Source organism: Camelus dromedarius, chromosome X (assembly GCF_036321535.1).
Source record: "Camelus dromedarius isolate mCamDro1 chromosome X, mCamDro1.pat, whole genome shotgun sequence".
NCBI lineage: Eukaryota > Metazoa > Chordata > Mammalia > Artiodactyla > Camelidae > Camelus > Camelus dromedarius.
In genome coordinates this window covers 77,214,033-77,335,928 of record NC_087472.1, presented here as the reverse complement: position 1 = coordinate 77,335,928, position 121,896 = coordinate 77,214,033, and the positions used below count along the sequence as shown (strand labels likewise).

At 47.6% G+C, this 121,896-nt stretch overlaps 4 protein-coding genes, 2 long non-coding RNA genes and 1 pseudogene across 11 annotated transcripts; 3 read left to right on the top strand and 4 right to left on the bottom strand.

Moving 5' to 3' along the window:
- Nucleotides 1-603: 603 nt before the first annotated feature.
- On the bottom strand, nucleotides 604-24,543 carry CACNA1F (calcium voltage-gated channel subunit alpha1 F). Of its 3 annotated transcripts, none has more exons than XM_010996847.3 (48): nucleotides 24,421-24,543; nucleotides 22,843-22,847; nucleotides 22,279-22,384; nucleotides 21,922-22,061; nucleotides 21,532-21,674; nucleotides 21,280-21,432; nucleotides 20,444-20,640; nucleotides 20,228-20,331; nucleotides 19,390-19,580; nucleotides 19,040-19,132; nucleotides 18,830-18,923; nucleotides 18,650-18,676; nucleotides 18,336-18,496; nucleotides 17,128-17,353; nucleotides 16,116-16,323; nucleotides 15,903-16,023; nucleotides 15,705-15,786; nucleotides 14,647-14,689; nucleotides 14,383-14,434; nucleotides 13,761-13,905; nucleotides 13,463-13,592; nucleotides 12,943-13,002; nucleotides 12,688-12,794; nucleotides 12,518-12,605; nucleotides 11,991-12,098; nucleotides 11,840-11,892; nucleotides 10,474-10,620; nucleotides 9,571-9,772; nucleotides 9,326-9,484; nucleotides 8,392-8,502; nucleotides 8,082-8,165; nucleotides 7,241-7,261; nucleotides 6,901-7,029; nucleotides 6,487-6,552; nucleotides 6,138-6,229; nucleotides 5,553-5,712; nucleotides 5,194-5,321; nucleotides 4,787-4,883; nucleotides 4,524-4,626; nucleotides 4,156-4,257; nucleotides 3,827-3,957; nucleotides 3,455-3,589; nucleotides 3,027-3,196; nucleotides 2,248-2,355; nucleotides 2,002-2,129; nucleotides 1,783-1,895; nucleotides 1,187-1,384; nucleotides 604-908 (listed from the first exon to the last, which is right to left on the bottom strand). In XM_010996847.3, the coding sequence occupies exons 1-48, from the start codon at nucleotides 24,493-24,495 to the stop codon at nucleotides 678-680; spliced, it is 5,727 nt and encodes a 1,908-aa protein (XP_010995149.1). In that variant the 5' UTR covers nucleotides 24,496-24,543; the 3' UTR covers nucleotides 604-677. The 3 variants fall into 3 exon arrangements, with proteins under 3 accessions (XP_010995149.1, XP_010995147.1, XP_010995148.1); XM_010996845.3 differs by having other exon boundaries at nucleotides 22,751-23,000; nucleotides 24,471-24,543; XM_010996846.3 differs by having other exon boundaries at nucleotides 19,423-19,580; nucleotides 22,751-23,000; nucleotides 24,471-24,543.
- A 1,366-nt stretch (nucleotides 24,544-25,909) lies between these two features.
- CCDC22 (coiled-coil domain containing 22) lies at nucleotides 25,910-39,116 on the top strand. Its single transcript, XM_031445223.2, has 17 exons — nucleotides 25,910-26,076; nucleotides 27,129-27,306; nucleotides 31,701-31,833; nucleotides 32,636-32,742; nucleotides 32,883-32,949; nucleotides 33,050-33,228; nucleotides 35,194-35,388; nucleotides 35,930-35,992; nucleotides 36,088-36,207; nucleotides 36,755-36,874; nucleotides 36,970-37,086; nucleotides 37,190-37,291; nucleotides 37,377-37,484; nucleotides 37,774-37,869; nucleotides 38,083-38,142; nucleotides 38,223-38,297; nucleotides 38,740-39,116. The coding sequence occupies exons 1-17, from the start codon at nucleotides 26,027-26,029 to the stop codon at nucleotides 38,851-38,853; spliced, it is 1,884 nt and encodes a 627-aa protein (XP_031301083.1). The 5' UTR covers nucleotides 25,910-26,026; the 3' UTR covers nucleotides 38,854-39,116.
- On the bottom strand, nucleotides 39,033-54,670 carry FOXP3 (forkhead box P3). The gene is made up of 13 exons (XM_031445227.2): nucleotides 54,651-54,670; nucleotides 52,868-54,475; nucleotides 46,055-46,286; nucleotides 45,445-45,549; nucleotides 45,222-45,360; nucleotides 44,727-44,814; nucleotides 44,553-44,657; nucleotides 43,602-43,689; nucleotides 43,329-43,409; nucleotides 42,394-42,544; nucleotides 41,641-41,717; nucleotides 40,304-40,405; nucleotides 39,033-40,089 (listed from the first exon to the last, which is right to left on the bottom strand). Exons 3-13 carry the CDS (start codon nucleotides 46,262-46,264, stop codon nucleotides 39,940-39,942), a joined length of 1,296 nt encoding a protein of 431 aa, XP_031301087.1. The 5' UTR covers nucleotides 46,265-46,286; nucleotides 52,868-54,475; nucleotides 54,651-54,670; the 3' UTR covers nucleotides 39,033-39,939.
- Nucleotides 54,671-57,650: 2,980 nt separating this feature from the next.
- On the top strand, nucleotides 57,651-72,798 carry PPP1R3F (protein phosphatase 1 regulatory subunit 3F). Of its 3 annotated transcripts, none has more exons than XM_011000144.3 (4): nucleotides 57,651-58,950; nucleotides 68,148-68,203; nucleotides 68,423-68,502; nucleotides 71,019-72,798. In XM_011000144.3, exons 1-4 carry the CDS (start codon nucleotides 57,953-57,955, stop codon nucleotides 72,312-72,314), a joined length of 2,430 nt encoding a protein of 809 aa, XP_010998446.3. In that variant the 5' UTR covers nucleotides 57,651-57,952; the 3' UTR covers nucleotides 72,315-72,798. The 3 variants fall into 3 exon arrangements, with proteins under 3 accessions (XP_010998446.3, XP_031301080.2, XP_031301081.1); XM_031445220.2 differs by having other exon boundaries at nucleotides 68,420-68,502; XM_031445221.2 differs by lacking the exon at nucleotides 57,651-58,950 and adding an exon at nucleotides 65,715-67,429 and having other exon boundaries at nucleotides 68,420-68,502.
- An 18,570-nt stretch (nucleotides 72,799-91,368) lies between these two features.
- LOC116151010 (probable protein BRICK1) lies at nucleotides 91,369-93,277 on the top strand (annotated as a pseudogene).
- Nucleotides 93,278-97,828: 4,551 nt separating this feature from the next.
- On the bottom strand, nucleotides 97,829-105,044 carry LOC135320157 (uncharacterized). The gene is made up of 5 exons (XR_010379408.1): nucleotides 104,979-105,044; nucleotides 104,320-104,422; nucleotides 102,183-102,274; nucleotides 101,523-101,625; nucleotides 97,829-97,923 (listed from the first exon to the last, which is right to left on the bottom strand). It is a non-coding gene; the product is annotated as an uncharacterized LOC135320157 (long non-coding RNA).
- A 1,889-nt stretch (nucleotides 105,045-106,933) lies between these two features.
- Nucleotides 106,934-110,121, bottom strand: LOC135320156 (uncharacterized). 2 transcript variants are annotated; one of them, XR_010379406.1, is made up of 3 exons: nucleotides 110,027-110,121; nucleotides 107,729-107,820; nucleotides 106,934-107,179 (listed from the first exon to the last, which is right to left on the bottom strand). It is a non-coding gene; the product is annotated as an uncharacterized LOC135320156 (long non-coding RNA). The 2 variants fall into 2 exon arrangements; XR_010379407.1 differs by lacking the exon at nucleotides 110,027-110,121 and adding an exon at nucleotides 109,485-109,499.
- Nucleotides 110,122-121,896: the final 11,775 nt, after the last annotated feature.

Below are 121,896 nucleotides of genomic sequence, written 5' to 3'. Positions count from 1 at the left end.
TGGGTTACCCCAGGTGGGGAGCCTCACCTTTTGCTGTCACCCATGTCTTCTAACAGTGGGTATAGATTTTCTTTTTCTCAGGCAGAAGCGGGGAGGTGGGAGACAGGACAATTCCAATTTAGCCTCCCTAAAATTCCTGAAGCTGTCAGAGGACCCCCCTGTTGAAGACGTATCCCATACTAGGCTCATTCTAACCTCCAGGCCTTTCTGCTGGCAGGACTCTCCTGAAGGTTTCCTTATCCTTTCCTTCCCATCCACCTGTCCTGCTCCTGCCTCCATCTGACCTTACTGACCCCTTGTGGAATCTCTGACTTCCCCTCATCCCTCAGCCAAGCCTCCACACATCCTCTCTCTCCACTTTCCCCATCTCTGTCCAGTACCCTCCCTCCCCCCACCACCTCCACTCTGTCTCCAGCTTTTTTTGCCTGCTGTCTCTTCCTCCTCCTCCTCCCTCCTTCCCTGACGCTGAATAATCAGGCCTGGTTGTCCTGGTTTCTGGAAATACTCGCGTGTGGGCAGTGGCTGAGGGCTGAAATGGGATGGATGGATGGTGGCCACTGGGCAGCCCCAGGCCTCCAGTGCAAAGATACCAAAATCCAGGGGTGTGGTCCATGCCTGTCTCCTTCTGCAGAAGGGAGGGCAGGAGGTTTATTGAGCAGTGGGGGAGGGGTGGGTATTCAGAGGGCATGGACGCAGGCCATTTCGTCTCCCAGGTCCTCCTCATCAAAGCGGGAGAGGATGGACTCCTCGTCACTATACAGTGAGCTGGTCCCCTGTGCCAGCAGGTCACTGGCAGCACTGTCCATCTCGTCCAGTGTCAGGCGACATGCATCGGCAATCTCCTGCTTGGCCAGGGCCACGAAGCGTGGGTCTCGAGCAAAGAGGCCCAGGCCCTCAGAGATGAGCACCTGGGGGCACAAATGGGATCTGTGTTGACAAAGAGCCTAGCATGAAATTGAAACTGTGCACAGAGGCGTCAGTCTGGATGAATGATGAGCCCATAAGGGCATACAGGGAAGTCACTGAGGGGTAGTGGTGCACACATCAAGCTAAGTAGAAGTCGCAGAGCAAAGGGATAGCTACACGTACAACATAGAGACTGGGGACCCCTTTTCCCCTCCTTCCCAAGCTCCCGCCGCCTCCCCTTCTTTCCCATCCCTCTTGCCCCCTCCCCTTCTGGACTCACAGCCTCCACCAGGCTGTCAGCACTGCCCCTCTTGCTATGGCTGGGGTCCGAGTGGGTTCCAGGCACGGGCAGACAGGTGAAGGTACGCAGTGGACCGCTGGATTTGCCGAGGTATCCCTCCCCTGCTGCGCCCTCTTCTACCAATAACAGTGGTGCATATAGGAGCCGACCCCGCTGAGGAGGGGTTGCCCAGGAACCCTGGACCAGAAGAAACATCAGGGGCATAGTGATTGATGGGTGGGGTATGAGGATCTAGGATTTACTCCTGTGCCTACTTCTTACCCCCCAAAAAACAACTGGAATCAAATTGAATGGGTATAAATCAGGATTGAGTTTATTTAAGAGCATAGAAGGCCTGGGTTTATATCTCAGCTTTGCCATTTACTAGCTGTGTGATCTTGGGTAAGCCTCTCTAGGCCTCAGTTTCCTCATCTGTAAACTGGCTCTAACAGTACCCACCTCACAGGCAGAGTGAGGACTGTGTGAATTCACATGTGCCCCCTTCTTCAGAAGGGCTGGACATGTGGTGTAGTTCATAAATTCATTCTAGGGTGCCCCCACCCTTCTGGGCTTCAGCCTCCCCTCCCCCACCTCACCTGTGCCCTGCTGGACCCCGAGTTGCGCCCACGATGATAGGTGCCTGGGATGGGTAAATCTTCACAACTGCCCTGGCGCCGCAAACACTGGATGGTGAAGGAAGGTTTCCGACCTGGGAGTGTAGGGGGCACCAGGGGCAAAGAGGAATGTCAGCGCTTCCACAGCCCTCTGCCCGGATGGCCCTTCGGGGGGGCCCTAGGACCCATGCCCACTCTTACCTGCAGGCGTCGGGGGCAGCAGACGGCGGCGTGGTGCATGGTGCCCATCCACATATCTCTGGGGTCTGTGAGGTGGCAAAAGGATGGGGCGTGGGGGAGTCCCTGCCTGCTCATCTAGGTAGGAGAGCCTGTTCAGGAGGGAGGGCTGGGGTAAGCTCAAGCCTGGACATGAAAAATGGGGTGTAATTGGTCCTGCCCTCCCGCACATGGGTTGTGGGCTCATCCTACGTGTCATGGCCAGAGTGCTGGCTGGGGACTTCCTCTTGGTCATCCTGTTTCTCCTGCCCTTTGGCTCCCTTGGGCTGAGAACTTCCTTCTTCCGGAATGGTGAAGATGAGAACCCCAGAGCTTCTCCTGTAGAAAGGCAAGTTAGGCAGACCAGATCCCCCCAGTATGTGGCCCTGGGCCCCTGATTCCCTCTTATTCCCTGCCCCACCTTCTACAAAAGCACTGGGCTTTTATTTTTTAAATGGGAAAATTCACATCACATAAAATTAACCTGTCGTCACTTTAAAGAAGACATGGGCTTTCTTTTAATAGATGTTTGTCTCAATGGAAGCACCCAAAGTTTCAAAAAAATCAAAGCTTCAACACAAGAACCGGGGTTGTGTTGGGGACGGTAGTGAAGAGGAGGCTGTAAAAGTTGGTGTGACCTCATTTCATGCTTCCATCAGTCCTGTGAGGTAAGTGCTGTCATCATCCCCCTTTCATAGGTGAGGAAATTGAGGACGGTGGAAACTAAGTGACTAGCCCAAGGTCACTTAGCAATTGGCAGAGCTGGGATTTGAACTTAAACCCATTTCATTCCACATCCTGTGCTTTTTGCATTAAAACTTTGCATTGCCTTTCTCACATGAATCTCTTAGTACCCTCTGTTCCCACCTGAGCCCTTGCATCCCCTCCATCCTTCCCAAATTTCCATTCAAAGACCCTCTTAGACCCCCTCTTCTGCCCTCCGAAGTACCCCCATACAGTGGCTAGTCTCTGCCTTCTCTCACAATCTTCCCCCAGACCTTTGGCCATACCTGTGGGCGTGGGATCCAGCCTGGGGCACACTGGACTGTCTGGAGTTGGGAACCCCCCCATCATCATCACTGGGCCCAAGAGAGAGTGCATCTGGAGGTTTGTCCCCAGCAGGCAGAGACACAGAAATCACAGAGCTCCGGCGAGATGGGGGCTGGGAGCCCATCGGGGCCTGTGGAAATTACAGGACTGAGCATTGCATCCAGGTTATGTTTAAGTCACTTGGTCAAATAGTGTGTCTCCTATGAGCTTCCCAGGGGCTGAATCTGGGTCTTGCCCTCCAGTAGTGGGTGGTAGATACCAAATAAGCATTTGTCTATTGCTTCTCTGGGGGCTTCTTCCCAGAGGCAGTATGGAAGTCACTCAGGGGACCGAGGGAGGATTCTACAATCAGAAATTCCCGAGGGAAGTCAAAGTTTATTGCCCTTACTTTGTGCATTTCCGGGTCCTTCTCATCTTCCTCCTCCTCTCCCTCTTGTCCCTCTTCCCCCTCCTCCTCATCTGTGTCACAGGTGAGGGCCTGCCGGATCTCAGGACCCAAGTCTTGTAGGCTCCTCAGACCAGCCTATGGGGGTGGAAAAATAGGGAATAGGGCAGCTGAGGGGCTAAAGTTCCCGGTGCTTGAGTAGGAGTATGGGATGGGTGGGAGGAAGGAGCCCTGCAGCCACCCTTCACCCTCTGTGGTTCCTGAGGCCTCAGTTTCCTCATCTGTGACATGGGTTCCATGAGATGAAGAAGGGAGTCAGCCTCAGCCACAATGCTCCCACATACCCCCACCCATCCTAGGCCCTGCTCCCAAGACCTGAAGGGCAGAGGAGGTGCTTGGGGGGGCCTCGGTTCCTAGTAGCCCCTTTTCTTTCCTCCGCCGGAATTTGCGGAAATAGTCCTGGATCAGAAATGTGGCGTAGAACTTGCCCACGGTAACCTCTTCCTCTGGGGGCAAGGGAGAGGCGGCAAGGTCACACAGGAGGCCTCTGCTCCCCGCCAACCCGCCCCAGGGCATGGATTCCAGCCCCTCCCCCCCCCCCCCCCCCCCAGCACCCTCCCCTCTAGCCGGTGCCGGTTTTGTGGCGGTGAGCAATCACGGACTTTCAGAGGCGGGCTCAAGGAACTGGGGTGGGGCTAGCTCACCGTCAGCAGGGGGAATGACCTCATCCAGCAGCTTCTGCTTCATCCGCTTCCAGATCTTTTTGATGACAGTCCGCAGCTCCTGATTGGCTTGCTCCAGGTTCCCTGCATGGGAGGATGTGGGGCATGGGCCAATAGGAAGGGCCTTTCACAGCCACGCCCTCACTGTTGGAGGGGGCGCGGGCGTCACAAGCTTCTTCCGCAGCCACATGCCGCCCCCATTGGACAGGTGGGAAAACAGGCTTGGAGAAGACAGAGTTACCTATTTTGAGGTTCCGAGCTAGGGGTGGGGCCCATCCCTCAATTGGTTTGCTCCCGGCATTTTCCCCAGGGACCCTCCCCTCCTGCCCTTCCTCCTCTTCCCCACACACCTTCTGTCTTGATCTTCAGGGATGTCCGAACCAAGGCAAAGAGTGTGGCGTTGAATGTCACTGTCCCATCTGAGTTGAGGGGCATGTTCATCGCCACAAGCCTCTGTGCATACCAGGGACATGAAACCCATTTTAGGCAATTGCCGGGGACTCAGGCATGAATGCCTGAGGGCAGAAACTTTTGAGGATGCCACCAAACCCTGCCCACCCCTGCCGTGGGGTAAACAGTCCTCTCAGAGGTGGGGGCGGGCACGTGCACAGACCTTGCAGGCCACTCGGTGTGGGCACAACTTTCCGAATCCCAGGGGGGGCTGGATGCGTCTCAGCAGGGCAACCACATCCAGGTGCTTGATGCGGCCTCTGGGGAAGGTGGGGATGGATGGGAGGTACTACTGGGTTGCGTTGGAGCTATCCCCTCTAGTCCTTTCTCAAGGTCCCACCAGCGCATCCCTCTCTCCCCTCAACCAACACCCCATGCCCTGCCAGGGAAGAATTGGAAGGCAGTCAGTAGGGGAGGGGGAAAGGCAGAGGACAGGGGCAGCAGGCACCTTGGGGCATCTACTGACTGGGTAATGGGTGGGAGGCACAGGTCAGAGGTTCTGGGATTGAGGGACTATGTGAGGCAGTGCACTGTCCTCTGGGATCCCAGGTATGGGGTTAGAGGGCATACTTGGCCCCGGGGTCATATTCAGACCAGATCCTCTTGAATTCATCGAGGTGATGGGGGCCCAGGATGGACCAATCTCTGGTTAGATAATCAAAGTTGTCCATGATCACAGCCACAAAAAGATTTATGATCTGTGGGCCAGCGAGTAGGGGAGGTTAGGGTAAGGGCAGAGCAGGATGTAGGGGATGGGCGGGAGGCTGGGGTAAACTTATATGGTCACTGGGTCACGTGTCCTTGGGTTGATCTTGTCTTCAGGCCAGCCCTTTCATCCAGTCTGAAGATCTGAGCTCCTCGCCTCATCCCCGGACTCTCAGGGCCAGCCCCCAGGGCAGAGGTGGTGGTTGTGGGGAAATAGTCCTTACCAGGAAGGCACAGAGCATGAAGAAGCTGATAAAATAGGCGATGGCAAAATTGCTACCGCAGCTAAACTCCTCACCAGGGCCAAAGTCAGACTCAGGGTCACACCGACTCCCAGGAAGGCTGGCAAGCATTATCTCCTGCCATGCCTCACCAGTAGCACACCTAGGGGTCACACAGGGGTGCCATCTTGGAGGGGAAGCTATGAAGTCATGGCCAGTGATGTTGTGGGGGCTGGAAGGGTGGGGAGATGACCCACTTCTTGCCAGGGGCTACATCTGGCAAAGATAGCATTTCAGTATTTTCAAAGCTGGCACAGCCATGTTGATGACAGTCATGTTTGCATTTTATAGATGGGGTGCTGAGGCCTATGAAGGGTCTACCTCTTGCAGCCAAAAAAAGGATGGCTGAGGTTAGAATATTCTAAAAGACTCCTTGGAACATAGCCAGAAAAGGTATCAGGCAATCTTGAGCCCCATGCTGCCCTGTTATTTCCATAGCTCAGGCAGTCTGGGGCCCAGAGAGGACCTGTGAGCACCCAAGAGCATGCTAGGGATTGAAGTTGCAGAGGAGGAGGGGTAAGATGTTACCTGAACAAAAGCAGCACAGCCTGTGGAAAGGTCTGGAAATTGTTGTTTCGGTTGATCTGTGTGCCATCCTGAAGAGCCACCTTGCCGAACATCTGTGGGCACACGGCGGCTGTGTCAGAGGGGTGACAGGCTACCCACAGTCTCCCACCCATCTCACAACACCTAATACCCAAAGGATCCTCACAACCCTGACAATCAGGCACTTCTGATCCCACTTCACAGATGTGTGGACTGACTCAGGGTCATCCAGCTTGTTTGTCTGTCTTTCCATCCCCTCTTTGGGCACATTCCTTCCCAGCCCCCTCAGCAGAAGAGTGCTGGAAGGATGCCCCCTAGGGTTCCCACTTGCCTGCATCCCAATGACTGCGTAAATGAAGAATATCATTGCGATGAGAAGAGCCACATAGGGCAAGGCCTGTGGGGGTAGAGTGGAGGATAGATACTCAGGTCCAGGCAGAGAACTGTAAGCCCCAGAATGCACTGCTTCTTCAAGCCTGGGCCTTCTGAGAAATGTGGTCCATCCCCAGAGTGCCCATGACTGCCAGGGTCTCCCACATGTGGACACAGTATTAAATACAAGAGAGTAAGTTCAGTGAGGCCAAGGCATGTTGGGAATTGAGAACCCACGAAAGAGAAAACTGGACATGGTAAGTTGCAGATGGGTATGACATGCTGGAAGATGTAGTTCTGGGGGTGGTAAAAGGACAATCTGAGAGGTGTGAGGTGGGGGCGAGGGGTGGACAAATGGATGGGGGGAGGTTACCTGAAAGGACTTGATGAATGTCCACAGTAATGTGCGAATCCCTTCACCCTTACTGAGAAGCTTGACCAGCCGCATGACTCGGAAGAGGCGAAAGAAGGTGATCGAAATGCGGGAACTGTCCTCAGAGCTCTGGGGTTGGGTGTGTGGTGGGCATGCTCAGTCCACATTGGCCCCAGCCACCTCCCTGTCTCTTGCTTTGGCCCTCCCAGGCCCCAAATCCCTCAGAACCCAGGCCCCAGGGTGGTTGGGGAGCATTTCTAAGGACTCTTAGGAAGAAAGGAAAGGAGGGTAGGCAAGGAAAGAAGCAGAGAGTCCCTGTTGTCAGGTTAGGGGGGGCTACCTCTCCAAGGTGGCCACCATTCTGGAGGGAGATATTGCCAAAACAGAAGTGATGGACAAGATGAGATCATAGGCCCAAATGAACAAGGAGAGAAATGATGGAGTCGATATAGGGGGATAACGGATGGTAGAGTTATTATCCAAGGAATGATGAAGAAGGTTATATGGCAGTGGATCAGGATGGTTGAGGGAAAAGTTGGTAATGAGGGTGGAAGGAAGAGGAGTGGGCACAGTAGATGATGGAGGAGAGATATTGGAGCCAAACGGAAGAAATGATGGAGCCAGTGGTTTCATGGAGATGAGAGAACCGATGGAAGACCCAATGGAGAAGCCAGTGATGGAGATATGGAACCAGCAGCGTTGTCAATTGAGGACCGTGTAGTACCCAATGAAGGAGATGATGGAGCCAAGGGTGCAGTCAGTGGTGATGACAGAGCCGTGAAAGACCCAGGTCGGAGACGATGGTGTCAGTAGAGGAGATGGAGCCAATGAAGGAGTCAGAAGAGATGATGAAGCCAAAGCAGGAGTTGGTGGAAATGACGGGGCCAATGCAGGGGGATGTAGAGGCAATGAAGAAAATAATAGAAATAACAGGAGAGTCATTTTAGGAGCTAGTGGAGCCAGACAATAGTTTGCAAATGAACAAGGGAGCTGGTAGAAGGGGGCTTTGGCTGAACCCATCTGGGACTCAGAAGAGGCAGAGCTAGAGGGATGAGCTCTGAGTCTCCCAGAGTGGGGTGAGTGAGAGTGGGAACCAGCTACCCATGTGAAAGAAAGCCCTAGGGTTGAGGTAAGGGAAGGTTAGTAGGGGAGAGTGGGTTAGTGCAGAGGCCGGTCCTCACGTTGACTTCAGTGACGGCAATGTCCACTACGCTGCCCACCACAATAAGTGCATCAAAAGTGTTCCAGGCATCGGTAAAGTAATGCTGTAGATAGAAGGAAAGCAGTCCCTGTCTTCTCAGAGCTAACAAGCTAGGGTGTGGGGCCAGTAGTCGTAGGGGCATTGGGGAGGCAGGGCCTGGCTTGGACCACACAATGGAGCTTCATCTAGATCCCTCTCCCTCCCTAGTCTCGTGACTCCCTGGCTGCTGCCCCCCTGAGAGCTCTGCAATGAGCTCCACCGTAGGGAATGGGTCTAGGGCTGGGGGGTACCTTGGGTTTGAAGGCAATAATTTTGAGCACCATCTCAACAGTGAAGAGACCAGTGAAGACCATGTTGAGGATGTCCATGGCGTAGTTGAAGGGAGCAGTCTGCTCATAGTGCTGGGGGAGAAAATCAGGTGTGGGGACATAGCGTGAGGCAGAGATCCCCACTCCTCACTCCAACCAATATTCTCTGACTTGGAATGAAGTGAGTCTGGGGATATGGTGGCCCTATGGGTTGGCCAAACCCCTCCCACTGTCCACCTCCTATTATGGATATTGGAAGGCTCAGTTCTTGATTTCCTAGCTTTCCTTGTTCTGACTAATAAGACAGAAACATAAGTCTGCTGCTGGTTGGGAGGCTTCTGTGAAAAATAGTTTTGATTTCTAATACAATGTCCAAATGGAGACAGTCCCTTGGTGCAACCTTCTCTCCTTTTTCCTGCCTTGAATGTGGTCTTGATGCTTGGAGCTGTGGCAGCCATTCTGTGATCATGAAGCAACACACATGAGAAGGAAAGCTAACTCATTAAGACTAGTGGAACAGAAAGACAGAGCCAGGGTCCCTGATAAGCAGTGAGCAAACAGCCTACCTCTTCACTGTTTGCTATGTGAGGTAATTACCATATTTCATTGACTGCAGGATGCACATCTTTTCAACATTTCAGAATCTCTGAAATTGGGGTGCATTTTGCAGTCGATGGCAACTTACATTTGCCATCTGCCTTTTTTTTTCACATTCTCACATCTCTGAAATCAGGATGCAACTTACAATTATTGGCCTTAGGTTTGAAGAAACGTGGCACTTATCTTTAAAGCTTAAGTCTCTGTCGGTTGGGGGTTTTGTTACTTGCAGCCTAAAGCATTCCTGACAGTTCCCAAGAGATTGTGTGGAAAGAAAAGAGTCAGGTGCTTGGCAAGGATCAGGATGGGGAGCTCAGACCTGCATGGCTAGAGCAACCGTGTTGAGCAGAATGAGCAGGAACATGAGATATTCAAAGGCAGCAGAGTTCACAGTGGCCCACACGCGATACTGATGCGGGTTCTTGGGGATATAGCGGCGGAGTGGCTGGGCCTTGAGGGCGTACTCCACACACTGGCGCTGCATATGGGTGAAAAGCATGATTGAGCAGTGGGGTCCCAAGGTAAGGATGGGGAGGGGTTGGTGGATCAGGGGTCAAAAGTCACCTGGTTCTTGTCCAGCTCACAGTCTTGGTACTCCTGCTCGCCCTGGGCACGGAAGGTGATGATGACGAAGCCCACAAAGATGTTCATCATGAAGAATGCAATGATGATAATGTAGACAATGAAGAAAACAGAGATCTCCACATGGTAATTATAGATAGGGCCCTTGTCCTCTGCGTGTGCATCAATGGCCTTGTATAGCAGCCTGGGGAGCCAGCGGGGGCAAGTGAGGGGATACACCAGACACCTTAGATACCCCAGAATCTCCTCCTTGACATGCCAAGATCCCAAAATCCCCTGACCTAACCACCTGAGAACTACCCCAAGTGACCCCCACCAGGCCCTCCAAGACCCTCAAATCCCTTAAGTTCCCACAGATCCCCAGTTCTCCTCCAGCCACCTGGAGATCCCCACAAAGCTCCCCAGAACTCCCCCACCATCCCGCAAAGATTTCTAAATCCCTTGTCCCATCAGCTTGAATTCCTCACTCAATTGCCCCCAAACATCTTCAACTAGTACCCCCAAAGACTTGCGCGGCTCTCTGGAAATCCCTGAATCACCAGCTCCATCTCCTCCAAGACCTCCACCCAGTCCCCGCATAACTCTACCTGGTCCCCCACTAAACCCCACCCAGTCCTCTCTAGACTTCCATCTAGTCCCTCAGAGACCTCTACTCGATTCTTGGAGACCTCCCCACCCGGTTCTCCAAAGCACCCCCAGCCAACTTCTGAGAAACCCCCACCTAGTCCTCTGATACATCCACCAGTCCCCAGAAAACCCTATGCAGTCTCCAGAGACCTTCATCTTTGCCAAGATACCCTTCCACCCATCTCCAGGATATCCCAAACCAATCCCCTAGAGACTCCTGCCCAGTCCTCTGCCCATCCCTAAGGCCCTGCCCCTCACGCAGGCCAGCCTTCGAAGGTGGAGACAGTGAACAAGGCCATCATGGCTGAAAGGACATTGTCAAAGTTGAAATCGCTGTTGACCCAGAGCCGCTCCCGGACCAGGGGCCGTGACACATCTCCATCAGGATAGACCAGGAAGGAGCCCCTGTGGATATTGCAGACATTCTGGGTGGGTGAGGAGGGGTGGGGAGTTGGAAAGGGGCCTGGTGTCTCCAGCATGGAGGCAGCAGGGCATAGGGGTGGAGCTGGATAGCCTGGGTTCCCATCCTGCCTTTCCATTTACTGGCTGGGCGACCTTGGGCATGTCACTTTTCTGTGCTTCGGTTTTCCCCTTCTATGAAATAAAGACAATGACAGAACGTATTTCCTGGCTTGTTACAAGGCTTAATTTCGTCAATCAATGAGAATAGTGCCTGGAACATTGTTGGTACCATAGATGTTAGCTATCATCATCATCATTGTTGTCGTCGTCGTTGTCATCATCAGTCATCGTCGTCGTCGTCGTCGTCGTCGTCATCATCATCATCATCATCATCATCATCACTGCCATCCAGGCAAAAGTAATACTAATAATAGCTAACATTTGTCAGCACTAAATATATGCCAGGCATGTACTAGGCTTTACATTTAGTAACTTTACATTGCAGTACATTCTCTGTGTAGTAACTCATTTATTCCTCACAATAACATTGTGACATCCACTCTCTTTTTATCCTTGTTTTTCTTTTCCTTTTTTAAAATTCTTTTTTAATTTTGGAGGGATGTAATTAGGTTTACTTCTTTATTTTTTTAATGAAGGTACTGGGGATTGAATCCAGGACCTTGTGCATGCTAAGCACGTGCTCTACCACTGAGCCTCCCCCCATCCCAATTTTTCAGCTGAGGAAAATGGGACTCAGCAAGGTTAAGAAATGTAACTCAGAAGGTTAGAAGTCTCATGAGATGGACTTGAACTGGGAATGTCTGATTTCAGAGCCTATGCTTTTAAGCAGTATCCTCTACAGGAGTCTCAAGATGGAAGCTGGGGATTTAGTAGAGGGGTGTTTGGGGATTGCTGGGGGGTCTGGAGTGGAATGTAGGTAATTTGGGGGAACGTGAAGAGGGGCTTGGGGGAGGTGTTGAGGGGGCCTCTTAGGGACTGGTAAGATCTGAGGGCCTTTGCAATTCTTGGGAGAATTCTAGGGGTGCATCTTGGGACCTGGAGGAATTCTGGGGTCTTGGGGGGTCTTGATAATTCTGAGGGGTCTTTGCAGTTCTTGGGAGGAAGCTCTAGGGGTTTCAGAGGCCTGGGTGAGATCTAAGGGCCTCTTTGGACTTGGGGAGGGGTCCTGGGCTCCATGGAGAATAGGGTTTTGGGCACTTACTTGCATTCCTGGGGTGTGTGTTTGGCCTCATCAGTGCAACTGTAGAATTTCCCCTACAGGGAGGATATTTAACAATCAGGCTCACCCTTTGCCCCTCCTCCCCCACCCCATCTTGACTCATGACTGGGCCTCCTCCAGTGTTTCGTCCCACCTTGAAGAGCTGCACACCAATGCAGGCGAACATAAACTGCAGGAGTGTGGTCACAATCATGATATTCCCGATGGTCCGGATGGCCACGAACACACACTGCACCACGTGCTGCAGGCACCCACAAATATGGCTAATGGACAGCCCAAGCCCCGGCAGCCAGGGGACAGGGACTCTGAGTGTGGATGGGGCCCAGGGACTTGGGTAGGGAACATGTGGTCTTGGGTGAGGGGTATGTGGTCAAAGGACAGCGATGTGGGCCAGGGATGTGTGAGTACTAACCAGGAATAAGTGTTTGCCGGGCAGGGGTATGTGGCCCCATGTCAGGCACTTGGATCACAGAAATGTGGCCTCTGGCAAGGAATGTATGGTCACTTGTAAGGAACATGGATCAGGCCACATGGCCAGCGGTCAGGACTGTGTGGTTACACATCGGGTCTAGGCTATGTGGTCATGCATCACTGCAAATGGTCAGTTTCATCAGTGATTCTGGTCCCAGGGTTCTGTGGGTTTGGGTGGGGCGGTGTTACCTTGAGTCCCTTGGCCCTGTTGATGGCTCGGAGGGGTCGCAGTACCCGGAGTACTCGCAGAATCTTCACCACCGAGATGGCACTGGAGCTGAAGAGGGGGCAGTCCTCAGGCCATGAGCCGGGCCTGGCCTTGGCTCTGAGAGGGATGGGGTCAGTGGAGCATCACTCACTGGATGCCAAAGGAGATGAGGGACACGCTGACCACCAGCAGATCCAACAGATTGAACCAGCTACGGCAGAAGGAGCCACGGTGCAGGAAAGCCCCGAACACTGTCATCTGGGGGATAGGAGGACGTCAGGCTGGAGAGACCCCAGATCCGGGGACAGAGAGGGAAGTTGGGGATGGAAACAGGAGAGGTGGGCTGCAGGGTTGGGTGGGGAGTATGTTGGGGCAACTGGGGGTAGGATGGGGGCCCATTAGTCACCTTGAGTAGAATCTCCACAGTGAAAATAGAGGTGAAGGCATAATCGAAGTACCCCAGAATCTGGGGGGCAAGAAAAAGATGGGGCACTGAGTCATGGCTGAGGGGGATCCTAGGTGTGTGTGCCTCTCAGTAAGTTCTCCTGTTCCTCCCTCCCTCTCTGCCTCCTCCCTTCCCTCTCTTTCTCCCTCTCTCATCATCATCATGAAGGACTTCTCGACAAGGCAAAAAGCCTTGGCCATCAGAAAGACAAGGCTCCAGATTTGGGCTCCTCTGCCTTTACCCAGCAACACAGGCATCCTTGGTCTGCTCAGCCTCTAAGCACAGCTTCCTCCTCCGCTACATACTCATCGCCTCCTTGGCGCTTTCCCCAATTGTGTTGCACACATAATAAAGGCTGGCACTGCTGAAGCTGTCATTGCTCCTCCTCTCTCTGCCCAACCAGGGGTCTCTACCCTGGCCCCAGCTTGTGCCAGTAGGACACTCTTCAGAGTGTCCCCCCAGCCCCCAGCCCCAGACTCACGTGGTTGCGGAAGGAGTGGGCTCGGATGGGGTCCTCGGCGGCCAGGGACACACTGCTGAGGATGATGAACACCAGGATAAGGTTTGTGAAGATGTGATGGTGGATGAGGGTGTGGCAGGCCTTCCTCAGCCTGGGGAGTGGGGAATGGGTCATGGTCAGAACCCAGGACCACAGAGTTGATTGAAGGAGCCCAGGGGATACAGCTTGGGCTCTGTTGCATCAGGCCATGCATCCCACTGGAGCCTTGGCTGCTCCCTGGCTCTCCTGCCCCAGTGCCCTGCACAGTCCCAGTGCTCACGGATTGGTTTGGCTGAGGCAGAAGAAGGCGCTGCCCTCAGGGATGGGTACCACCTTCTCCTTGGGTACAACTTCCTGCAGGAGTTCCACATGCCCTGCACCCCCTTCTTCCTCTTCCTCTTCCTCCTCCTCCTCTTCCTCCATGCCTGGTACCAGAAAATGATCAAAAGAGAAAGAATTAGTTGAGAAAATGTATGTAAAGCACCTAGAACAGTGCTTGTCACTTGATAAATTCCTCTTATCTCCCTGCTAGAATGTCAGCTCCTCAGCGAAGGGATGTTAGTCTGTTTTGTTCACTGTTGTGCCCTTAGTACTTAGAACACTGGCTGGAACACAGTAGGGGCTCAGTAAATGTGTGTTGAATGAACATTGCCATCCTCGCAATCCTAGACACATTATTTTATAATAAAGGCTCTGAGAAGTTCTGCAGCAAGAGAAAACGTCTGTTTCTCGTCTTTAATCTCAATGTCCCAAATGTTGTTGGTTACACACCAAGCCCTTTATTCTCAAGATGATCTCCGAGAAGGCTGCTCTCCAGAGAGGAGGGTCTCTGGGATTAAGAGCTCGGCTTGGGTGCTGTCCCCAATGTCCTACACCTCCTCAACCCAGCCCTGCCCACTTACCTGCTCCTTCACTCTTTGCACCTTCGTCTTCCTCATTCTCCCCACCAGGCACCTGGGGACAGGAAGATGGGGTCATTGATAATGGGGGAGACACCAGAGGATGGACACAGTGGAGGCACGGAAGGGATGCAATAAAGAGGAAATGAATAGGCGGGGGATGGTGGTTAAACACACACAACACACACACACACATACACACAAACACACACATACAGATATTGGCAGTAGTGTGACATGTAGACAGTGCCCAGGCTTCTAACTCACCAAGGTTCCATTCTCCTGTGGAATTTCCTCAGTGCTCTTCTCCCTGTGCGAGGAAATTGTATGTGTGGGTGACTGTTAAGGATCAAAGCAGGGAGGTGGAGGGTATAGCTCAGTGGTAGAGCTCATGCTTAGTATGCAGAAGGTCCTGGGTTCAATCCCCAGTACCGCCAATTAAAAAAAAAATAAACCTAATTAGGATCAAAGCAGATAGGCAAGGCTGAGGAGGGGGTGTCACGGCAGTCAGAACAGACCTTTCTCAGGTCCCATAGAACCTTCCTGCTTCCTCCTTCATCTACATAGTCTATTCTCACAGCAGCAGGAGGGAATCTGTTAAATCCAAAGTCTGGCACATTCCTCCTCTGCTCACACCCCTCCCAGGGCTCCCTCTCACTCAGAGCAAAAATCAAAGTCCTCACCATGGCCCAGATGCCCTTGATCTGACCTCCCTATCCCCTTCTCTTTGAGTTCACCTCCTACCAATTTCCTCCTTGTTTATGCCACTCCCTGGCGTCCATGGTGTCTCCATGGTGTTTTTTTGAATGGGCTGAGAATATTATCACCTCAGGACCTTTGCACGCACTGTTCCCTTGTCTTGAACACTCTTCCCCCTGGTATTTGCATGGCCCACTCCCCTGCTTCATTGGCCTCTCTGTTCAACAGTCACCTCATAGAGGCTTTCCTTGATGACCCTAACCAAAACAGCAATCTTCATTTCTATTCTTTTCTTCTGTTTTCTTTTTCTTCATTACATATTATTAACATATATTTAATTAAATTATATTATTAGATATTTATTTGTTTGCATTTTGCTTGCCTTCCCCAACTAGACTGTTGGCTCCATAAAGGCAAGGACTCTTGTCTCCTCAGCATCTAGAACAGGGCCTGGCAAAAAGTAGGTGCTCAATAAATGCATGTCAAATGAATGATGACTGGTAGGTTGGATCTGCTGATGGCAATTGCCAGGGTGACCAAGGCACCTCTAGTGGTTGGGATGTGTGTAGGGGGTCTCAGTCAGACATCCAAGGAGAGACTCTCTTGGAGGCGAAGCCAGACCTCACCTGCCCTTGTCCTTGTCAGTGCCTGCATCTCCACTGGCCAGGTTGTCCACAGCAATGGCAAGAAACACGTTCAACAGGATGTCTGGGGTGAGCTCAGGCTATAAAGAATGGAGAAGCAGACTACCTGTGGAGTGCCCAGGTCCCGCTTATCCACCCCCAACCCCACCACGATCCAGCCTCCCAAGGCTCTGAGGATACAGTTGCCGCAGATGAAGAGGATAATGAAATAGACGCACACCAGCATCCCTGGGAAGAAGGGGCCACCGTAGGCCATGATACCGTCATACATGACCACATTCCAGTCCTCACCCGTCAGGATCTGGGGGTGGAGGTCACTGTGAGGCTCTTGGGACCCTCTCCCCAACCCTGGGTTCCCCCTGGCTCACCCATCCCATGATTTCCAGGTCCCACCTGAAAGACAGTGAGAAGGGCCTGGGGGAAGGTGTCAAAGGTGCTTCTCTTGGTCTGGGTCTGGTCAAAGTTGAACTTGCCCCCAAACAGCTGCATGCCAAGCAGGGAGAAGATGATGATAAAGAGGAAGAGGAGAAGCAGCAAGGATGCAATGGATTTCATTGAATTGAGCAGGGATGCCACCAAATTGCTCAGCGATGCCCAGTGCCTGCAGCAGAGATGGAGGGGGCAGGGTTGACAGGTCCAGTGGTGAGTCAGGGTCAGGAGCCGGGGCAGGGCTCCAGCTCAGGATGCATTGGGGCAGGCTGGGTTAAGATGAACTTTGGTGTCAGGGTTGGATGTGATTTTGGAGTTGGGGACTGGGGTTGGGATTAGGGATTGCAGCTGGGGATGGGGTTGGGGAGTATTTGGAGTTGTAGATGACTGAGTCAGGGCTAAGGTTGTGGTTGAGGGTTGGGAGGTAGGAGAGGATGGGGACGCAACTGGGGCTGGGACTGGGGACGAGGTTGTGGTTGGAGATAATCTGATGGTTAGGAGTTTGGGATGTGGGGGTTGTGGTTAGTGATGGGATGGGGCTGGGAGTTAGGGATGAGTTTGGAAATGAGGTTGGGCTTGGCCTTGGGTATGGAGGATGTAAATGAACTGGTGATGTTGAGTGGTTGGGGGTTGGGGTTAGAGAGAATGCTATGGTTGGGGGTGGGGATGGTGTTGGGGATGAGTATAGAGTTGAATTCAGAGATGGGATTGGGAATAATGTTCTAGCTAAAGTTGAGGTTGATGGAAATGGAGTTAGACACCCTCCCCAACGGACTTTAATCTCCATGACGGCAGGAACTTGTGTCTGCTTTGATTCCTGGTGTTTCCCTAGGGCCTGGAAAGGTGCCTCATATGCAGTAGGCACTCAATGGATATCTGCTAAATGAATGGTGATGCAGATACAGTCATCATTGGAGCTGGGGTGGTGGCTGTTGGGGATGTTTGGGGCCTCAGTCCTCTCCCCCACCACACACACCTGGTGACCTTAAAGATCCTGAGAAGGCGCACACATCGGAGCACCGAGATGCCCAGGGGCTGCATGGCGCCCACCTCCACCAGGGTGGTCTCCAGGATGCCCCCACAGACCACGAAGCAGTCAAAGCGGTTGAAGAAGGAGGAGACGTAGACAGAGGGCCCCAGACCGTACAACTTGAGAAGCATCTCCACCGTAAATAGACAGAGCAACACTTTGTTGGCATATTCTGCAGGGAGAGGGGCAGGGGTGACTGGGCTAGCCACTTTCTGTGGGGACATATGGGGCGATCTTGGGTAGCTGGTATCAGGCCAGGTACAGGTTTCTGGTGAGGTTAGGATTAGGGATTGGGTGAGTTATAGAGGTCAGAGTAGGGGAGGTTTTAAGAGGCTTGGGGCTGAGGTGAGGGGCAGAGCTGGGGTATAGGCCTTGGTCAGCCTCTATGAATCCAGAAAAACTCCAGTTCAAGGGTAGAGTTAGGGAGGAGGGGAATAGCTCAGTGGTAGAGCACATGCCTGGCATGCACGAGGTCCTGGGGTCAATCCCCAGTGCCTCCACTTAAAAAAAAAGGTAGCATTAGAGGCTGGGGTTTAGTTGGGACAAAGGCTGGATTGAGGGGGTTGGGGTTAGAAGTGTGCTAAGTATGAAGGTTGGGGGCTGAGGTTAAAATGAATAATAGGAAGAGCTAACACTAATCAAGTATGTCGGGCAATGTTCCAAGCATGTTTTTCACTTTAACTCATTTAATTCTCTGAACCATCCCATGAAGTGGATACTATGACTCCCATTTGGTAGATGGGGAAATTGAGGCACAGAAGGGTTAGCTTGTCCAGACAGTGTGGTGTTAAGAGCCTGGATTCTGGAGCCAGGCTGCCTGGGTTTGCCACTCACTAGCTAAGTCCTGGGATTAGTCACTTAACTCTTTGGTATCTTGGTGCTCAGGACTCTGTGCCTTAGTACTTAACTCACATAAAGTTGCAGTGAAGAGAAATTGAGTGAGTACATGTCAAAGTGCTGAGAACAGAGCTTGACACTCACCACAAATGCTATATAAATGTAAGCTATAAGGTCAGGTGGGACAAGCTAAGGTTTCTGCATTTACTTGGGTAGGAAGGCAGTGTCTGGGGGTCTGAGGCACCCAAGAGATCCAGCGTTGGAGCTTCTGTTTGGAAGGAATTGGGGGCTGGCGCCTGGTGGGGGGGGGGGCACACCTTGGATCTGGGTGAGCCATATGGGCTGCCCATGGTGCTCCGAGGCGATGGTCAGCGTGTTGAGGAAGACAAGCAGCAGCACGGCCCAGTAACAGGCATTGGACTTCACAGCCCGCCGGCAGCGCGCCCGAAGGCCACGGTTGGCTCGGCGGAGGCTGCGGCTGGGGGGATGGAGAGCCCGGCGGCGGCTGAGATCACCTACCTAAGCCTGCCCTGGGGGGCTCAGGTAGGGGAGCCCAGAGGTCATGGTGGGGCTTGGAGGTGGGGCTCACAAAGTCATGGGGTTCAGGAGTCACACCACTTTCGCAACTCACCAGACCTTGGTTTTCATGATCTTGTTTCTGGAAAAGAGGGGGATGGGAGGTGGGCATGATAAGGGGCTGGGGCTGGAGGTCAGGGGCTGAGGTCAAGGTCTGAGGCTCAAGTAAGGACTGGGGTCCGGGTCTGGACTGGGTTCTGGGCTGAGTCAGGGGTCAAGGGGTGGGGGTACTCACAGGCAGCGTGTACAGCTGGCCAGAGCCCCCTCCTCCTCTTCCTCATCGCCTGGGGTCTCTGCCATCGAACCGGTGTCGCTGGCTGGGAGGCTGGCTGTGGGGAGGGTGGGAAGAAAAGGTCAGCACATGAAGACCCCAGGGTTCTGCCATTGGCTTGCTCCTCTGCCTACCCATCCCTCCTCCTCCTCAACCTGGGGTGGGGGGGCCCACCATGACTGCTGGTGGAGTGTGTGGAGTGGGTGGAGTGACTGAACCAGCGCAGGCGTCCTCGTCTCCTATTGGTCAGCTCTGCCAGGTGTGGCCCTGTGGGAACAGGGAGGACAGTTGTGGAGCATGGGCTAGGGTGGGGGTTAGGGCCCTGTGTGTTGGGGGGTGGGGTGTTATTTGGAGGTTTGGTTCTGGGTATGGTCAAGGGAGGGTATCTGAGCCTGGGTTCTGTGTCCTAGGCCATAACTGGAGACTGGGCCTAGAGTTGCTGCATGTTGGGGCTGGATCTCAGGAGGGCAGTCACATCTGCCACATGCGTGGAGCAGGGAGTGGGTCAGATTGTGATTGCCTACGGTGGCCGGCCTGGCCCTCTTCAGCCATAGAACCCAAGTTGCCATCAGCGGAGGGGTCCTCCATGTCCAGCTCCTCCGCCTGTGTGATCCAGTCCAGGTAGCCCCGCAGGTCCTCCTCCAGCTGCTGCTTCTCCCGAAGCTTCTGGAAGTCCCCTCGTGCTTTTGCCTTCTCTCTCTCCTTGGAGAACTCTCTGAGGCAGGAGGATAGAAAGTTTGGTGGGGGAACCACCCTGGCCCCCTTGCCTTCAGCATCCTGGGCACAACAGCCTCCTTGCTGTTCTTTGAATATGCTAAACACATCCTAGCTTTGGAACCTTTGCACTGGCTGTTCCTTTTGCTTGGAACACTCTTTCCTCAGATACCCGCATGGCTCACTCCCTCACCTCTCACACCTTTACTTGGATAACACCTTCTCAAGGAGGCCTGTCCTGACAGTCCTTATTTATAATTATGGGATCTCCCCAACCCTATGTTAATTCTTTCTTTCCAAAGCACGTATTCCATATAAAACACTACACACACATATATGTGTGTGCATGCATGCATGTACACACACACACACACACACACACACACACAGACATTTATTGTGTATGTTGCTATTGTCAGACTCTGCCCACCAGAATGTAATATCCATGAAGGCAGGGATTTTGTCTCTTGCTCCATTCCTAAAATGGTGCCTCATACACAGTAGATGCTTAGTGTTGATTGAGTGAATGAAGGAGTAGTTCAGATGGGTTTTGAAGTATGCCTAGGAGTTTGCCAGGAACCAAAAAAAAAAAAAAAGGGACTGGGGCTGAGGGGCAGAAAGGTGGCGGTAGGTGTCTAGGCTTCTCACCCACTCAGGACACCAAGTACAAGGTTGAGGACGAAGAAGGATCCAAAGATGACAAGACTCACGAAATACACCCAGGGCAGCTCATACCCCATGGCATCCTGCATCTAGGGAGAGAGGTGGGGCATGCATCTCTCAGGGTATGCAGACATTCCCGCCTGAGCTCAGGGAGGAAAGGCAGGTGCAGCTTCTGCACTGTGTGCCCGCTGTCCACCTTACCCAGTAGAGCACGTCGGTCCAGCCTTCCATGGTGATGCACTGGAAGACTGTCAGCATGGCGAAGAAGAAGTTGTCGAAGTTGGTGATGCCTCCATTGGGCCCTGCCCAGCGTCCGCGGCACTCTGTCTGGTTCAGCGTGCAAGCACGCCCGGATCCTGACGACGCACAGGGCGATGGGTCCTCCTCCGCCTCTACGTCTGTGAAAAGACTGGAGCTCTGGAACCCAAAGCATGCCCACCTCCAGTTGCTGCCATCTTGGAGGCCTGCCCACCTGGGAAACTTGACTCAGTGTTCTAGATTTTTCTAAATCAGAGACAACCCTTGGCCCCTGACTCTGCTGGGTCAGGATTCTGAACCACTGGGAAGCTGTGAGTTCCAACCACAGGGATCTGGGGAGTAGGACTGTAAATCTTGGGGCAGAATCTTGTGCATAACGGTGGGGCATGAGCCTGGGAGCGGAGTCTCCTGAATTTGAGAGGGTCTCTTGAAAGAAAGGTGGGGACAAGGCTTGGGTTGGTGTCTGGATGAAAAACGCCTGACTACATGGGACCAGTCCTGGAGGATGGAGTCTTAAGTGCGGCACAGGGCCTTAACTAGTGGGTGGAATCTTGTAATAGAGCAGAGCTCTTAGCGACGGGAAATGGGGTGTCGGAATTGCAGTCTGGGATTGAGGGGGGAGTCTTAAATATAGGGGGTAGGGCTTGTTTATCTAGGGGTGGAGCCTGACCATGGGGGCGGAGTCTTGTGAATTTGAGTCTGTTTCCTTGAGAACAGGGTGGGGCTTAGGAGCCAGTGGAGGGGGCATGATCTGTCTCACGATGGGTGGGCTTGCTGACCAGATCCCAGGAAGTAGCATGTTTTGTGCATGCGTCCAAGGAAGAGCTCGAGTCCGATGATGGCATAAATGATGATGACAAAGAGCACGAGCAGTGCTATGTGCAGCAGCGGCACCAGCGCCTTCATGATGGAATTGAGTACTATGTGTAGGCCTGCGGGGAGCGAGGGGTGGGCAGAGTAGGGGCAGGTTCAGCTCAGCCCCCTTCCCGCTCCCCTCCACCACCTCCAAGCCTGAGGGGCGTGCTACTCACTTGGGACTCCAGACACCAGCCTCAGCGGCCGCAGCACCCGAAACGCCCGCAACGCCTTCACATCGAAGCCCCCGGGCTTCCCTCCGGTGTGCGGGGCTTCCCCTGGCCGTCCGGGCCCCTGCTCCAGCAGCACGCTGAACAGCCTGATGGGGGAGCATGGGACAACGAGGCACGGTCAGGCCTTGGGACCCCACTCCATCCCTCCCTTCTCCTCGGAAAAGTACAAGTCATTGTAACTGGAAATGCAAATACGTTTAAAATATGTTAATATTCCTGATTCTGGCTGCCGAATGAGGGCAGTCTGAAGCAGTCGCTTCTCCGAACCCCAAATTTAGCGGGCCTGGGGTGAGAAGTTGAACTAGGGTAGAAGTGTCCCCCTCAGACGCGCACCCGACCACGACGATGATGAAGTCGAGTAGGTTCCAGCCATTGCGGATGTAGGCGCTGGGGTGGAGGACCAGCCCGTACGCCACGATCTTGAGCACGGTCTCCACAGTGAAAATCACCAGGAATACGTATTCCACCTGCTCCTGGGGGCGGAGCCGGGGGGGGCAGGAGATGGGAAAGTTATTTGGGAGTGGGGCTTGACTGGGTAGGAGCAGCGGAGCATAGCCGGCATCTAGGGTGAGGCTGGGCAGGGGAGGGTCATCTGGGTCAGAGAGGGGAGGACCCTGGCTGGAAGGCTTGAGGTGTGGCTCTCCCGGGCTGTATCTAGCTAGGGGCGGGGCGGGGCCGGGCGAGCCTCACCAGGTTGTGGTTGGCAGTGTTGGAGTCGTCCTCTGGGAAGGGGATGTAGACCCCCAGGGCCACGCAGTTGGCAAAGATGGTCAGCAGGATGAGGATGTCGAAGGGCCTCAGGTAGACACAGTCAAGGACCCAGGCAGAGTGGCCTCAGAACTCCATATTCCCTTCCCACACAATGCTGACCTTTGACCCTAAAGTGACCAGCCTTGACATTCCCAGCCCCTGCCCTGACTAAGGCCTCTACTCTGATCCTCCTAGAAACCTCAGCCATCTTCAACTTTTGCTGAGATTTAGTCTTTGACTCTTGACACCCCATTCCCGCTTTCACCTTTCTCAATTCCCCCTTGAATCCAGTTCTGGACCCTTGATCCCTGGTGACCTCAGCCCTCTTTCATTCCAACCCTGGTCCAATCCTTGACTCTTGGTACCCTGGTGACTTCCATCCCTGAGCCTTGCCCCTAGCCTTCCAGGATGCTTCCATTCCACAATGCTGATGCAGGACCGCCGCAGGGGGTTAGCCAGGGTGAGGCAGAAGAGCGCCCGGGGTGACCGCTGGGCACTGGCCACTGCCACTGTCTTGTGCTTACTGTGCTGAGTTCTTCGCTTAGGGGTCCCCAGGTCTGATGCCTCGCCAGCTTCACCACCTGATGCTGGGGGCCCAGGGCACAGCCCCCATTCAGGCCCAGGGCCTGTCCCATTGGCTGGACTGGGCTCTGGGGTGGTGTCTGTGTGGAGAAACCGAGTTAGGGGTGACAGAGTATTGGGGCAATCATGGCTGCTCCTACCTGATCCTATCCCTCTGAGGGAAAGAGAGAAGAGCATGTAAAATTAGGGAGAGTTGAGTTAAGGATTGGCGGATAAGAGTTGGTGTTGGAATTGACTGGGGGTACAGTGAGAGTTTATAGGGGAGTGAGGGTGAGATTGTGTTTCTAACTGAAGTAGGGTTGGGTGTTAGATTTGGGGGGTAGAGCTTAAATTGGCATGGGATAGGATTAAGTTTATAGCTGGAAGCAAATTTAGGGTTAAATATGAGTGGTAGATTTTGGGTTGAATTTAAATGGGGGGGGGTGAAGTGTGCTGGAGATATGACTTTGGATTAGGATTGGATATTTGAATGAGTTGGGATTAGAATTAGGATCAAGGTTGGACTTTAACTTGAGTTTGGGTGGGATCTGAGTTTTGCATTGTGATTTTCAGTTAAGACCATTCCCAATTTCCATGGCCTAATTTCAGCCTCTTAGGGACAGTTGGTTGGCCTGGCTAAGATGTCCACCTTTAGGGGGAGGGTATAGCTCAGTGGTAGAGTGTGTGTTTAGCATGCACGGGTTCCTGTGTTCAATCCCTAGTACCACCATTAAAAATAGATAAAACTAATTACTCCCCCAAAAAAGCCTAAAAAAAGCCTAAAAAAAAAAAAGATGTCCCACTTTGGAGGAAACAAGCTGTCTGAGACTAAATCCTGGTTCTACTACTTGGTAGCTGTGTGTGGCCTTGAGCAAATCACATAACCTCTCTGAGTCTCAATTTCCTTATCTGCATAATGGGATGACAATAACCCATTATAGGGTTGTTGTGAGGATTAAATGAGTTCAGCCTTCAGAAGAATGTCTGACACATGGTATTATTCTCATTTTACAGGTGGGGAAATTGATGCAAAAAGCGAGGTTAAGTGACTTTATGAAATGGCTGAATTGGGAGGCAGTCTTTGACTCTAAGCCTTCACAATTTACTACCATCGACTGTGTATTCTCTCTCTCCCCCTTATAAATGGGTCTGCACTCTTTCTGGAAAGTCAGAGACTCAGTCACTAACAGTAGTGCTATCCAGGGTTAGGGTTGAGGTTAGATGACTTTAGAGCTCAGGATAAGGTCTGTATCCACACTGGGATTTAGTCTCTAACAGGGGTTTGCCCTCTGGTTGGTAAGGTTTGTGTTAGGATTAAGCTTGGGGCTGGCATTGGAGTTGAAGTTGGGGTGGCGCTAGGGTAGGGATCAGGGCCAGAATTGGGTTTCAGCTGGGAACTAAGGCTGTGTTTGGGGCTGGCTGGGGTGGGAACAGGGTGATGTGGTTCTGGTCCTCTAAAGGCTCTCCGGGGGAGAGGGTCCTGGTAGGTGGTGGGTGGGTCAGAGGGGCTGAGGATGGAGCAGAGCCCAGGCTTGCTCCAAGGGTCTGCAGGGATGGAAGGCTGCTCTCACCTTTCCCGCCTTCAGATGCCGACATCCTCCTTTCGAGGTTGAAGAGCCATCTGCACACAGCCCACCTCTCTTCCCCCTGCTTTGGAGGGATTAAGGTCACAGGGCGGGACCATAACAGAGTCGGAAGGGAGGGTGAGCAGGGGTGAAGATGAAGCATTTGTGGGCCAGAGGCTGGCAACAGAAAAGGCACGGATTAAAAAATATATTTTTACAAAATGTATACCAGCACCAGAGTCAGAAACTAAAATAAGGAAAATGATAATAGTTTCCCAACAGTATCTGAAATTTGAAGTATGTAGGAATAGACCTAATGTAACATATGTGCAAGATCTCCATGGGAAAAATATCAAATATTATCGAGTTCTTAAAGGGGATCTAAACGAATGGACAGATATATTAAATTTACTAATTGAAATAGTCAATATTGTGAAGATGTCAATTCTTCCGAAAGTGATCTAGAGATTCAATGGAGTCTTAAAATCTCAAACGATTTTTCCATGAAGTTTGACAAACTGATTCTAAAATGTATATCTATAGACAAAGGACCTAGAAAAGCCAAAATCCTTTGAAAAATAACAAGATGGGAGGACTTGCCATATCAGATACCAAAGCTTATTTTAAAGCTGGAGTAATTAAGAACAGAATAGAGTTCAGATACTGAGCCCTCATTTAGGTACACGTGATTTGTGACAATCGTGGCACTACTGAGCATTGGAGACACGGTGGTCTTTCTAATGAATGGTAGTTACATGGATGTTTACTATGTAATTATTCTTTGGAGTATACACATATGTACAACGTTAAAATAAAGCATTTATTGAATGTATGAATACTAGTGACTGTAACTTCCATAGTGCTTTCTTACTGTATTATGTATCAGGCACATAGTACAACGTTGCATTACATGAATTCATTCTGTTTTAATCCTAGGAAGCAGGTACTATTAATAGTTCCATTTTACAGATGAGAAAACTAAGACATGGGGAAGTTACGTAATCTGCCCACGGTTGCACATTTAGCAAGCTGCAGAGCTGAGATGCAAACCTAATCGCTTTGTGCGAAAGCTCTTGCCCTTAACTTGTACACTTTTACAATCTAGAAGATGAATGCTGACTTAAATGAATGAGTCAAGAAGCCATTCTCCGTCCCGCCCCTTCCCTTTTCCATCCCGACACACACACAAGCACACGCACACGCGCGAGACGCGCAGTATACTCCTTTGCTCACTTGAAAGAGTGCACTCGGCTGCAGGCAAAAAAACAAAAAAACCAAAAAACCCCCACAACAACAAAAAAACACCGCCACCACCACCAACACCCCCAAACCCTACAATTCCCAGCAGCCATTGCGCGCTCAAGCCTGCGCGCCCCATTCACACCGGGACTACAGGCATCCGGCGGGCGGCGAACTGGCTCTCGGAACTACACTTCCCGGCTCTCCCTGCGCAGCCCGTGACACTCCTTGGACCGCGGGCGAGGAGCGGGCTTTCCACAGCTGCGCCGCTCTCGCTCGGACCCGGCCCTGGACCCAGCCTCGGACTCGAACAGGGCTCCACCATGGAGGAGGCGGACCGAATCCTCATCCATTCCCTGCGCCAGGCCGGCACGTAAGGACACAGCCCCCGCCCACCCCGGAATGCCCACATCCGGGACTCCAAAACTCCGGACCCAGTCACCCGGGAACCTTAAAACCCCGGACCTTGACATACAGGGCTCCAACTTCTAGGACCCTAAAACCCTCCCTCCTCCTTAATTACATATACATGCATACATAAGGGGACTCTCAAACCCTTTGACCCTGACACTTCGTAAACCCCAAACTCCAGGACCTAGACACCTCGAGACCTTAAAACCTTGGAACCTCAAGACCCGGAATCCTGAGATCAGTGGATCTTGACATCAATACCCTGGGATCCTGATATCTGGAGATTTTAAGACACCCGTATCCTGAAAACCAGGGATCTTAAAATCCCAAGACCCTGGCACTCAGGGATTCCAAAAACCCCTGGGACTGGATAACTGGGAACCTTCAAATCTGGTTTTGCAATATCTGAGGCTTTTAAAATCACAAGACCCTAAAATCTGGTGGCTTCAATGCTTGGCGACCCCAACACATAAGGACTCCTGCATTTGAAGGTGCTAAAAACCCAGGATGCCAGCATCAAGGGAGCTTGATTTCTGGATTGCTTGAGCCTGGGTGGTCTTGATATCCAGGGACTCTGACACTTGGAACTCCTGAAAACCTGAGCCTCCCAACATCTAGCCTCAAAACCCTAGCAGCTTAATATCTAGGGGCCCCTGACACGCAGGGAACATGATATCTGGGGACCCAGAGACTATTCTACGTAGGCCCCTTGCCCTTCCCAGACCCCAGAAATTTGGGGCTTTTAGGCGTAGGGAAATTTGAGATTTTTTTTTGAACTCAGATTCCTTCCATCCACCATTCTACTCCAAGGTCTTAGGACCTGAGGACTCCCCCAGTTCTTAGTTTTCCAAATGGAAGTCAGCCAGCAACACCCAGGATCTGTCAGAACTGTGGCCATTCTCCTCTACCCCATCCCAGTACCAGGGCTTCCAGAAGGCAGCAGGGTCCAGCCTCATGCCTGTTTCCTGACTGCTCCCCTCCCCACCTCGTTGAGCCTGCCCCCTTCTTCTTCAGGGCAGTTCCTCCAGATGTGCAGACCCTGCGAGCCTTCACCACTGAGCTGGTTGTAGAAGCTGTGGTCCGCTGCCTGCGTGTGATCAACCCTGCTGTGGGCTCGGGCCTCAGCCCTCTGCTGCCTCTGGCCATGTCTGCCCGGTTCCGTCTGGCCATGAGCCTGGCTCAGGCCTGCATGGTGAGTGCTTTCCTCCCAATACACACAGCCTCTTCCTTCCTCCTTCACAAAGTCACCAAGCTCCTTTGAAACTCTGGCCTTTCCTCTCTGCCACCACCCCCCCTTGTGGCTTAGCGTTCATTAGTAGTTAAGGTCTGTGGTCAGATTGCCTGAGTAGTTCAGATCCTGGCTACAGCAGTTGCTAACTTTGTGACCCTAACCCTTGTGGGGCCTCAGTTTCCTTGTCTGTGAAATTGAGATGATAAAAGTAGGGTTGTTATGAGCATTAAATGAGTTGCTCCAGTTTGCACCTGGGCTGCCTCTGACTCCCATATTTTAAGCTTAGCACCAAGAACTTTTCCTCCTGATAGTATCCATTTACTAGTTCCTGAAAAGGCCCTGCTTAGTTAACTTGTTCATGCTGAAATTAACCACCATGTGCTCTGATTGGCTCAGCCTGGATCACATGGTCATCTCTATAGGGCACTGTGATTGGCTGTTCCTTCAGGATCATGTGAGAGTTGGGGGAGGGAGGGTTACCCAAAGGAAGATATGCTGGTGAACTAAAGGAGTGTCTCTGCCCTTCACTCTGCCCTGCAGCAGCCACACACAGCCTGCCCCTCCTGAGAATAATTCCTATACTGTCTCTGTTGTAAATAAAGTGCCTTCTGGTGAAACACTCATGCCTCCCCAGTACAGACTTGTGTCCAGTTAGTATATCCAAGGGCTACGGGTAAGTGTCATTTCTCCTGGCTCACTAGCTCTCCGATTTTGGGCTCGTCTCTTAACCTCTTTGGGCCCAAGTTTCCTCCCACGTAAGACTTGTACCTACCACATATGGTTGCTATGAGGATTAAAAATGAGTTCATGCATGAAAAGCTGGATATAATAAGCTTTGTGTAAGTGTATTACTATTATTGGTAGGCCTGATCTGCCTAGTTGCATTCCAGCAACCTGTGGCTGTGTAATGACTGTCAGCACACCCAGGGTACCCAGTATATGGTGGTAGGGGGACAATAGAGTAACCATAGTGAAAACTTCCATTTAGCCCTAGGGGACAGATGGTCAGGTTCTTTGAATTTGTACCTTGCTTGTGTGGTTTCTGTCTCTTAGAAATAGACCTCAGAGCTCTGCCCATCTTTTGGCTCTCAGGTTGACCTAGCTCTCAGGAGTTCTCAGATTCTGTTGGAGGCTCTTGGTGGCCTTCAAGGCAGACAGTCTGTCCCCTGGCCCAGGGCTATTTTCTCGAGGATGGCACTTTATAGAGGGGAACTTAAGTCCTCGGTTTGGCAAGGATGGTGCTTAGTGGGAGGTGTTGAGGAAGGGCTTGGCTTCCCCCAGTTCTCTGTTCCTCCCTTCTCTCAGTGCCGTTTCTCACTGGATTTGGTGTTGACCCACTATTGCTCACACTGACTTTAGCGTGATGGCTTTTTCAGTGATCAAGAGGTTCATTTGACTGTCTGGCCCCAGAGCCTCGGTTTGCCCTGAGCAAGTAGAAAAGGTCTCTCTCTTAATCCAGTTGGGTGCTGCCCTTGCGGCCCACCTCAGCTCAGCACTGCCGCCTTCTGGTGTCTGCCTCTCCATGTGCCCTACTCCTGACACTGCTTTCTGCGACTCAGCCACCTCCGTATTTTGGTGTCTGTCATTTCACACACCCCACTCCTGGAATGAATTTCTGTATCAGTCATAACTCTTTGATTGCAGGCGTCGGAAAAAAAAAACCAAAGTAAAATAGCTTAAAAGCCAGTGGTTTTCACACTTTTTTGACTGTGACCTTCTGATAAATATATATTACATTGTCACCAAATAAATACACATATGTGCGTATAATAGAGATGTTTTCTGAGTGTACTGTATGCTGGGCATTGTGGTAACATGGTGTGAACTCAGTGAATTCTCATGACAACTTTCTGAGGTAGGCATAGTTGGTATCCCTTTTCTCAGTTGAGGAAGGTGAAGCACAGAGAGGTTAAGTGATTTTCCTGAAGTCACACAGTTGGTAAGAAGCAAAGGTTGGATTTGAATCCAGGAAGTCTGCTTTCTGAGTCCATGCAGTGCCAGACCAGAACCCTGATGGACCCTTTTATCCCTTAAAGCAGCCACATAGGGAAAGGATTGTCAGCCCCATTTTACAGCTAGGAAACTGAGCTTCTGGGTGGTTCAGTAACCAGTCCAAGGCCTTATAGTCAGTAAGTAGCACAGGCTGGATTTCAACCCCGATCTTTTGGACTCCAAAGCACATAGTCTCTTTTAAAAACATTATTTACTACTTTTTGTAGGTCATCTTCATCAGTCAGGGTCTAGTCCAGAGATAGAAACCCCAGCAGTAATTCGAAGGGGAAATTTTAATATAAGGAATTGTTAACTTGGTAAAAGGTGGTTAACTACTGAAAGCGTTAAAGAGATCCCCAGGGTGTGACAGAAGTAGCGAGAAACCTTGAGAAGTCTCAACTTGCACTCTAAACCCCTCCTTACCCTTACCTGTCTGCTTCAGGGAGTTACTCTGCTGTCAGGGAGTTATGTTGGTTAGTTTCTTATGTATCTTCCCAGTTTTTTTTTAATGAAGATATAAGCAAATATAAATATATATTCTTATTTCTCCCTTTTCTTACACAAAAGAGAGCATACACCTGGTTTCTTGCCTTTTTTTCACCCTTAAAACATATCCTGGAAATCACTTCATATCAGAGAATAGAGATCTTAATGATTTTTTCCTTTTTGCAGCTACAGAGTAGTTCATTGTATGTATGCACCACAGTTGACTCAACTGCTCTCTTATGCTCAGACATTTCAAGAGTTTCCAATATTTTGCAAATCATGCTATAATGAATAATCTTGTGCATATATATTCTTGAATTGTTGGAATTTTATCTTCATGGTAAACTCCTAGAAGTAGGATCATTAGATGGAAGGGTAAATGCATGTCATTTTGTTTGATGTAGCCAAATTGCCTTGACTAAGATTGTTTAATTTTTGCATTCCCAGCAGCAGTGTATGAGAGAGTGGTATTTCTCCAGAGCCTCACGTACTGAATGTATTGTCAGACTTTTGCCCATTTAATAGGTGAGGAATGGTATCTCCGTATAGTTTTCCTCCTAGCTTTGTACTTTGACAAACTTTCACATTTAAGGAAAATTAAAAGTAGAACAATAACACCTGTATACCCTTCTCCTAGTTTTTAAATTTTTTTCTTTTTTTTTAAAATTGAAGTATAGTCAGTTGTAGCATGTCAATTTCTGGTGTAAAGCACAATGTCCCAGTCATATGTATACATACATATATTTGTTAGTTTTCTATATTGTTAACATTTTGTTTCATTGTTTTCTGTCTATATAGGTACACACACACACACTTATTTTTTTGCTGAACCATTTGAAAGTGGCAGACATCATGACTCTTCATACCTCAAACTTTCAGTGTGTCTCTCCTAAGACAAAGGGCATTTGCCAGTGTAATCACAATGCCATGATCACACCCATGCAACTTAATATTGATAGAATAATACTATCTAATACCTTGGACATGGTCAAATTTCCCCAGTTGTCACAAAAATATCCTTTATAGCTGTTTTTTTTTTAACTGCAGAGTCCAATCAAGGGTCATGCATTTTATTTCACTGTTAACATCTGTAATCTTCTGTGTCCAGTAGTCCTCCTTCATTTTTGCTTCTTTGTTTCTTTTCATGATGACTTGGGTTTTTATTGAGTGCAGGCTGGTTATTCATTGGAATGCCCCACAGTCTGAACTGGTCTGATTGGTTTCTCATGGCTAGATTCAGGTTTGTGGCAGGAACTCTGCGCCAGTGATAGTATCTTCCTCCCCAAGTGCACCTCAGGAGAACATAACATCAGGTTGTCCTGGATCCGATCAGCGATGCCTGTGTGGGGGCCTCTCAGTGTACTTTCAATTCGAGTCTCTCTTGGAAACAAAGTTGGACACATTTGCATATGTTTAAGGACCATTTTTCTTTCTTTTCCTGGGAACTGTCTGTTCCTATCTTTTGCCTCCTTCTCTGTTGCGCTGCTGGTCTTTTTGCTGGTGTAGTTTGAGGCACTCTTTATATACTAGGTAGGTTAGTTCTTTTTCTATGCTATGAGTTCCAAATATTTTTTTCCCAGCTTATCATTACTCTTTTGACTTTGCTCATTATATATTTTTTCTTTAAATTTTTTTTTCATGTGTTTAGAAATACCCATCTTCTCTTCTGTGTCTTCTGGATTTTGAGTCATAGTTAGAAAGGCCAGAGCTTTCATCATAAAGCTCTGGAGGTCTCTGGGAGGCCTTGGGGAGTCGAAGGGAGGTTCAGAGGGTGGTGGTTGGTGAGAGTGGGAGTATCTGTGGTCGAAGCCCTGGGCTCCCAGGACAGGAGGATCCTGCCTGCCTGACTGATAGGGACCGCCCTCCCCAACCCCCAGGACCTGGGCTATCCCTTGGAGCTTGGCTATCAGAACTTCCTCTACCCCAGTGAGCCTGACCTCCGGGACCTGCTTCTCTTCTTGGCTGAGCGTCTGCCCACTGATGCCTCTGAGGATGCAGACCAGCCTGCAGGTATGGGGTACCTGGGGCATAGAGGGGGTGAGGTGGGGTATGTGTCTTCGGAAGAGCTGAGTGGGAGGATTGAGGCTGGGAGAGGGGATGCAGGGCAGAGGGGAAGGGGGCTGGGACTTCGGCTGACCTGGAAGGGGAGTTGATGCTCTGCTTCACCTCCTGGCCCACGCCCCTCCCCTCACCCACTCTTCTCTAACCACATGGACCTACTGAATGCTCCTCAGGCCTCTCCAGCCCCAGGGCCTTTGTATCTGCTGACGTATTCTTCCCCCAGATATCCTCATGGTTCACTCCCTTACCTCTTGGAATTTCCTGTTCACAGAGGCCTTCTTCAGACTGCCTTGTTTTTTGATTGATTGATTGATTGATTGTAACAGAGGTACTGGAGATTGAACCCAGGATCTCACACATGCTGGGTATGCACTCTGCCACTGAGCTATAACCCCCCTTGCCTGTTTAAAATTGCATATTCTCAGTGGTCCTTTATCCTCCTTTCCTGATTACCCCCTGAGAGTTTTCTGTATCGTACTTATGACTTCAGCCGTGTTCTCCTCTGCCATCTGCTGGCCCCAGGAGGGCAGGAGGCTATTTATCAGTTTGTTCACTGAGGTATCCGAGGGTCTGGAATGGTGGCTGGTACAGAGGAGGTGCTCAGTAAGTGTTTGTGGAATGACCTAGTGTGAGAATGAGAGCTCCCTAGATCTGCATCTCTGGAAACCGGGGTCAGGCTGCTTTCCCAGGGTGTGCATTTTTGGAACTGTGGCACCGTCATCTGATTGACACTTCCTCCCCACCTTCCTAGGTGACTCAGCTATCCTCCTCCGGGCCATCGGGAGCCAAATCCGGGACCAGCTGGCCCTGCCCTGGGTCCCACCCCTCCTTCGCACTCCTAAGCTTCAGCACCTCCAGGTGGGATGCACTTCCCCAGCTCATGTCACTATTGCCTTGCCTGTCTTGTTCCCATTTGGGTGCCCAGGTTTTTGGCCCCCTCCCACCGGTGCCCCCCATAATGATTCATCCTAGAGGCTCTGATTGTGCTCTCCCACCAGGGCTCGGCCCCCCAGCAGCCTTTCCACGCCAGCAGGCTGGTCATGCCTGAGTTGAGTTCCAGAGGAGGTGAGTGTGAGGCTGCGGAGAGGGGCTGTGGAGAAGGGTAGAGGTGGACCTGACTGCATGATGGGGCAGGGGGGCAGGCTGACTCTGTTGCTGCCTTCAGAGCCCCGGGAGTTCCAGGCGAGTCCCCTGCTGCTACCAGCCCCCACCCAGGTGCCCCAGCCTGCCTCCCGGGCAGCCTCGCTCCTCGAACGCCACGCCATCCAACTCTGCCAGCACACAGGCCGGGACCGCCCCGGGGATGAGGACTGGGTCCACCGGGCATCCCGCCTCCCCACCCAGGTACCACCCAGTGATCGGCCCCTACTCACTGCAGCCCCCATTTCATCTCGCATTAGCTCTCTGCCCCTCTCCTTCCCCCACCTTGTCCCTCTCTTCCATTGCCTCCTCTCTCTATGCAACTACCCAGCTCCCCACCTGAAAGAACATGGGAGTTGGAAAGACTGTGGCCCTCACACAGGTCAACATCGTCCCTGGGAGCCTTGGCTTCCTGTTCTGAGACACAGGTGGTGACAGTGCTCTCTTCTCGGGGTGGTGGTCCACCGAAGGATGAGCGCAGGCCATCAGAGCTGTCAGGATCTGCTCCTGTCCTCCCTGTTTCTACTCCCTTCTTCCTGCCCCTGATTCTTGGCCTCTGCTGTCATCACCACTGCTCAGTCTCTAGATCTCTGCCCCGTCTCTTCTAGTCACTGTCTTCTATTCTGTGGTTTTTCTGCTCCCCCCCCAAACCCTGTCTCCTCATTTCTGTACTGTGTCTCCTCCTCTGTCTACCTCTATATCTGTCCCCATCCCCACTCTGTCCACCTCTGTAACTGTCTCCTTCTGCCTTCCCCCTGCCATTTGTTCTGTCTTTATCTTTTCCCCTCTTTTAAAAACTTCAAGGAATTTCGAACACAGAAGTAGAGAAAATGTTCTCACGAACCCTGTGTCCCTGCCATCCCCCTTCAACAATAAAGATTTTGCCTATCTTTCTTCATCTCTTCTCCCCCCAACTTTTTTCTCCTGTATTATTTTAGAGCAAATCCCAGACATCATGTTATTTTAAACTCTAAATACTAGAGCATACATCTCAACTCCTAAGGGCATTCACTTTCTTTTTCTGCAGGGTGGGGGAGGTAATTAGGTTTATTTATTAATTTTTTTAATGGAGGTACCAGGGATTGAACCCAGGACCTCTTGCATGCTAAGCATGCGCTCTACCACTGACCTATACCCTCCCACAGGGCTTCACTTTTGAATGTAACCGCTGGCCATTTTTACACCTAACAAAATTAACAGTGACCTCTTAATACCACCCAACACTGAGTTCATAATCAGATTTCTTTTTTGGGGGGAGGGGGAGAATATACTCCAAATTTAATGATAGTTATCTCAGAGTGATAGCATTTCCATTTTCTATTTTAAATATTTCCTTAAAGTTTGAAATTTTTAAATTGAAGTATGGTCGATTTACAATGTTGCGTTAGTTTCTGGTGTACAGCATAGTGATTCATTCATACATATATACATATTATTTTAAATATTCTTTTCCATTATAGGTTATTACAAGCTATTGAATCTGGTTCCCTGTGCTGTACAGTAGGACCTTGTTGTTTATCTTTTTTATAGATAGTAGTTGGTATCTGCTAATCCCCAACTCCTACTTTATCCGTCCCCTGTTGCTTTCCCCTTTGGTAACAGTAAGTTTGTTTTCTATGTCCACATTTCTCCAGTTGTCTCAAAACTGTCTCTGTCCTCGTCTCTATTCCTCTCTTTCTCTCTTTTGGGTGGGGAGGTAATTAGGTTTATTTATTTATTTTTAGAGGAGGTAGTGGGGACTGAACCCAGAGCGTGTGAAGCACATGCTCTACCACTGAGCTATACCCTCCCCCACTTCAACTCCACTCTGCTCCACCCCTTCTTTGCCCAGCACCTCTGACACTGTCTCGTCTCTGTCCCTACATACCCTTTCAATGTCGGTCTCTAATTTGGGCGCTGCAGGCTTACTTCTCTCCTTTCCACAGCATCCTTCAGTGCAGGGAGCTAGTGGCTGGAGAGAAGCGGAGCTAAGGAGGAGGCAGCCCCGTCCTCAGGGAGCTCCCAGACCCGTGGGCCAGGAGAGTGGGCCTGGGCCCCATCGTGGGAGAGGCTGGAGGGTGGGTGGGACTTGTCAGGAGCACCTTGTCAGGCGGCTTCCTGGTGGAAGCAGGGCCTCGGGTGCCCAGCAGGCCTTCACACCCTTCCATCTGCCCTGCCCTCTGCTTCCAGGAGGATACTCGGGCTCAGCGGCATCGGCTGCAGAAGCATCTGGCCGAGCATCTGCGCCAGACCTGGGGCCGGCTAGGGCCCCCACCACAAGCCCGAGACCTGGGAGAGCTGCTGCAGGCCTGGGGTGCCGGGGCCAGGACTGGTGCTCCCAAAGGCTCCCGCTTCACACATTCAGAGAAGTTCACCTTCCATCTGGTGGGTGGGCCTGAGTGGGCCTGGGGTGTGCTGACGGGGCCAAGGCAGGGTTGCTTTACGTACAGATACCACACTTTATCCACACAGGGTCTTGTGTTCCCACCGAGCATGCCCTCTCTCCACAGGGGGCAGGTACCCAGAGGGGTCCCCTGGCTTCTCGAGAACTTCCATGGAGAAAGTGTAGAGGAGTGAGAACCATGGAAGGGTGTAGGGGTGCTCTTCGTGTGAACCCCAGCTTTCCCCAGGCAGTTTTCTTCAGACATATCTTCTGTCCTTGGATGGTCACTGAGAGGGGGCCTCATCCTTCTCATGGCCAGGTGGGCAGGAGCTGTGTCAGGGTTGGGGAGGTTTCTTTATGAGCAGTCTGAGGTCATGGAGAGCGCTTTGATCCTCACACAATCACACCTATATTCCGGTGGCTGTCACTGGTTGAGTGGGCCCGGTTACAGTGCTGGGAGGGCGCTTGCAGCGGGTGTTGAGGCTGGGCTGGGAGGGGCGGAGGCTTCCCCGACAGCCGGGATGCTCCATTCTCACTCCCCAGGAGCCTGAGGCCCAGGCAGCCCAGGTGTCAGATGTGCTGGCCACCTCCCGGAGGCCTGAACAGGTGAGCAGAACAGTGGCAAGGGGTGGGGGGTGTCCTGGGCCCCTGACTGTCTACTGGGTCTGACACCCCCACCCTGACTGGCCTGTGCCTTCCAGGACACGTGGGCAGCTCAGGAGCAGGAGCTGGAATCTCTCCGGGAGCAGCTGGAGGGAGTGAATCGCAACATTGAAGAGGTGGAAGCCAACATGAAAACGCTGGGAATCAGCCTCGTGCAGGTGGGCGTAGGGGAGGGGCTGGCCACCAGGGTTGGCTTACGATTTGGGCCTAGAGGGCTTAGAGGGACTTGAGGGGGCTGAGGGGTCCTCTGCAGAGGTCTGCAGATGACAGAAAGGTTTGTGGGAGACACTGGGGACCGTGGGGCTCTTTAGGGTTTAGGAGAATCAGTGGGAGTGAGAGAAGGGTGTAGGATTGTGGACAGGTTGGGGATTGGACTCATAGGGGTTAGAGGTGCCTGTGAGCCTCTGCGGGCATCTGTAGGGGCGTGATGGGTCTGTATGGGCAGGGGCTTGTGGGGCTCATCGGGGCTCCTGGGGGTCAGTGTGGAGGTGGAGGGGTCATTGGGGCCTGTGGTGCCTGTCACTGATTATAGGTCCTTGTCACTATCGGGAGGGGGTTGAGGGGCTGATAGGGGCTAGAAGGATGTGTTGTCATCTGTGGGGGCTTGGGCTAGGCCAGTGTTTTCCAGGCTCAGTGGGGGCTGTGGGGCTGTGGTGTGTGGCTGGGCTCCCCTACTGACTGGGAGCGGGGGTCCTGGGGTGCCAGGTGGAGACCGAGTGCCGGCAGAGTGAGCTCAGCACAGCGGAGCGCGAGCAGGCCCTACGTCTGAAGAGCCGGGCGGTGGAGCTGCTGCCCGACGGGGCTGCCAACCTCGCCAAGCTGCAGGTAGGGCTGGCGCTGAGCCTGGGCCGGGGGCGGGGGTGGTCGGAATTGGATGGGCCCAGCCTGTGTGACATGTAGTCCCCTACTACCACCTCCAGCTCGTGGTAGAGAGTAGTGCCCAGCGAGTCATCCACTTGGCGGGTCAGTGGGAAAAGCACCGGGTCCCACTCCTTGCTGAGTACCGCCACCTCCGAAAACTCCAGGATTGCAGAGAGGTAGGTGGTGGGGGTCCTGGGCCGTGGGTAGGGCAGCTGGTCCCTCCCTAGGGGGCCAGCCCTGTGCTCTGCTCACTGCCCTCTACCCATGGGGCCCTGGCAGATGGAATCTTCTCGACGGCTGGCAGAGATCCAAGAGCTACACCAGAGCGTTCGGGCAGCTGCTGAAGAGGCCCGCCGGAAGGAGGAGGTCTATAAGCAGCTGGTAAGGCCCGTGTGGGGCCTCCCTGGGTGGCTTGGAGTGGGGGAGGTGTGGGCCCTAGGGAAGTGGCTGCTGTGTCTCTGCCTAGATGTCAGAGCTCGAGACCCTGCCCAGAGATGTGTCCCGGCTGGCCTACACCCAGCGCATCCTAGAGATTGTGGGCAACATCCGGAAGCAGAAGGAAGAGATCACTAAGGTGTGCCGTTGTGGCCATGGAGGGCGGGTCACAGGGGCAGACACATCCAAGGGGAGGATGTGTGTCACAGGGGCAGACACATCCAAGGGGAGGATGTGTGTCACAGGGCCACACGGGGACCTCACATCCTCTGAAAGGCAGAGCTATCTGGCCATACCCCAACACAGAACAGCCCTACACTCCAGCCACCCTGACCTGGTCTGGATGTGACAGCATGAACTCGAATGCCCTCAGCTGGCTGGTCACCCCGCCCCAGACACAGGCTCATGGCTACCCTGGTCTCTGCCAGATCTTGTCTGATACGAAGGAGCTTCAGAAGGAAATCAACTCCCTTTCTGGGAAGCTGGACCGGACGTTTGCAGTGACTGATGAGCTCGTGTTCAAGGTATGGGGCGGGCCAGGCTGCATGCAGGGGCAGGGTGGGCCTGGGCCCTGTGTGAGCCTTGCAGGTACACTGGTCCTGGGGCCTGGCTTTGCCCCATGGAGGATGAAGTCAGAGGAGTGGGAGAGGGTAGCCTTGGTGGGGCCTGGAAGTAGTGAGGGGTGGTGGGGCCGGAGCAGCCCACTGACACCTTCAAGGTTCCCTCTGTCTGGTCAGGATGCCAAAAAGGATGATGCTGTTCGGAAGGCCTACAAGTATCTAGCTGCCTTGCATGAGGTGAGGGGCGAAGGGTGCCCGGGGGCTGGTTGGGGAGGGGACGGGTTTCGGTGCAAGCCTTCGGCCCTTGCTGTCCCCAGAACTGCAGCCAGCTCATCCAGACCATCGAGGACACAGGCACAATCATGCGGGAGGTTCGAGACCTTGAAGAGCAGGTGAAGCCTGGGGCTGGGAGGGTTAACTAAGGCCGGCCAGGGGGGACAGCTCCTCAGTGGATGCCGAGAGAGGCTGTTGAACCAGACACAGCCGACAGCTGGCATCTCTGCCCCTGCCCATTAGTAGCTGTGTATGTGACCTGGGACAGGCCAGTGGCCTACTCTGAGCCCATCCTTCCACCCTGAGGGGCCTTGTGCAGGGCTCTTGGCAGAGGCTTCAGCTGAAGTGTGTGGTGGGCAATCCTGCCATTGAGCAGAGGATGCTTTAGGTGGATGGATGACACAGGCAAAGGCCTGGCAGTGGGACAGAGCAGGCTGTTATTGGAGGGAGTGGGAGGAGCACGGGAGGGGCCCTGAAGTGGCCATAATGGAGAGGGGGTGGTGAGCAGGAGCTGGGAAAGGGGCCCTGCACACTGAAGGGATGCGGTTCATGTTGCCTTAGATCGAGACGGAGATGGGCAAGAAGACCCTCAGCAACCTGGAGAAGATCCGAGAGGACTACCGAGCCCTTCGCCAGGAGAACGCTGGCCTCCTGGGCCGGGTCCGTGAGGCCTGAGCAGCCCCCAGCAGAAGTCTCGCCCCAGCTTTAGGCAGGGATTCAGGGCACTGGGGGCACTGGCCAAGCACTGGCCCTGGCTGTGCCCTCTGCCTGTGGGCCAGTTCCTCCTGCTGCAGCCTTGGGCCCAGACCCTTGCCCACCTGACCCCAACCCTTATCTCGGGTGATCATCCAGAGTGTGGGAGCTCGGCTGCAGTTTATTGCAGAGGGCACTGGGGGTTGGGGCCTTGTATCTCAAATAAATGAGGGGTTCTGTCTGCAGTCTAAGCTGAGGCATGGATGGGGGCACAGGGCTCCCGGTGGGGGAGGGGGGTGAGTGGCAGTTGAGACACTGGGTACACCTGGTGAGTTGGTGTGTGTGGCCGTGGGTGTCTGCGTGGGACTCAGGAGACCCCCAGGGGTGTCATGCGGGCGTGCATGCATGCAGGAGATGTGCAGGTGAGTTTAAAGAGTCTGTGTGACCGAGCGTCTGTGTCGGGAGCTGCACGATACCATGTACGACCAGGTCTGGGACCTGAGATCTTGAAAGTCCCGAGGCTGTTGCTGTGCAGGTGTCTGGGCGTGCCCCGTGTGACGCTGCATCTGTGGGCCTGGAGGCTGCCTGTGGGTGTGTGCTTTGGGGCATGTGGGTTGATGGGACCGTGCTTGGGTGTGACTGTTGGTGTGACCACAGATTTGAGGTGGTCTGAGTATACTGAATGTTTGAGGGTTTGCCTCGAGTCCCAGGGACAGGATTGTGATGCTTTGTGTCCTTCCCAGCCCCAAGGTCATCTGTGACAGTGACTGAGTGACTAAGGCAGGTGGTGTGTGTGGTTGGTTGTGAAGGCTCAGTTTGGCTGGAGAGCCCATTACAGGGGGCTGGGGCGGGAGGTGGGGGCGGCTGGGATCCCTCTGAGCAGGCTTGGTGCCGAGCATATGATCCAGGAGGGCAGTCAGCTGGGGAGCAGGGTCCCTGGCAGGCAAGACAGTGCACACCTTGCTTCTTGGTCCCGGCAGGCATGTCCAAGGCTGGTCACTTCTGTCCCCGGCCGCTTCCACCCACCTATTTTGGCCCCTGTCCTTCCTTCTTTCCTTGGCTTTGAGTTCAGGAGCCAGGTGTGGGGTTGGAACACCTGCTGGGCCTCTGGCTCCTCTTCTTGCGGAACTCGAACTCATCCACGGTCCACACGGCCCCCTTCTCACTCTCCACACGCACAAAGCACTTGTGCAGGCTCAGGTTGTGGCGGATGGCATTCTGTGGAAGGAGGACCAGCCAGCCGGGCCCGGGGCCGGGGGAGCGGGCAGGCAGTCATCCTCTGAGGTCAGCTGTCCCCACCAGAAATCAATCTCCTGCCCTTTCCCAACAAGCCTCCAAGCCCAGTCCCAGGCCCACCCACTCCTGAACTTGACCCAGCCTCATGGTGGGATTTGAGGCCCTCCCAGCTACTGCCACCTCCGCAGGAGCTCACCTTCCAGGTGGCAGGGTGGTTTCTGAAGAAGGCGAACATGCGTGTAAACCAGTGATAGATCTCATTGAGGGTCCGCTGCTTCTCGGGAGCCTCCAGGATGGCCTGGAGGTTAGGGGGTGTGGGGGTAAGGGGAGCTGCTCTCCCAAAGTCGGGCCGAGAGGGGAAGTGGCCCACCTTGGGCCTTCTGACATGGGTGGAATTGTGGGGATGGGGGAAAAAAGGGAGATGGTGTGGGGTGATGGGTCAGAGACAGGGTTAGAAGTGGGGTGAGGGTGGGGCTGGGATGGGATTGGGTAAAGGATCAGGGCTGAAGTGGGAGTAGGGTCTGGTTCAGGGTTAGGACTGGAGTGAAGTTAAATTTCTGGGATGGAGTTGGAGTTCTCTGTGGGGGTGAGGTTTCAGGGCTTGAGAAGCTTAAGGGCCAGGAGCAGGGGCCAAGTTAAGGATTTAGAAGGGATAAAGGGCCAGGCTCGAGTTACAGGTCAGGGAAGTGCTGGTTAAGGGTCAGACTGGGGATAATGGGGGTAAGTTGAGGGGCGAGGGTTGGGATGACAGGTGGCATTAGGTCAGGAGTCAGAGATGGGCCTAGTTATGTAGCTACTTAATGTGTCAGGGATGTCATTAGGTTCAGGGTCAAGCGTGAGGTTGACTGTTTATGGTCGTTAAGGGTCAGGGCTGGGGTTAGGTGTGGAGTGAGGCTAAGGGTCAGGGAATTTGATCTGTTTGGATTTAGGAATGGAATTACATCAAAGGTCAGGGATTATGGCTGCAATGAGGCTCCAGGTCAGGATGGGGCTAGATAGGGGAACATGTGGCATTGTGGAGGGTTAGGTGTGGGCTTAGGAGGAAGTTCCGGGTGGGCTCTGGTGAAGTTTCTGGGAAGGCATTAGGGAGACTCAGATGAAGGGGTTGAGATGGGGTGAGGATAAGGGTCAAGTGTTAGCAAGGAGGGGGTTAGGGGAGGGGTCTAGTAGAGGGATGTGTTGACCTGCTGGGGTCCATCAGGGCTGGGGAAGGAGTCAGGGTAATACTGGGTGGGTTTGGGCAAGGGGCAGAGGTCAGGTTAGTTTGGGGGCTATTTATAGGCCCAGGAGGTGGTCAGGTAGAGGGTTAAGGTGGACATCAGGAAAGGAGTGGGTTTAGGGCCAGAATTTGGCTTGCACTGGCTTGGATGGCAGTTTAGGTATGGGTTTGGGGGCAGGTCTAGGGTGAAGATGGGGGATCACAGCTGAGGTGTGGGTTTGTTCATGGGGGAGCCGGCCTCGGGGTGCTTAGAGGGAGGCAGGCCCTCCACCCCGGCTCTCTCTTCCTTCCCCTCAGCCTGGCACGCTGCTTACCCAACGGATGAGGGTGGCATAGGTGAAAGGGGGCCGCATGTTGTGGAACTTGAAGTAGTCCATGTTGTGGAAGAACTCTGTCAGAAGTGGGGAAGGATCAGGCCCCATCCGAGAACTCCTTGCCCCCTCTCCCACCCTCTGCTCTAGAATGTCTGTCGAGTCTGCATGCCTGAAATCCCACCGTTGACACTGGTTTCCATGATCGCAGCCACTGTTTTCTAAGCCCTTGACATAAATGATATCATTTCCCTTTTGCACCACTCCCACCAAAACGGGGCTTATTCTCCCCAAGGTTTAAAAGAAGTGAAGCAACTTCCACATCAAAGGGATGTAACTGGCTAAGCGGCAGAGCCAGGATGGCACTCAAGGGCCCTGATCCCTGTTAAGCCCACAGCCTGGACCTTGCGGGTAATAGGGGATTGGTGAACTAAGGCGAGTCACCCTTCTTTTCCTTGGTTGGGGGAGGGGGAGTCCCTGGGAATTACTAAGCTAGCTCCCTTCCTCCTGATGACCAGGAGCAGCTAAAGCCCAGAGTGAGTAAGCCCCAATCCTAGGGGATACAGGGCTGGCGCTAGACATCTGAAACCACAGTGGGGGCTTGCAGGCCATGGGGATCTGGAGAGAAAGCTTTCACAGGCAGATGTGATTTCCTAAAGGCTGGGAGGCAGTGGTGGGGAAAAGCAGTCTTTCATCCAGTGCCAGTCCGGGAGATTGGGGCTCGGGGGCACCGTGTGGGGCATGGGCCATCTTTACCTGGGAATGTGCTGTTTCCATGGCTGCCCCAGAGGTGCCTCCGCACAGCAAACAGGCCGTCAGGGGCCTCCTGGGGGCCGGGCCAGGCTGGGCCAGCAGTGCCCTGGGTGCCAGCGGCTACGATACAGCAGGAGCCCTTCTCAGATGATGCCTGGGGGAGGAGGGAGAGGCTGGTGACTCAGAGGCTTAAACTTTCGACTTTAGGTTTAAATAAGTGTTTCACAAAGCAAGGGCACCCTCTGCTCAATTCCACTCTGATATAGAATCCCATAAAAAAGCACAGGCCGTATCTACTAGAGTGCGGGTGTGAACACGAGTGTGTGTAGCGCACCAACGCCGAGGCCACCAGCTGGGGTTGAATCGGGCTCCTCTGCTACCCAACTGTGACCTTGGGGAAGTCATCTTAAGCCTCCCCGGCCTCAATTTTCCTCACCTGTGAATTGGGGATGATAGTAACACCTACCTCACAGTGGCAGTCATGAGGATTAAATAAGTTAGCATCACCAAAGTGCTCAGAAACAGTGCCTGACATCCAGGGCTGGTTTCTGGGCGTGTGATCTGTGCAGGCATTCAGGGCTCCATGCTTCATTTAATGCTCTGCAGTCATCATTTTGAAATTTAAGCCCCATATTTTCATTTTGCCCTGGGCCCTGTGAGTTATAAAGCCAGTCCTGCCAGCGGCACACGGTCTGCATTCAGTGTTGGGTGATTTGCTGTTGCTTTGCAAACTCAAGATCACACTGTTTTGGGATCTTAAGATCAGAGGGTTTGTAAATGGAAAGGGATGGATTCCAAGTTCTGGGCCTGTTTGGAGCTGGGGATGGGGGCCCAGAGATCCCAGGGCCTGGGTGCAAGGATAGGTTCCCCATGCAGCCTGCAGGGCCCCCCCTCCCCCCCCAGCAGCCTGTGCCACCTATGGGTCTGGGGTGGCTCACCGCAGATGGAGCCTTGGTTGTGGCCATCTTCCCAGCCAGGTGGGCCTGCATAGCATCCAGCTTCTCCTTCTCCAGCACCAGCTGTGAGGACAGGCACAGAGTGAGGCCTCAACCTGGTCTTTCTCCGCCACATCTTTGCCCAGACTGCGGTCTTCCCTGGGAGGGCCCTGCCCCCTTCCTTCTTTCATGCCAGCCCCAGCTCCGCGCACAGGATGGACATAAGGTTCACCCACCACTACCCCACGGTGCACCGCACCCCCTACCCCAAGTCACCTGTTGCTCCAGAGACTGCACCACCTCCCTCTGGAGAAGACACTGAGCCCTGCCCTTCTCATCCAGGAGGTGGTCTGCCTGGCAGTGCCTGGGTAAGGGGAAGAGTTCATGAAGGTGACCAAGGCGAGCCTGGCCTCTGGGCTCAACATTCCAAGTGGGGAGGGCTCAGACCCTCTGAGAGGTAGACCCTTGGAGGCTAAGCCTCGCTTGCCTCTTTCTCCCTCAGTCTCCCTCTCACACCTGTCCTTCCTTCAACATATGCTACTTGGCATCTACTGCATGGCCAGGGTGCTGGCGATGATGTTGGAAGGGTGGTGAGCTGAGAGCAGGCCAGGTCAGTGAGAGCAGGAAAGGCATTCCAGGTGGAGGGGACAGCCTGTGCGAAGGCCTGGTTGTGAAGAGGACAGGATGTATTGAATTGCCACTGATAGTTTGGTAAGATTGGAGAAAGTGTGTGTGTGTGTGTGTGTGTGTGTGTGTGTGAGAGAGAGAGAGATAGAGAGAGGGAGAGAGAGAGAGAGAGAGAGAGATACGGCTGAGGGGGGGGGTAGCAACAGCCATTGAGAGGGGCTGGGAGTTGGAGGAATCAATAAAGTCAGGCCGGTGTGTTGGCATGCTGGGTAGCAGGGCAAAGCAGGTAGGGAGAGTGGATTCCGGAGCCTGGCTGTCACTCAGGAACTGATGATCTTGAATCAAGACACTTAACCTCTTTGGCCTCAGTTTCTTTGTCTGTAAAATGGAGGTAAATAACAGCACACATCTCTATTATGATGCCCTGTTAGACGGATGAGGAAACCAAGGCTCAGAGAAGCTAAGTCACTTGCCCAAGGTCACAGAGTCAGTGAGTGAGAGAGCCAGGATCTGAACCCCCTGAACTAACACCTGCAACCCAGACCTCCTCCCCAAACCGCCCCCCCAACCCCCGGACTGGAACAGGCCTGGCTCACTCACTTGAGGAAGCCCTCTGGCTCCTCGAAGACCTTCTCGCATCCGGGCCACTTGCAGACACCATTTGCCAGCAGTGAGTAGGCGCCCTGGGGCACAGTCGAAAGGGTGCTGGGGGGACAAAGGATGTCAGGGCAGGGGACGGCAGGGCAAGAGGCCTTCCCAGCCCTGCGCACTGACCTGTCCTTCCTGGGCACACTGGGGCTTGGGAAGGCACAGAGCAGTGCTGGCTCCCTGGACACCCACTCCAGGCTGGTCACGTTGATCCCTGCAGGTGGGGACAGGGCACCTCTGGAGACTGGGGGCCAGGCTCTGGAGCTTGGCCCACAAGGCCTCCCATTTGGAGCTTCTCCTCTTCCTGAGCATTGCAGGTCCAGACTCCCAGGGGACTCTGTGGTCCCTAACATCCAAGGTTTCTGGTGGAGCAGCTCAAAGACTGCCACTCGCAAGTGCTGACATTTCGACTAACTTTGCAAAGATCTGTGGTTCCGTGATTTTGACATTCTGTGTCTTCAAGGTTCTGAGCCTGACATTTTTTTTAGAGGTTGGAGTTTCCAAGATGATAAGACCTGACACCTCTGACTTCCCTGGGGGCCGCGATTCAGCAGCCCACACTGCTCACATTCAAGGAGTGGGGGCTCGGGGGTTCTGTGGAGCTGCGGGGTACAGTGTTACCAGGTGGCAGGCCGGGCCGGGCCTTGAGGGAGAAGACCCCAGTAGCAGCAGTGGGTGGCGGGAGGCTGATCATAGCTGGGCTGTCCAGTGGGCGCACCTGCAGCACGGGGGTCCGGGCATGGGCATCCACTGTTGAGAGCTAAGGGGAGGGGACCTGGTTCAGCCTGGTCCCTCCCCAGTTCTCCCACCTGCTCCTTCCTCCCAGCCCATTCCAGGTTGGTACCTGATGCACAAAGTGTGGCCTGTCCTGGAGGAGTGCCTGCAGGTGGGGAGAGGGACCCAGCCGTGTTCCGGAGGGTGCCACCATGACAAGGGGCACTGTGGGCAGCTGGGGAGAGAAGGCAGGCGGGTGACATGTCATTCTCACCCTCACTGTTCTACACGTCTAACTCATAGACTCCTCACCACAACCCTGCTGCTAAATGCTGTGACCATCCCCATTTTACATATGTGGAAACTGAGGCTCAGGGAGATCAGGTGACTTTTTCAAGGCCAATAAGTGGCAAAGCTGGCCTCCACCCTGTCACCTCACCTCCCTTGCCTCTGTCACATGGGGATGGAGACACACATGGATCTGCCCATGGGACCATGATAGGGTCTCCTCTTCTGAGACAGGGATCGGGAGGTCGGGGAGAGCGTTGAATCTCTGAGACCTGTTAAGTGGGGACTTTCTTGGCCCCACGACATCTGCATAAGTCACAGACTTGCCTGGGACCCAGAAAACCACTTCCTGTGCTCCAGCTGGGCCCCCCGCCCAGTGCCACAGTAAAGGTCGGCACCTGTACACCCAGGTACCCCACCCTGCCTGCCCCATCTTGGGCCCTAGGCCTCACCTGCAGCTGCGATGGTGGCATGGGGTTCAAGGAGGAAGAGGAGGCGTGGGCCCCCCCTCTGAGGTCCCGGCCCTGGAAAGTTGTCCCTGGGCCCTTGGCTCCCAGCTGGTCTGGGGCCTTGGGTGCAGCCCTCCAGCTGGGTGAGGCTCCTGGTGATGGGCCGAGCACCAAGGAAGGGGCCAAGGGCTTGGCTGGCCTGGGGTTGGGCATTGGGTCCTTGTCCAAGGGCAGGCTGTGGGGACACAGGGGGAAGGAATTAGACATGCGCTGGGGAGGGGTGGGGTATGTGAAATACTCAACCACTGGAACCACATGGATGCCCACTCTGGTCAGAGCAGGCATTTGTGCATGTCCCCAAGGGACCCCAGCTCTGGTCACGTGTGTACGCACGTGCACACACACATTGGTGTCAGGAACACAGGTGTGCAGATCTGCACAGCCCCAGAGCATGCTGGCGCAGCCCTGGTGAGAATGTGTCCTCCGCAAGGGTGATGGGGGATTCAGGGTGGTTTTCTGGGCCTCCACCAGTGTAGGTGTCAGCACTTGAGTGGTCGTCTTCGAGCCTCAGCCCTCCTGTCCTCCCTGAACCCAGAACAGTCCACACAATCTTCACTGATCCCACTGGGTCTGGTCTGATTTTTTGCTGGGAGAATTATTTTACTCCAGCGACTTGGGCATATCTGGGAGTGGATGGTGGGCATGGGCTCAAAAGATCGCTCTGGCTGCTGTGAGAGGGGCAGACTCTAGGAAGGTGAGGGAAGAAGCAGGGGACTAGTGAGGAGGCTACTGCAATAGTCCAGGCTAGGGACAGTCTAGACCAGGATGGTGGCAGTGGTGAGGGTGAGAAGTGGTTGGATTCTGAATAATGTTTTGAGGGTGGAGTCAGGAGAATTTGCTGGCCGCTTGGATGTGGGGAGTGAGAGAAGGAGGGTCAAGGTGTCTTCTGGGTATTCGCCTGGGCAGCTGGGAGGACAGAGCTGACATTAACTGAGATGGGGGAGATGGGGGTAGGGTTGGGGTGATGGTGTGGATGGACATGAGGTCTGGCATTAGACATGCAAGTGGCAATGCTGGGCAGAAGCTGAGTAGAGGAGTAGAGCTCAGATGGGCCAGGTTTGATCATGTCTGGGCTCCTTCGTTGCACAGAGCTGGCAGGGCAGGTGCCAGAGAGGAGAAGAGATGGGCTCTCTTGAGCCAGGGCCCAAGGGAGCTCCTCAACTCAACCCTCACCAGGGTGTACCCCAATCTCTGCTCTCCAAGCCTGTCTCCAAGTCTGCTTTGCTGTTCCACCTGCCTGGAATGCCCCACTCCTCCTCTTCTCCTCCCCCAGCCCTATCCAGAAAGCCCTCTAAAATGGTTCCAGAACCTTACACTCCCCGATCGGCAGGGCCTTGGTTTCTGGGAATCCTGTGATTCCCAGTCTGAGAGGAAGCCAGAGCTGGAAGGGACTGTCTAGTCCAACCTCCATTCTACTGAAGGGACACCCAGGTGCAGCATTCTCCAGTCCCATGGTGACTTGAAAGCTCTACTTCTTTCTCCAGAAAGTGTGTGTGTGTGTCTCCTTACCGCACCCCACAACACTGAGTTGGGCACACAGCTGCCGACAGCAGCCTGGGGGTGGTACAAGGAGGTGTTCTGAGGGAGCAGTTGTTCCTTCTTTTCTTTGCTGTCGGCTCATGGGGGCTGTCAGAGCTCTGGTGCTGAGGGAGGTGTGGGTGAGAATCCAGGTATTAAACCCTTAGTCTCTAGGGTTACAGGGTAGGGTAGGGTCTAGGACATTACAGTGCGAGAATCAGGAGCCTGGGTCTAGGGAGGCTCAGAACACGGGCAGGAGAGAATGTCGGTGACCACAAAGAGGTGAGCGAGTGAGTGGATGAAGGCAGGCAGAGATCAGGGTGATGCTTGCACAAGCCAAGGAATGCCAAAGATTGCCAGCAAACCACCCGAAGCTAGGAGAGAGGCTCGAACAGATTCCCCCATTGTAGCCCTACACAGAACCAACTCTGCCAACACCTTGATCTTGGCCTTCTGGCCTCCCGAACTATGAGACAATACCTTACTGTTGTTTAAGCCCCCACAGTTTGTGGGACTTTGTTATGGAAGACCTGAGGAAACTAATACCAATTTTAGTGGATGAGTGGCTGCCACCACTCTGGCCTGGCCCACACGGCTGGTCTGTGGTCACTTCTCAAGCTGCCTGGACCCTTGGCCAGAGCTTATAAGAAATCACCTCCCCAGACACATCTGGAGCAGCCTGACTCAGGGCAGCATAGATACATTCTCAGAAAGGGGCCGTGGATATGGTCTGTCTGGTGGTGGGCGACCTGGAGGGCCAGGCTGGGTAGCCGGCTTCCTGCACTGTCTGTTGGGGCGTCCCTTTCTGACTGTTTCTCAGAAGCTACATGGAGGATGTTTCTGGGACACAGATTGTGTATTCATATCGGGGTCTGCATCTGGGCCCTGTTATCACAGCCCCCGACTTCCCCAGATATTTCCGCCATTGACGTCATGGCGGCCGGATGCGCTGGGCTTCATCGGTACCAAGGAGGAAGAGAAGGGGGCAGATACCCCACCCCACAGGTTTCGTTCCGAGAATTGGCCGTCCCATCCTGCAGCCAGCTTGGCCCAGGTGGGGTGATGTGGGTGCTGGCGGATGTGGTGAATGACGTCCATCTGGCCGCCATGACAAGCCCTGGGCCCTGGGTCTAACTTGGCCCTTCTGGGGCCATGGAGAGGCTCAAGGTTTGATGTTTGGGGAGCGCCATGCAGATCTCACAGAGATTGGGCCCCTCAGAGTCTCCAAACGATACTATGCCGAGAACCTGAGAATCGTTGAACATCATTTCTTAGATTCAAAGGACCTCAGAACCTCAAACCCACAGACTCTGTGGGATCCACAGGTCTGACGTCTCAGTATGGGAAGGCCAATGTCCCTGGTGTCCAAACTTGCCGAAACTTCCCAAAGGAGAGGAAGCTCACGACTTCAAGAGTGCCTCCCGCTCACCAGGTCTGGAATTGCAGGAAGCCTCCTCTCAGCTTCCCTCTTAAGTTCTGTGGCGCCAGGAGGGTCTTCTAGAACCAGCCCCTCTGTTCCCCTAGCCCGGGGCCAGCTTCTGACACTAACTTGCTATAACTCTCCTCAGGCTCATATGTAAATTGGGACAAAAATAGTACCCATCTCCCCAAGATCATGTACATGAAATGCTTAAATTGTCCGTGATTGGTAGATGGACCCCTGCTGGACCTCAGTCTCCCTGTTCATTTGGGGACAGCGCTCCCAGACTCCAGTCACTCTGCCAGAGATGGAAAGGGAAGGAAGGGGACACTGAGGCCGATGGACCTTTGACTCATGCCTCATGGCAGGAGCAGGCAGAGCCCTGACCTTTGCCAGTACAGAGCCCACCACCAGGCTCTCTGCAGGGGCCCCCGGACAGAGGTTCCCAGGGACCAGTGCCAACTCTGGGGACATGGCTGATCTCTATCCACAGCCAGACTCACAGAATGACTGACTTCTGTCCCTCCAATATCACCACCCTCTGGCCACGAGGCCTCCTAACCCATGGGGCCCTGGGATCCCACCCAGCCTCGCTCTTGTGAGACTGGACCCACACTGTGACCATGAGGGTCCAACCTGGAAGAAGGCAGAAGGGGGAACAGCAGCAGTTGGGAGGGGGGGAAGCCCAGGGCCTCCTGCCCGCCTCATAGGTGCCAAGGGGTAAACTGAGACCCACAGCAGAGGAGAGAGCCAGAGCCAGGGCCCCACAGAGAGTCCTGAGATCTGAGCGTGAGTCTCAAGTCTGCCACTGCATCTCTGTGAGGCTTTCGGAGAGGGCCTCCCACCCATCTCCTGGCCTCAATTTGCTCCTCTGTACACTGGGAAGGGGAGAGATATGGAGCAGGTGAAGGCCAAGGCCCTTCTGTTGTGTGTCCAGGTGAGGTGTTAGGTGTCAGCAGGGCTCTGATTTGACCACTGCCTCTCTATCCAGGGGACTGGCTGAGAGACAGAAGTAGAGCTAGACAGACATTGGGAAACAGAGAGACACAGAGAACAAGAGATACAGAGAGAGATGGGAGGGACACGAGGTGGGACAGAGATAGACAGAGAAAGACAAAGAGAATGACAGAGACAGAGATGTGGAGAGGAGAGACAGCGAGGAGTGGGAAGGGGCCCATAGGAACAGAAAGTCCTAGAAGGACGCACAAAGAGGGAGACAGAAGTGAGAGAAACAAAAAACAAGAGAGATAGAAACAATACAGGGATATGGGGAGAGAGACAGAGAGACGGGGAGGTGGAGGGGGACAGAAAGAGAGAGAGAGATGGAGAGAAAGATGCTCCAAATAAGAACAGTTGTTGGAGGAGCTGATGCTGCCTGAAATAGTGAAGACTAACAGAGGGCAAGACGCCAGGACCCCTGGCTGTGTCCTGCATAGTATTGAAAAGTGACAATCAGCAAAGCACTGTGGCCCCAGTACCAGAACAGACACTGAGGAACAGAACGGAATAGAAAAACTCAGATACAGACCAACATCCAGAGGGAATCGAGTTTGTGATGAGCGTGGCATTGCAAACTGGGAGATGCTGGAGGAGAGCTTGTTTAACAAATGTTTCTGGGATAATTAAGAGGAAAATTAAGTTCATGACTAATATAGTCCATTTCCCCAACCCCCTCCCTGCCCAGTTTCACCATCATCACCTGCCCTAAAATAAATTCGAGACCCATTAAAGAGATAAATAATAATATCTAATATTGATCTTGGGTTTATTATATGCCAGGCCCTATGCTAAGCATTTAACAAGGTTGATAGATTTAATTCTCACAACCACCCTTTGAAGTTGGTACTATTATAACCATCACAGTACATATGAGGAAATGGAGGTACAGAGAGGTTAAATGCCTGGCTAAAAATCACACAGATTGCTTGGGGTGAGGCTGGGTTTGTCCCAGACAGTCTGGCTCCAGTACCCACACTCTTAACCTCTACAGTAATGGAAAAAATGAAGCCATAAAAGAGAAAAGAAGCCAACAGAGGTGAACATTTATCTCATTTTCAAGTGGGAAAGGACTTTCTAAGCACAAAACCAGAGACAGTAACCACAGAAGAAAAGATTAACCTCTTTGACAATATAAAAACACCATAAGCATCGCAAAACAGCATAAACAAAGAGAAAAACAACTTCAGCAAATGATGACTTGAGAGAAAATATTTGCTATCTATGTATGGCTGATGGAAGGCTAATATCCTTTTATATAAAGTGTTGTGACAAATCAATCAATAAAAAAAGATGAACACCCAATTAGGACTGAAGACATGACCAGACAACTAAAATAATAAAAAAAAAAGCACAAATGGTCAATAAACAGTGTAAATAATCAAAGGATGCAAATTTCAACAACATGGTAGTATTTTTTCTTACCTGCTATGTTGAGAAAGGATTAAAAAATGATAATACCCACCCACAGTTAGCCTGAGTAGAGGGAGCATAAAACAGGACAACCTTTTGGAAGAACAATTTGCAGAGAGCGTCAGAAACCTTAAAAATGCACAAATTCTGTGCCCTAGCCACTGGATTTGCAGGAATCCGGGGAACTAATCAGGGATGATTATGGGGAAAAACTAGAAACAACCTGAATGTCCAAAAATCAGCACTTGGTCAAACCAGTCATGGTTCGTATCAATGTGAGGACAGTCTGGACAGTTATGGAAGATCATATGTTGAAACATTTTTCAGTGATCTACGAAACTGCTCCTATTCACTGAATACAGCAGAAACAAAACCAACAGATCGCTAGATAGCATGATTCTAATTTGGTTAAAAAAGACTAACAGTTAACACTCAGTGAGCACTTTCTAAGCCTGCAGAGATGGGGTTACCTCAGCCCTGAATGGTCTGCTCTGTTCCTGGACATGGATCCTGGCAGCCCCCACCCCACCAAGGTCCTGAGGGGAGGACCCACAGCTTAACTAACCATGGTTGACAATGGCGTGAGGTGTCCCCTCAGGAGGGTCTCCTCTCATGTGGTACAAGCACAAGTTCAGTTAAGGGTTCAGCCTGACTAGACAGCCCACAATCCTCCTTTGATGGGGGTAAACAGAACTGATGTTCATTCTTGTAAGATGTAAGTGTCCTCCTCGTCATTACTCAACACACTATTATTAAGCACCAACTGTACAAAGCTCTGTGCTGGATGCTGGGGGGTGGGCGAGGGGAAGGCAGGCAGGGGGAAGGTAAGACGAGTGAGCAGGAGAGGCAGTGGGAGAGACGGAGGAAAGGAGACAGATGGAGTGCGGTCAAGATGGAGGAGACAGCGGCAGGGAAGACAGTCAGAGCCAGAGAAAGATAGAGAGATGGAGAATCTGTGTGCCAGGGAAACAGAGAAAGAGAGGGGCAGAGAAACATGAAAAGAGTGAGACAGAGAGGGATGGGAGGTCTCGAGAGAGACCAGAGCCCAAGAGATGTGAGAGACATAGCTGAAATTTCCACTTACACCTGGACAGTGTTTCAAGTCGTTCAAAGCTCTGCGATTCACAAAGACTGGCAGTTGATATATTTTAAAAATCCTACCCATCCACACATGGATCCATTTGTTTATCTTTGCCTCTGCCCAAGCGTTAATGAAGTACTTTACCCATCCGTCCTCTGGCCTTTGCTATTACTATTAGTATTGTAAAAAATACCTTACCTGACCAGGACCACGGTCGCTGTGTGCGTCTCTTGACTGTTCCGGAGGGCCCCTGACCCCCCAGTGCCTACCTCACTGTCGTCTCTTCTGCTGGACCCATTATCTGGTAGGGGAGAGCGGGGACACTCACCTCGGTGAAGTGGACTGACAGAAAAGGATCAGCCCGGCTTGTGGGAAACTGTCACATATCAAAAACAACTTTGCTTTTATACTGAGAAGAAAAACCACGGTGTGGAAGCCACAGACCTCTCTCTTCTAATAATCCAATTTTTTTTTTCGATGAGTGTGTACGCTGATAATCACGGGGTGGGGGGGGTTCTCATCGTTTTTGCTCTCTCGCTCTCTCTCTCTCGCTCTGTTTCTCCTCTTCTTGATTATGAGACTTAAACGGAAATTTTGAAATTTTGGGTTTTTTCTTTGCCCTTTACGAGTCATCTGAAAATATGATTTCTTCCCCTCACTACAGAGGTGAGAGGTATCAATGAGATAACAGGGCTCGTGAGAAACCACAGTTTTTTAAACAAAAGTGTGTAGAGTTAGAAAAAAAGAGAAAAAGAACTCAAATAAATCACAGGGGCAACCCAGGCAGGCAGAAACACCAGTCTGTGAGTGAGAGGATATTTGAGGGTCCCTAGGGAAAGGAAGAGAGGAACTGAGATGCTATGTGTGGATGGGAAATGCCAGGAAAAGAAACGGTATAGGGCTGGGTTTCCAGAGGCCTTGCTCTGCTCTGGACCTCAGTTTCCCCTCAAGTGGAATCAGTATGGTTGTCATGCTCTCACTGCCCAGAGATCAGGAGCTTGCAACTCATCTTCCCAAGGAAGGGGCATGGAAGTTACTTCACGAAGAAAAAAGCAGAGAGTCCCTCCCTACCCTCCACAATTCACAGAATCCAAGAGTCTGAGAATCACTGGCTCCCAGAACCCACTGCGCATCCCTGAGTGAGGAAAGAGAGAAAAGTCTTGCCTCATCACATCTTAGGGCCTGAGATCTCTGACCTAGACGCTCATCTATAGGGAAGGTCCCAACCAGGCCCCAGTATTAATGCCTCCATCCTCACAAAGCCCAGAGGCCCATTTGGATCCCAACCCTCTCATGGTAAGGGACACCGTGGCCTGATGCTTCTGAGGCCCTCAGCCTCTGCGATTTTCTGCTTCAAAAAAATCCCAGTTCCGAAGGATTTAGGAGTCCAAGTGTCCGCCATAGTCCCCGGAGCTGACATTTATCTCGAATTTTCCATGTGCTAGACACAGCACTGAACACTGCTCACAGTCGATTGTGTTCGGTCCTCATCACACCCCTTGGAGGTCCATCTCGTCATCATGGCCGTCATACAGATGAGGAAAACGGAGGCACGAAGTAGTCGGGCAACTTGCCCAAGATCACAGAGCTGGCGGATAGGGCCTTACATTCCACAGGTGCTGGGCTTTGAAACCCTTGGGTTTCCTTGAGCTCAATGGTCTCAGGTTTTAAATTCTCAGATGCAATAGGAGCTTCTGTGATTTGGAGAGTCTTCTGGGGACTTGAAGCTTTAAGGTTGTCCAAGAACTGGAGGCTGCGTTTCCGCACCTCAGCGGGCACCCCCTGCAACCAACCAACACGGGAGACCAGCCCCCAGGGGCTTCTCCTGGTAGGCCATGGCTGATACTTCCAGCCCTTGGCTCTCCAGGACCCCGCGTGGCCCAGGGTTCCGTCATCCAACGTCCACTCCAACCCCTCTGCAAGACTGGCTTCAGGCCTGGGAAAGAGAAATTGGAAACAGCTTTTGGCTCACATGGTATAAACCTAGTGGTCAAGACACACCCCTTTGTCCCTTTGCCCCTTTGCCCCTTTGCCCCTTTGCCTCTTTTCCTCCCCGCCAACCTCCCAAATCCTTGAAAGAAAGAGAACTTCTATGCTCAACTCAGACTCACCTTTCTGGAAAAGCCCAGAGGGGGCCTGGTGGCCTGGCTTTGTGAAGACAAGAAAAAAAAAAAAAAGGTGAATAGAAAAAAAAAGACCTAAAAAAAAAATCAGCCAACAACAACAATAAAAAAAAAAAAAAACCAACCCTCCCTACCATTAGTTCAAAACAAAACTTTCACTGCTTGAGGCTTCGGAGTTGGTGGGACATGTCTGAGACCAAAAGATGACCTGTGTGTGCTGGGCATCCAGGGAGGCACCAAGGTGGGTGAGATCTCACACTGGAGGCCTGCAGGGACCCTGTGTATAGCAGGGGCTTAACAGATGTGGCCTGTCATTGGGAGCCAGAGAGGGCGTGAGAAGCATGCTTATCAGGAAGGAGTCCTGGGGAGCGGACTTTAGGGGTATCCCTGAGGTTGATTAATGACCCCTTGCTCCCTGTGGACTTGCGTCTGAATGTTCCCTACCCATTTCCTGTGACTATAAACCAGGCCAGTTCTAGAAGCCAAGGCCCCATTCCCTACTCCAGGACCTGCTCCCTCCTGAGAGCAGGGGCTGGTTTTCTCTTTCAGGGTCAGAGGTGTGGGCTACATCCTCCCCAAACCGTCTCTCCCTTACTGTCACTCGCTCCATGAGAGGACTGGCCAGAGAAGAGGAGGAAAGCTGAATGAGGGTGGTGGCCCACAGAGTCCCAGAAGGCCACTAGAGAGGGGCCTGGGGTGTGAGAGAAGTGATGCTGATGATGCTTAGAGTCAGGACCTTTGCAAAGTGAGGGCTGAGGCATCGGGTGGGCAGAGAGGGACCAGAGGTCACCACCTTCTCTTTGCACTGGACTATATCCTCTCATGTGGGAGGCTTCTGGGGGAAAGTGGGCAGGATTAAACAGAGAGGTTGGTGAAAGTCCCCAGAGAAGGGGGCCTTTGACAAAGACTTGAAGGAGGTGAGGGAGGGAAGCGTAATTCTTCTGAGTAATTCTGAGGAAACAGGCAGTGCAAAGGTCCTGAGGTAGGAGTGAGCCTGATTTGCTCAAGGTCTATGAAGGAGGTTGGTGTGCTTAGAATGGTGTGAGCAAAAGGAAGATAGGTAGGAACTAAGGTCAGAGAGGAGGCTGGGAGGTGTTAAAAACCATGCAGGACCTTGTAGCTCATGGTAAGGACTTTGGATTTACTCTGAGTGAGTAGGAGGTCACGGGAGGGTTGTGAGCAAAGGAGAGACGTGAACCGTTTTAGGATTTCACAGGATCCCTCTGATTGCTGGAGTGAGGATGGAAGCAGGGGACCACTGAAAGGGAGGCTACAGCAATAGTCCAGGTGACTGATGAAGGTGCTGGCGGTGGATGGGGTGAGGAGATGGTATATTTGGGAAATAAATGGAGAGCTGACAGGATTTGTTGAAGGATGAGAGTCTTGGGGCCAGACCAGGACAGGATCTGCGGGCAGGAAGGAGTCCCTGTACTACTTAACAGCTTGAACTTGTAGGTGAGAACAAATAAAGTTCTATCTTGTTTAAGCCCACATTATTTTGTGGGCTTTTTCCCCTGTTACTTGCAACTAAACGTATTGGTTCCTGACCCACGACCCCATCCTGGACACTGAGACCTAAGGAGGGGAGCCTGCTGGAGAAACTGCCTCCCTCCTACGGATGCTGTGAGTTAGAACCTTGCATACAGTAGGTGTTCAGAAAATCCTCCCAGGATGGAGGGGGGAATGAATGAATGGCCATGTTAAGCGGACACAAGCTACAATTCCATTCCCACAGGAGGCAGGATCTCAAAGTGAGAATGGAAAAGGAGTAAAAGGAGTTCACTAGATGAGGAAGCAGAAGCAGCACTCTTGGGAGAGGGAGTAGTAAGAGCAGAGGCTGGGGACAGAAAGAAGGGAGGTGAGGCCACTGTGGGGTGTAGAGTTTGAGTCACGCAAGAAAGATAGGGCTTTGATTTGGGTTTACGTTAGTCAATGTCTGCCAACATGCCCAACCTGCCGCATACAGTCGTGCTCCGTGTTTTGCTGAGCTGGAGTTAGAAAAAGCTAATCTTCCATAAAATCTCCATTTCTCATTTGGCCATTCATTCAACAATGGTGCCAAGTCTTGAAGAACTCTGAGGATGAAAATCAGGGGCATTCTTGGCACTGGTACCACTCAAGCAAAGGCTCAGAAGTGGGCAGTACTGTGACAGAACAGTCCGTACTGCTTTCTTAGATCTGAAACTAGGATGCAGTCTAGGTCTTCAGGGGCCCTGGCATTCACAGCCCTGGGGTAATGGGGAGTCACGGAGGGTTAAGGAGAAGGTAAATCAATCCACGAGAGGAATACTCTTCCTAAGGGCTGCCTGCATTCTACGGTTCTGCGGCCCTACCAAACTGCAGCCCAGAAGGCCTACGCACCCTCTTCTCTGGCCTACTTATTGGCTGCTCATCCCCTCTTTCACACCACCTACAACACCCTGGTTGGCTCTGCTCTTCGCCGTCCCGCCTCCATGTACTTCCGTCCCGCTACATTTTGTGGCTTCGGCATTGGTTCATCCCGTTCTAGCACTGCTCTTTGAAGGCTCAACTGCCTTCACTCTGGCTCGCCCATTGGCTATCCACCATCTCTCTTCCTCGCTCCCGCCTACATCGCCCACCCCATTGGCTCTTCCCCTCCAGTCCCGCCTCCGAAGCCTCGCACACACCACCTCTGGGTCATCTTCTAGTTTCCGTATTGGTTAGCCCCACCACGGCCCGCCCCTTGAAGGTGCAGTGCACACTGAAAAGACTCCTCGTTGGTTTGCCACAGCCATTATCGTCATCCCTACGCCACCGGTGCGCGGCTCCCCATTGGCTGTTCGCTATCTCTATCTTCCATCCCACTACCTACGCAACCTACAGATTTCCGACTTTTCTGGCCTCTCCGTTCGCTACCTGCTGCCCCTATCGCCTGTAGCCATTCCATTTTCCCCGCCGCCCACACGTCGCTCCCTATCCCGCTTCCCCAATTAGCTATCCTGCGCCTGCTCTCTTCATCCCGGACCCCGCACCACCCCCACTTCAGGCCCCCCCATTGATTCCCCGATCATCCCGCCTCCTACACCGCCCACTCTCTGGCATCCCTATTGGCTGCGTGCTTCCCCTGCACTTGGTTCACCACCTACGTCACGCGTGCGCGGCTCCTCATTGGCTCTCCACTATACCTGTCTTCGTCTCGCCGCCTACGCCCCCCGTGAGTCGTACCCACCCCGCGCTGGCCTTCCTATTGGCTGCAAGCCCCTTCAGGCCCTGCCCCCGCCGGTCCCGCCGCCGGTGCCGTCGGTGCCGCCGCCGCCGCCGCCGCCGATATGGCGCGCACGGCCCCTGTGGAGCCCCCGCTGCGGCATCCTGCGCCCCCCTCGCCGGCCGCGGGTGAGCCCCGCACCTCAGTCGAGGCAGCGGTGGCCCCGCGGAGGGTGCTGTTCGCCGACGAGGCCCTGGGGCTGCCGCTGGCGCAGCTGCGCCGCTACCGGCCGTGGGGCGGGCCTGGGGTGGGCAAGATGGCGGCGGCGGCCGGGCAAGATGGCGACGGCGGCGGGGCTGACGAGGACGACGATGGCGAGGATGGGGATGAAGGAGAGGAGGAAGAGGAGACTTGCCCTGAGCCCTCGCCGCTGTGCCCCGTCCCCGCTGGCGGGGGGTTTTACCTGGTGCCCACATTTTCGCTGCCGCCCGCGCTGGGCCGTTTGGAGCGCTTGGGGCGCGTCATGGTGGAGCTGGAGGCGCTGCTGCCGCCTCCCGGAGCGGTCCCTGGGGGTGCCGGGGTGTGGGTGCCTGGGGGACGCCCGCCGGTGGTGCGCGGGTTGGTCCGCGTGCTGAACCGTTCCTTCGAGAAGGCGGTGCACGTGCGGGCCTCACACGACGGCTGGGCTTCCTTCTGCGACCACCCAGCGCGCTACGTCCCGCGCAGCCCGCCGGGGGCAGGAGCGGGAGTACCAGGAGCAGGAGATCCCATCCTGGATCTGGGCCTTGACCTGGGCCCCAGCCAGGCGTCCGCCTCCTCGCCCGATGACGGCGGCCGCACCGACCGCTTTGCCTTCCAGCTGCCCTTTGCTGAGGGCGCGGGCGATGGGGCGCGCCTGGACTTCGTGGTGCGCTATGAGACCCCCGAGGGCACTTTCTGGGCCAACAACCACGGCCGCAACTACACAGTCCTGCTCCGGATCGCACCCGCTCCCACACCCACTGATGCCGAAGGGCTGCCCCAGCAGCAGCAGCAGCAGCTGGAGCCACAGCCCGAGTGCCAGGGCCCTGTGGAGGCTGAGGCCAGGCAGCTGAAGAGCTGCATGAAGCCGGTGAGGCGCAGGTAATGTCTGCCAGCGCCACCTCCGCCAACGCAGGGCTGTGTCTAGGATGGAGGACAAGCATTCTGACCCAGGAACCCCCTCAGGCCTGCTCTCCAGGACAGGGAGGAGGGCGTATTCAGTCAGTTAGTCAAAGAGCCAATGGAGATTAAACATGTGCTAGTCTCTGTTTTAATTACTGGGGTTTCATTCATTCATTTATTGAGTTCCATTGTAAAGCCCTGTACAAGACAGACATCTTCCCTGCCCTCAAGGTTCATACAGGCTCTTAGGAGAGACAGTTTGAAAAAACAACCAGCAAGCAGATAAGATATATAGGGAAAAGGTTAGCTGCAGAGAGGAAAGTAAAATAAGAGTAAGGGGATAGCTTGGGAGGCAGTAGATGCTTTAGGCAGGGGATTTGGGGATGGTCGCTTAAACTGAGTCCTGAATGATAAAGAGGAGCAGTTATGTACACATTCAGGAGCAAGTGTGTTCTAGGGAGAGAGAATAGTAAGCGCAAAGGTCCTGAGGTGGGAAGGAGCCTGGTGTGAATGAAGGGTAGTGTGCTGGAGTGGAGAGAACTGCAGTGACATGGTAGTGTGGACCAGTGGGTGGCAGGGAATCTGATCCCCATTTGACAGCAGGAAACCAGGGTTCCAGAGGGAGAAACTGGTTGAGGAAGTGATGGCGCCTGGGCTTTTTCCATTCAGCCATGTCTGACCTTGAGGCCTGTGCACTCTCTTGACTGTTTTGCTCTGATTCTAGTCTGATACCTCCTGTGGAGTTGAGTGGCTGAGCCTCTGCTCTCACAGGGAAGCAGTAGCTCTGGCAGAGGCAGAACCAGGTGGGCCTGGACTGGAAGCTCTTGACCTTTGTTTTTGCTATACCACCTGTGAGCATTCAGGGCCTGGGAAAAGGAACCAGTTAACCCCAGGAGGCCCTGATACAAAATTCTCCTAGGCTTTCCTCTGTCAAGCCACGAGTTCTTCAAGGTAGCAGCTAGGCCTGATTTTGGGGGGAATTACATAAGTCTAGCCTGGCATAAGTAGATTCTCCATGCACATGTTGAGAAATGCATCCATTTCCCTGCTCCTGGGAGGACTGGAAACGGGAATGGGAGAATGCTTTTTGGACCTTGTTTGTGCTGGATTACAAGCCTCTGGCCGCAGCAAGGTATTTGTGATTTTAGCAAAGCCTTAGGCTGTGAGTGGTTCAGAAAGGTCTAGCTTGAGGCTTGTGGGCAGATGTGCCTGGGTAAGTGAACAGGCAGACAGGTACCCACTTATGAACTGGTGAGCCTCGCAGTAACCTAAGATTTAGTCTGAGCAGGGCAGGCAGCGTGGCTTTCCTTACAGTGGTGAGAGTGTGAACTCTGACATCAGAGTGCCTGGGTTCAAATCCCAGTCTTGTCATTTCTTGGTCTTGTGACCTTGGCTGACTCGTTTAACCGCACTGTGCCTCAGTACCCTCATCTGTAAAACAAAGGTAATTGTTGCACCTGCTTCACAGGAGACGCGTGAAAGCTCTCAGAACCTAGCCTGGCTCTTAGTAGCACTATTCGGTGTTAGTGTCAATATTTAGGGAATCACAGGTGGTTCCTTGGATCCTCTTCCCAAAGTCTGATCTGCCTGTTACCAGCTGTGTAGCCTTGCCTCAGGCTCTTCATCTGGAAGCCTCAGTTTTCTCATCTGCTCAAGGGGAATGCAGTCACTTCGTGTGCTTGGATTGGACGCGGCAAGCATGGGCGAGGTAACTAAAGCACGGTGGTAGCTTTGAAAGATGAACAGTGGCCCACGTTTGCTGATCTCTGTGTTGAGAGCTGCAAGTTTGTTCTTTCCTGAGTCCTGCTGTGCATGCTGTGTGGTGTAGGTGCTATGATTTTGTCCATTTAACAGAGGGGGAAACTGAGGTAGCTCAGAGAAGTGAGCCAGTTTGTGAGTGACAGGATCAGGGACGAGGTTTCAAAAAACTGCTGTTCCTTTTGAAGACCAAACAGGATGCAGGGCAAATTCTGCATTTCATTTCTGGTGTTCACATGTTCCCAGCATGTCTTGCTTTCCTTTTATCTTTTTTTCCTTATTGATCATAAGTGTAAAGCTCAATAGATTTTTACATTATGTATGCCCTTGTGAAACTGTCACCCAGATCAAGATATCGAGCTGTTCCAAGTGCTCCAGCATTGCCTTCATTTCTGTCACTTTTCCCAAGTCATCATCCCAGCCGGCTGTCGTGGGAGCCCTGTCTGTGAGACGTGACAGTTTGGGTAACAGAGTTTGGTCATTTTAGAGTGTGAAAGGAAGGGAACAGAGAAATCAAAAGCTTGCAGGGCCAAGGTGGGTGGAGAGGGTGTTTTTCTTTTAAAATACATGGGTGGTTTTAAGGAGAAATTGAAGCAGCCCGTTCAGACAATTGTTTTGGTATCTGGCCCCAGGTCTGTGGTTCCTAACATGACTTGTGATATTATTTTAAGTGGGCAGATGGCTTTTTGATAGCTTCTTTATCTTGATCTCAGCTCTTGCAAAGGGGCGGTTGGTGCTCATTGCAAGATCAGCGATAAGATTTTCTTTGTAGGTCGGTGGCTTTCTTAACGAGTACATTTCAACTTATTATTGTTTCAAAACTTGTGTGCTGCCGGTGACATGGAGCGCTGTTGAAGAACAGCTGCTCCCTGTGACCCAGCCCTCTTGGGAGATGGTGGAGGATCTCAGGGGATAGCCTCAGCCTGTGGGAGCCCCGATGCAGAGGGCTTCCTGTTCAGGGAGTATCGGCTGCTGGCCCACTGTGTACGGAGCGCAGCCACGTCAGGTGGGGGCATGGAAGGAGTCTGCTAGTCCATCAGGAGACAGCTCAGAAACCGAAATGGCTGCATTCCTGGCTTTGTTGGACCAGGCCTTTGATAACCCTTAGGCATAGAGATGATCCATCAACAAGCATTTATTGAGGGCCTGCTATGTGCTGGGCACAGTGCTAGGTTCAAACAGGGCCAAAGCTGCAGACGGGCGCTAAGATGTCAAAGGGCCTCTGGTGGAACAGGTGGGAGGGGCAGGTCCAGAGGGCTTGTTGTAAGAGACCTGGCGGAGACCCTGCTGAGTATTTGCATGCCCAGTCTCATCTAATCCTTTCACCATTCCCTGTGAGATAGACTGTTTTGATCCCTCTTTTCTGGATGAGCAAACTGAGGCTCCCAGATTTCAAAATCCTAGGGCTGGTGTGGGGAGGAGTCCTCCAGGTCTGCCTTGGCTTAACACCCTTGGGAGGTGTCCTATTCCTCTTAAAAATAAAGACCAAGAAAACCTCAGGCACCCCCTGCCCTCTCCCCCAGTCTGGCCCCCATGGCTGCTAGTCTTACCTCACGCCATCCTCTGCCTTCTGAGCTTCTGTCACCGTGGTCTTTCCAAGGTGCTTTGCCCCCTTCCTGCCCCAGGGCCTTTGCCCATGCTATTTTCCTCACCAGGAATGTTGGCCCTGTGTCTCTTGCAGTCTCCTCATTTTCATCCTTCAGATGAAGGATACAAGAGTGCTTCTTCCTGGAAGCCTGCCCATCCCAGCCTCCTCAGGCCCCATTTGGAAAAAAAAATGTTTAGAGCACTGATCAGCCAAGCAGGCAAGCCCTGTTAGAGAAAGTCCTATAGCAGAGCAGATGAGCATTGCCACAAATCCAGGGTCCCTTCCCCCCCTGCCTGGCTGTCCTACTGTATTATTCCCATCCACTCTTGTCTCCTCCCTGAGGTGACTCTTTTGAATGTTCTTTACCTTCAGACTTTCTGCTTAAAAAAAAAAAAGTAGAAACCATAAGAATGGACTCCCCACGACTTGTAGCCCCCAAACCTACAAACCAGTGCCCCTCCCTTGTGTTACAGGGGAGGAGGGGGCCCTTTTTCTCCCTCAGGCTGGAGTCTTGACTCTTGCCCTGGGTTCCCTGGGATCCGTTGTTCTGTCACTCGCTCCAGAACCTGACAGAAGCAGTTACCCCATTCTCTCCCGGTAGCTTTTCACTGTCCTCCTTGCCTGAGCCTCTCTATTGGCCTTTATACCTGCCAGCATCTCTGTTGTCTTAAAAATCTGTCCTTTGACTCCACCTCTGTCCCCACTGCTCCTGGCCAGCACCCAATCACCCTCCTACCTTTCATTGCCAACCCCCCTCTTAAGAGTTGCCTACACTTGTCTTCTCCACTGGCTTCCGTCCCCTGCACTTATCAGATTCCATAGCTTGTTTTTTATTTTGGTGTTCTTGAAGTGGTTGGGCACTCCTGCTTACTACACTCTCTTCCCTTGCCTTGGGACCACCCTCTGCTGCTTTTCCCTGAACTGTCTGGCCCTTCTTTTTCTTGTTGCTGTTTCTTTCAGCCTCATATATACAAACTCAGTGTCTCCGCTTGGCTGATGTCCCACAGATGCCTCAGACTCCCCTTGTTCAAGATTGAATCCCATCACCTCCTCCGCCCCCAGAGTCCTGAGCAGCTTCTCACTCTCCAACCCTTCCCTTGCTCATTTTCCTTCTAAGCATCCTAAACCCTCCCTGACCCTGTAGTTTGGGCCATGGCCCCTTGTTCTAGTGCATTCTTTCCTCTTCTGAAGGCCCTGACCTCAGTTTGCAGTTAGACCTTCACTAGGGGATTACTGGATGACCTCTGCCCTTCTAGACTGTAAGCTCCGTGAGGGGTAGGGACATGGTCTGCTTTTGTTCATTGCTGTATTCCCACAGGGCCTGCCATGGTGCCTGGCACTTAACAGGTGCTCAATAAATGTTTGTTGAAAGAATGAGTGTGAGTATCTTTTTTTGATGTCTTCCTCCACACAAAATTGTAAGCTTCCTAGTCATGTTCGCTCACCCCGGCATCTCCAGGGTTCATCACTGGGCTGATGCACAGTAAGGCCTCAGCGATTTTTAGCCATACTTGTAGGTGAATGGATGGGGACCCAACTTGCTCTCCAAGTTGGCAGCCTTAGGGGAAATCAGAACAATCGAAGTCGACACAGGACGGGCCAGGGCTCATCTTAGTTGTCTGGAGAGTGAGGGTTTTAGTGTGAAAGTGGTCCTTTTTTAGTCCACAGAAAACTGGTACGCATCATGGCTAAGGACGTAGGCCTGAGGCCACGTGTTATGAAAGTGGCTGAGCCGGGATCTGAGCCGGGCGGTCCTGCTCTGGTACCCCAGTTCTCAGCTGACGTGCCAGGCTGGGTGATGAGTCTTCCCAGCTGCGCAGTGCTGGGCAAGTTGCTTTCCTTTTCAGGGCCTCAGTTTCTTTCAGTGGGAACTTGGAGGGGATCACTGTTCGTTAAGCACTTTACAGGCGATTTAAAAATATTTCCTCAATCTGCCCAACAGCTCCCTGAGGGAGGTATTACTATGACACCCTCTTCACAGATGAGGAAACCGAGGCATAGAGAGGTTAAGTAACGTGCTCCAGGTCACACAGCTGGCAGATGGCAGAGCCAGGGTTATTCAGAATGGCCTTTATTGAGACGTGAAATCAATTTACTGGATTCCAACAAACATTTAAAAAATAGCATAGGAAATAATCAGAGCACATCACAACATGCAGTAAAGGTAAGTGTTGTTTCATTCAAAGAACAACCGGTTTTGAGGTTTTCAGTTATATATATATATGTGTATGTATTTACACATGTCTGGGCATGTGCTGGGTTATGATGTAAAATGTATTTCTTACTGTGGGTCACGGCCAAATGAATGAAGTCATTGCTGAAACAAGCTCATAGCACCATAAACTGCTCAGCTCCCTCCCCTATGGACTGTAAGTCCCAGAGCTGACACCAACACAGACTGTCACTGGGGAAGGCAGAGCAGTGCCCCACATAACTTGGTGGCTTTCACAGCCTCCTTCAAACCCTGTTTTCTTCAGAAAGCAGATGGCTTAGGGTAACTGGGGTTCCAAGTATCTCAGGCAGGTTTCTGACGCCACCGGTCCCCTTGGAGTCAGCAGTATCTTCAGGCTGACTGCCCGGGAGCTGGGGTCTGCTGAGTTTCCCTTTGGGTTTCAGTGTATGACCCACTTTGGGCTAGCCAGGTTCTTTGAAAACCGGAGTGTTGGGGGTGCTCTCAGAGGACTCAGGCGGGTGGGTGGCGGCGGTGGCGGTGGCAGTGATGTGACTGCTCTGAAAGTCGGCTTTGCTTTTCTCCGTGGGGCTCGTCTGCCCTCGCTTGCTCACTCTCTGTGGCGATTCACTTTTGGATACTGTCTCGGCTGGCCTAGGCTGGGACCCACGGCACTTTCTGAAATCTCACCCCCTGGTCTCCCTAGGTGCCGTCTGAGGTCAGAGTTCACAGAGTTTCCTGACGGTAGGAGGAATTTTCACGCCCAGGAGACAGGCATGCAGGCCTGACAGGGCCCCTTCTCCGCCACCTGTCTTGACTTGTTCTCAAGAGCACCCAAAGGATGCATGCTCAAGAGTTCCCCTGGTCTGTGTGCTCCAGCCCACTGCTGCCCACTGCCCTGGAGGCGAGGCCACGTGGCGTTTGTGGGGTTGATGCCAAAAGGGCAGGTTTCCTTCTCGAAAATTAGCAAGCACATTAGAGATACAGTTTTGTTCTTAATCTCCTTCCTCGCCATATTTCTAAGAACCCCTCTTCTCTGTTACTGATTCGTGAGTCAGTAAACATTTGTATTCCATTTCTTTCACCATCCTCCTTTTGATTAAGGTCAGAGCTGCCCCTGAATATTTACTGTGAAAGACAGTTCAAGGATATTTAGGTTTTTTTTTTTTTTTTTTTTTTGTACACAGTTTCAAAGACTGTCTTCAAAATGGAACCCTCTTTGGATGTTATCAGCATGGTGTGTAGTTAGCAGTTAGAGGGGGCAGAGACACGGTTCCTTGAGCCTCGGTTTCTGCATTTGTAAAAAGGGTGTTGCTTTGAAGGATAAATGCAAAGGTTTTCAAATGACTTGGTGTATCAATGAAAAGGGCCTACATTGCAGGAGGTGAACAATAGATGCTTGTCTCCTGCTTTCATCTCTCGGACTTTGGAGGTGGGGAGAGTGACCCGTGTACTTCTGCTGACTTTGTGGATCTTGGGATTGGCTGAATAGCTTGACCTGATTTTTGGATGCCCTCTCCTGCTTCTCACCCTCCCCGGCTTTGGAATAGATGTTCTGGGGGCTGAAGGATTTGTTTTCGTATCTTCCCAGGAGGAGGGTTGCCTTGCTGTTTGTGGGTCTTCTGGAGGATGCTTGCTTTAGGAGATCCTAGAAAGAAGACATTTTCTTTAATGAAGGACCTCACCAGCAAAAGAAATCAGTAGAAATTGTATTGGGCCACAAATCCAAATTTTTGTAAAACCTGGATTTTTGACCCACTCAGGGGACTGGTGCAGGACTAAACCAATTGGCCCCAAATCCTCTTTTCTCAGCCGTGAGAAGCAGGAGTTGATGGCTGGGCTCCTGGAATCACCCACGCCGTGCCCTATAGTATTCCGATTCAAGTACCTTTGGTGGGATGCGTGAGCCCTAGTCTGTGGTGAAAGACAGATGGTCCCTTCCGGAGCTTCCAAACGTCTAGATCCAGGTACCTGGTTCAAGCCTCCTCCGAGACGGTGCTAGTAAAAGCACTTCTTGCAGCCACTTCTGTGTCTGGTGGTCTCCTAGCCACATGTCTCATGAAGGCGGGGAAACTGGAAATAAATAGGTGGGCAAAAGGCAGGACCAAAGCAAAGCTTGAATGAAGCTGGAGGCAGGGAGCTTGTCCATCATTGCTGTCTCCCTCTATCTACTCTGGAGAGGACTAAAGACGGGGCTGTGATAAGATCCCAGCCTCCCTCATCCAAGAAGCAGCAGTTTGCTGGTTTCGAGCAGACTTAGGAGCCGAAAGGCCTAGGTTTCCATCTTCACTGCAAAGCCGTTTGACCTTGAGCCATTTATTCGGCTTCTGTTTCGCCATCTGTAAGAGGATAATAATACTGCCTGCTTCAGAAGAGTACCTATCTCAGAGGGTTGCCGTGAGGGTTAGATGAATAAATGTGAAGCTGTACCATGAAGTAGCATAGGAAGCACTATATTCAGGTCAGCTAGTGATACTGTTTCTGTAGGTAATTATGAAGGTTGTCGATTATGTGTTTTCAAACAGTTGCAGCCGCTTCCAGAAATGTCAACAGCATCTTGTTCCTTCTAGGGAAGAAAAAAGGTCTGAGCTGTGGCCTCAGCCCTTCTCAGGTCTCCGCACGTGTTTTAGTTAATGATTCCCTCATTTGCCTTAATCTGTAAACAGCTGATACTCATTTGTGAGAAGGAGAACAGCGATTTCTCCTTGATCCTCATGACCCCACCCCTGGCCAGGACTGGCTGAAATATGCTTGGTTTCTGCCACTCCGACCTTGGGGTCTGGCTTGCCTGGTGAAGGAGGAGAGAGACCAGCAAATACCTACGGTTGATTCAGCCCGTGCTCCGTGTCAGGCCCTGGGTTTGTCTGGCTTGATGTGTCATTTCTCTTGACTGTCCTGTGCAGGGCGTACACATCCTGACTCCCCCTGTGCTCCATTTTCAGGTGAGGAGGGTGAGGCTCAGGGAGGTTCAGTGACCTGCCAGGCTGATATGGTGGTGGGTGGAGGGTTGGCGGAGGGACCTAGGCCTCTGTGACTCTGGGTTACTGCCTTTTCTGCTGACCTCCTTCCCGTTCTCCAGTTGCTTCCTTCCCTTTGCTGCTTCCTGTGTCCCACGGTCCTCACTCGCCCTTTCTTGGAAAAGATGGTTTCCTCCACAGCCAGAAATACACCCTAGGGAAATGATCCAAACTGTTCCTTAAGCTGTGCCGGATGATGTCTGCTGAAGTCAGCTTTGTGGGAACAAAATGAAGGAGACAACCTAGCTGCCCAGTAGGAAGGGAATGGCTCTGTAGCAGCCATTTCAGGTGTTTACAAAAGTATATAATGATGCTTCTTACTGTTAAGCGGATGCTTCTTACTGTGAAATTATGCCCGCAGATTTCGTAGAATGTGTGGAATGAAATTTTCCGAGATGGTAATGGTGGTTGCCTCGGGCTGAGACGTGACTTTTTCCCTGCTTCCTGGTGCTTTCCTATATTTTGTACGTTTTCTGCGAGTGTGTAGGACTTTATGATTAGAGGATAGCAAGAGGCAGCAGAAGAGAAAACAGCAGCTGGCTGGTGAAGGTGGGCCAGCACAGAGGCTCAGAAGGGACTGGCGGGGGGTCAGAACCAGCCTTTCAGGGCATCAGATCCACACCTTTTCTCCTCCGCCCCACAGGCCTAACGAGGAAGAACTGAGGATGAAGAGGGCGGAAGAAAGTAGCCCTGCTGTGGGTAAGCATCTGGCCGGGAGCGGGAGTTTTAGCTTGTATTCACCATTTCTACCCCTTCCTTTTCTTTCTCTACCAATTAAGAGGCACCCTCTGCCTTAGACTGTCACAGCAAGCTTCAGAGGCAATTCTGCTGATTGGCTCCAAGAGCAGATTTTCTTAACCAAACCAGGCCTGCTTATATGCCTGCCTCGCCCCAGTGCTGTCCTCTTTTTTCCAGCAGAGCGTCCCAAGGTCCGGGAGTCAGTGGGTCCCCTGGTGGCCCCCACCCCTCTCCGTCCATGGCCCCAGATGACACTTCAGGTAAGCAGACCCTGGCAGCCTCTGGATGGACGACCTGATGGGAAGCCAGATGGTGGGGGCTGACTTGCTCTGGGTCTACCTTAGTTTAGACGGAGGTCCCCCAAATCAGAACCTGGTAACGGAGGGGTAGAATGCAGTTACCGGGCTTATAGGACTGTCATTTGTTAATTTAGCATACGTTTATTGGGCTCTTGTTCTGGGCCAAGCACTGTTACGGATGCTGGTAATACAGTAATGACCAAAAACACTGTCTTCATGAGGCTAAGTAAGCAACATTTTAGTGGAGTGAGACGTCATAAAACAAAGTAGTAGTTAAAATATATGATATTTTAGATGATGGTGCATGCTAAGAAAAAAAATAAAGGGATAGGGAAAGAGAAAGTGTGGGGAGGGGGTGAAGGGGGATGTTTGCAAGTTCAGATTGGGTGGCCAGGGAAGGCCTTAGTGGTCAGTGAGATTTGAGCAAAGATCTGAAGAAGGTGAGAGAGTGAGGCACGTGGATAACCAGGGGAAGAACATCCCAGCCAAGTGCAAAGTCCCTGAGGTGGGGCCGTGGCTAATGTGTGTGAGGAACAGCGAGCAGTAAGTGAGGGGGAGCGGCAGGAGGTGAGGTTGGAGAGGTGGTGGGGGACAGACTGTGTAGGGCCCTGTGGGCCATGGAGACGACTCTGGCTTTTACTCTGAGTGACAGGGGAGCTGCCGGAGAGTCAGGAGCAGAGGCAGGCTGTGATCAGACTTAGGATTTAACCAGTTCCCTCTGGCTGCCGGGAGGCAAATAGACCGCAGGGTTGAGGGCAGAAGCTAGGAGACCTTGAGGAGGAGGCTACTGCAGTGGTCCCGGCGAGCAATGCCAGTGCTGGCAGGGAGAAAGATTCTAGAGGTGTATTTTAGAATTTGTGTGTGTTTTAACTTTTTATTACAAAGATTTTCAAACATATAAAAGTAAAGAAACCAGTATTATGAACCCACATAGCACAACTTCAGTTTGTATTTCAGAAAATTAAGCACTTTTATACACACACACACAGCCATCATCACCCTTCAGAAAATTAACAGTAATTCCTTAGTATCATCAAATATTTGGTTAGTGTTAAAGTTTCCTTGCCTCATAAATGTTTTAGGGTCCAAACAAGGTCAACACATTGCATTTGGTTGATGAATCTTCTTAGATTTTTAAATCTCTCTCACTTTTCCTGCAATTTATTGAAGAAATCTTGTTTGTCCTGTAGAGTTTCCCACAGTCTGGATTTGGCTAATTGCATCCACATGGAAACACATTTCTTACTCTATTTTAATTAATTAATTCCATTTAATTAATTAGATCTAGTATTAAATTTAATTTATTAATTAATTTTATTAAGTTAATTTATTAAATATAATCTATTATTAATTTAAATAGAATTGATCCTATTTAATTCCATTTCTACTTTATTAACTGGAATTCTCTAAAGAAAAACTTTTTCACATCAACTATTTGACTGTCTTGATATGTATGTTCATGTATAACTGAAAAATTGTGCTCTACACTGAAATTCGACACAACATTGTAAAATGACTATAACTCAATAAAAAAAAGTTAAAAAAAGAAAAAAAACTATTTGACTACCTTGAACATATATACCTTGAGGGTATATAGATTGTGTAGAAAAAGCTGGATGAATACTTCAAATTTTTCCCTTTTATTTACCAGCTTTCAGAAGAAATGAACATCTCCAAAGGTGACCAATGAAAGGATTTTGGTTTTGGAGTATCATTATTAGTTCATGAACTTTAAACATATTTGATGAGTTTCAACCTACTGCATTTATTTATTTTGATGCTTAAATTGAACTCTCTGGCCAGCGGGAGCTTATTTAGATTGGCTCCAGAGGTTTTTTTTTGACACATCCCCATCATTCTTTGAGCACTTCCTCACATTTTGCCATGTCAGTGTGTTCCAGGCTCATCTTTTATTTTCCCTGCCCCAAACCTGGAAACAGTCATTTATTTTAGGAGCCCTGATTCCTTTTAGTGGCGAATGGTATTAAGAAACCAAGATCTGGGGGCTGAGAGTGCCTGTTGCTGTTAGATTGGTCATGGTTTCTCGGCCAGGGCTGAGAGTGCTTGTTGCTGTTAGATTGGTCGTGGTTTCTCGGCCTTGTCAAAGGACAGAGCTAAGAAATAGATTGTTTTAAAAGAGAAAATACATGAATTCATATGGATATTCTGGATATGTTTTGGAGGTCAACCAACAGTATTTACTGATAGTCACTCACCAAATGTTGGTGCCCACTGAATTCCTCAGCTTTTATGATCAGCAAGAAGCCCTCTTTTATTCCATCTAATTTTGTTATTTTAATGTAGACATAGTCTTGGGAGTTAAGAGAATTATAGAGTGCTCTTTAAGGAGTTTTCATGTGGGAACACCTGTGGGGCTGAATTTGGGCTGTCACCAGTTCTCACTGACTCTGCTTGTCCCATCCCCTCCTCTACTTCCTACCTTCCCTTTCTCTCCACCCCACCCCTACTGGCTCCAGGTTTCTGAAGTTACAGTGACCGGCAAACCCCCAGAGGAAGGTGATGTCCCCAGAAGCAGTCCGCCAGTGGCTTTCACAGAAGTTCCCCGGGCACCAGCCATCAGGATTCCCCTCTCTTCCTCTCTCTGTGGCCTGGGTGGGTCTCCCAGGGACCAGGCCTCAGGGCCCGATGCGAGTGAGGGGGCAGCCGGGCCTCTCCTGGAACCCAGCCAGCGACAGGTGGAAGCCCCGTGGGAAGTGTCCAGCGAGAATGGAAGGGGCCGAAAGGACTCCGTGGTGGGGGCTGTTAAGGATGAGCCCTCCAGGGGTCTGGAGGCTATGAGTGGGTTGGAGGAGCTGCTTGGCGAGGACACCATTGACCAGGAGCTGGAGCAGCTCTACCTGTCCCACCTGAGCCGCCTGCGAGCTGCTGTGGCTGCTGGTGGGGCAGGAGGTGGGGGGGAGGGCCCCACAGATGGGGGGGTGTCCCCCAGCCACCCTCTGGGCATACTCACGGACCGCGACCTGATCTTAAAGTGGCCTGGCCCTGAGCGGGCCCTGAACAGTGCCCTGGCTGAGGAGATCACACTGCATTATGCCCGGCTGGGGCGTGGTGTGGAGCTTATCAAGGACACCGAGGACCCAGATGAGGATGGGGAGGGGGAAGAGGGGCTCTCCATTATACCCTCCAGCCCAGAAGGGGACACCCCCAAGGAATCGCCTCCAGAAATCCTTTCTGGGGTCCGTTCTGTGGTAGCCACTGTAGGAGATGTGTGGCTCCCATGGGCAGGGGGCTCGGGATGCGACAGCCCTGCGGTTCTGGGTATAGAGGGTCAATTCCCTGGGGCTCCAGAGAAGGGGATGGGCAGGGACACTGACTCTCTGCATATGAATAGGATGATAGCTGGGGTGACTGGGTCCCCGGAGGGGACAGAAGCCCGGATGGAGTTTACCACCGGGACAGCAGACAGCTTGGTTCCTATATCCAGCAGGGAGCCAACTGCTCCAGTCCTGCGGGGGCAAAATCTCCCCCTCCTTGGTCCCTTGGGGGCTGAAGTCTATCCTTCCAGCCTGGCCAGGCCCCATGTGAGCTCCCAGGATGAAGAGGGTTCAGGCCCAAGCCTTGAGCCCCCAAAGAGGTCTCCTACCCGAGCAGCCTCTGCAGAGTGTGTGTGTATATTGCCTCCCCAGCTCCGGGGGCCCTTGACCCAGACTCTGGGGGTCCTGGCTGGGCTGGTGGTGGTCCCTGTGGCTCTGAACAGTGGTATGTCCCTCCTGGTGCTTGCGCTGTGCCTCTCTCTGGCCTGGTTCTCATAAGAGCCGCTCATGAGATCAGCAATAACAGGCTTCCCCCTCTCTGGGGTCTGGGGAGGGGCAGCCCCTGCACTGCCCCCTCCCAGAGAGTTCCGATGGGATGTGTGGCCTGCACAATGAGGGGTTCTTTGCTTCTGAGAAAGCTCAATGGGAGAGAGGCCTTCCTGTCCCTGAGCTCTCCAGTCAGCATGGCACTCCCTGTGATGATACCAGTGGAGAGAAACGGCACGGGTAGATGGTGTAAGTGAAAACTTGCAGAATGGAACCGGGCATGTCTTCCCTTCCCCCGCCCCACCCCAAGCCTGTATTTATTTTTGTATAATTCTCTGGATGAGGGAGAGTGGTCATGAGCTGGTCTTGGGGCACAATTACCCAGAGATATATTTATTAACAGCCAACCTGTGCAACCTGCTGGAGCTTTATTTTTAATTTAATTTATATAGAGTACCTATTATTATATGCCACAATAGAGCTCTATGAGAAACGATGTGTCTTGCTGTGCAGTGTTTGTGCCTGAAGGTGCAGGGTGGTTACGTTCTGTGGGAGGATCATGGTGGGGAGTAGCGGGTGGGATGGAATGTGGTCATCCCCGCTGCTGCTGCTGCTGCTGCTTCAGTATGGCCCTGAAGATCTGGGTCACCTCATCTTGTGGTACTAATCTATGTGGTCTTTGTGGGGCAGGTCCTTTGGTCTTTCCCACATTCTGTCAGGGAGGGAGGAAGAGTGGTGGCCACATGAATGTTTGGTGTCACACACTGGGTTGCAGTGGTGGATGTGGTCAGCTGTGGATGAGGGGATATTGGTTGTGAATCAGCCACATGCCTTTGAGGCTACTGGGGTGGGGGGAACCAGCCTTGGACACCAGCAGGGAGAGCCCTCTGCCCTCAAGACTGGGAAGGCCTCAGGACAGAAGACTTAATGTGCTGTGAAAAATTCATATCAGAGTTTCTGTCCACAGACATTGCATTCTAACTCAAAACAGGAAACCCAGAAGCTCTGAAAGAAAGGAAAGATAGATACACTGCATGCAAATAAAAAAACTCAGCATAGCAAAATAAAACACCCCATATTTGTTTACTTCCCTTTACAGCAAAACTTTCTACTAGTTTTTTTTCAGTTCTTCTCCAGGGATCCAGTACTTTTCTGAAACAGCCCTGATCAGATTTTTTGCCCAACCACTTGAGCTTAAGTGCCAGAGTCACTGATGATATTTACATTGTTCTGTCAGCGTTCAGCTCTCAGACCTCATCTTACTTGACCTATTCGTCGCATTTGACACAGTTGACCATCTCCTCAACCTTGAAATCCTTTCTTGGTTTCCAGAATACCACACCCTCCTAGTTTTCCTCTTTTCTCACTGCCTCACTTGCTGCTCTTCTGGAACAGTGCCTGGCACATAGTAGGTGCTCAGTAGATACCTATTGAATGAAATAAGTAAACAAACGGATGTGGGGAAATATAGAGACATGGCTAGAGGACTTAATCGGTCGTTCAGTAGTTACAGCTTGGGTCAGTTCCACAAGCATTGACATCTGCTCTGCTCTGAGGACACAGAGGAAGGAGCTCATGGTTCAGCAGGGGAGATAGAGAAAGAGTTTCAGTGCAGTGTGGTTAGTGCATTAGTAGTGATGGTTCCAGTGAGCTGGGGGTGTGGGAAGGAGCCCAGGACAGATGCTCAGTCCAGTGCGGGGACTCTGGAAGCCTTCTTGGAGGATATGGTGCCTGAACTGCCTTTTAAAAAACAAGTAGGGATCCACCAGGCAATGAAGTGGAAGAGAGGGCAAGCAGTCTGATCAAAAGGAATAGCGTTGCAGAGGTCTGGAAGTGGAGAACAGCTAGTGAAAACAAATTCAACACACCCATATTTCACCTTTCAATGAGGATACTCTGACTTTGTTAAATGTCAAAGTCCAGGCGTGTGTCTGTGGCCTTTCACTGATGTGATCATTTGCTAAGTGTCCCCCCCCTCCCCAAAAGCAACTTTATGCCAATTGGGTTGAAAATTAGATAAAATGGACAAATCACTACAGGCATATAACTTGTTAAAACTGTCTCCAAAGAAGAGAAAAACTTGAGTAGTCCTATAACCATTAAAGCAACAGAACTTGTAAGCCAACGGTTCCCAGACAGAAACTATGGAACCAGATGGCCTCACTGGTGTAACACTCCAGGAACAAATAAATCCAATTTTACAAAAGCAGTTGCAGAGTGTAGAAAAAGAGCATTCCTAATTCATCTTATGGGGCTGATATAACCTTGACTAAAACCTGATGAGTGAAAAAAGAATTATCAGCAAACAATCTCAAGAAAATAGGTGTAAATATTTTAAGCTAAATGCTAACTGCCTGTCTATAGTTCAGGCTACTATAACAAAATAGTGTAGACTGAGTGGCTAATAAACAGCAAGCATTTATTTCTTAGTTATGGGGGCTGGAAAGTCCAAGATCAAGGTGCTGGCAGATTTGGCGTCTGGTAAGGGCCAACTTCCTGGTTCATAGACGGTTGTCTCCCCACGGTGTCCTCACATAGTGAAGGGGCAAGATTGCTGTCTGGGGTCTCTTTTATAAGGGCACTAATCTCATTCGTGAGAGCGCCACTCTCATGACCTAATCCCAAAGGCCCTACCTCCTAATACTGTCACACTGGGGATTCAGTTTCAACATATGAATTTTGAGGGGACACAAAACTTCAGTCTATAGCACTGCCGAAGTCCAGTATATTATAAAAGTATGATCATATTGGATTTATTCAAAAGCTGTGATGTGGTTTAACATTTGAACTCAATCAGCCTAATTTGCCTCACTAGCAGATTAAAGTCATCTGTCCTCTCCTAGCCTTAGTTCCTCATTCATAAAAGGGGACCAATGCCCACTGGGCTTTGGAGAAAACATGTCATGTCCCTCACTCACGACCACATTTGATTAATCTAGTAATCCAGGCAATGTGGTAGGGTGAGCAAGAGGAAGGGCTCTGGAATGACACAGTCCAGGACTAAATTTCTGCCATGTCACATGATAGGCAAGTTACTCAAGCTCTCGGTACCTCCCTTTGCTCCTCTGTCATCAGAGATAATAACTTTCCCTCCTCACAGGGTCATGGTGGAGGTTAAATGAGATAACATATTCACCTGGGGCAGTGCCTGGCTGAGCAAGTAAACATCAGCGGTTATCAGCCCCCTCTTACCATCACTGTCATCCACAACACATCGTCCCCACTCTCAAGTGCATGTATGATTATAGTGGTGGAGAATGTGCAGGGTGGGGGCCTCCTTGTACCCTGGGCCTCTTCCCCGCCTGCCCCCTTGAGAAGCACTGGGTCCCAACACACCCTCCGCAAGGGAACTGCACCCTCCTCAGTCTCCCTCTGTCTCTGAGGTTGACTAAGGGCACCAGGCCACCAACTTATCCTGGGGCACCATCTTGCAGAGGCCACAGGACTGGGCATTTCTGACAGAAGTGGCGGCCTGAGAAGGAGGAAGGAAGGGAGCAGGGAGGACGTGTGTTTCTCCATCTAGCAGCTTCCTATTAATGATGTAACAAATTTATGACAGAGTGGCTTCAAACAACACAAATGGACTGAAACATTATGCTGTACACCAGAAATTGACACAACATTATAATCTGAGTATACTTCAATAAAAAAAAAAGAAAGGAAAACAACAAAAGAACCTGAATACAAATGTACTATCTTACAGTTCTGGGGGTCAGAAGTCTCACAAGGTATCCTCAGGGCTGCTTGCCTTCTGGGCCTTCTGGAGGCTCTAGGGGAGAAATTAATTTTCTTGCCTTTGTCAGCTTCTAGAGGCAGCGTGCCATCCTTGACTCATGGCCCCTTCTTCCATTTTCAAAGGCAACATAGCCAATTGAGTCCTTCTCACATCAAATCACTCCCTCTCTTTCCTGACTTCTTCTCTCACTTATAAGAACCCTTGTCATTACATGGGGCCAACCCAGATAATCCAGGATCACCTCCCCATCTCAAAATGTGTAAATTTAACTACATCTGCAAAGTCCCTGTCACCAGGTAAGGTGATATATTCCAGGTTCTATAGTTTAGGACATGGGCATCTTTTGGGGGGCATTTTTCTGCCTGTCAAACTCCCCCCTTCACCAGGCTTTTGTGGTGACAGCCAGTGTCTCCACAATGGAGCCATGGAGGTAGAAAGATGGGTCTTACCCTCAAAGGGAGCAAGGTGCCCTCCCCATGGGGGAGAACAGCATGTCAACAGTTCATTAAGCAGCAAGTTAATTCAGATTGAGTGATTCTTGTAATAATAATAACAACACCATCAACATTTACCTCACAGTTACTCTGTGCCAGACACTAGCTGATCCCTTTACGGGAATCATGCTTTTCTCATACCAACTGCATGATGTAAATTCAGCTTTTATCACCAGTATACAGATGGGCAAACTGAGGCCCTGAATGCTTTCCATGTTCTCATCAGCCCTGAGCACAGTGATTTGCAGAGACCTTCCTGGTCTTCCTCACCCTCCTTCTCCTCATTAGTAGGCCCAGTATCTTGATCTTGTGGTTCTCTGCTCTCTGTCCTGAGCTCTCAGCCCTCAGCCTGGCTGTTACCTGACCACATCCTACAATCTGTCCACTTCCCATTTTGGGTGCTTTTGGTGTAGGATGAGTCCATGTCCAAACCTGAGCTTCCTGCTAAGTTAAAGTGACCTCTTCCTTTCATTCATGGAAGCCTGACTGCCTTGGTCCCAAGGTGAGTTGTTGGTGTCACCAGGCACAGTTCAGCCAGGCATGGTCCATGTAACAGCAATGCCCACTGTTACCAGCAGGGGGCGCCCCACCCCGGAGACTGGGAAGGCTTCAAAGAAGACAGAGGAGGGACAGAGGCTTAAGCATTGACACCTGAGAGGGTCACAGGCCTCTGGGTGTGTGAGCCCCAGACCTGGGTGTCCCTCGGAGCCTCCTTCTCTGTGTGTGGACAGCTGGGAGCAGCTTAGGGCCAGCTCTGCCTCTTCCTCCTGGAGGACCCTGGTTTTAGTGCTGTTCATGGTCTTACACAGATGGCGTTCCTCCCCCTCCTGCTCTTCTTCCTCTTACCAGAAGCTCACCTCTGTGGTTAAAGAGACGTTGTCATATTTTTCTCCTTCTTTTTCTCATTGAAAGGTTTCATTATATGCCTTTTTCCACAAGATGGACTGGCTCTGCGGCCTGGACCCCAGGGCCAGTCCGGCTACAGCCTGAGGGCACAGCCCTGGGTCCTGATGGCACTGGGGGCAGCTCCAGCAGAACCCAGGCTTTAGGAAAAGGCCCCCAAGTCCCCATTCAGATGCTGGCCAGCTGCCAGCTCTGCCTCCACCCAGTCCCCTCCCAGGGTCTAGGACCCCTGCTGGGGCAAGTAGACGCACCACAGTTACTGGTCTGGAGAGACACAGGCCTGGAGGAGGAGGCAGCAAAAAGCTCCATGTGATTTGAGAGGATGCACTGCTGCAGGCTGGATGAGGACCACGACCCACAACCCGCCTGCTGACCTGACCTGCTGTGGGGCTGCAGGCCCAGCCCCTGCCCTCTCTGCCCTGTCCCCTCACCTGCACAGGGGACACAACTATGCTCCCAGCATGCAGGGGGTGCTCATGAAAGGAGGGGGATCTGAAGAGATGAGACAGATTTGCCCAAGGGGAGGAGGAGTGGGTCGGAGCTGGTGGGGAAGGTCTGACGTGGGCCACCTCATGCCTGACCGGGAGCTGCCTTCCTGGAAGGGCTCAGGGCAGTCAGGCAGCTGGGGAAGCTCTGAGATCAGAACCCTGGGCCAGGCCCCCTTGAGGTCCTCTCTGGAGTGCTCTGGGGTGGCCAGCCGCCTGTGTCACAGGCTCCTTCCTGTTTGTCCCCATCTTTGCCCTTGGGGAGCCCCGAGATGAGCTCAGTGAGCTCCCTGTCCCAAAGGTCACTGAGACCCATCAGCAGTCATTAGGCTCATGAGTTGTCATCACAACAGCCCCCGGTGAGCACTCGTGTAACTTCCAAACAGAGCTCACAGGCTTTGAAGTGATTCTGATGATGTGTCGTCATTTATTACAGCCAGAGTGTGTTCAGTCATTCTCTATTGGATGGTTAGGTAGCGTGTGATCTACTTGTTTACCATCTTAAACTAGCTGTGGTGAGCTTTCTTGTGCATATATGTAACCCTGGAAGAAATACAGGAAAGTTTGTAACAATATTTGTAATAGCAAAAAACTGGAAACAACCCAGTTATACATCAGTAGGAAAAGCATAAACAAACTGTGTTATATGGACACCATGGAATACTACACAGCTTTGAGATGGAATGAACTAAACTACACACAGACAAAATGTTAAGTGAAAGAAGTCAGATACAAGAGAGGACATGCCATAGAATTCCCTTTATATACAGCTCAAAAGCAAACAAAATGACTGGTTAGGCACACATACACCTGTGTTAAAACAGTTTTACAGAAGGCAAGGATTGTCACCTGCATGATTGACAAAATTTTAAACATTGATTTAAAAAAATGCTCATACAGTAAAATTGACCTTGGGGGTTCTGGGAGTTTTAAACCACGTGTGGCTTCGTGTAACCACCACCACATTCAGGGTACATGACTGTTCCATCACCCTACAGGACTCCCTTGTGCTGCCCCTTCATAGTCACACCTTCACACACAAATATGGTCAACTGATAGTTTACAGAGGGATGTCTCTCCCCTTGCCAATACTATGCTGTCTTGATTATTGTAGCTTTATAGCAATTCTTAAAATCCTTGTTAATCTTCCAATTTTGTTACTCCTTTTTAAAAATTTTTATTTATTTTATTTATTTTTTGAAAGGGGGAGGTAGTAAGGTTTATTTATTTATTTACTTATTTTTTAAATGGAAGTACCAAGGATTGAACCCAGGACTTCGTGTATGCTAAGCATGTGCTCTACCACTGAGCTATACCCTCCCCCCCTCAATTTTGTTGCTGCTTTTCAAAGTGATTTTGACACTTGAAATTCCTTTGTTTTTCCACATACATTTTAGAATTAATTATTCTGTATTTACAGAAAAAATCCTACTGGGATTTTGATTGGAAGTGCATTAAATCTATAGATCAGTTCGGGGACAATTGACATCTTAACTATATTGAATCTGGCAACCCATGAACACTATATTCACTTACTTAGGTCTTCTTTTATTTCTTTTTCTTTTTTTACAGTTTGATAACGTCTTTTTTGTCTTGATCTTTATTTTGTATTTTTTATATATTTTTTGAAGTATAGTCAGCTTACAATGTTGTGTTAATTTCTGGTGTATAGCACAGTGCTTCAGTCATATAGGAATATACATATATTTGTTCCATATTCCACCATAAGTTACTACAAGATATTGAATATAGTTCCCTGTGTTATATAGTATAAACTTGTTGTTTATCTATTTTATATATAGTAGTTAGTATCTGCAAATCTTAAACTCCCAATTTATCCCTTCCTACCCTCTTCCCCCGCTGGTAACCATAAGTTTGTTTTCTATGTCTGTTGAGTCTGTTTCTGTTTTGTAAATAAGTTTATTTGTTTTTTTTCATTCCAGATTCCACATATAAGTGATATCATATGATATTTTTCTTTCTCTTTCTGGCTTACTTCACTTAGAATGACAATCTTCAGGTCCATCCATGTTGCTGCAAATGGCATGATTTTATTTTTTATGGCTGAGTAGAATTCCATTGTATAAATATGTCACAACTTCTTTATCCAGTCATCTGTTGATGGACATTTAGGTTGCTTCCATGTCCTGGCTACTGTAAATAGTGCTGCTGTGAGCACTGGGGTTCAGGTGTCCCCCCAAATTAAAGTTCCTTCTGGATATGTGCTCAGGAGTGGGATTGCTGGGTCATATAGTAAGTCTATTTTCAGTCGTCTGAGATGTCTCCATACTGTTTTCCACAATGGCTGCACCAACCCGCATTCCCACCAACAGTGTAGGAGGGTTCCCCTTCCTCCACACCCTCTTCAGCATTTATCGTCCGTGGAACTTTCAGTGATGGCCACGCCGACTGGTGTGAGGTGACACCTCACCATAGTTTTGACTTGCACCTCTCTGATAAGTAGTTCTCATTGGAGAACTGTTTTCCTAGGTCTGCCCGTTTTGGGACTGGGCTGTTTGTTTTCTTCTTATGAAGTTGTATGAGCTATTTATATATTTCTGGAATGGGGCTGTAAACAAATCTCAGTCCTGTCTATGAGGTTGCAGAGCCCCTAGGTACAGTATCAGGTTTTGACCTCCGCTCTGCCTGGGAGCCACACATCAGAGAATATTGTGGCTGTGGCTGAGCCCCGCCTCTCTCCTCCCAAGGACGTGCCAGTACTGGTGCTGCAGGTCTGCGGGGACAAAGGCTACGGTGCCCGTCCCCCCCAGGGCACACCAGTAGTGTTGCTTTGCTTTTTTTTCCCCTGTATTTTATGGAGGACCCAGGTTGTTCTTCTCTGTGTACCCTCCCAGCAACGGCACACAGCACACTGCAGTCCCCTGAGGTTGCCTCTGTACAGTTGGCCCGAGTTCTCTGCCCAACTCGGGCAGCCTGTTCCATCCCACCCCTGCTGGTTTGCGTCTAGGGCTGGGGGTCGCAGGGACCTTTTGTGCCCGTTTAACTTAGTTCTGTCTGTCAAGGGCTGTTCTGTACAAATCCGAGCCTCAGAGGTTCCCCCTCTGTCCCGCTGACCTCTCCGTTGGAGATGGGGAGACCCAGTGAATGAGCGCTAGTCCTCCTTTGCCACTCCCTCCTCACGGGACCAGTCCCGCACTATTTCCCTTTTTCTTCTTTCTTTTTTCCTTTTCTCCTACCAGATTTGTGGCTAATTTGTCTTTTGAAGAAGGCGATGTTCTGTCAAAGTTCAGCAGGTGTTCTGAGAGGATGGGTGGGTCTGTGGATGGAACTCTTGGTGTATTCTTGGGAGAGGGTGAGCTACAAGCATCCTTCTACTCCACCATCTTGGCCGCTCCAATCAGAATTTACTCTTCTAACAACATTCATATATAACATACAGCAGTGTTAATTATGTTTCTCATGTTGTACGTTGCATCCTTAGTACTTACTTATATTATAACTGGAAGTTTGTACCTTTGACTACCTTCATCCAATTCTCCCTCCCCCCACCTCTGGTAACCACAAGTCTGATCTCTTTTTCTATGTGTTTGTGTTTGAAGTATAATTAACCTAAACCCTATGTTAGTTCCTAGTGCATAATATGGTGACTTGATATTTACATACGTTATACAGTGATCATCATGAGCCTTCTTTTTATTAGTATTTATTTGGTATATCTTTTTGCAAACTTTATTATATATATATATATATATATATATATATATATAAAATTATATTTGAAGTCAGTTTGCTGTTGATAGCATATAGCTGGGTCATGTTTCCTTTTTTTTTTTTTAACCCATCCTTAGAATCTTTGACTTCCAATTGGTGTGGTTAGACCATTTACATTGTTTTAGATGCGAGCATTAATTTTAATATATTAAAAACAACCATCATGCTTTTTCTTTTAAAATTGATTCACAAATTTTGCTTAGTGCAATCTTATCCAAATTTAGAAGTGGTCTTGATAATTCCTTTAACAATAATAGTCACAATGGGGTCCTGCGAATGAGGTTTTAGTAAGCTGACACATCATTAAAAGTTATTTTAGGTTGTCACAGATCATGAGAAATTATGAAAAATGGCAAGTCTCTCAACTGAAAAGGAGATAAACTAACAAGTATATTTTAAAAACATGATTGATGAGCTTGCTTTTAATTAAAGACAGAAACATAAAATTATAATAAATTTTGCTTTGAGTATAAGTGAAATATTTAATTAGGTTTACTTATTTACTTTTGATGGAGGTACTGTGGATTGAACCCAGGACCTTGTGCATGCTAAGCATGCACTCTACCACTAAGCTATACCCTTCCCCCTGAGTATAGGTGAAATATTTAAGTTTAAAATAATGTAAATTTTACATTTACTTGTCAGGTTTTCAATATTTTTCAGCTACTTCAGTGTTGTTGGAAAAATTAGCCATTAAAACTTCATAAAAGCATGCATGAACTGGAGAGCATTTTTGCTTTTTACCTCGGGTTCTGGTTCCAATACAACTCAGAAAGTGGATCCCAAACTCATTCTCTTGGAAGGGCCTGATATTTAGTATTTAGTGTATTCACGTCCCAACTGAAGGCATCTCCCTATTCTCTGAATTTGTGTTTGGATTTCTCCCCAGAAAAATTCTTGAACTGACAAACATGTCCCTGAAAAGCCACACAAGTCTCCCTCCTCACCACTCAGCCTGATGAAGAAGCTTCTGACTCACTAGAGTTGGTCTAGAACATTTACATTTAATGTAATTACCAGTATGTTTGGGTTTATGTGTACCATTTTACCGTTTGTTTCCTGTTTTTTCCCTTGGTTTATTATTATTATTTTTTGTCTCTCTTCTTTCTTGCTTTCTTTTGGGTTTTTTAACATCTTTTAGTATTCCTTTAAAATGTATCTATTATGTTTTTTTTTTCAGTTTTCAGTTTTATGAGGTAGAATTGTTAAAATTTGCACATATATAATATATTGCATGTAAATACATATACATAATATATTGCACATATTTAAAAAATTTACCTATATGTACTGTTCATTGTTTCTAAGAATATTTAGAGCTTTAGCTTTTTTTTGAAAAAAGTTATTAAATTTATTTTTATCTGTTTTAATTTTACAACATATTTTAAGTGAAATTAGCGTTATAAGTTAAAGAAGGCAGGAAACAAAATTTAGCGTAATAAAGCCTTAGAAATAATCAAAAGCACTAAGAAAGTCTTTAAAAGAAAATAAATAAATTGTGTTTATGAAAAATGTATGCTTGATAGTAAATAAATGACAGAGTTCATTGATATTAATGCCAACTTTACATGGACAATACTGGAACTATTAAAAAGATTTATCTCAACTGGAAATCACAAAGCCTGTCACATCTATGGGCCAGAACTAAACTCCAAAATCAATTCTTTTCCTATACTGATATAATAGCATTTTTTTTTTCAGTTTTCAGTTTTATTAGGTAGAATTGTTACAGTTTGACTGCACATATACAATGTATTGCAAGTAAATACATATACACAATATACTGCACATATTTTTAAAATTTAAATGTATATACTGTTCATTGTTTCTAAGAATATTTAGAGCTTTACCATTTAAAAATTTTTTTGAGCTTTTTTTATTGAATTATAGTCAGTTTACAATATTGTGTCAATTTCTGGTGTACAGCACACTTTTTTAATCATACATGAATATACATATATTCATTTTCATTTTCTTTTTCACCATGAGCTACTACAAGATCTTGAATATATTTCCCTGTGCTATACAGTAGAAACTGGTTTATCTATTCTATATTTAAATGTCTGTATCTACAAATCTTGAACTCCCAGTTTGTCCCTTCCCACCCCCCCTGCCCCCCTGGCAACCACAAGTTTATATTCTATATCTGTGAGTCTGTTTCTGTTCTATATTTAAGTTCACTTTTCTTCTTTTAGCACATCAGTCTTAGTTTTTTTTTTTTATCTTTTCTTCAATTTATATTAACCCTGGGAATTTTTGTTTTGTTTTGTTTTTTCTCTCTCTTTCTTTCATTCATCTCTTTCCTTGTTTGTTTTATTTCACGCATGGTTTAACTTTTCACTAGAGCAAGAGTCTAAAAAGATCAGAGTAAGGGTAGAATAATAACCTTTGTGACAACTGTCAGTTATTCAACATAGAATATGTTATTTCCCAAGTAATGTTTAAAAACAGAATTGGAGAATTACACTTGAATTTGATTCACCTTGCAAAATCTCAGAAAAAAAGTAAAGATCCATCCTGTAATTTTTTTCTTTAATGTGAAAATGCTTCTGAAGCCCAAAGAGAATAGCTCTTTGGAATATTCTTTGACTTTGAACTATGCGGAAAACTACTTACAAGATTTAGGGGAGCCTTATCTTGAATTAGGCAGCTAGTAATCAGCTATCACCATAGTACTGATAGTAGTATCGGGGAGCTCTGGAGATGAGGTTTAAAATATCAGGTTGCTCCAAACAAGAGTTTAAGGACAAGAAAAATTCAGTTATCCTTGTTTCATCATTATTATATAGATGTTAGATACTAGGGAAGATTTTTCTTTTTCTTTTCAGAGAAATAATACTCTTTTGGAGTTTAGTGTTGCTAAACTCTTGTAGTTTTTGCTTGTCTGTGAAATTCTTTACCTCTCTTCTATCCTAAAGGATAGCGTTGCTGGATAGAGTATCCTAGGCTGCATCTTTTTTTCATTCAGGACTTTGAATATATCTTGCCACTCCCTTCTGGCCTGCAGTGTTTGTGTAGAGAAATCAGCTGAGAGCCTTATGGGGGTTCCCTTGTAACTCACTCTTTGTTTTTCTCTTGCTGCCTTTAGCATCATTTTGTTATCCTTGACTCTGGCCATCTTTATTATGATATATCTTGCTTATGATATATCTTGCTGTGGGTCTGTTTGGGTTCTTCCTGTTTGGGACCCTCTGAGCTTCCTGTACTTGGATATCTGATTCCTTCTTTAAGTTTGGGAAGTTTTCAGTCATGATTTCTTCAAATACCTTCTCAATCCCCTTTGCTCCCTCTTCCCCTTCTGGAACCCCTATTATGTGTAGACTGGCATGCTTTATATTATCCCATAGGTCTCTTATATTGTTTTCATTGGTTTTTATTTTTCTCTCAGCTCTTCTTTTTGGATGCTTTCTGTTAACCTGCCCTCTAGGTCACTTATTCGTTCCTCTGCCTTATCTAGCCTGCTTTGTACAGCCTTTAGATCAGCTCTCATCTCAGCAAATGAGTTTACCAATTCTACTTGGTTCTTCTTTATAGCTTCAATTTCATTTTGACACATGTTTTATCTCTAAACCCTACCTCTTTTAGTTCCTTCAGTAATTTGATCACTCCTTTTTTGAAATCTTGATCTAGTAGACCATCAATGTCTTTTTTATTGATTGTTCTTTCAGGGGATTTTTCCTGCTCTTCTAATTGGGAGTGGTTCCTCTGCTTCTTGATCTTGCTCATCTCTCTCTGGCACTGTGTATTACGGAGTATCACTTATCTATTGTGGTCCTTAAGGACTTTATTTATCTATCTAAAGCATATTCAGGAATAAAACTTTTTTAAAAAGAGAGAATTTTAAAAGAAGTGAGAAAGAAAGGTTTGAAAACAGTGTATAATCAATAACAGAAGAGCAAGTTGAATCAGGCTAGCACTCGAGTTGAGACGTCTTAAAAAAGAGGGGGATGTGTTCTCATGGAGACTGTGCACTCTTAATGATTTTATCATGATGTCTTTCTGTCTTTGCCCTGTTTTGTGAACTCAGCTTGCTGCTTCCAGAGGCCCTCATTGGCGCCCCTCGTCTGTGATGCTCCCACTGCCTGTCGGCAAGCAGATCACACCCCCTCCCAATGTTGTGGTCAGGTGGTGTGCTCTTACATGGTGGGCAGGCAGGTCACTCCCCCTCCTGATGACGCAGTCAGATGCTGTGCTGAGGCGAGGCAGGTGGGCAAATCGCACCCCCTTCCAGCACCACAATCAAGTTCTGCGCTCCTGCCAGCAAGGTGGGTGGCCACCAGGCCTCTCCCAGTGCCTAGTCGCTCCCCTGCTATGGGCAGCTGCCCGCGCCACCCTGGGTCAGCCCTCCGTACACGGGTTTGGGGAAGAGGGAGGAAAAGCCCCGCCCCTGCTCCAAGCCAAAACTCAGCTCCTTGTTTGTCTTGGCAGAACAAGTTCTCTGAGGTACCAGGGCAAAAAGATCCTATATTCCTCGGGCTTTAAACAAGTCTCATTCTCTCATTTGAGGCTGCTAAACTTTTAGGTACAGATTCAGGTTTTGACCACGTTCCCGCCTGGGTGATAAACCCCAGCGGATATGGCGGCAGTGGCCGAGTTCTGCCTCTCTTCTCCAGAAAACCTTCCGTGGGTTTTCAGAGATGGCGGTAAGGCCCCTTTTCCCCTCAGGGCACGTCAGCCTTTTTTTTTTTTTTTCATATTTTATGGAGGGCTCAGTTTGTTTTGCCATGTGTACCCACTCATCCAAGGCACACAGCACCTTGCATTCCGCTGGAGTTGGCTCTGTGCAGCCTGCCCCAGTCTGCTTCCTGGCTCAGGCACCCTGTCCCATTCCCCACCTGCCACTTTGCCTATAGGGCTGGAAGTTGCAGAGACCCTCTGTGCCTGTTTAACTTAGTTCTATTGGTCAAGGGGTGCTCTATACAGATCCGAGCCTCAGAGGTTCCCCCTCAGTCCCGCTGACCTCTCTGTTGGAGAGGGGTGAGACCCAGTGAACGAGCGCTATTCATCCTTTGCCGCTCCCTCCTCGCGGGACTGATCCTGCACTGTTTTGCTTTTTCTTCTTTCCTTTTCTCCTACCAGATTCGTGGTGTCTTTGTCTTTTCAAGAGGGCAATGTTCTGTCAGAGTGCAGCAGGTGCTCTGGTTGGCTGGGTGGTTCCGTGGATGTGACTTTTGGTGTATTTGTGGGAGAGGGTGAGCTATGAGCATCCTTCTACTCTGCCATCTTGGCCTCTGCTCTCAACATTTTTTAAATGCTGAAAGTAAAGAAATGTCAACCCCAAATTCTTCATCTAGCAAAATATTTTTCAGGAAAGCACATGTTTAAAAAAAATTTGCAGATGAAGAAAAAGAAGAATATGTGGTTAGCAGACCTGAAAGAATTGCAATCAGAATTCTTCAGCCAGAAGGGAAATGATACCAGAAGGAAACTTGGAACATTATGAAGGAAGCAAGCACTGCAATGAAATTGGTAAGTATGTGGCCACATATAATAGACTAGCCTTCTCTTTTTGAAGTAATTAAAAATATATTTGAGGGGAGGGTAAACTCAAGTGGTGGACTGCATGCTTAGCAAGCATGAGATCCTGGGTTTAATCCACAGTACCTCCTCCAAAAAACACAGAAATAAGTAAACCTAATTACCTTTCCCCTCAAAAAAAAAAAAAAAAAAAAACAAAACCAAAAACAAAAAAAACCAAACACACACACACAAACACAATAAATAAATAAATAAATAAAATATATTTGAGGATTGAAAGGAAAAATTTAAACATTGTCTGATGGGATTCCAATGTATATCATTGTAATATATAAGACAGCTATAACATAAAGAGTGGGAGAATAAAGGGACCTATATGGTGGTACGATTTCTACTTCCATGCGAAATGGTGAGATGTCGATTCTCAGTAGTCTACGAAGAGTTAAGTATATATATTTCAATTCCTAGATGAATCACTTTAAAAAATATACAGAGATGAAGTTAAAAACACAATAGATATGTATTCTGGTCAAGATGATGCAGTGGCAGGAGCACCAGCTTGCCTCTCTGCGCAACTACAAAGAAACCACAAATGACTATTAGACAACTATTGAAAAAAAAAGACTGGAACCTAGAAAAGAAGATCGCCTTCAACTGGAAACATAAAGAGAGAACCACAGCAGGATGGTAGGAGGGGCATGCTCTTGATATAAATGGGCCCCATATCCCCCAGCTTGGCAACCCACAAGCTGAAGGATAATTAAGTTGCAGAGGCACTCCCACAGGAGTGAGAGTTCTAAGCCCCATGTCAGGCTCCACAGCCCAGGGTTCTGGCATTGAGAGGAGAAGGAGACCCTAGGACAACCTGTTTTGAAGACCAGTGGGGCATACATCCAGGAGACCCTGGGACTGGGGTAAACAGAGATTTCACTCTCTTGGGAAGTGAACACAGAATCTGGCGTGTGCTAGGTCCAAAGGCAGAGGCATTGATTTCATAGGAACATGGTCCAGGCCTGCTGGCTGGTTTGGAAAAGTCTCCTGGGGACATAGGAATGGCTGCGGCTCACCCAGGGGACATAAAAGCTGGTGACGGACATTTCATAAGTGTTCATCTACATGAGCTGTCCTGGAGGCTGACATCTTTTTTTTTTTTTTTTTTAACATTTTTTATTGATTTATAATCATTTTACAATGTGTCAAATTCCAGTGTTCAGCACAATTTTTCAGTCATTCATGGACATATACACACTCATTGGCACATTTTTTTCTCTGTGAGTTATCATAACATTTTGTGTATATTTCCCTGTGCTATACAGTGTAATCTTGTTTATCTATTCTACAATTTTGAAATCCCAGGCTATCCCTTCCCACCCTCCACCCCCCGGTAACCACAAGTCTGTATTCTCTGTCTGTGAGTCTATTTCTGTCCTGTATTTACGCTTTGTTTTTGTTTGTTTGTTTTTGTTTTTGTTTTTTAGATTCCACATATGAGCGATCTCGTATGGTATTTTTCTTTCTCTTTCTGGCTTACTTCACTTAGAATGACATTCTCCAGGAGCATCCATGTTGCTGCAAATGGCATTATGTTGTCGGTTTTTATGGCTGAGTAGTACTCCATTGTATAAATATACCACATCTTCTTTATCCAGTCACCTGTTGATGGACATTTAGGCTGTTTCCATGTTTTGGCTATTGTAAATAGTGCTGCTATGAACATTGGAGTGCAGGTGTCATCCTGAAGTAGATTTCCTTCTGGATACAAGCCCAGGAGTGGGATTCCTGGGTCATATGGTAAGTCTATTCCTAGTCTTTTGAGGAATCTCCACAGTTTTCCATAGTGGCTGCACCAAACTGCATTCCCACCAGCAGTGTAGGAGGGTTCCCCTTTCTCCACAGCCTCTCCAGCATTTGTCATTTGTGGATTTTTGAATGACGGCCATTCTGACTGGTGTGAGGTGATACCTCATTGTAGTTTTGATTTGCATTTCTCTGATAATTAGTGATATTGAGCATTTTTTTCATGTGCTTTTTGATCATTTGTATGTCTTCCTTGGAGAATTGCTTGTTTAGGTCTTCTGCCCATTTTTGGATTGGGTTGTTTATTTTTTTCTTATTGAGTCGTATGAGCTGCTTATATATTCTGGAGATCAAGCCTTTGTCGGTTTCACTTGCAAAAATTTTCTCCCATTCTGTAGGTTTTCTTCTTGTTTTACTTCTGGTTTCCTTTGCTGTGCAGAAGCTTGTAAGTTTCATTAGGTCCCATTTGTTTATTCTTGCTTTTATTTCTTCTAGGAGAAAATTTTTGAGATGTATGTCAGATAATGTTTTGCTTATGTTTTCCTCTAGGAGGTTTATTGTATCTTGTCTTATGTTTAAGTCTTTAATCCATTTTGAGTTGATTTTTGTATATGGTGTAAGGGAGTGTTCTAGCTTCATTGTTTTACATGCTGCTGTCCAGTTTTCCCAACACCATTTGCTGAAGAGACTGTCTTTATTCCATTGTATATTCTTGCCTCCTTTGTCGAAGATGAGTTGACCAAAAGTTTGTGGGTTCATTTCTGGGCTCTCTATTCTGTTCCATTGGTCTATATGTCTGTTTTGGTACCAATACCATGCTGTCTTGATGACTGTAGCTCTATAGTATTGTCTGAAGTCTGGGAGAGTTATTCCTCCAGCCTCTTTCTTTCTCTTCAGTAATGCTTTGGCAATTCTAGGTCTTTGATGGTTGGAGGCTGACATCTTGATTGGATCATTAGCACCAAGACCTAGCCCCACTCAACAGCCTGTAGGGAAGCCTCAGGCCAAACAACATACACGGCAGAAACACAGCTCCACCCATCAGCCCACTTCTTAAGCAATACTTTTCTAGACAGGGTCCTAAGCACCAAAGGTCCAGGACCAAGCTTCCCACAACAGTGGGCAGGCTCCTCCTGCCAGGAATCCTGCATAAGGCTGTACTCTAGGCTCATCCGCCAGGGGAAGATACCAGAAATAAGAAAACAACAATCCCAAAGCCTGTGGGAGGAAGCCACAAACACAGGCCAAACTCTACACTCGGACCGGCTGGACACTGGCCCGTGGGTTCCAAGAGAGGAGTGTACTGGTGGGACGTATAGGACATCTCCAACAGAGGGCCACTTCTCCAACATCGAGAAATGTAACTAACTTACCTAAAAATACAAATAGAAAGACAGACAACATGAGGCAGCAGAGGAATATCTCCCAGGCCAAGGCACAAGATAAAATCCCAGAAGAAATAAGTGATGAGGACACACACAATTTATCTGAGAAACAGTTTAAAGTAATGATGGCCAAGATGTTTAGAAAACTCAAGAGGAGTATACATGCACAGAGTGAAGTTTTTCTCAGAGTTGGAAAATATAAAGAATACCCAAACAGAGTTGAAGAATAAAATCACTGAAATGAACAATACACTCCAAGGAACCAAGAAAAGACTAAATGAAGCAGAAGAAAGGATCGGTCAGCTAGAAGACAGATTAGTGGAAATCACTACTGTAGAAGAGAAAACAGAACAAAGAATGAAAAGAAATGAGGGTAGTTTAAGAGGACTCTGGGACAGTATGAAGCACTCTAATATTCACATTATAGGGGTCCCAGAAAGATAAGAGAGCGAGAAAGGACCAGAGAAATTTTGGAGAAATAACAGAAAACTTCACCAACTTGGGAAAGGAAACAGTGACCCGAGTCCAGGAAGCACAGAGAGTACCACACAGAATCAACCCAAAGAGGAACACACATACTCATCAAATTGACAACAATTAAGGATAAGGAGAAAATAATAAAATTAGCAAGAGAAAAGCAACGAATAACATGGAAGGGAACTCCCATAAGGTTATCAGCTGATTTTTCAGCAGAAACTCTACAAGCCAGAAGGGAGAGGCATGATATATTTAAAGTGATGCAAGGGGGAAATTTACAGCCAAGAATACATTATCCAGCAAGGCTCTCATTCAGACTTGATGGAGAAATCAAAAGCTTCACACATAAACGAAAGCTAAAACATTTCAGCACCACCAAACCAGCTTTACAACAAATGTTAAAAGGCCTTCTCTATTCATCAAACCATGAGGAAACACAACAAACGAAAGAAAGAGGAGAAAAAGAGAACTACAAAAGATTGCTTTGGCTGTCTGGGGTCTTTGTGGTTCCTTATAAACTTAGGAATCGTTTGTTCTAGTTCTACGAGGAATGTCACGAGTATTTTGATGGGGGTTGCGATGGATCTGCAGATTGCCTTCAGTAGTGTGGGCATTTTCATAGTGTGGATTCTTCCAATCCAAGAGCACAAGAAACCTTTCCATTTCTTTGTGTCATTTCAGTTTTTGGAGTATAGGTAAGTTTTTTTCTAGGTATTTTCTTGTTTTTGATGTAATGGAAATGTCAAAGCCAGTTATAAAATTCTACTTTTTGAATTGAAAAAAAAAAGTGAATGAAGGGCTGCAAATGGAAAAATAGCCTTCTTTTTAATGTTTCAGTTGTATTCCATTACATATATACATAGATATGCTGCATCTTCATTATCTATTCAACTATTCATGTGCACTTAGGATTCCACCATATCTTGGCAATTATAAAAAACGCTGCTGTTAATACTAGGGCGTATGTATCTTTTCAAATTAATTCTTCTTTTGTGGTTGGCTTTATTCCTTTGATAGCTATGTACGTTTAAAACGCTAAAGCTCTGGCTCTTCCTTAGGCAGCAGCCAAGGCAGGACAAGAGGACCTGGTGCAGCAGGAGATCCACCAGGACTGGGTGAACCGGGAGTACATTGAGGTCATCACCAGCAGCATCAAGAAACTCGCAGACTCTCAACTCGTTCGATATGCCTTGCTGTTCAAGACTAGCAACACTAAACAAGAGATTGACAGCTCTTCAATGGAAAATTAAGTATGTTCAAGTCTGGGTGACAAAAGGTGAGACCCTCACGTAGAATCGTGCCACACTGCTGCTGGGAATTTGCTTCTACAGAACACAGGCCCACGTGGGAAAGGCCCCAACAGCCTTCAGCTCCTTCCTCTCTCCTTACAGGACAACGGGCTTCTTCTTGTTTTTCTTTTTTTCAAAACAGTGGCCTTTGGGCTCTGCTATGTACACCCAGGAGCGTGAGGTGGCACGTTGGGAGAGGACCAGGGGAACTCTTGGCAACAATGTTAGGCGTTTTTACCTTTTCGGAAACATTTTGCAGAACTACTTGTCAACGTATTTGAGGCGCGAAGAGCCAAAAGCTTGAGACTCTGTCACGGTCCTCCCCACCTCTCTCTCTCCCTTTCCTTGCAGCTCTCATCGCCTCTGCATTAACTCTACAGTCTTTGTCTCCTCCTCACCTTTGGCTGGGGTGGGAAGCAGTCCTGGCTGAGACGCTCACACTCCGGCAAGGTGGCTGCCAGAGAATGTTGGTGCTAACACACCAGTCTCTTGTCCTTTGTGGGAGGTCAAGTCCAGGCCTCCACTTGGCTTGCAAAGGGACGTTTTCAGAGTTTTCTTTCTGTCATTTGGGGTGTCTTTGCCTCTCTTATTTCCCTAATAAACTCTGAAACTTAATTTAAAAAAAAAAAAAAGCTAAAGTTCTCAGCGTTCTTGGAAACAATGAAGAGTACATATATGGAAATTCAAAACTATACGTGCAGTAAAAACAAATGATCTATCAAGCCATGAAAGACACGGAAGAAACTGCAAAGACATATTACTAAATGAAAGAAGCCAGTCTGAAAAGGCTACAAACTGTACCTTTCCAACACAATGACATTCTGGAAAAGGCACAGCCTTGGAAAAGATCGTGGTTTCCAGGGGCTTAGGGAGAGGGAGGCAGAGAGGAATGAATAGATGGAGCAGAAGGGATTTTAGGGCAATGAAATTTCTCTGTATGATACTAAAGAGGTGGCTACACGTCATTCTGCATTTGTCAAAACCCATAGATTGTACAACATCAAGAGTGAACCCTAATATAAACTATGGAATTTGGTTGATAATAATGTGCCCATGATGGTTCAATTATATGAAATACGCCACACTGATGAGGGATGTTGACGGTAGGGGAGTACATATGTGTGACTGGGGAGGGCTATGTGCAAACTCCCTGTATTTTCTGCTCAAGTCTGCTGTGAACCTGAAACTACTCTAAAAGAATAAAGTCTATTAAATAGAAATTTTAAAAAAGAACTCCATCTTAGCTGAATAAAATCACTTGATTTTTTTTAAAAAAGAAATTAAATTTAAAATTTTAGAAAAACATCAAATTACAACTAAAGTCATCATATACACCATCAGTTCTGTACTCAAACACTTCAGGAGCTTGTGCGCTCCTGAATAAGGAAAAGAGCAAGGCTCTGCATTTAGAACTGGAGCCCCCGAATCTGCTTCTTACTGAAGTCAGAGATTCTCAATTTTGTCAAAACTCTGCCTTATCCTCTTTGTGAGGATTTGATGACGTCATACATGTACAGAAAGTAGCACAAAGAAATGGCTAACAGATGGTACGTACTCTATAAATGTGAGTTTTTATAGTAAAACCTATTATTAGATAAAAGAACTCAATAAATGAAGCTATAGTCAGCCGTTTGTGACCATACAGCACAGCTCAAAAGCATCTAAGGGAAGTTAGTGAGTGATGACTTCTTTTTCAATGGTTTCATTTTTTATTTTTCATTGGAGTATATAGTTGACTTACAATGTTGTGTTAGTTTCCGGCGTACAGCAAAGTGATTCAGTTGTATTTTTGCAGATTCTTTTCCATTTTAGCTTATTACAAGGTATTGAATATACTTTCCTGTGCTATAAAGGTCCTTGTTATTTATCTAGTTTACACATAGTAGTGTGTATGTATTAATCCCAAACTCCAGTTTATCCCTCCCACGCCATCCCCTTTGGTAACCATAGTTTTCCTACATCTATGAGTCTATTTCTGGTTTACAAATAAGTTCATTTGTACCTTTTTTTAAGATTCCAGATGTAGGTGATATATGATATTCGTCTTTCTCTGAAAGACTTACTTCACTTTGCAGAACAATCTCTAGGTCCATCTGTATTGTAGAGTGATAACTTGTAACTTTCTGTGTACAGAAGATCAGTGTCAGCACAGAAACAGGAGCAGGTAGCTTTTAGAGTGACAGCATCATTAGAGGCATCTTGCAGGGGAGATGGGCACCTCCCAAAGCTGGAAGAGATGGGAACATGCAGATGCACCTTCTGTCTCTGCCTTTTCAGCAGGGATCCAATCTTAAGAGAGAGAAGCAATCCAGAAACAAGTGATCACAAGAAAGCCTGGCCCTACATTACTCACAGCCTTGCAGCTCCAGAGAACAGAAAAAGAGATTTTACACCCCAAGCCTGTGTGAAGCTAGCATAAACTTGATACTAAGTCCCAGAAAGAGAGTAGATAAAATAAAAGTATAGGCTAGTGTCACTCATGCGAATATACATAAAAATCCTAAACAAATTATTAGGGCATAGATTACTCATGACCAAAGTGTCTTTACCTTAGGAATATAACGTTGGCTTAAAACATGGAAACGTACCGCTGTAATTCAACACATTAACTGACTGACAGAGAGAAAAAAATCTTATGATCTCAATAAATGTACTTCTAGTGTTTGATCAAATTCGACATATATTCAAGATGAATACTCTAAGCAAACTAAGAATAAATGAATTTACTCTGATAAAGTGTATCTGCCGAAAAAGGCACATTAAACATCATGGTGAAATGTTGAAAATTTTCCATTTCTCATCAGGGCTAAGGCAAGGATGTCCACTATCACCAGTTCTATTGACCGTAATTGTAGTGGAGGGTCTGCCCGATGACATAAAATGAGAAAAGGAAATAACAGCTATAATGTTTACAATGGCAGGAACAAAACTGTTATTCTTATTCAAAGATGATATGATTTGCATGTTGAAAATTACATAAAGATAAACCTTAGGAATTAAACATACTTAGCAAGATTGCTTGAAAGAAAAAAAAAGCAATATACAAAAATTATGTCTCTCTACACTAGACCAAACAAAATATAAAATTTCCAAAAAACGTACAATTTTCAACAGCATCAAATACCTAGGAATAAATTTAACAAAAGATGTGCAAGAATTCTTTGGACAAAACTGCAAAACTTTATTGAGAGAATCTGAACAGGTACATTTCCAACACAATAACAGCCTACATGGTTACAGCTTGTCTTCAATTAAACCTGTGGTTTCCCTTCACCTGTAAGACAACATAACATTTGGATATATTAGTTAAAATTTTGTTAGATGGCACTAAAGCATACAGAGGACACTACAGTTTCAGTTTTATAACATGGACTAAAACCAGAACCCTAAGGGTGACCCTTGGCTTATATCCAGTTAAACCTCTGCAGAGACTCTGAAGGTAGACTTTCAGACACATTAACAGTATTTGCTAAACACATCACTCTTTCTAGTGGTACAGAGAAACAAGTCGACTGTTCAACTTCAGAACTCACTGAACCCAATGTTTCTGTTGCGAGTAGTTTTAAGTGGAAAGCAACATTTTTTATACTTTTAGAAAAAATCAAAACAAATGAAATACCTAGGAAACAGAAGGAATTTTTAAAATTTCATATAAATGCGTTGACTTGAATAACATTCTGAATATAGGATATCTAAAACAGTAACATCACACTTAGAATTGCTTAAATGAAATAAAGAGAAAGGCTAGTATTGCATTTGTTTCGGCTCCGTCTGTGGAAAAGTGCAAAACTGTTTCTAGGAGCTAGCGTAAGTCACCCTTATGTGGTAGTAGGTTAACCATTTGTCCCTGTTTTCATCCATACTCCTGCTGTAATTATGAACGGTGGCTCTTTACATTCTTAAAAGCACTCCAGTTTGTATAATGTATCAAATAGTTCCACTAGTTTTAAGTCAGTACCATCAAAGGTAACATCAAATTGTGAAGGAAAATAGTACCGTTTCTCACAGCCTGGAACAAAGACAGAAAGTGGGGTGAAAAAAAGGGGGAAAAACCTGGAAAGCCATATGTACACATAGAAAGGTAAAGAGAGACAGATAACATACTCCATATCTGCTTGCGTCTTTTTCGTGTTCCTTATTAGGTATACTTGGCCTTCTGTCTACTCTCTGCAAGACTCTCTAAACTAGTGGATCTTCTACTCACAAATATTTTCTAAAAGAGCAAGCTCTTTGATTTATTGATTACTTGGATTATTTTTCCTTTTCCTAATGCTCACACTTTAAGCATTTTCTTAAGACTCTCTTTCCTTTTCCCTTAGGTCTACACTTTTTTGACCTTTGATTATTTTTTATATTGGACGCACATGTAATTTATAATCTTTTCCTTTTTTAATAGCATATGTATTGAAGGCTATGGTCTTCCCATGAGTACATTTTAACCATATTCAATAGGTTCCTGAAAGTAGCCTGAAAACTATCTTTTAATGTAAAGAGTTTGGAATGGGCAAGGAATGTAATGAAAGGTAATTTACTTCCTAAACATCAAGTGCTTCCTTTAAATTCAGAAGCTATGTAATTAATAGTTGGTAATCTGCAAAACACACACGTAAGACACACTTAACTTGATTACTCACGAAGTACTTGAGCTATGGTCTTTGCATTTCAGTCTTACCAACCTGATACCTCGGGGCGCAAAATTTTCATGCCACATGTCACATGGTTAGAGATGATTATATCATAGTGCCTGCATTTTCTTAGGAAGACTGGCTCATTAAGACTGACAGTGGACAGTGGGATAGAAAGCGTGCTAAGCATATGCATCCTGCACCCGCCTTGAGCATCACTGACTATCTGCACTTTCTCTACCTGATCAGACATAGAGACTAGAAACTAGATTGTCTCTTGAAAGTTTAGTAATTAGTCATTTGAGGCTTCATTTGGGGAAGGATTTAAAATGCAACTGTTCACATTTTTGTCCATTATATATCAATAAAAACTGGAAGGAAAAAAAGACAAAATGCAATTGTCTGTTGAGAGCCAGAGATTTCAGAATTTGGCAGAATCTGAGGACGGGCCTTCAGAACCCCTACAGAAAACCAACCGTCAAGCAAAGTGTTCCTTTTCTTAGTAGTGAGGAAACCTCCACTCAGGTGTTGTAACTTGACTCAGGTCAGAGTTTGATGATTTATCATAAATAAAATCATGTATCTTCGTGTTCAATGCAACAGAAACAGAGTATGCAAAAATCAGACCTGAAAATGATTTTTAAATATCTGATTTGAATTCACTATTTGTATAAGAGCAAAGATGGGTTTGGAAGTTAAAGGCCCAGAGTCACACAAATTGCGTTAGAGCTGGTACTGGAACCTACTTCAAGGCTTCAGCATATGTCATACAAACTGATGTGTGTTACAAATGCACTACGTGTATGTTAAACGCAGAACTCTACAAAAGCACATGAAAATTAACAACTGTTGGTTAAAGGACTCATACTTAAAAGTAAGAAAATATTTTCATCTTATAATTCAGTATGGCTTTAACCAAATTTGTTTCTATACCTGATAGTCCAGTAAGTCAGGCACTTAAGGTCGAAACTACATTTCAAATCATCTTTATAAGTGAACTCTGCTCTAAACGAACAGTACTGTTACCCCTGTATCATTACAAATAGAATATTGTGGAAAACAGACACCCTATAATTTGCACACTTAATGGAGAACATACCTGCTTCTGGCATTTTAAAAGGGCTCTGGCTTTGGCAGTCTCTTCCCATTGAAACCGCGACCACGCTCACGCCTAGTCTTTGGCTTAGCCACTTCCCGTTGATCAGCTTCCGGGACAGGCCCTTGCAAATAAAAAGTTGATCAATTTAAGAACTGAAACATGAGATACGAATAAGAGTTGATAACATTCACTCTTTCACTGTTCACGAAATAAAAGCCTTAGGCTCGTGTGGAAACAAATGTGATGCTGAAGAATCACAAGAGCATTATTTCAGGAGTCTGTTACCAGAAACTAAGAAACCAGGGTTTCATTATCCTCTTCCTTTCCCAAGACTGCCCTCACACAACTTAGGTGCTCCCTTTGTACCTGTCTGTGTTATACGTGTGACTGTACTTATCAGTGAGTTGTTTGGGTCTCTCACTGGACTGTGAGCTCAAGGTTGAAACCATGTCTCTCAGTTTACTCAGCATGTTACACGGAATGATTAAACAGTAAGTGTTGAGTAGGGGAAAAAGACTCAGACAATACCTCAAATTGATTAACATTCTGCAAACCAACTGCTGTATCCTCTTCAAAAATGTCAGTGTCATGAACGACAGAAAAACTGAAGAATTATTCCAGACGAAAGAAGACTAAATAGACATGACAACTAAATGCAATGCATGATCCTGGACTGGACTCTGGATCAAAAGCAAAATTCTATCAAGGGAAGTATAGGGACAACTGGGGAAATCTGAGTATACACTGAGAAAATTTTAATGATTGCATTTTCCTATGGTCGAATTTCCCGATTTAGGACAGTGATTAGCCAAGAGAATGACTTTTTCTTTCTTCTAAGGCTATATATATACACTAATGTACTTAGGCTAAAGGGTCATAACAGTTGAAACTTTATCTAAATGACTCAGTCTTAATAATAACAAACATATCAATAAGTGTGTATGTGTGTGTATACATATACACACATGGGGAGGGGAGAGGGAAGAGGATATGAAACCAATGTGGTAAAAATTTAATACTTGGCAAATTGAGGTGAAAATAGATGAGTTAACTGTACTATTCTTGCAACTTTTCTGTAAATTTTATGTTTTTTGGGAATATAAAGGAAAAATTAAAGTGAATACTTGACAACTGCATTGTACTTGAGGAAGACGAGGTTTTTTTTATTTTTGGCAGGGGGCAGGTAATTAGGCTTCTTTCTTTATTCTTAGAGGAGGTACTGGGGATTGAACCCAGGACCTCATCCAGGCTAAGCATGTGCTGTATCACTTGAGGTATACCCTCCCCTCTACTGAAGAAATAGAACGAAGCTGGACGAATAACCCCCCCAAACCTCAGACAAGAATACTGGGCTACAGGAATCAAAACAACATGGTATTGGCATAAAAACAGACACGTGGATCAATGGAACAGAACAGAGAGCCCAGAAATAAACCTACACACTTATGGTCAATTAATCTTTGACAAAGGAGGCAAGAATATACAATGGAGAAAAGACGGCCTCTTCAGCTAGTGGTGTTGGGGAAGCTGCACAGCCGCATGTAAATCAACGATGTTACAATCCTCCCTCACCGTGTACACAAAAATAAACTCAAAATGGCTTAAATACTTAAACATAAGACAAAACAGTGTAAACCTCTAGAAGAAAACATACACAAACATTCTCAGACATAAATCTTAGCAATGTTCTCCTAGGAGGTGCAACCCAGGCAACAGAAAAAAGGAAATACAAACAAATGGGATCGAATGAAACATATAAGATTTTGTACAGCAAAGGAAACTTATGGACTGGTAGAAAATATTTGCAAACAATGTGACTGACAAGGACTTAATTTCCAGAATACATAAAGAGCCCATACAACTCAGTAACAAAAAAACCCAAACAACTCAATCAAGAAATGGGCAGAAGGCCTAAACAAACATTTCTCCAATGAAGACGTACAAATCGCCGATAGGTATGAGAAGAATGCTAAATGTTGCTAATTATCAGAGAAATGCAAATTAAACCTACAGTGAGGTGTCATCTCACACCAGTCAAAATGATCATCATTCAAAAGTCCACAAATGATAAATGCAGCAGGTTGTGCAGACAAAAGGGAACCCTCCTCACCTGCTGGTGGGAATGTAATTTGATGCAGCCACTATGGAAAACAGTATGGAGATTCCACATAAAATTAAAAATAGACTTACCCTATGATACAGCAATCCCACTCCTGGGCATACATTCGAAGGAAACTCTATTTTGGAAACACACACCCCAATGCTCATAGGCGCACTATTTACAACAGCCAAGACATGGAAGCAGCCTAACTGTCCATCGACAGATGATTAGAAAAGAAGATGTCCTCTATATACACAATGGAATACTACTCAGCGCAAAAAAAACTGAAATAATGTCATATGCAGCAACATACATGGCCCTGGAGAAGGTCATTCCAAGTGAAGTAAGCCAGAAACAGAAAGAAAAATATAATATGATATCACTGATATGTGGAATCTTTTTCAAATGACATAAATGAGCTTATTTACGAAACAGAAACAGACAGACATAGAAAACAAACAAATGGTTACCATGGGGAAAGGCGAGGTGGAGGGATAAACTGGCAGTTTTGGATTTCCAGATATTAACTACTATATATAAATAAAACAAATAAACAGGGTCCTACTATACAGCACAGGGAACTATGCTCAATGCTTTTTAATAGCCTATAATGAATAAATATGGAAACTTATATACATAACTGAATCAGTATGCTTTACACTAGAAGTTAACACAATGTCACAAATCGATTGCACTTCAATTAAAAAAAATGAAAGCTATATTTAGGTCCAAAAGTCCTCTATGCAACATTCCACAAATGAAACCCATGTAGAAAAAAGTACCAAAATTAATACCAAAATTATTCATGAATAATAGCAAATATAGTGTCTAGCAGTGAGCATAAAGGAAACGGGGTAGAAAGAAATGAATCGACATTGTTGTCAGTTACAATCTGGAATCCTTTAACAGTGGCCTGAGTTATACAAATGTTTTGTTTCAAAATACTACATATCCAGGAAAAACAATTTATCTCATGCTGATTGGAATAATTCAGCTTTGGGTTTTTCTAACCATAGAAGGATTTAACCACCTTTTAAAAGGTGGATTAAGATCACATAAAACCAGCTACTTGTACGCAAGTATCCTAAATTATCTAGCCTTTATCAAACTTACCATTTAACAATATCAATTAAAGAAACAGTGGCCATCATTCATGATTCATTTCTGATGTCTCTATCCAACTCCATTGAACTATCTACTCCTGGGCCAAAACTGAGCTAAATCATGGTACATTCATCTGAGTTTTAAGCACAAACATTCACCATTATTTACGATAAAATAGGTGGGAGAAAGACACAAATTTTGGCATGGAAGACAAATTTTGTATTCAATAGTCAAATGCTCTCTGATAAACAAGATCCGTGTGCCTCAGTTTTCTCATTTATAAAGAAGGGGGAAATTCATTCTAGTGAAGGATTGCCCTAAGATGCAAACTGCACTCTCTTCACTTTTCCAGTCAATTCTCAGGGAGTGTTTAATATCCCTTTCTGCTGTTTCCCTTCCTTCTGTTATTGGCATCTCAATATGCATGACACATACACATACATACATACACACACACACACACACACACACACACACATTCCCACAAGACGCATCCCTCTTTCCTTTTCCTTCACCTTCAACTGCAGATGCTCCTTCATCCTCTTTGGCTTTACCAGGTCTAATGTCCTGACTTGTAGTTGGTGGCTCCCATCCTTGAGGTTGCTTATCACCGTGGGCCTAAAGAGATGTGTGTGCAAATTAAAAAGTTCAGTTACTAACACATGCCAACAATATACATATACACCATACAGAGATATATTTGACTATCAGTAAATCCAAACATATTTCTCCAATACTATTGGGTATAATTTTTCTTCATAAACTTACTTTTCCCACGGTGATGCTACTCCAAGGAAAGTTACTAGCACTTTGGAAGCTATTTTAATCTATGTTGGGAGGGATGTGTGTGATCAGTTGTTAATAAGCATGAGAAGGAAGTCATCAGTTATATTCCCTGGGAATATAACAGCATCCATCCAGGCAACACCAGAACGTCATCCTCCTGGATCAACGTTCTGTACCACACAGAAGACCTTTCAAGGTGTATCTGTATTGGTTCCACAACTTGTCAGAGAAATTAATTTCTACTAATACAAAACATCAAAAATTTTTTTATTTATTAATGGAGGTAATGGGGATTGAACCCAGGACGTTGCACATATTAAGCACACACTCTACCACTGAGCTATATACCACTCCCCCCTGAAAAAAAAATCAATTGTTAAAACACTTACAACCACAGGCCCAACTGGATTGACACATGCTTGATCATAAATTCTTCTCCTAGGTCTGTATGTTGACTTTACTCTCCGAAAGATATTTCCCACTGAAAATAAAACATTGTGCTTTGGAAAATGCATTTAAGAGGATAATTATATCTGAACACTTCCATGGCCAAATGGTGATGCACACTAATTTTTGAATTTTGAAAATAAGTCTCAGGTAATTTAATTGTGTGTGCTTTCCAATCACACCACATCTGGCAACTTGTAAAAGCAATTGTTTATGTCATGCCCAAACTGACAGAAAAATCACCATAAGGCACATGGGAAAAGACAAGAAAACATTTCTGAAAGGGTTGGGTTTCACAACGTGACTCACCATCATGGAGATATTTAAGAAAATACCACTACAGTAAATGGCTATTATCAAAAAGTGGAAAGACAACAAGTGTTGGGGAGGATGTGGAAAAAAGGAAACCCTTGCCCACTGTGGCTGGGAATGTAAATTGCTGCAGCCACTGTGGAAACAGTAGAGGTGTCTCAAAAAACTACAAATACAACTACCATAGTGACTTCGCAATTCCACTCCTGAGTATCTATTGAAAAGAAAGAAAAACACTAATTCAACAAGATACGTGCACCCCAATGTTCATACCAGCACTACTTACAACTGCCAAGATATGGAAGCTACCTCAATGTTATCGACAGACAAAGGGATAAAGAAGATGTGGTATATATATATACATATATATATATATATATATATATATATAGAGAGAGAGAGAGAGAGAGAGGGAGGGAGGGAGGGAGACAATGGAATACTACTCATCAATAAAAAATGAAATAATGTCATATGCAGCAACATAGATGGCCCAGGAGAATGTCATTCCAAGTGAAGTAAGCCAGAAACAGAAAGAAAAATATAATATGATATCACTGATATGTGGAATCTTTTTAAAATGACATAAATGAGCTTATTTACAAAACAGAAACAGACTCACAGACATAGAAAACAAACATATGGTTACCATGGGGAAAGGCGAGGTGGAGGGATAAACTGGGAGTTCCGGATTTGCAGATAGTAACTACTATATATAAATAAAACAGGTAAACAAGGTCCTACTGTACAGCACAGGGAACTATACTCAATACTTTGTAATAGCCTATAATGCAAACATATGAAAACTTATATACATAACTAAATCACTATGCTTTATACCAGAAATTAGCACAACATTGCAAATCAACTACATTTCAATTAAAATAAATTAAAGCTATATATAGGTCCAAAGGTCCTGTATGTAACATTCTACAAATGAAGACCATGTAGAAAAAAAGTACCAAAATTAATAGCAAAATTATTTATGAATAACACCAAATATAGGGTCTAGCAGTGAGCATAAAGGAAATGGGGTAGAAATAAATGAACCAACATTGTTGTGAGTTACAATCTGGAATCCTTTAACAGTGGCCTAAGTTATATAAATGTTTGTTTCAAAATATTACATATCCAGGAAAAATTATTTGTCTCATGTTAAACGGAGTAATTCAACTTTGGATTTTTCTAACCATAGAAGGCTATGACCACCATTTAAAAGCTGCATTAAAGTCATATAAAACCAGCTATGTGTATGCCAGTATCCTGAATTATCCAGCTTTTATCAAACTGACCATACAAAAACATCAATTAAAGAAACAGTGGCCATCATTCATGATTCATTTCTCAACTCTTTATCCTTCTCCATTGAACTATCGACTCCTGGGCAAAAACTGAGCTAAATTATAGTACTGAGTTTTAAGCAAAATCATTCACCTTTTTTTATGATAAAATAGGTGGCAGGAAGACACAAATTTTGGCATGAAAGACAAATTTTGTATTCAATACTCAACTGCTCTCTGATTAAAAAGATCCGTGTGCCTCAAGTTTCTCATTTTTAAAGGGGGGGATATTTCTTCTAGTGAAGGATTGCCCTAAGATGCAAACTGCACTCTCTTCACTTTTCCAGTCAATTCTCAGGGAGTGTTTGAGATCCCTTTCTGCTGTTTCCTTTCCTTCTGTTATTGGCATCTCAACATGCATGAGACATACACACACACACACATACACACACACACACACAAGAGGCATTCCTCTTCTCTTCCCCTTCACCTTCAACTGCAGATGCTCCTTCATCCTCTTTGGCTTTACCAGGTCTAATGTCCTGACTTGAAGTTGGTGGCTCCCATTCTTGAGGTTGCTTATCACCATGGGCCTACAGATATGTGTGTGTAAATTAAAAAGTTTTGTTACTAACACATGCCAACAATATAAATATACACAATACACAGATATATTTAATATCTGTAAATCGAAAGATATTTCTCCAATATCATTGGGTATAATTTTTCTTCATAAACTTACTTTTCCCATGGTGATGCTACTCCAAGGAATGTTACAAGCACTTGGGAAGCTATTTTAATCTATGTTGGGAGGGATGTGTGTGATCGGTTGTTAATAAGCATGAGAAGGAAGTCATCAGTTATATTCCCTGGGAATATAACAGCATCCATCCAGGCAACACCAGAATGTCATCCTTCTAGATCAATGTTCTGTACCACACAGAAGGCCTTTCAAGGTATACCTGTATTAGTTCCACAACTTATCACAGAAATTAATTTCTACAAATAAAAAACAACAAATGTTTTATTTATTCATTAATGGAGGTAATGGGGATTGTACGCAGGACGTTGTACATGTTAAGCACACACTCTAACACTGAGCTATACCACTCCCCCAGAAAAAAAAAAATCAATTGTTAAAACACTTACAACCACAGGCACAACTGGATTGACAAATGCTTGGTCATAACTTCTTTTCCTAGGTCTGTATGTTGACTTTACTCTCCGAAAGATATTTCCCACTGAAAATAAAATATTGTACTTTGGAAAATACATTTAAGAGAATAATTATATTTCAATACTTCAGTGGCCAAAAGGCGATGCAACCTAATTTTTGAATATTGAAAATAAGTCTCACGGTAATTTAATTGTGTGTACTTTCCAATCACACCACATCTGGCAACTTGCAAAAGCAATTGTTTATGTCATGCCCAAGCTGACAGAAAAATCACCATAAGGCACATGAGAAAAGACAATAAAACATTTCTGAAAGGGTTGAGTTTCACAACATGGTTCACCATCATGGAGGTATTTAGGAAAATGCTACTAGAGAAAATGGCTATTATCAAAAAGTCAAAAGACAACATGTCCTCAACAGGATGTGGAAAAAAGGAAACCCTTGCCTACTGTGGCTGGGAATGTAAATTGCTGCAGCCACTGTGGAAACCATAGAGATGTCTGAAAAAAAAGTAGAACTACCAGAATGACTTAGTGATTCCACAACTGAGTATCTATAGAAAAGAAAGAAAAACACTGATTAAAAAGATACATGCACCCCAATGTTCCTATCAGCACTACTTACAACTGCCAAGATATGAAAGCTACCTCAATGTCCATCAGCAGGCAAAGGGATAACAAAGATGTAGTACATGAAATACTACTCAGCAAGAAAAAATGAAATAATGTCACATGCAGCAACACAGATGGCCCTGGAGAATGTCATTCCAAGTGAAGTAAGTCAGAAAGAGAAAAAATTACCATATGATATCACTTACATATGGAATCTGAAAAAATAATACAAATGTGCTCATTTACAAAACAAAAACTGACTCACAGACATAGAAAACAAACTTATGATTTCCATGGGGAAAGACGAGGTGGAGGGATATACTGGGAGCTCTGGATTTGCAGACAGTAACTACTATATATAAATGAAACAGATGAACAAGGTCCTAATGTACAGCACAGGCAACTATATTCAATGCTTTGTAATAGTCTGTAATTAAAAAATATGAAAATTTATATACATAACTAAATCACTAGGCTTTACACCAGAAATTAACACAACTTTGCAAATCGATTACACTTCAATTAAAAAGAAAAACTAACGCTATATTTAGGTCCAAGGGTCCTATATGCAACATTCCACAAGTGAAACCCATGTAGAAAAAAGTACCAAAATTAATAGCAAAATTATTTATGAATAACAGCATATACACTGTCTAGCAGTGAGCATAAAGGAAATCAGGTGGAAAGAAATGAATCAGCATTGTTGTCAGTTACAGTCTAGAATCATTTAACAGTGGCTGGAGTTATGTAAATGTTTTGCTTCAAAATACTAGATATCCAGGAAAAATAATTTGTCTCATGTTAATCTTAAAATAATTAATCTTTTGATTTTTCTGACCATAGAAGTATACACCCACCTTTTAAAAGCTGCATTAATTTTATATAAAAACAGCTACTTGTACGCCAGTATCCTGAATTACCCAGCTTTTATCTAATTTACCATTTAAAAATATCAATTAACAGTGGCCATCATTCATGATTCATTTCTGAAGTCTCCATCCTGCTCCACTTGACCTATCTACTCCTGGGCCAAAACGGAGCTGAATTATAGTACACACATTTGAGTGTTAAGCAAAATCATTCACCTTTTTTTTTTTCACAATAACATAGGTTGCAGTAATACACAAACTTTGCAATGAAATACAAATTTTGTCATCAAGAGTCAAGTGCTCTCTATTAAACACGATCCCTGAGTTTCAATTTTTGCATTTATAAAATGGAGGAAATGTATTCTAGTGAAGGATTGGCTGAAGCTGCAAACTGTACTCTCTTCAATTTTCCAGCCAATTTTCAGGCAGTGTTTGGAATCCATTTCTACTGTTTTCTTTCTTTCTCTTATTGGCATATCACCACGTATGAGACATACACATACACAACACACACATACACACAAACAAACACATACACATACACACACACACACACCCAAAAGAGGCATTTCTCTTCCATTTCCCTTCACCTTGAAATGAAGATGCTCCTTCATCCTTTTCCTCTTCACCAGGTCTAATGTCCTGACTTGTACTTGGTGGCTCCCATTCTTCAGGTTGCTTATCACCGTGGGCCTACACATATGTGTGTGCAAATAAAAAGTTTTGTTACCATTAAATGTCAACAAAATAAATATACAGAATACAGAGATATATTTGACTATAAGCAAATCTAAAATTACTTCTTCAATACTAGTTGGTATACTTACTTTAATAAACTTACTTTTCCAACAGAGACGCTGCTCTAAGAAAAGTTACAAGGATTTTGGAAGCTATTTTACTCAATGTTGGGAGGGATGTGTGAATTCGTTGTTTATAAGTATGGGAAGGAAGTCATCAGTTATATTCCCAGGGAATATAACAGCACCCATCAAGACAACATCAGAATGTCATCTTCCTGGATCAACGTTCTGTATCACACAGAAGACCTTTCAAAGTGCGTCTGTGTTAGTTCAACATCTTTTCACAAAATATAATTTCTACTAATAAAAACATCAAATGTTCATTCATTTATTGATGGAAGTACTAGGGACTGAACCCAGGACATTGTACATATTAATCACCCACTCTACTACTGAGCTATACCCCTCCCCCACCAAAAAAATCAACTGTTAAAGCACTTACAACCACAGGCTCAACTGGATTGTCACATCCTTCATCATAACCTCTTTCCTTAGGTTTGTACGTTGATTTTATGCTCCAACTCATATTTCCCACTGAAAATACAATATTGTGATTTGGAAATTGCATTTATTAGAATGAATATAATTGAACACTTCCATGCCCAAATGGTGATGCACACTGATTTTTGAATATTGAAAATAGTTTGAAAATAAGTGTGAAAGTAATTTTATCCTGTGTGCTTCCCAATCACACAAAATGTGGAAATTTGCAAAAGCAATTGTTTATGTCATGCCCAAGCTGACAGGAAAATCAACATAAGGCACCTGGGAAGAGAAGAGCACATTTCTGAAAGAGTTTGCTTTCACAAGTTGATTGACCATTATAGAGACTTTATGAAAACACCACTAGAGAAAACGGCTATTATTAAAAAGTCAAAAGTCAACATGTGTTGGGGAGGATGTGGGAAAGAGGAAACCGTTACACACTGTTGCTAGAAAAGTAAATTGCTGCAGCCACTGTGGAAACAGTAAAGGGGTCTCAAAAAATATAAATAGAACTACCATAATGACATAGCAACTCCACTCCTGGGGATCTATTGAAAAGAAAGAAAAACACTATTTCAAAAAGATACATGCACCCCAATGTTCATGCCAGCATTACGTACAACTGCCAAGCAAAGAAGCAACATAAATGTCCATCAACAGACAAACGGATAAAGGAGACGTTGCACGCACACACATATACATAAAATGGAATACTACTCAGACATGAAGAAGAACAAAACTTTGCCATTTGCAATACTATGGATGGGATTGCAGCATGTTACGCTAAGTGAAATAAGTTAAACAATGAAAGATAAATCCTGTATGATATCGTTTATATATGGAATCTAGAAAATACAACACCTCAATATAAAAACAACACTATATTCACCAAAATTCAGAAAAACTACTGTTACTAGTGTGGAGAAGGAGTGGTAGATGGGCAATGTACAGGGGGAGGAGTAAGAGCTACAAATAATTAGCTATAAATTAAGCTACAAGGACATATTGTACAAAACGAGGAATACAGTCAATATTCTATAATAACTTTAAACACACTATAAATTTTAAAAATGTGATTCACTATATTTTACACGTATCACTTAGCTAATACATGCATCCCCTATGCTTATATTAAAAGAAAAAGAAATTACCACTAGAGAATTAATACCTGTGTAACTACCATTTTTGGCACACTTTCATTTATTAAGGCCTTTCTCGGTCCCCCCGCAATCACATTTTATTGAAACACAAAGCCACACTTGTTCTTTGTCTGCACTGAAACGGCAGCGTTGACTGGTGGCAATAAAACCTCTGTGTAGCACTCTCTTAACCTGGCACAATGCTCAGTGCACTACAAGTCTCAGGACACAGTCAAAACCACACATCCATCCGTTTCTAGGCTTTTCCTCTACCGTCACCTTGTCCCCTGTCCCTACCCAGGGGCCCCAGTGGCGACTTCGGATTCTCTGCACTGTCGGCACTTTCAGTGTCTCCAGGACACAGATTCCGCAAATAATGCCCTCAAGGCTCAACCCGTCTTCACCCGACTCCCTGCCGTCCGCCTCCCACTGTCCCCCTGTTCCCACTGCCACCTCGACAGCCATGGCGGCAGTGACACCTGTGAGAAGGACGACGACCTCGAAAACCGTTCTCCTCCAAGGCCACAGATCGCACCGCCCGAAGCCCGCTGACTCCCGCTCATACGCACGCACACTTCAACTCCCGGCAGGACGGATCTGTGACCTAACAGGTGATTGCAGCTGAGTAAAAACAGCCCAGTCGGTGAGACTCCATTCACGCAGCCCAGCACCCACAACGCACTGCACACGCTGCACGACGAGGGACGATGGGAGGCGAGCAGTAACGAGCATGCGCACCAACTCCCTCTTGTGCCGCGTGGGCCGGTTTCCCCGCCCTCCACGCGACCCCTGCAGGATTCCCGGATCTCTGCTCTGTGGACAGTTCCTGGTGCCTCCAGGGCTCAGATAACTCAAATAACACCCCCAAGAGTCACCCCATCTTCATCTGACCCCCACCCCTCGACCGCCCACCATCTTCCCTTCTCCCAGCCATGCCACCACGACAGCAACGGCTGTCGCCGCATCTGTGAGGACAACGACCCCGAGGACCCTCCTCCTCAGAGGCCACAGATCGCACAATGACCCCCCGCAGCCCCGATCCGTGCAAAGCCTGCTAGCTCCCCATCACACTCACGCACACTTAAACTCCCGGCAGGACGGATCTGTGGACCTACCAGGAGATCGCAGCCGAGTAGAAACAACCCAGACGGTGAGACGCGATGTGCACAGCTCCGCACCCAGAACGCGTTGCACACGCTGCACGCCGAGGGCCGATGGAAAGGCTGGCAGCCCCGGGCATGCGCACTGTGTCTTGCCTCAGCCGCGTGAGCCGGTTTCCCCGCCCTCTAGGGGCCCCCACCGAGATTCCTGGATCTGTGCTCTGTGGCACTTCTGGTGCCTTCAGGGCTCAGATATGCAAATAATGCCCCCAAGAGTCACCCCCTCCCCTCCCCTGCCCACCGTCCTCCCTTGTTCCAAGCCCACCACCAAGACCAGGCCTGTGGTGGCTGCCAGCAGAATGCCTGCTAAAACAGAAATGGCAATATACTCAATAGGATTTACACAACACCGAGAGTCATAACCTATTATTCAAAATGGCCAGCGTGTGACTAAAAATTACTCAAAATACTCCAAAACCGAAAGAAAAAAAAAAAAAACAACCATATGACCCAGCAATTCCAATCGTCGACATATATCCAAAAGAAAAAAAAAAAAAACTACCTCGAAAAGATACACGCACCCCAATGTTCAGAGCAGCGCTATTTACAACTGGGAAGATACGGAAGCAACCTGGTGTCCATCAACAAAGGGATACAGAAGTGGTACATATATACGATGGAATACTACTCAGCCATAAAAGAGAAGAAAATTTTCCGTTTGCAGCAACAGGGATGGGCTTGCAGCATATTGACCTAAGTGAAATCAGTTAAACATACAAAGACAAATACTGTATGATATCGCTTACATGTGGAATCTGAAAAATACAACCAGTAAATATAACAAAAAAGAAGCGGATTCACACATACAGCGAACAAACTACTGGCTACTTAGGAGAAGGAAGGGAGGAGGCGTAATATACTGGGGGAGGAGTAAGAACTACAAACTTGAGGTATAAAATAAACTACAGGGTTATATTGTACAACATGGCAAACATAGCCAATATTCCATAATAACTATTAACAGACTAAAACCTTTAAAAATGTGGATGACTATATTGTACACCTGTAACTCACCTAATACCGTACATCAACTATACTTAATTTAAAGGAAAAACAAATTACCACTAGAGAATTAATACTTGAGTAACTACCATTTTTGGCACACTTTCATTTATTAAGGCCTTTCTCGGTCCCCCCGCAATCACATTTTATTGAAACACAAAGCCACACTTGTTCATTTACAAACTGTCTCCGTCTATTGTTGAACTAAAATGGCAGCTTGAGTGGTGGTAGTAAAAACTCTTGTATCAGTCTCCTCCCTGGTACTCTGCTCGGGGCACTGCTAATTTCAGGACACAGTCAAAATCGAACATCGGTGCATTTCTAGGCCTTTCTTTACCGGCAGCTTGCTCACTGCCCACTGTCTGAGGCCCCACTGCCTTCTTTGTTTTCTGTGCCCTGTCGGCATTTTTCGGGCCTCCGGGACCCAGATGACTCAAATAACGCCCTCAAGTAGCAGCCCGTCATCACCTGTCTCCCTACCCTGTACCTCCCACTTTTCCCCTATTCAAGCCGCCACCTCGAGAGCCATGACCACCGTGACACCTGTGAGAAGGACAATGACCTCGAGAATCCTTCTCCTCCAAGGCCACAGATCGCACCGCTGGAAGCCCGCTGGCTCCCTCTCAGACGCACGCACACTGAAACTCCCGGCAGGATGAATCTGTGGACCTACCAGCTGATCTCAGCCGAGAAGAAACAGACAGGACTGTGAGATGCAATGCAAACAGCTTGACACCCAGAACGCGTTGACACACTGCATGCCAAGGGCGGATGGGAAGGTGCACAGCCCCAGGCATGCGCACTGTATCTGGCCTGAGCCACGTGGGCCGGTTTCCCCGTCCCCCATGGGACCCAACCAGGATTCCCGAATCTCTGCTCTGTGGACAGTTCCTGGTGCCTCCAGGGCTCAGATAACTCAAATAACACCCCCAAGAGTCACCCCATCTTCATCTGACCCCCACCCCTCGACCGCCCACCATCGTTCCTTCTCCCAGACCTGCCACCACGACAGCAATGGCTGTCGCCACACCTGTGAGGACAACAACCTCGAGGACCCACCTCTTCATAGTCCACAGATCGCACGACCATCTGCCGCCGCCCCATATCCACACAAAGACCACTAGCACCCCCTTACACGAATGCACACTTAAACTCCCGGCAGGACAGATCTGTGGACCTACCAGCTGATCGCAGCCGAGTAGAAACAGGCCAGACAGTGAGACGCCAGGCGCACAGTTCAGCACCCAGAATGCGCTGCACACGCTACACGACAAGGGAAGATGGGAGGCGAGCAGTAACGAACATGCGCACTGTCTCTCTCCTGTGCCGAATGGGCCGGATTCCCCACCTCCCATGGGACCCCACCAGGATTCCCGGATCTTTGCTCTATGGACAGTTCCTGGTGCCTCCAGGGCTCAGATATGCAATTAACGCCCCCAAGAGTCACCCCTCCCCTCCGCCGCCCACCATCCTCCCTTGTCCCAGCCCACCATGAAGACGATGGCTGAGGTGGCTGTCAGTAGAATGCCTGCTGAAATAAACTGGCAATATATTCCATAGGATTTACACAAGATCAAGAATCTCGTAACCTAATATTCACAGTGTCCAGTATATGATTAAAAATTACTCAGAATACTCAAAAAGCTAAAAACTGAACTACCACATGAGCTAGCAATTCCACTCCTCCGTATATATCCAAAAGAAACAAAAACACTAATTCAAAAAGATACATGCAGCCCAATGTTCGTAGCAGCACTATTTACAATTGCACAGCAATAAAAGCAACCTAAATGTCCACCAACAGATGACTGGATAAAGAAGCTATTTTATATATATATAGTGTCTATACAGATAGACATAGATAGATAGATCTATATACATACATAAAGAATGGAATGTTACTCAGCCTTAAAAAAGAACGAAATTTTGCCATTTGCAGCAACGTGGATGAACTTGGAGGTGATTATGCGAAATGTAATAAGTCTAACAGGGAAAATTCCGGACAATATCACTTATGTGTAGAAGCTAAAACATAAACCAGTGAATATAACCAAATACTAGAACCAGATATAGAGAACAAACTAGTGTTTACCAGTGGTAGGAGCGGCAAAATAGAAGTCAGATAGTAGGAGGAACACTCTGTTGGATGTAAGATATGCTCCAGGATGTACAACATGGGGAATAAGAGCCAATATTTTGTAATACCTGTAAGTGGAAAGTGACCTCTAATATTCTATTTAAAATTAAAGTAAAAATACTCAGACTATGAAAACAACAGGGAAATCTAAGCTCACATGGGAAAGAAAATCAATGCAGAAAAGAATGAAATGCTGGGATTATCTGACAACATCCTCAAAGCAGCTACTGTACAAATACTTCAACAAAGCAATCATGCTCACGTTTGAAACAAATGTAAAAACAGAAATACTTAACACCAAAACACATAGAGAGAGAGCTTATATTTCAAGAAAGAAATGGAAATTTTAGAAGGTGAAAATATGATAACCAAATAAAAATCTCACTGCATGGGTTTAATAGCACAATGGAGATGAGAAGGTTAACAACAGAAATTATTCAGTCTGAACGATTCAGGAAAAAAATTGATTGAAAGAAAAATAAACAAAATCTCCAGGACCTGTGGGAAAATACCAAAAGATGTATAATTTTTAAACAAAACATATATAATTTTCCTTCAGAAACCTAGGAAAAGTGAAAGAATATGGAAATTAAAAATAAAAATTTTCAAGTAATAATTGTTGACAACTACACAAATTTGGCAAAAGACATAAACCTACAGATTCAGTAAGCTCAGCAAACACCAAACAGGTTAGACCCCGAGAAATCCATACCTGGCCATATTAGAATGAAACTGCTGGAAACTGAAGACAAAAAAAAATCTTGAAAGCAGAGAGAGAAATAAGATGCATTACTTACAAGAGAACAAGGATTCAGTTGACTGCAGAATTCTTATCAGAAATCATGTAGGCAAGGAGGAAGTGTCTCAACATTTCTTTTAACTTTTCTTGCTTGAGTTATAGTCATTTTACAATGTTGTATCAATTTCCAGTGTAGAGCACAATTTTTCAGTTATACATGGATGTACATATATTCATTGTCATATTTTTTTTGCTGTGAGCTACCACAAGATCTTGTATATATTTCCCTGTGCTAGCTCTATCGTATAATCTTGTTTATCTATTCTATATGTGCCTGTCAGTATCGACAAATTTTGAACTCCCAGTTTATTCCTTCCCACCTCCCACCCCTTGGCAACCTCAAGTTTGTATTCTATGTCTATGAGTCTGTTTTTGTTTTGTATTTATGTTCTTTTTTTTTTTTTTTTTTTTAGATTCCACATATGAGCGATCTCATATGGTATTTTTCTTTCTCTTTCTGGCTTACTTCACTTAGAATGACATTGTCCAGGAACATCCATGTTGCTGCAAATGGCATTATGTTGTCGGGTTTTATGGCTGAATAGTATTCCATTGTATAAATATACCAATTCTTCTTTATCCAGTCATCTGTTAATGGACATTTAGTTTGTTTCCATGTCTTGGCTATTGTAAATAGTGCTGCTATGAACATTGGGGTGCAGGTGTCTTTTTCAAGCAGGGTTCCTTCTGGATATACGCCCAGGAGCGGGATTTCTGGGTCATATGGGAAGTCTATTCCTAGTCTTTTGAGGAATCTCCATACTGTTTTCCACTGTGACTGCACCAAACTTCATTCCCACCAGCAGTGTAGGAGGGTTCCCTTTTCTCCACAGCCTCTCTAGCACTTGTCATTTGTGGACTTTTGAATGATGGCCATTCTGGCTGCTGTGAGGTGATAACTCATTGTAGTTTTGATTTTCATTTCTCTGATAATTAGTGATGTTGAGCATTTTTTCATGTGCCTATTGATCATTGGTATGTCTTCCTTGGAGAATTGCTTGTTTAGGTCTTCTGCCCATTTTTGGATTGGGTTGTTTGATTGTTTCTTATTAAGTCGTATGAGCTGCTTATATATTCTGGAGATCAAGCCTTTGTCGGTTTCATTTGCAAAAATTTCTCCCATTCTGTAGGTTGTCTTTTTGTTTTACTTATGGTTCCCTTTGCTGTGCAGAAGCTTGTAAGTTTCATTAGGTCCCATTTGTTTATTCTTGCTTTTATTTCTATTGCTTGAGTAGACTGTTCTAGGAGAACATTTTTAAGATGTATGTCAGATAATGTTTTGCCTGTATTTTCTTCTAGGAGGCTTATTGTATCTTGTCTTATGTTTAAGTCTTTGATCCATTTTGAGTTTATTTTTGCGTGTGGTGTAAGGGAATGTTCTAGCTTCATTGCTTCACATGCCGCTGTCCAGTTTTCACAACACCATTTGCTGAAGAGACTGTCTTTATTCCATTGTATATTCTTGACTCCTTTGTCGAAGATTAGTTGACCAAAAGCTTGTGGGTTCATTTCTGGGCTCTCTATTCTGTTCCATTGTTCTATATGTCTGTTCTTGTACCAATACCATGCTGTCTTGATGACTGTAGCTCTGTAGAATTGTCTGAGGTCTGGGAGAGTTATTCCTCCAGCCTCTTTCTTTCTCTTCAGTAATGCTTTGGCAATTCTAGGTCTTTTGAGGTTCCATATAAATTTTATTATGATTTGTTCTAGTTCTGTGATATATGTCCTGGGTAATTTGATATGGATTGGTTATATCTGTGGATTGTCTTGGACAGTATGACCATTTTAACAATATTGATTCTTCCAATCCAAGAGCATGGGATATCTTTCCATTTTTTAAAGTCGTCTTTAATTTCCTTCATCACTGGTTTATAGTTTTCTGTGTATAATTCTTTCACCTCCTTGGTTAGATTTTTACTAACCAAGTAAAAATCTAACTTTTTTTACTTTGGGTGCTATTTTAAAGGGGATTGTTTCTTTACTTTCTATTTCTGTTGATTCATCATTAGTGTAAAGAACTGCAATTGATTTTTGAGTGTTAATCTTGTAACCTGCTACCTTGCTGAATTCCTCGATCACCTCCAGTAGTTTTTGTGTGGACCTTTTAGGGTTTTCTATATATAGTAACATGTCGTCGGCATATACTGCACTTTTACCTCTTCTTTTCCGATTTGGATCCCTTTATTTCTCCCTCTTGCCTGATTGCTGTGGCTAGGACTTCCAAACCTATGTTGAATAGCAGTGGTGATAGTGGGCATCCTTGTCACTCCCTTCTGGCCTGCAGTGTTTGTGTAGAGAAATCAGCTGAAAGCCTTACGGGGGTTCCCTTGTAACTCACTCTTTGTTTTTCTCTTGCTGCCTTTAGGATCATTTCGTTATCCTTGACTCTGGCCATCCTGATTATGATATGTCTTGCTGTGGATCTGTTTGGGTTCTTCCTGTTTGGGACCCTCTGAGCTTCCTGTACTTGGATATCTGATTCCTTCTTTAAATTTAGGAAGTTTTCAGTCATGATTTCTTCAAATACCTTCTCAATCCCCTTTGCTCTCTCATCCCCTTCTGGAACCCCTATTATGTGTAGATTGTCATGCTTTATATTATCCCATAGGTCTCTTCTATTGTTTTCATTGGTTTTTATTTGTTTTTCTCTCAGCTCTTCTTTTTGGATGCTTTCTGTTAACCTGCCCTCTAGGTCACTTATTCGTTCCTCTGCCTTATCTAGCCTGCTTTGTACAGCCTTTAGATCAGCTCTCATCTCAGCAAATGAGTTTACCAATTCTACTTGGTTCTTCTTTATAGCTTCAGTTTCATTTTGGCATATTTTATATCTCTACACTCTATCTATTTTAGTTCCTTCAGTACTTTGATCACTCCTTTTTTGAAATCTTCATCTAGTAGGCCATCAATGTCTATTTCATTGATAGTTCTTTCAGGGGATTTCTCTTGCTCTTTTAATTGGGAGTGGTTCTTCTGCTTCTTCATCTTGCCCATCTCTCTCTGGCACTGTGGCTTATGCAGTATCAGTTATCTATTATGGTCCTTAAGGAGTTTACTTATTTACATATGTCACGACTATGCAGAAATAAAACTTTTTAAAAAGAGAGAATTTTAAAAGAAGTGAGAAAGAAAGGTTTGAAAACAGTGTATAATCAATAACAGAAGAGTAAGTTGAATCAGACTAGCACTTGAGTTGAGACGTCTTAAAAAGGCGGGAATGTGTTCTCATGGAGACCCCGCGCTCTTAATGATTTTAATGCGAGGTCTTTCTGTCTTTGCCCTGTTTCGCGAACTCAGCTTGCTGCTTCCAGAGGCCCTCCGTTGGCAACCCTGGTCTGTGCTGCTCCCATTGTCTATCAGCAAGCAGATCGTGCCCCCTACCAAGACTGCGGTCAGGTGGTACACTCTTACATGGTGGACAGGCAGGTCACTCCCCCTCCTGATGACGCGGTCAGATCCTGTGCTCATGGGAGGTAGGCGGGTGAATCACACCCGCTCCCTGCACCACGGTCAGGTTCTGAGCTCCTGCCGGGAAGGCAGGTGGCCGCCAGCCCGCTCCTGGCACCTGGTCTCTCCCCTGCTCTGTGCAGCTGCCCACTCCACCCTGGGTCCGCCCTCAGTACACAGGCTTGGGGAAGACAGAGGAACAGCCCCGCCCCTGCTCCAAGCCAAAACTCAGCTCCTTGTTTGTTTTGGCAGAACAAGTTCTCTGAGGTACCAGGACAAAAAGATCCTATATGCCTCGGGCTACAAACAAGTCTCATTCTCGCCTTTGAGGCTGCTAAGCCCTTAGGTACGGATTCAGGCTTTGACCTCACCCCTGCTGGGTGCTAAGCACCAGAGGATATGGCGGCAGTGGGTGAGTTCTGCCTCTCTTCTCCAGAAAACATTCCACGGGTTTTTGGAGATGGCGGTATGGGCCCTCTTCCCCCCAGGGAACATAAGCTGCGTTTTTTTTTTTTTTTTCATATTTTATGCAGGGCTCAGTTTGTTTTGCCTTGTGTACCCACTCATCTCAGGCACACAGCACCTTGCATTTCCCTGGGGTTGCCGCTGTGCAGCCTGCCCCAGTCCTCTGCCTGGCTCAGGCAGCCTGTCCTGTCCCCCAACTATCACTTAGCCTATAGGGCTGGGAGTTGTAGAGACCCCCTGTGCCTGTTTAACTTAGTTCTGTCAGTCAAGGGGTGCTCCATACAGATCCAAGCCTCGGAGGGTCCCCCTCCATCCCGCTGACCTCTCCGTTGGCGAGGGGTGAGACCCAGTGAATGAGCGCTATTCCTGCTTTGCCACTCCCTCCTCGTGGGACCGATCCCACACTGTTCTGCTTTTTCTTCTTTCTTCTTTCCTTTTCTTCTACCAGATTTGTGGCGTCTTCATCTATTCAAGAGGGCAATGTTCTGTCAGAGTGCGGCAGGTGCTCTGATTGGCTGGGTGGTTCCGTGGATGTTAGTTTTGGTGTGTTTGTGGGAGAGGGTGAGCTACAAGCGTCCTTCTACTCCGCCATCTTGGCCCCCTCTCTCAACATTTTTTAAATGCTGAAAGTAATGAAATGTAAACCCCAAATTCTTTGTCTAGTAAAAATGTTTTTCAGGAAAGCACATGTTTAAAAAAATTTGCAGATGAAGAAAAATGACAAATGTGGTTAGCAGACCTGAAAGAATTGCAATCAGAATTCTTCAGCTAGAAGGGAAATGATACCAGAAGGAAACTTTGAACATCAGGGATGAAGGAAGCGCTGCAATGAAATTGATAAGTATGTGGCCGCGTATACTAGACTAGGCTTCTCTTTTTGAAGTAATTAAAAATATATTTGAGGGGGAGGGTAAACTCAAGTAGTGGACTGCATACTTAGCAAGCATGAGGTTCTGGGTTCAATCCACAGTACCTCCTCCAAAAAACACAGAAATAAGTAAACCTAATTACCTTTCCCCTCAAACACACACACACACACACACAAACTAAATAAATAAATAAATAAATAAATAAATAAATAAATAAATAAATAAATAAAATATATTTGAGGATTGAAAGGAAAAATTTAAACATTGTCTGATGGGATTCCAATGTATATCGTTGTAATATATAAGACAGCTATAACATAAAGAGTGGGAGAATAAAGGGACCTATATGGTGGTACGATTTCTACTTACATGCAAAATGGTGAGATGTTGATTCTCAGTAGTCTACGAAGAGTTAAGTATATATATTTCAATTCCTAGATGAAACGCTTTAAAAAATATACAGAGATGAAGTTAAAAACACAATAGATACGTATTCTGGTCAAGATGGTAGAGTGGCAGGACCACGAGCTTGCCTCTCCTCACGACTACAAAGAAACTGCAACTGACTGTTAGACAACTATTCAAAGAAAAAAGACTAGAACCTAGAAAAAAAGATCGCCTTCAACTGGAAACATGAAGAGAGAACCGCAGCAGGATGGTAGGAGGGGCGTGCTCTTGATATAATTGGGCCCCATATCCCCCAGCTTGGCCACCCACAAGCTGAAGGATAATTAAGTCGCAGAAGCACTCCCACAGGAGTGAGAGTTCTAAGCCCCATGACAGGCTCCACAGCCCAGGGTTTTGGTGTTGGGAGAAGAAGGAAACTCCAGGACAACCTGTTTTGAAGACCAGTGGGGCTTAGTTCCAGGAGCCCTCTGGGAATGGGGTAAACAGAGACTTCACTCACTTGGGAAGTGAACACAGAATCTGGCGTGTGCCAGGTCTAAAGGCAGAGGCAGTGATTTCATAGGAACCTGTGCCAGGCCTGCCGGCTGGTTTGGAAACCTCTCCTGGGGAGGTAGGGAATGGCTGCGGCTCACCCAGGAGACATAAAAGCTGGTGGCGGACATTCCGGGAGTGTTCATCTACATGAGCTGTCCTGGAGGCTGACATCTTGATTGCATCATCAGCACCAAGACCTAGCCCCACCCAACAGCCTGTAGGGAAGCCTCAGGCCAAACAACATACAGGGTAGCAACACAGCCCCACCCATCAGCCCACTTCTTAAGCCACAAACAATTCTAGACAAGGCCCTAAGCACCAAAGGTCCGGCTCCTTCCTCTCTCCTTACAGGACAACGGGGTTTCTTCATTTTTTCTTATTTTCAAAACAGTGGACTTTGGGCTCTGCCATGTACACCCAGGAGCGTGAGGTGGCACGTTGGGAGAGGACCAGGGGAACTCTCGGCAACAATGTTAGGCGTTTTTACCTTTTCAGAAACATTTTGCAGAATTACTTGTCAACTATTTGAGGCACTAAGAGCCAAAAGCTTGAGACTCTGTCACGGTCATCCCCACCTCCTTCTCTCCCTCTCTCAGCCTTTCCTTGCAGCTCTCATCGCCTCTGCATTGACTCTACAGCCTTTGTCTCCTCCCCACCTTTGGCTGGGGGTGGGAAGCAGTCCTGGCTGAGACGCTCACACTCCGGCAAGGTGGCTGCCAGAGAATGTTGGTGCTAACACACCAGTTTCTTGTCCTTTGCGGGAGGTCAAGTCCAGGCCTCCACTTGGCTTGCAAAGGGATGTTTTCAGAGTTTTCTTTCTGTCATTTGGGGTGTCTTTGCCTCTCTTATTTCCCTAATAAACTCTGAAACTTAATTTAAAAAAAAAAAAGCTAAAGTTCTCAGCGTTCTTGGAAACAATGAAGAGTACATATATGGAAATTCAAAACTATACGTGCAGTAAAAACAAATGATCTATCAAGCCATGAAAGACACGGAAGAAACTGCAAAGACATATTACTAAATGAAAGAAGCCAGTCTGAAAAGGCTACAAACTGTACCTTTCCAACACAATGACATTCTGGAAAAGGCACAGCCTTGGAAAAGATCGTGGTTTCCAGGGGCTTAGGGAGAGGGAGGCAGAGAGGAACGAATAGATGGAGCAGAAGGGATTTTAGGGCAATGAAATTTCTCTGTATGATACTAAAGAGGTGGCTACACGTCATTCTGCATTTGTCAAAACCCATAGATTGTACAACATCAAGAGTGAACCCTAATATAAACTATGGAATTTGGTTGATAATAATGTGCCCATGATGGTTCAATTATATGAAATACGCCACACTGATGAGGGATGTTGATGGTAGGGGAGTACATATGTGTGACTGGGGAGGGCTATGTGCAAACTCCCTGTATTTTCTGCTCAAGTCTGCTGTGAACCTGAAACTACTCTAAAAGAATAAAGTCTATTAAATAGAAATTTTAAAAAAGAACTCCATCTTAGCTGAATAAAATCACTTGATTTTTTTTAAAAAAGAAATTAAATTTAAAATTTTAGAAAAACATCAAATTACAACTAAAGTCATCATATACACCATCAGTTCTGTACTCAAACACTTCAGGAGCTTGTGCGCTCCTGAATAAGGAAAAGAGCAAGGCTCTGCATTTAGAACTGGAACCCCCGAATCTGCTTCTTACTGAAGTCAGAGATTCTCAATTTTGTCAAAACTCTGCCTTATCCTCTTTGTGAGGATTTGATGACGTCATACATGTACAGAAAGTAGCACAAAGAAATGGCTAACAGATGGTACGTACTCTATAAATGTGAGTTTTTATAGTAAAACCTATTATTAGATAAAAGAACTCAATAAATGAAGCTATAGTCAGCCGTTTGTGACCATACAGCATAGCTCAAAAGCATCTAAGGGAAGTTAGTGAGTGATGACTTCTTTTTCAATGGTTTCATTTTTTATTTTTCATTGGAGTATATAGTTGACTTACAATGTTGTGTTAGTTTCCGGCGTACAGCAAAGTGATTCAGTTGTATTTTTGCAGATTCTTTTCCATTTTAGCTTATTACAAGGTATTGAATATACTTTCCTGTGCTATAAAGGTCCTTGTTATTTATCTAGTTTACACATAGTAGTGTGTATGTATTAATCCCAAACTC

Coding starts and splice junctions, on each gene's coding strand:
- CACNA1F (XM_010996845.3), bottom strand. CDS start 24,495: ATGTCGGCATCTGAAGGCGGGAAAG. Junction 22,385..22,750: donor ATCAGCATTGTGGAATGGAA/GCATCCTGGAAG, acceptor TGTCTACCTGAG/GCCCTTCGACATCCTCATCC. Junction 8,503..9,325: donor CGGTTGCTCTAGCCATGCAG/GTCTGAGCTCCC, acceptor TTTCTCCCCCAG/CACTATGAGCAGACTGCTCC.
- CCDC22 (XM_031445223.2), top strand. CDS start 26,027: ATGGAGGAGGCGGACCGAATCCTCATCCATTCCCTGCGCCAGGCCGGC. Junction 35,993..36,087: donor CCTCCCGGAGGCCTGAACAG/GTGAGCAGAACA, acceptor TGTGCCTTCCAG/GACACGTGGGCAGCTCAGGA. Junction 37,485..37,773: donor AGAAGGAAGAGATCACTAAG/GTGTGCCGTTGT, acceptor GGTCTCTGCCAG/ATCTTGTCTGATACGAAGGA.
- FOXP3 (XM_031445227.2), bottom strand. CDS start 46,264: ATGCCCAACCCCAGGCCAGCCAAGCCCTTGGCCCCTTCCTTGGTGCTC. Junction 45,550..46,054: donor TGCCACCATCGCAGCTGCAG/GTGAGGCCTAGG, acceptor TTCTCTCCCCAG/CTGCCCACAGTGCCCCTTGT. Junction 44,815..45,221: donor CCGGCCCGGCCTGCCACCTG/GTAACACTGTAC, acceptor CCCCACCTGCAG/GGATCAACGTGACCAGCCTG.
- PPP1R3F (XM_031445220.2), top strand. CDS start 57,953: ATGGCGCGCACGGCCCCTGTGGAGCCCCCGCTGCGGCATCCTGCGCCC. Junction 58,951..68,147: donor ATGAAGCCGGTGAGGCGCAG/GTAATGTCTGCC, acceptor TCCGCCCCACAG/GCCTAACGAGGAAGAACTGA. Junction 68,503..71,018: donor GGCCCCAGATGACACTTCAG/GTAAGCAGACCC, acceptor TACTGGCTCCAG/GTTTCTGAAGTTACAGTGAC.